The 127,777-nt window shown below is 41.3% G+C and overlaps 1 protein-coding gene and 1 long non-coding RNA gene across 10 annotated transcripts; both read left to right on the plus strand.

Moving 5' to 3' along the window:
* The first annotated feature begins 8,579 nt into the window (after positions 1-8,579).
* LOC113032796 (uncharacterized) lies at positions 8,580-12,983 on the plus strand. The gene is made up of 3 exons (XR_003273930.1): positions 8,580-8,995; positions 9,278-9,441; positions 12,230-12,983. It is a non-coding gene; the product is annotated as an uncharacterized LOC113032796 (long non-coding RNA).
* Positions 12,984-13,012: 29 nt separating this feature from the next.
* grik5 (glutamate receptor, ionotropic, kainate 5) lies at positions 13,013-113,955 on the plus strand. 9 transcript variants are annotated; one of them, XM_026185911.1, is made up of 21 exons: positions 13,013-14,286; positions 59,516-59,677; positions 61,070-61,234; positions 64,826-64,923; positions 65,237-65,402; positions 72,132-72,310; positions 73,054-73,107; positions 73,894-74,052; positions 74,440-74,592; positions 77,835-77,939; positions 80,534-80,641; positions 84,567-84,770; positions 85,728-85,841; positions 86,403-86,512; positions 86,764-86,937; positions 91,191-91,356; positions 92,437-92,662; positions 94,534-94,662; positions 97,453-97,619; positions 98,235-98,271; positions 98,979-99,092. In XM_026185911.1, exons 2-21 carry the CDS (start codon positions 59,566-59,568, stop codon positions 99,029-99,031), a joined length of 2,679 nt encoding a protein of 892 aa, XP_026041696.1. In that variant the 5' UTR covers positions 13,013-14,286; positions 59,516-59,565; the 3' UTR covers positions 99,032-99,092. The 9 variants fall into 9 exon arrangements, 8 of the variants coding, with proteins under 8 accessions (XP_026041696.1, XP_026041697.1, XP_026041694.1 ...); XM_026185912.1 differs by having other exon boundaries at positions 97,453-97,574; XM_026185909.1 differs by lacking the exons at positions 98,235-98,271; positions 98,979-99,092 and adding an exon at positions 113,780-113,955.
* Positions 113,956-127,777: the final 13,822 nt, after the last annotated feature.

The following is a 127,777-nucleotide window of genomic DNA, read 5'->3' on the forward strand; positions in this document are numbered from 1 at the left end:
TGTAACTATTACTTTTAGCCATCTTATTGTGTTGCTCGTTCAGCCACTTTTTTTTCTGTTTAAATAGAATTTTACTGGAGTTTATAAATAATTATAATATTAAGGAGAGCTCTCCAGCAATCAGATGATCACCTATGAGCAGGATGACCAGCTGTCATCCTTAACTCAGCATTTTTTTCTTTGTCCCCTTCTCACATTTTGAGATAGTCTCCCACATTTTGATTGCTTTCTCAAAAAGTCTGGCTTTTACCCAAAGTATATGAAGGGAAGGCTTTTTACTATATTCAGAACTTCAGCCTGTCTAATGCCACACTCATCAGGGAAAGACACCAAAAAGTCACAGGCTTTGCAGATTTGGGTGACTATGATGGAAGCTGCCATGAAGAAAATAAAGCAGCAGTATATTCTGAGAGACAGGAGGGGGTATGGCGTAAAGTGACAGAATACATGTATGTCATAATTTTATAATAATAGTGACACTTGTCAGATATGGCTAAAAAAATAGAATAAAAAAAACAACTATGGATAGATCCAAAACCTGAAGAGCAACTGAAATAACAGCATGGAAACATTCAGACTACCTTTCAGCATTATTGATGTGTCCCACTTTGTCTCACAAAAACACAGCGGTTGCCTCACATTTAGTTTGATCTGGCCACCCTACCTGTGAGCACCACATGGCGATGGTGGGGAGGAAAAAAAGCTCCCTCTTACTAGGAAGAAGCCTCAAATCAGGCTCAGGGAGGTGCAGCTGTCTGGCACTGCTGTCTCGGTTTGTGGGGACAGTAAAGGCATAAAAGAAAAACAGGGAGGGTAGAAACAATAAGCAGGATGTGATGACAGCCCTAAAAATCCAAAGGCATTTGGCCATGATTTGCCAACTTGTGGCAACATTGCTCTGTGTGTACACAGCCCTTCAAAAGAAGAAAAAAGATTTTTCTCAAACGCTACACTAACGTGATAAAACAACATGAATAAAATGTATTTTACAAACGTTACTATGACATTACATCTGATCAGAGACCAGGAAGATGCACAAATTCCTTTGGGGGTTTCCCATCCAGTGAAAAAATCTACACAAATCAAATATCCAGAGCCATCTGCTGCAACGACCCTCTGTGGGTAAGAGAGCAGCAGAAAGAAGCGTTGTTACTATGGTTGTAGATCCAAGTCAGGGAAGTGTTTTTACATCAAGTTATCAAATGAAACATCGTGCTATCATTTGTATCATTGTTGTGAGAAGCTTTTGTTATAATAAGAGTGAGGGGCAGACGCCCTGGACAGGTCTTTTGCAGGGCTAATGCCAGATTTAGACTTTGTAGAGCCTATGACGTAACCTACATAAGTGGCCGACATCGTCGGAGTTTATGTTAATACACACTCACATTACACAGTACATAATAATTACCGTGAGGTCGTGTCCCGGTGTTTTATATGTGGTGCCAGCCAACAAATAAAATGCTGGTACTTTTACCTCCTCGTCCTTTGTTGTGATCATTTTTTTAGGGGCAAATATATTTGTCTCTCAAATTTCTCTTTTTCTGACATTTGTGAGTCCTTATGTTGATGCTGAGACGATGATTGATACATTCTCACTGATAAATTTAGAAACTGTGGCAAAAAATAGCTGGAAATGACAAGGAAGAATCGAGGGTGCAGAAAAGGCCAGTCACAGTCGTTGTGGGCTATGTCGACTCGACATGTAGTTACACCGCGGCGCACGTCAGGTTACTCTGTAGATTTTCCAATTAAGTATGAATCCCAAACATTTAGACCTATGGCTAATTTAAAAACACCAGATGATCTGACATGTTTGTCTTTGTACTGTGAGAGGAAGGGAACCCACACAGGCACTGGTAAACTCCGTGTGTGTGTGTGAGTGGGTTCAAACCAGGACTTTCTGACTGTGGGATGACAGTGCTAACCACCGCACCACTGTGCTGCCCAGCATTGTGTAATATGAACTTTAAGTAAGCACAAGAGACCAATTGAGGAAGTTAACACTTAGCTGCCCTAACCACGGGTAGTTGAACCGACTATCCTGAAATATAATCATGGCATTTTTCTTTTTTAAACTACTTGAAATAGAATTACTCTGTATTTTTAGTTTGGATTTAGTGGTGAAACACCAGTAAATGCAGTGTAAATAAAACCCACAAATTACTCAGGCAGTGTGCTCTTACAGCACATGGCCTGGAGTTATGCTCTAAAAGCAGAGTGAAACTGAGGTTCTTGTAGGTATATCTTACAATGATCTGGGTAAAATTAGCATGTGCTTTCCTGAAGCGAATTATAGTAAATATAGCATATGTTACACACCAACAGTATTAAAAAATAACAACACAGACCTACAGTGAGTTCCACTAAACCCACTTAATACTGAGTCTCTAGAGAAGCGTTAATGTCGTGTTTTTTTTTTGTTTTTTTGTTTTTTTTTTAAATGGCATTTTTATTGACATCTTGGCAAGTTGTGGATGCCGGGAAAAGCTTTGTTTCCAAGGTAACATGACAGAAAAATCTCGTAGCTGACATAGATTAGCCCTTGTGTTTTAATAAAAAAGGAACATTTAATTTAGCATGGGAGCCGTCTAATTTATATATGGTAATTGGTGTTTTCATCTGTCATCTTTCCAGTGACACGCATGACACGTGTCTTCAAGTACGTTATGAGCATTCAAAGGGGATTAATTTCTATATTTGTGTACTACACTCATAATTTTGCCTTTAAGCATTTCATGCAAATAATATCTTGGCTAAATGTGAAGACGGCTAATTTCACCCAGCCCTAAACGGATACCTAAAAGTACTACTGCAGTGTATTTGTGATGGATGCAATATCAACATCAGAGCAACACTGGTATGTGGCTATTAAAGGTCAAACAATTTACCAGGCAAAATCATATATACTAGTAATTCTACAGGCGAAGGAAAATATCATAAATCACATTAAGGTCAGCGTACAGTATGTGCTGCACTACACAATGCAAGAAAAATGATACCGTTACGTAGGGAGACAGACATGTTTTATTAAGTTGCATGCATGCAGTACGCACCTTTACATCTCTGCTGTGTTTTAAGATTATTCATCCCAGCTGAAAAACGTTTCACTTCTTCCACGGCGATCTGTCTTAACAAATAAAGTCTGAGTTACGGGGCATGCAGAAACATGATGTACTTCTTTGTGTTTGACTAAATGAGCGCACTTATGCAAACTTATTCAGCCGGCTACAGCTGACTTCCCAACTTTATTATCACATCGATGTTATTAATGTATGACTGACCTATTTAAGTAATGGTATACATTTATCATTCTCTATGTCTTGTGATTATATATTTATTGCTGGCACATGCTTCCTCTCCGCCCTCTGTCCTTTTCTTTTTCTCCTTTTTCGCTCCTTTTTTTCTTTTTTGCATCCTCACCCTCCTCTCTGTCTCTCTCGTCCCTCACCAACCCCCCACCTCTCTCTTTGCTGAGGTGGCTGTAACTGCTGTGACTTTGACAAAGTATTCTCCACGTGTATTTCAGCGTACGTGTGGATGCAGGGTGTGTGTGTGTTTCTTTTTTTTTAGTTTGCAAATGTGTCCGACTGTTGCGCACGCAGCGTCCATCTGTGTGTGTCAGCTTACTGCAGCGTGCTCGCACTTACGTCTGCCGCTGCTGCTGCTTATGTCACGCTACAGTCCTGTGTTCTGTCCTCCGTTACCCTCTCACTTTTTTCATCACTTGCTCTCTTGTTCACCTTGTTTCTGCCTATGTGATACCCCCCCCACCTCCCTCTGCTAGTCCCCTCCCTCATGTTTGCTCCTTCCTCTCTCTCTCTCATTGATAGTGAAGCATATGTGACTGGAATACTGAGGAGCTAATCATTATGCCATGAGCACAGCGCAGTGCTCGGGCAGAATGTCAATTCTCCCTCCTCTCTCTGTCTTCCTCTGCCTTTCCCTTCCCTCTCGTCCACGCTTTCCAAGCAGTAGTTAACATGGAAGCCACATTTGCGCTCTACACAGTGAAAATTAAGGAAACACTCTCACACGTAACGCCCGGCGCTTGCAAACACTGGGCTTTTAACACCTGCACTTAAGTGCAATGTGTAATGGTTCGGCGAGGTTTACATTTGTGCTGCGGATGGTATTTGGAGTGTGCGCGCGTGTTACATAGTTGTTATGTAAAAGCGCTCCACATCAATTTGTCAAGAGCAAAGTGGTGTGGGATGGAGATGAGAGACAGCTGTTGAATGCATATTTAGAGAGAGGAGGGAGACTGAAACAGAGAGTGACAGCAGACTTTCTGTGGAGGCCTAAATCACCACTAATATTAAGGTAAATAACCACGTAGGATTATTCGCATTATATTGTAAACACTTAAAAAGATGGAGGTATGATACGGAGATAGTCGTGCGCATGCAGCAGTCTCGGTGTCACTCAGCAGCGAAGGAAAACACAAATGAGAGTGGGGTAAATTAAACTAGAGGTAAATTAGACTGCGTGCACGCGCTTGGACTGCGGGGTGCACGTCAGCGTGTCTGATGAAATGGGAGAGACAGCACACGGAGACTCCTCCTGACTTCTTGAAAACTGCAGCTGTGGGTCACAGCTAGGGGTAACGCTGTGTGTACGCAGCCCTCCAAATCTTCCACTGAAAAACACACACACACAAACACACCACATGCACACAGACTACAAAGGAACTTTAAATTTGCAAGTTGGACAGACGCACAAACAGTCATATCCAAATGTCCACATAAACACACACACACATGCATAGAAAAAACCCCAGCCGTGGCCTAAGGGAACCTCTAGCGTGACATGGTTGCAGTCTAATAGGCTCAAGCATGAGTGAGTAATAGGTGTTCCAGCACTGTCCGCCCACTGGACAAAGACATCTTGAGATGCACATTATTTTATGAGATGCAAAGTGAATAGGTGAAAACATGATGATGCATTGGGTGGGCGGTGAGTGGAGGGGGCTGTTTGAAACCAAAGCGGAGGAGACAGCTCAGCATTGTCACATGCTATATTTGCTTCCTAGTTTGATTAGGGGACAGGTTAGCGGACAAGCCAGAGTTGATATACCCAGAGGCTATCATTTAATACATGAGACGCAAATAGGTTTTAACATAACGTACAGCACTTAGCATTCAGGTTATGAATGAAATAAGTCATAGGTTGGACTGGAGCAGTGCGGATTAATTAGTGATCGACACACAAGCATATTTATTTATTTTTGCTGCCACTTTATTAAATTAAATTCAATAGATTACATCTGGACAAATCTTTTAAAGCATAGTGTACAAACATCACTGTTAGGCAACACAGTGTTGTCACTAGCAATTAAAGCGCCACCTCATGCACAGAGTGACAAAATCAATGATTCAACACACCGTGGTGAGTTTAAAAGCCTTGGAGGACACAAAATGCTAAGAGAGCGCTGGGGCTGTAAGGTTAAGAAAAAGATCTATATTGCAAAGGCTACTTGGACCCACCAGAGAGGAGCAGTGGTATCATAAGGCCAGTGTCCCAGTCTCGTTAGGGGGGGATGAGACAGCATAGCCTGATCGAAAGTGGGGATATGGGAGTTAGACAGTGACATCATAGGCTGTGAGCTGCTCCTCTGGAGACTGCTGTCTGCTTGCAATGGGCTCGTGCTGTTGCTGAGTTGTGCCTTGTATGACTGAACATTATAAATAGTGAGAAGGGTGTCAGCTCCATTCAAGGGAGTTGTGCATGAAGAGTCGGGGTGCTCCAGTGAGAGGAGGAATGTTTTTCAGCAATGGCTTGGGTGTGTGGGAGAGGAAGTAGTCCCCACCTTTCTGTGAGTTACATATACCTGATTACAAGTAAAAGTGTTCTACTGAAAGTTTGATTCATTAGTAAAAAGTATAGGCAGCCCATTCTTCTTAATAAGACAAAGGACTCACTATGCTGAAATGCCATTTACCACTTGAAATCAATTCAACTCAATTTTATTTTATTAAGTATTGCATTAGTTCATTTCTGTCAGGACCACTTTAGTCAAAACTGGATTTTTCTTTTCCATCTGTGGTAATTTCTGTCTGCTGCTGGACCACCTGGGGAGCTGGGGGTGGGGCTTGGGATCAATGACAACCGACATCACATTGATTCGGTTAAAAATGGTATGAAATGAAGGAGCTGGGGTGGAGGTGGGTTTCCAAAGTGGCTTACAGAAGCATGATTATAATTAAAATGCTTATCTAATTAACTTGCTATTGAAGACTATTATATATTTATTAAACATTTACTCAAACACTCACACTGGATGGATGCATCCTTGGTGGGGGGAGACTCGGGGGTTCAGTATCAAGATCCTTGATCCTTCGACATGCAGACTGAAGTAGGCAGGGAATCGATCCGCAACCTTGTATCGCTCATGTTTAAAGGGCTCATATCATGCTTTTCCATATTTTCTGTCACTGTGTTGTTATAGTTCAGAGCTTCAGACGCTCTAAACACCCAGCTGATTTCTCAGACTCGGCTCTGTCTTCAAGCACAGAAGCCCCTCCCACAAGTGGGATATCTAGCTGGCTAGACAAAACCTAAAACCCCAGATAGCAGGTATCACAATGGTGGTTTCTCTGGCGACTCAGAGTTTCTGCTTAAAGATCTTTGCACGCTCACATAATGGCACCGCCTACTCCAGACAGAGAGCAAAAAAATGGGTAATAAAGATTAAACATAAAATGTAACAGTAAAATGAGATGCTGTTACTGCAAATAAACTACAAATGTAACAGATGAATTTTCTGATCTGTGCATTATTAGCTGCAATTGGAGCAGTGCAAAAGAGACTTAACAGCATTTGAAGCAAGCATAAAAACATTTACACACTTTATGAATCACCAGATTAATGCATGCAAATTTCAGTACCAGTGCAGCTCACATAATATGAACTGCTGCAAGTTTACAGCTGGGCTTCACTCGGTTGTTTTAGTAAGGCGCTGCTTCAGAAGTTCCACAAAAAAAGTACGAAAAGCATAAATGGTATTTCTTCAAGAGAGAATCTTTATCACGCTCATGAGACGCTGTAAACAGAAAGAATCAGTGAAATGATGATGCTTCTGGAGTTTAAACCAAACCATGAGTTACTGCAGAACACTTTACACTCAACATAACTCGATAACCCATTAATCTCACTTTGTAGTTCACCCTTCCTGCGTTCAGACCTTCTGTTTGCCGGTGGTAGCCTGTCAGAAGAAATGTGGATCCATCAAAATGACTTATTTTAGACCATGACTTCACCAAGGCTCGGTAAAAGATAAATAAGGGTCATATGTAAATCTGAATTCTGCAAAACTGCTCTAGTAGAGTCCAAGAATAAAAATATAGAGATGGAAATGAGCTAACAGCATGCTGTGATAGTGTTATGCACTGGTTTATCGACTGAAGATTGCATCTGCCAATATTTGTCTTGTTGACCGCGCACTCATGCATCCGCACCTCCAGCCAATTTAGAATCACCAGTTAACCTCGCAAGCACCTCTTTGGGCCGCTTGCGAGGGTAATTGGTGCTAATGCCTCAAAAAAGATCCAAGCCGACCAGGAGCGTTATTGCTAACCGCTACACCACTGTGTTGGCCTTATCAGCAATACATTTTCATACATTTGCACGACTTAATTTGTCCTTATATAAAGAACATGTGATAGAGGCGGTGGCGTCCAGTAAAGTGGATTTCATTTAAATATGAAAAGAATTCATGAAAAATTGACACTGTCAATAAGAAATAAAAAAGCGTGTTCAATAATTTATTAATTCACGACGTGAGGAGAACGATTCATGGTGGCGTGAATGATGCAGCGCTGCTCAGGTTTCTGACCAAACTAGCTCTCAGGGCTCTCTCCTTTTATTACAACCTTCATCGCAAAGTTAAAAAACTTTATTGCAGATTTGTCTGACGACACCGAGGGAATCCATAACGACAACAACAAAACAAAGAAAAAAATACACCGGCATCGGTTGTTGTTTCATATATTCTTAGTTAAACGCGGCACCAGCATCACAATTTCACAATTAGTGGTTCCCCTCTCTGATTGGATCTACGCCTTCATGTGTCTGTGTGTGCACATTAGCGACATTATGTCAATATGCGCCTTTGCGTGTGAGCCGACGGGCGTGTTTACATTGTGGCGCGCTGGTGTCTGCACGTTTGTGTGTGTGTGAGTGTGTGTCACGGGGTACGAGACGAGGCGAGTGGTGCGGTCGTGTGATAGTGTTTGTCACCCCGAGCGAGCAGCCACGTCAAACTCTGTCAGGGTAGTTTTCCCCGGCCGTGGATGTAACACATCCCTCTGATTACTCTCTCTGTCTTTCTGTTGCCGTGTGTGTGAGTGTGCGTCTCATTCAGATAGTGTGCGTTTTCTTCATGACCAGCTTTTTCTTTTGCCCCCCCACATTTCAAATGCTTATCGGACAAACTGACAGTGAGAGCAAAGAGAGAGAATGGAGGGGTGATGGGTTTTTTATTTTTGATATTCATCTTTGAGAAAAATACCTAGGAGGGAGAGAGAGCGTGTAGAGGAGTGGGTGTTGGGAAGGAGGAGGGAGGGTGAGGAGAGAGTAGGAGGGTGCAGAGAGGGACGGAGAGAGAGCTAGCTGATTAGATTGGAGAAAGCCAAGGAGGTACGGGTATACTATTGAGCAAGGGGAGAGGCAGAGGGGAGGGTGACTAAGTGAATGCAGTTTGCCGTCGCGTGTCGCCGTATCACAGCGAAGTCCACTGGCAGGCAGACGGATCGGACCCGAATCAACAAATGGAGACAGAAAAACTGGATGTATACTGCATGTGAGGAGAAACCAAGGGAGGATATAGAGTCTGCCTTCATATCCTTTTATCTTTGCATCTAATACTACTGTGAGGAACCCACAGGGAGGGAAAGAAAAACAGCGGACAACTCATTTTTCCTCTAACACGTCTGTGAAGCAGAGGAGCTGTGAATAGAGTGAGCTGTGGGACTCGCTGGGATTTCTGAATATAAGCTCAGTAAGTATTTGTATAGGCTGTGTAAAGGCACTGTATGAGTGTGTGTATATGTGTGTGTGTGGACTGATGCCTCAGCTTTGTGCGCTGCCTCTGATGTTTTTTCCTCATAAGAAAAAGGCGAATATAAGGAGCGCTGGGAGGGAATTTAAATCCAGTTGTGCCGCTGCAGTGTTTCCCTTTATTGTCACATGTTGTTGGCGTCACTGAGCTGCTTTTCTTTTCTAATTTAAACAACTACCCCAGACTTGACTCTGTGTGCTGTTTGTGCCTTTTCCTCCTCAGTTGCCGGTGTGTGAGTGTGTGTGTGTGTGTGTGTGAGAGAGAGCTGATAATAGCAGCTCCATTGGTATTCAGCGGAGGGAGCTCCAGGATCTCGCTGCGCCTTTCCCCAGGATGGGATCACAGAGCAGGGATTGTGCTTGCCTGTGGAGAGCCCGCTGAAATGGGTGAGTGTCCATCCCGCTCCTTTTTTCCCCCTCCTCTTTTCATTCTCTTTCACCTCTTAGTTGATTGTTTCCTAAATATATATAAATATGTATATATGTGTATGGCTTTAGTCTGCAGTTATATACAGAGCATTTTCATTCCTGATGGGCCCCCCTCGTTTCCTTGTGTCTCACCCACTCACCCTGTCCAGCCCCACCTGTTTCCCTCCATCACTCCTTCCATCCTCCTTTTCTTTTACCTCCCCCCAAACGCCTCAGGGCATAAGCCGTCCTATCCAGTTTTAATGGATATAGACAAAATCTGAATGGCTCAATCCATTTTGCTGCCTGTCTCCCCCCTCTCTTTGCCTCCTTTTCCATCTTCCCCTCTTTGGCTGTGTCACCCATCCCCCCCCCCTCTCTTACTTCCATCCCTCTCTCGGTCTCTTCGGGCTCCTCACTACATTCTGTTTGATTTTAGACACACTGAGGACACTCTGAGACTCTTTCCTGACAAAGGAAATGAATAAAGATGCTGTGGATGTGTTTATGTGTGTGTGGAAGGGCTGCTATTTCTGTGTCCGTGTCAATCTTTTTTTTTTTTCCCACTCAGAGGGAGCAGAGGTTTGTGCTCAGCCTCAGTGTGAAGGACTGGAGGAACAGAAGGTTATGAAGTAGATCGGTGTATATAATAGCTTCTGGCATGACAGCTGTGACACATATGTACATGCACAGACACACAATGTCACTCTTTTTACACGCACCTCCGTCTTTGCACTCCTCGCTGACATACCTTCTGCACACCAATTCGCACCCACCTACGTCTTTTCACACCTGCGACACCTTAGCATGCTTAAGGTGCCAACAAAGGCTGGACCTACACACACATACACACACAATAGAAGACACTGAGCACTAACCTCACCGTGCTTAGTCTCATCTTAAATGGTCCTTGGAGAATATCGGTGTCACGGGAGGGTCGTATATATCCAACAGAAGTATTGATTGGAGCTGATAAGCTGAATGGCCTCGAATGTTTCACTGTAAATCGGCCATCACCCACCTCACTGGAGTCACTAAACTTATTTAACGATTTTACTCTGTTAAAAGAGATGATATTACTGCAGGGCTCTGAAATGACCTTTTTTCCTTTTTCCTCTGTACTTTTCTGACTTAAGAAGAGATCCATCACTCGACTCAGAGCGGCAAGCTTTTTTTGATTAGGATTCAGAAAGGACTTTATCATATTCAACAGGTGCAAACTGTTGCATAGTAACAGAGTCGAGACTACCTGTTGGGTAAGATTTGACATTGCGCCTCTATTTTTAGAATTGGGTCATCTGTTTGACAAAAGGTAGTGTGATTTATTAGGAAATGAAAAATAGAAACTCAGCAGGCATCCAAGTCTGTCTAAGCTCGGGCCATCTGTCATCTGCATGCATACCTGTCTACCTGGAGCGGGGTTAATTTAGAGGGATTTATGAATGCGTTTTGCCACAACATGAACTGATACATAGATAATATGTGTCGCTATTTGGAAACTGTACCAAAGTATGACTCACAAAAGGTTCATTGTTATGTTTGCATTACATTAAATGCAAGAGAGCACAATGAAATGCAAATAGCGTGACCTGTCAGGAGGTCTAAAGAGACAGTACCGAATACGACGCAGCTCTCTGCATGACATTTCAATCCAAATCTCAGTATGTTATAGACGAGAACAAAATATTTTTACATTTATCTTTAACTGAAGAGGTTCTCCTCATTTCTTTTGCACCAAAACACAACTGAAAAGTATTAATGTTGTTTCAGCTGCAGAGGAATAAACAGTTTTATGCGTCTTTAACACTGTAACGTCAAGAGTATCACACTCGATACGTGAGTTTTTGTGATGTGTCAAGACTTCTTTTCCCCCCTGGGAAAATTGCATGATACATTTTTAAGCTCAAACTGCAAAAAATGACAGATTTAGCAAATATGATACATATTAAAACTCATATGCAAATTAATATATATTTATTTCGTCAGAAGGTTCAATAACTACTCTATTTTCAAAAAAATTGAATTTTCTGGCAATTTATTTAATGGTTCAGGTTTTAAAAAGTTAAATAAAAATGAGCATAAAGTTATTTTTAAAATATCCAAGATATTTGTCTCTACTCTGTCTTGTTCATTTGAATGCGTCTTATTTTAATATTTGAATCGGTTTTGTGTAAATATCACCTCAAGGTATTGTTTTCATCCATTGTGTCAAACAGATAATCCATCTTATCATTACATCTCACATGACTTTGTGTTATAATTTAGTGCAATAATAGAAGAAAAGTTAAAAAACAACACTTTTTATTAAAATGTGACATCTAGTCTGGACCAACTAGTTATGTCTTGTGGCTTTGTTGCACCTGATGCAGCCTGTGGAGCCTGTGGTGAACAGACACCTTGGATTCTGAAGAGAAAGAGTAAAAATGATTGCATGAAAGAAGTTAGAGGTGAAGATCTGAAATTGGATAGAGGGAATAAAAGTGAGATGGGGATGACGAGAGCGTTTGAAGATGAGCTTGTTGGAGAGAGTGAAAGCCTCAAATCATAGAGTGAGTGGAGAGGAGGTCGGCACAAACAAGCAGCAAAGTCGTGGAAGAGTGACAAGGACGGAATAGACAGCAGGACGACAGGCAGGGTGGAGAGTGGCGAGGAGGAGAATGACATACGCGATAAGGAAGAGTGACACAAATGTCACCATGCTAACCTTTCATGCACTCTCCCTCTCTCCTCTCTTCTGCTTTTTCCTCCTTTCTTTCTCTCCTTCTAGATCTGAAGCCTTGCAGAGATGGCCACCAAATGGACAGCATGGAAGCCAACATCCACCCTCCAGCGACCAGCTTTCCACAGCTAACTGCCTCCACCATCTCCTGCCATCAGCTCGAACCATCCGAGCGAGGGCTGAGTCTGCAGAGTTGAGCCTGGACCAGCCGTCTACCGAAAGCAGAGATAAGCAGAGGGCGACAGGCCTCGGAGGAGTCAACGCGCAACAAGCCAGTCGGCGTGTTGAGCGCACAATTGAGCTTCTTGGACTTCATCTAAAATGAAATAGGCTGCAGTGATGCTTGAGCAATGGTACAGAGCTTTTGGATATGTCCGGATTTATCAACCGGATATATTTTTGAGATTACGACACTTTGGTGCACACCTCAGAGCTCAGCCACTTTTTCCAGATTGGCTTGTGGGCAAAAGCGAGTAATTGAAAATCCCCCCTCGAGAGGCGCTCTGTTTTGATTTGTTGCGGGGGAGGAGGGCCTATCATTATTGTTTTTTTTCTTCTTCTTCTTTTTTTTTTTTTTTGAGGAACAATTTCCAAAACACCCGGCTTTTATCCCACAAATTTCCCCCAGTTTCTCTCACATTGTGGAGAAGCACATTATGAAGCAGTACCATTCTTCTTCATCCTCCCTCAGTGACGGAGAGAGAGGAGGGACAGACTGTCCAGAATAGATAACGAGCAAGGAGACTGGCACCGAGGAGAGGAGAAGGAGAAGGAGAACAAAAAAAAGGAAGAAGGAGAAGAAGCAGAAAACGGGGAAACAGGTGGAAAAAGAAAGAGAAGGAAGCCGACAGAGGGGGGAGAAAAAAGGCAGGGACAGCGAGAAAATAAAGGACAGAATTAACTAGGATTGCACAGAATCTTTTTTGGACTCTTTGTAATTCGTGTTGAGGCTAGTTAGCGCAATGGATAGGGGAGGGGTTCAGGATTTACACTGGGGAGGGGGGGGGGACTTGAGCAGGAGACTAGAATGATGTCCCGCCTGCACCTGCCTGGTCTGTATCTCAGTGTTTGGGAGGAAGACAGGCTGAAAGATGGCCTGGTAAACAGACAGCTGTATTGAATGACAGACAAGCTCTGAGTCTGGTGAGATAGACAGACAGACAGGAAGACGGGTACACAGCCCAAGTGTCAGGCAGAGAGCCAGGCAGACATCCAGTGCCGGCACAGTAGACGGCGCGCAAATCATTGTCATTCTGTGCAGAGCGTGAGAGGAAGGCAGAGAGCAGGAAAGAAAGCAGAAGAGCATCCTGGTGGTTGTAGCTTCTGGAGAATCTCAGTCAGTGCTGTGGCAAGCTCATGCACTAAAAAAACCCAAACAAGCAGTGAGGGAGGGAGGGGGGGCTGTTACTAGAAGGGAAATACAGGTTGGGGAGAGGGAGAGCGAGAAGGACGGAGGTAAAGAAACAGAGGGAGAGAGCAGGTGTCGGAAATCCTCCCCTTCATCTGCTTGTCATTTACTCCTTTATGCTCTCTCGTCGTCTGCCGAGGTGATTGGTTTTCTGTTACCGCCGTTCCTCTGCTTACGGGCCCACTGCAATCCCGAGGAAAACGAGAGGTGGGCAGACAGAGGAAACCAGAATAAGACAGCAAAAAAAAAGGAAAAGGTGGAGCCTTTTCTGATTGACTCATTTTCACCCGTTCCTTTTGTTATTTGTCGAGGTGGGCTCTTGTTATTTTTGTGTTTGCTTTTTTTAAAAGTCAGAGATAGAAAGAAGAAAAACACACCTGCCCAATCGATCCCCCGTACATCCTCTTTGTACACAAGAAACAAACTTCTTTTTCCACCAATTGTTGATTTCTTGCCTTGCCTATCGGGATTATTTTCTCTTCTCAGTATAAACACGGGATTGCTCCAGATTCCTCCTGAATGTCCTCACACCCACTGACACAGTGTGAACTCCTCTGACTCCCCCCACGCCCCCCCCACCCTTCACCCCCTTGGCTGAAGCGCTAAAACTCTGTGGTCTCAGATCTCAGTGCCTGTGTTGACTCACTACTACAGTGATAATATGGCACGGCGCTTCTGATACCGTCTGATTCATTCTGTAAGTAGGACCCTCTCTTTCTACGCGTGTACGTCTCCACATGTGTGGCGCATGTCATTAGCATGTTTTTTAGCTTATGCATGCAGAAGCGCAGAAGTGGCGTGTCTCTCTGCAGTGTTGGTTTTATGGTGTCTTCACAGCGGATTTGCTTTCCTGTGCTTCCTCTGCCCCAGGCGGTTTGTGTGTGTGTGTGTGTGTGTATGTGTGTGTTTGTGTGTGTCTGCCAAAGAAAGAGATTTTGATCTTACAGCCAAGCTTACAACAGCATCAGAGTGGTGTCAGAATGAGGCGAACAGGGTGTCTTTCCCTGTGCGTGTGTGTATATGTGTGTGTATACTCCTACATTTTAGTCCTGAGGTTAATTTGAACTAATTAATGGTGAGTTTTTTGGGGTTTTTTTGCTTCTTGGAGCACGTTTTGGTTCTATGTCAGTGTACTTATATTCATTAGGGTGAGATGGAAAAGGGATGGGGGGCTAAAACTGAAGAGGGTGAACCAGCTAATGAGAATGACTCTGATTCCCTGACTAGTTCTTTGTTGCCTTCATTTCACGTCTAATGCCCTGAGCGTTGCACTCCGGCTGCATATCATTTCAGCCTCCTTTTATCTCCCTATGTGTTGCTTGGATGAAACCCCATACCGAAACCCAGACTCTGCAATGTCCTGCATATTACTAAGCCCATCTATCTCCATGGACACATCCACATCTTTATACACTCCCACAGTCACCAGGCCTCGCACCGGGAGACGCTCAATCAAGATAGTCCCTTCAAACAGACCAATGAACTGTGAATAACGCCATTACACAAACTCCCAGCTCAGAGCGTTACAGAGACAGAAAGATTGGGAGGGTGAAAAAAACAGAGAGAGACAGAGAGGGAGACAGAGAATAAAAAAGCTTTCTGGAAATAGAAGAGCAAGAGCAGAAGGAAAACTAGAAAGCGAAAATTTCTGAAGAAATTTTAAGTGTGCCTATGCCGCCGCTAATCAGTATAGTTTGCCATTCAAACAGCTACAGAGAGCAAAACTCAGCAGAGCAGCCATTCTCCACCATGAACTATGGTAAAACCAAACACCGCTCGCGCCTCACAGATGACAGCTTACAGTTTTGTGTAAAGATGAGGTGACTTCGTACAGCCCCAATTTGTAGACGCTGTGCGCAGAGGTTCATAAGCAGACCCAACAATGTTTGCATGAACACACTTTGAAGCATTACGTTATGGACCACTTTTCACACATAGTTGCTGTACCCACACAGCCGGCTGTAGCTTTTCATCTCACAGCCCGACACATACACAAAAAAAAAAAAAAAAAAAAAAAGCAGAGAGAGCACAGACTTTACACCTGAGAGGCGTGATTGCAGATGCCGCTGAGGTGGGTCCACCTCCCCTGCAGCGGCACTGCAGACCACGCCCTGCCACACACATCAAACACCTAAAATAAATATTTATGCACTTTTCATTCACTTTTTGTTTTTTGTTATTTTTACACAGTGTTCTGAATGATTAACAATGGTCTACAGCCAATCTTGTGTATTATTATACAAACTTTGGTTGTAAGATTCAGATAACTATTTAATAAAAGCTAAATATTTTATATGAGAGTAAGAAAGAAAAGTATATCTTTGTCTCATACTCTCATCAGACAATACATGAACCTCTCAATAAACAAAATATATGCTCAGCTTAAATGACAAACCGCTATTTTACACAGTGGAACACTTATTTTTAAACAAAACCAATGCAGTTCGCCACTGACAGTGCTTACCTTTGCACATCACAGTAAACACTGAACCAAGATGGCGCCCACGCGAACGAGAAATCTGAACTACGGTGTCCTGCAGAGGACAAATGGTCAAAATTGCTAAAATTTACAACATATATACAGCTCAACAGCGACACCTTGTGACTTATTCCAGTCACTACCTTACATATACATAACGTCTTACCTGACATTCAGTTCACCGGACACTCATACTGAATCACCAGCCCATATAAATGAAAAATAAGTCCAGCAGCCAACCAAGAGTCATCACGAAAGACTAGGGGTGACACGACAGCGTGAGCGGGCCTGGGTGTCAGCCAGCCCAGCCTGGGTGTCAGCCAGCCCGACCTGGGTGGCAGCCAAGCCGCGCTAGCCAGCTAGCCGGCTAGCTGCCATGCGGCGGTGAAACGAGAGCGTGAGCCGGCCTGGGTATCAGTCAGCCCGGCCTGGGTGTCAGCCAAGCCGCCCTAGCCAGCTAGCCGACTAGCTGCCATGCGGCGCTAGCAGTAACATCGTGAGAGATATGGGACTTCTTGATAAAATATGGGACTTCTTGATAAAACGAGCAGATATTTTAAGTTTACACCCCTACATTATCGCCTGAAAATAGGGGAGGCTGTCATAAAGTTCAACATCAGTAACTTAGCGCGCACAGCTGTATAGAAACTCCGTGGTGCTAGCTAGCACGCAGTACAGTTATTGTAACTGTCAGCACAACGAAAATAAACTACACCTAAACTCGGTTTATATCTGACCCAAATAGAGTGCAGTTAATAACGTCTTACCTGAAATTCAGTTCACCAGCCGCCTGCTTCTCCTGCATTGGGTTCCCCTTATCCACGATTGAGCTCCGCGTTAGCCACCACCGGTCGATCGGTGTTTCTTTCCCCGCATACGAGGGGAAGAGACATATACCGGTGGCTAACGCGGAGCTAGCTAGCCACCGGTATATGAACAACTCAGTTATTTTTTCCACATCGACCAGCATCATCGGCCCATATAAACGAAAAATAAGTCCAGCTAAGACAAAGACTGTTTGCGGAGCGATCGGGGGTGAAAGGAGTTAGAGACGCCTCACTGAAAGCCAAGCCTGGGTGCTTTTGAGCGAAGCGGCGCTAGCTAGCCGAGCTAGCTAGCCGGCTAGCCGGCCGGCCAAACTGGCTAGCCGGCTAGCAGCAACATCGTGAGAAATCTGTTGCTAATATGGGATGTTTTGACAAAACGAGCAGATATTTGACGTTTACACACCTACATTCTCACCTGAAAACCGGTTGATCGGCGGCCGCCTCACATGTTTCTTTCCCCACATATGAGGGGAAAGAGACACATACCGGTGGCTAGCTAGCTCCGCGTTAGCCACCACCAAACAACTCAGTTAGTTTTTCCTCATCGACCAGCATCATCGGCCCATATAAACGAAAAATAAGTCCAGTGTGAAACAGTCGCTTGGCGAGCGATCGGGTGGTTTAGCGAGTGTCAGCCTCTTAAGTTTAAGACAAGCCCGGCTGCTTTTTAAGCGACGCGGCGCTAGCTACCCAGCTAGCGTCAGTACATAGGAACTACTTCCGGTAGTTATACAAAATAAAAGCGTCCACAGGGACACAGCGGCCGCCTCGCATTACTCCCGACATACCACTAGAGTGAGCCAGCACACCACAAATGAAGATTTCTTGTTCTCCATTCATTTCAATGGGAAAAAACTTGCATTAAAATATTCATATTTAAAAAACTATAGAAGTAATAAACACCAAAAGTCATAGCAACTCATTCCAGCTCCAGCCGCACACAATGATATATCATATGTGAACCTTGTCTCAAAACTGTGGGGGGAGTTAAGGTCCAAAATTTCAGGCGGAAAAAGAATAATAATAATAATAATAATAATAAATCCGAGCAATAGTAATAAGTGTGCCTTCGCATAGGCACACTTAATGAGGAGGGAGACAGAGAGTGTGAGACAGAAAGCAACAGAGAGGAGGACACGGGGAAGGGAGGGTGAGAAACGGGGAGGGATGAGGGAGTGTGTGGGTCTGGAGGGGCCGCAGAGCAGGAAAAGACCTCTGCTCCATGGGAGCGCTCTGATGGGCTTAGCAAGGCCCTCGCTTTGTTCACAGTGTTGGTCAGCCTCTCAGAATTAAGATTACTAAATAATACGATTACTGCAGCTGCACAGTGATAACACGCCGCTGCCGATCCCCTTTGTCACTGTCAGAAAACCCAGAGAAGAGGGGAGGAGTGGCATGTGATGGCATCAAAGGCATGAAAGTACTGACTACATTAGAGAGTCACAAGAGCTCTGGCTTCTCAATATGGCTCGCCGCTGAGGCAAATTGGGAAGAGTTGGTGTGACTTTTATGCGGCATGTGGTCATACAGAGGGGAAAAAACTAACCTCAGTCCAGGTGTTTTCTCTTTAAATATATGGATGCTGCCATTACATCTTTTCCTTATCTCTCCTCTGTTTGTTAATGATGCTCTTTTAGATTCAAATGTATTAAAAAAACAAAACATGAACGGGGAAACCTCTGTGTTTACAACCTCCTGGCAAATGTGTACGTAGAAGCCAAGAATCTCACGGTGAGACATGTGCCCCTTATCTTGGTGTTTTACGCCGCATCCTCTGCGTGGGCTATTTGTTTTATGTTTCTGTGCTTGACAGCTTTGACACAGATCCCTGCCAAGTTGACCTTGCACTTTGAAGTGTAATAAACGCTGAATTCCGGGGCATCGATACATGTTCTTCTAGTAGCTGATAAATGGCCTGCTACCCCATGGGAAAGGGGGGAGGGAGGGAAACAAGCAGGCAGCAGAAACCTCTGTCCACTCCTGCTCAGCGGAAGTAAAGTACAACTGTCTGAAACCCACAGCTCCCAGAGTGGTGAGCTAATATCAGGGCTGGGCTGGACGCGACCCCCCTCCTATGAGATATGAAGTATTTCCACTGTCCTCTCAGCGGGGGCAACCATTTGCCTGCAGAGCTGAAGATTAGCTCGGAGCAGGAAAAAGAAAAGACACATTTAGCATGTGATAGTGTATCACAGGAGTAACAAATAACAAACCAGAGCTGAAGGCACAAAACGAGATCAATGAAATATGACACACAGCACAAACACGCGGCTCAAAAACGTCCCTAAACCAACTTGGCAAGCGTTCAGTTCAGTTTCTGTTCCCGCGTGGCACGTTTGTCATCTAGCTGAGGTTTCATGTGCGTGTCTTGTGTTTTTGCTTCACTGACATTAGATGAACTCTGACCCCCAGGCCCTCCGCAGCTCTGCTCCATGGTCACAAAGTAACTGGGTGACTCACTCTGTAGAACCAGTCAAAGAGCATCCGTGCTGGATTATGTGCACTCTGCTCGTCGAGTCCAGACTTGCAGAAACAGAAAAGCAATATGGAGATGATGTGCCAAATTATTAGCTACGTGTTTGTGACATTTAATCTTTTTAAGTGCTTCTCACAGCAGCAGCGTTCGGTGTTGCTGCGACGCTCCCCAATCATTTCACTCGGCTTGGTCTAAATTGTGGCAGAAGTGTGCATGGTTCACGAGACAGCCTTTTACAGCGAATTTCCCGTTGCCCTGCTTTGTACCAGTCGGGCCCTTTCAGATCACTGATCCAATCATCTCTCTGGGTTACATTTTTCTAATTGCTGGCGCACATTTTTATTTTGTGATTCCACTTTCGATAGCGTTTGAGAATATCTTTCACTTGTGTTGTGCTGTTCAGGCCAAAACATATTTTCACATTGTTCGCATCATCATTCATTTTTCAGTTCTTCAGTGGGAACAGCTGTTCTCTCTTTAGCTTAGCTGGATTGTAGCAGGGAATGAGATTCATTTCTGGTGGTGGAGCAAGAGCAGATCATTATCAGACTGTTATCATTGCTGAATCAATATTTTGGGACTGTGGCTGTCTCTTGGATGGCCGTTCACTCCTAAAGGGCCTCACGCAGCTGCCGCTCTAAGGTGAACTGGGTTAATTTGGGATATGAGATCTCTTCAAATACTGAGGAGCCCTCCAGTTTCTTCTGCAGTGCAGTGTTTACCTAGCAGTTTGTCCAGGCCTGCTTGCTTCAGGCTAGCTGGCCTCGAGGGATGAATTGAGGAAGTGAATGAATGTGTATGTGCGAAGAGGGTGACAAGAAATGGACATCGGGACACGCATGCCTTTTCCATAATGTGCTCCCGGCTGGGCTGTTTGGCTGGCCATAAAGTGAATGCTGCTAATGGCCTTTCAGTTAATGGAGTCATTAAGACGGGATTGCGAGAAGATAAAAGCAATGTGTGTAATGTGCTTGAACTGGGATAGAAGTGTGATCATTTGTATATGTGTGCTGCTACTGTAAGCGTTTTGTGCATTTCTGGTTATTTGGTGCTTTAGTACCTGCGTGCACAATGACAGTAAGATGGCACTTACTCTCTGCTGCATTAGCATTAGTAGAAAAGGTCAGTATTCTATCAGCGTAATTGTAATACGGTCTGAGGGGCTCAGGTGATCAGTCTTGACCCGACCTGTCCTAATCAGCAGGCTGGTGGAGGCTCAGTGAGTCACAACTGTGATGTTTTACTGACGATTGCTGCTGCCTTGCGTGAGCGTCTGAGTGACAAAAGGGGGATAAATCTAATTTAAAGTCGTTCAAGGAGAATGTGCAATGATGGAGAAAGGCATTTTGGGTAGAGTTGCGTGCAGTTTTCATGGTGGCGCGGCTGCTCATTATGTCAGTTTCTTGATTTTAACCAGAGGGAAAGCTTGTGTCACCGTGCCGTCAAGGCTAAAAAGGCTTCAGCTGTAGATGTTCCAGCTTGCCTCGTGCGCTGTTTGCATTCAATTAAATGAAGGCTGGGAATGTTTCACCATAAGGTCACCATAAGTGTCGGTATAAATGAATTAAAGTGAAGCAGAAAACTTTATCTAATAAGGTAGGCATGAGTAGCTTCACTCGATAAATTTCAGAATGACATCCTGTTTTTTTTGGGTATTTTTTTTTTTTTTTTACCTAAAATTCAGGTGTATGTTTCACCGCACAGCTTATAAATATCCAACACTAACAAGTTGTTGCCAGCCTCAGGGGAATTACCCATATTTATCTGTCTGATGGTGTCAGTCTATCTATCAGGAGATCAGAAAATAAATTTCAGGGTGAAGGAGCTCACCTTTTAATCTAATCAGCTGGTAAGCAGGCAAAGCCCGCAGCTGGAAAATGGAGTCTCGGCAGAGAATATCATCCTGCAATCACCGATCAAACCTGTCTGAATACCCCTAAGGAGGCCTGAGGGGGTCATGCTTCAGAATGCATAAAGCTGATTTAATTTTATTTAGGGATCGGCTTATAAGAGCATACTTTAGCAATTATCATTCGGATGACAGACAAAAGTACAAACAGGTGGACTGATACGTGTATCTGTTTTTGTTTGTCAGTGTGACTACAGAAGAGCAGTGTCTTTTAATCCAGTATGAGCTGAACCCTCTAAAAGCATTCTTGAATTCTTCCGTTCATCTGCTCTGACACATTTCCACATAACTGCTTTTGAGTGTAAGATTGTTGAAAAGTCATTCAGGTAATAGCGGTGTCATCCTCGGTCTGGTAAGTCTGTTTTACAGTTTAATGTTTCACTGCTGCTGCTGTTGAGAAGACGCTCGCCTGACGCTGCATTAATGGCACTGATCATCAACGTCATATCTACACGTGTAGTATAGCTCGCTTAGATCTTACTTGCTTGAACAGAAAAGATAACACTGGTGTTTTTGAAGAGAGAATATGTAGTATTTTCAAGTTTGATAGATTTACTACACTCCATGGGTACACCTCAGCTATGTTGGGTAGGACCGCCCTTTAGTGGCATCAATTTAACGAGATGCTGCAAACTTTCCTCGGAGATTTTGGCCTGTATGAACTTGATAGCATCACATAGTTGCTGCTGATTTGCTGGCTGCACATCCATGATGTGAGTCTCTCGTTCCAGCGTTTCCTAAAAGTGCTCTGTAGGATTGAGATGTGGTGACTGTGGAGGCCATTTGAGCACAGTGAACTCATTGTCATGTTCAAGAAACCAGTTTGAGATGATTTGAGCTTTGTGACATGGTGTGTTATCCTGCTGGAAGCAGCAGGAGGTGGGTACACTGCGGTCATAAATGATCAGCAGCAGTATTCAGATAGGCTGTGGCGTGTAAACGATGCTCAGCTGGTACTCGGAGCTCAAAATTTGCCAAGAAAAATAATCCCCCATGTCATTACACCACCATCCCCAGCCTGAGCTGTTGATATAAGACAGGATGAATCCACGCTTTCATGTTGTTTACACCCAATTCTGACCCCACCAGCTAAATGTTGCAGCAGAAATTGAGACTCATTAGAGCATGCAGTGTTTTTCTTATCTTCTGTTGCCCAAAGTTGGTGAACTCGTGTGAATTCTAGCCTCAGCTTCCTGCTCATAGCTGACAGAAAAAGCAGCACCTGGAGTGCTCTTCTGCTGCTGCAGCCCTTCTTCTGCAAGACTCAATGTGTTGTCCATTCAGAGATGCTCTTCTGCATACCTTGGTTTTAACGAGTGGTTATTTGACTCCTCAGCCAGAGAACTGGATATTTTCTCTATTTTCTCTCTTGTTCTCTCTCTGTCATCAACTACCACGTCACATTCTTAGTTATTAAAATCACCCCCCCCATTCTAATGCTCTGTTTGAACTTCAGCAGGTCATCTTGATCATGTCTACATGCCTAAATGCATTGAGCTGCTTTCCTGTGATTGGCTGATTTGTATTATTTTTGTATTAAGAAGCAGCCAAACAGATGTACCTGTGGCCCATGAGTGTATATCTGTCCTTTTATAAACATTATCACAACTGTCAGTCATATCTTGGGCGTTTCCGCATTCAGATAAACTCATACTATAATCATATGGGACATTTGCAGATACTCTACTTTTATCTCCTCTGCTAGACCACCTTTACTTTCCCAAGCCCCCTGATTTCCCCACCATTTACATGTTGTGAAACACACATTAGAAAGACAAGAAGTCGACTCTTCTTCTCATTCCTGAAATGTAGGGAAAGGCCAAATTTCATCACTACTTCTATATTTGCTTTGTGTCGTTTTTTCCCTCAACACTGGTATTTTGGGATTGTGAGTCAAGAGCCTGTAATCAGCTCCACCAATCAGGAGTATTAACATGCCAGTCAGTTCCAGCTGCCTCTGTCCAAATGGTGATGCAGCAGTTGATTGTGGGCTATTGCCTGAATTTAAACTGCTGCAGATTTAATTGTCCCGGCGAAACTTAAATACTCCAAATGGGCTCATATCATGTAATCATAATGGAATTTAAAAACATACAGCATATGTGGTCATTTAAGTCCTGTTTTTTTTATGGACTTTAGTTTTCTGCAAACGTGCGGTGGGTCTGGAAAATTTTGGCACTCACTTTTCTGCTGAGTCAAATAATTGGCTGTGATGACGACCCGGAGCTGTTGGCCCCTGCTGCAACCAAATACAGCAAAGTGTCATTAAACAGTACAATATTATCTGCATCATCGCCTTTTTGAGGCATAACTTTCAGATGAGCTTGGATGTAAAGTGGTAGCCTGTGAATAGTGTAATTTCATACACCCAGGGAAGGAAGTGTTGACTATAATTAAGCTCATATGGAGGTGTGCGTGACGAGCAGTGAAGATGCTTTGCTATAGAAAAGAAACTCTTTAAACAATTTGACACCTTCCTCGAAGCAGCAGTTTTCTACTTCGCTTAAGCTAAACAATCGCGGCACATTATCCGAGAGGCTCGGTAAAAAAGCGAAAAACAAATTGTGTCTCTCTGGTTCAGTGGTACTTGATGTAATCTGCTGTGGTGTTTGACCAGTTCTCTTCCAAATCATCACTCGTGCAGGAATCAGAGATTGAAGCTCCAGTAATTTGTCATTTTCTCACTGCTGGAGTGACTTTTAACCCAAGCCAGGAAAAGTTATAGTAAGCGTATAGTATTTCTCATTATACATGAACATTTGCCTGCTCGAGTGCGAGTGCAGCTTGTGTATACATACCGTGTTTGTACTGTACGTGCGGCGTGAATGTTGTGTAGGTGTTTTCTCCGTCTGTGTCGAGATGAGAGCCGCGTTGTGCTACCCGTGCGTGTTTACGATGTTCTTGATGTTGGATTGAAAACACGATGAAAGGCGGGGGACGGGAGGGGCGCGTGTGTTTTATGCATTCTGCCAGTGTCATGGTTCGCGTTGGTGTGTGGTGGATGCCAGAATCAATGTATTTCACGCAAGCAGAGATGTGGTCATGCTGAGAAGCACAAAGAGCTTCAGACTGCTCATGAGACAGTCTTTGATCCAAAGTAAAACAGGCTGAGAGAGCACATACTGTACCCTGCTGATCCGCACAGGCGATACCAGCATATTAGCACCTGCAGTCAGCCTCAGTTCTGCTGCTGGCGGGTCCGTCGTGGAAAGTCAGTAAGAAAGCTTAGAATACAAAATGTTGTGTGTTTTACTTTAAACATTTCCAGGTTCAAACTGCTGAACAGTAGGTATTAATGAGAAAATTAGGGATTAGGAATAGACTGTAGGAATTAAATGCCAGATGCTCACTGACTTTTTTTATTTAGTGATATCTTATTTTCCAGTTACTGATTGTTGAGACTTAGGAGCAACAGAAACAAGCTTGAAACCCTGGCGTACATCATGAAAGTCACAATCGCAGATGATCACTCAGATTACATTGAAGGAGTTTAAAGTTCTGGTTCAATCATTACACTTTACCTTAGTCTATGCACAAGTGTTTTATGCGAGTAAGTTTTAATATTGTTTATTTAATCTGTTGTTTGTTTCTGTGTGTCTGTGTTGCTGCCCTCTTGGCTACGTATCCCTTGTAAAAGAGAGATTTGATCTCAGTGGTACTAACCTGATTAGATAAAGGTTAAATAGAAAATAAAAAAATGAAAACAATCATATTAAGCAGTGATATATTTTTCAGTTGGACTGTAAATCCGGTATTCACTCTTTTTTCACTCATGTTTTTGGCCTTCACAAACTCCTGAGGGAGCTGTGTGGCTCTTTAGCTGCCAAATGATCCGTTATGCTCACTAGCTAGTCACTAACAATGTGCCATCAGTTTCTTGGTGCTGAGCAGGTAGCATCCAGGTTTGTGCTGTAAACAGCTGCCCGCTGTGTCTGGAAGTAATGCTGATGAAAACGGTGATGGTAAACGAAAGTGATGAAGCTGAAGCAATGAACTGAAAGATGCTTAAATGCTCCTTAGGGCTGAAGTGACCAGCAGAGTCACGGGATAATTGTCTGAATCTGCATGTGGAGCTGTCTTTCTAAAACTCACTGCTTATTAAGTACACTTTGCTCGTACCGAGTGGACCTAAATCCTAATAATTGGACCTAATTCTTTACGCTACTCAATTGAGAGCTGGTGACTGTGGAGGCCGTTTTAGTACAGTGAACTAATTATCAGGTTCATAAAAAACATGAATTCTGTTTGCTATTTGACTAATCGACAATGATAGATTCGTAAAATATTTCTGTTTTCCTGTTTTCCCACATTTCGCCGTGGCGACAGTGGGTTAATGCTCACATTGTTAGCAGGAATGTGCAGAGTAATGTTCTGTAAAGAAGAAGAGCTTCGAGGTAAATTTAAATGAGTCTTTCTGTTCTGAAATGGCTAATAACCCCCCCCCCCCCCCCCTTAAAAGCTCCAACATAATGATCAATGGTGTCATTTAATTATCAGTAATTGCAGCATGTTTAAGTTATAGTTACAGTACTCATGCTTGCCTAAAGTCATAAAATGTTTAAAACATTATTACACTGCCATAACAACCTGGTAATTCATGAAAACATTTAATAAGCACTGTAATCAATTAACTTTAGTCAAGTAGTGCATATGAACTGACAACTAAAGCTAAGTAGTTTATATATTCAATTCAGTTCAGTTTTATTTACATAGTTGGTGACAGTGGGAAGGAAAAACTCTTTTTAACAGGAAGAAACATCTTTTAAAAGCAGCTCAGGGAGGGGCATCCATCTGCTGTGACCGGTTGAGGATGAGGGGAGGAGGTCAAAAGACACACATACAGAATAAAATAACTCATGTGTATATACTGTATATATTTGTTTATAGCGCTACATCTGTGTACTAGGTAGCTAACGCAATTATTTTATGCCTGCTGAGGGATCCTGATACTGTTGGATCTTTGCCCTCTGAAAAATATGGAGAAGACACGCATCCTTCATTTGTACTGCCTGTAGAACTGTGTAAGCTCACCTCCTGATATCACCATTTTCCAATTTTGCCACCTAGACTCGATGGGACATAATCAGTTTGCTAGCAGTTGGCCAGTGGCACTTGCCAGTGATATTCTGTCTCTGATAATAATAGCGGTGTCTCATAAGGGGGATAACCTGCCTTATTGCTCATTGGATTTACATACAGCAGGTAATCGTTGTGACTGCAGGCTATGTGTGACTGATGGTGTGTGTCAGGACTGTACATGCAGCCTTTGTTTTCATTTGGCAATCAGGCCTGTCGGGCAATGCTGCTGCAGAGATCAATGTAGCATTTGGATGATTGTAGTGTGTGTGTGTGTGTGTGTGTGTGTGTGTGTGTGTGTGTGTGTAAAATTCATCTAAATGCATACCTGTGGGCCATCATCTTTGCTGCCTCTGTGTATCCGTCTCACTTAGTGTATTGCCTTGAAAACAGAGGAAACAGGGGCTCTTTTTAAGGAGGACCACGCCATTACAATAGCAACCTGATTTACTCTTCCTCAGTGGCTTTGATATCAAAACACTGGTGTACAATAATCTATGCTAAAAGGAAACCCCAAATTCAAAAATATGTTAATATAGGGAAGTGTGTGTGTATAACCATGCGCTCCGAGGCTCATTCAGTGATGGGATTGTTGGAGAGGAGGGAAGGAGTTGTGGGGGAGAGGCGATAGGAAGTGATAGCTCAGCAAAAAGGTGTAAAGCCCTCTGGTGGCTAACTAATCTGCCAGGCTTAGGTCTGCTGCTTTTCTCCATGCCCTCATGGAGTTAAAGCTGAAGCTCTATTGGGGTTCACCTTTCAAGCCATTTGGGACAAAGCCAAGAAGGAAACCCAAACACATCGATTAGCCGTCACAAAGGGGGTTCGAGTGGGGCGTGGGTGGGAGGGTTGGGGGTCTCTTCACTCTCTGCCTGTCCTCTCCTCTGCCTCCTTTGACCTCCTCCTCCAGCTCGGGCCACTGCTTTCTCACGGGTACGGCGGAGAGAAGATTGAGGATGGACAGGGGAGGCGGTTACAGTAAGAATGAAGTGGAACGAAAAGGAGGGAGGTGTGTCGAGCGAGAACAATCGACAAAAAGAAAGATGGGAATCAAACAAACAGGCGAGCCAAGAACAGCCATGTTTTGTTTTGCTCTGATCGCGAGCCAAAATCTGGGAGTATGCTCGTGGTGCAAGTGCTTGCGCGCGTGGGCGCTTTCGGTGTGAGCGTGCGCGCACGGCTCGGAGACAGGTGCGGCGGGCCGGGCCAACGGAGAGCTACTGTAAGTCAGGAAGAGAGAGCGAAGAGGAAGAGAGCAGCTCTTTTGAAAGTGCCAACCGGACAGTCTTTTGAAGTGGCCCATATTGGCATAGCATGAATAATCATTATGGTGGATGGGGCATTAGGTGGTTTGTGGCGCTTTATGTGTGTGGGTGGGGTGATGATGGCATGTTGAGAGACAGGTGAAAGGTGAGGAAAGGGGCCTGGCTGCAGACGGAGGCGTCAGTGTGTCAGCGCCTATCAGCAGTATTTAGTAGCGGATGCGTTAACTCACTGTGATCTGTGGCTCAATATGAAAGTGTACAATATTTACAGCCTGGGATAATTACAGGGCTGCAGTCAGCTATCACGGTGTCACCGAGGACATGGGAAATATTAATTACATGTCACGTATTTGGATGCTGACGGACTTTAAGAAGGATTTATGTGCATAAAGCTGTGTCGAATTTCCATATAACGCGTCGTTTCAAAGACTTGGAGAATGAAGAATACTCAAAGTAATCCAAATGCAGACTGTACACTCGGTGTTTGTGCTCTTGATGAATCACTATTCCCACAATGCAGTTCACAAAGAAAAGGCGGAGTTGCTCACATATTGCATCATATCATATATCAGTACAAATAGATTTTTTTTATATTTCAGCTGCACAAACTATTTTAATGAGAATACATTTGTATGTGTGGAGCTGCCATGTAATTTGCTTGAACCCATGCATTGTGTGACTGGTTCACTTGAGTGACGTGCTAATGCTACTGTAACGGCTTTTTTTTTTTTTTAGGAACGATTTCTGCTGAAGTACAAAGTGAACCCCCGTCGCACTCATTCACTAAATTTCCAAATTGAAACAATTGAAATCACTGCGGTTTTTATTCTTCCCACATTTGAATGCTTATTAGAATTTCTAATATAAAAGTTTTTGTTATTTAATGTGGAATTATAATGCTCCGAAAGAGGTGTTAGATTTGTATACAAATTACTTTCTGTTCAGTGGCTTCCTCTTTGGGGTGGGGGTGTTTAGTATAAGCCCGGTGGTTTAAAGCCACCGACTGGCTGGTTGACTTTCTGTGGTGAGTTTGCATGTTCTTCCTGCTTGTGCATGTGACAGTGACACAGATGCGAGGTTAATTGACTGTAGGTGTGGATGGTTGTCTTTCTCGCTCTGTCTGATGTACCGGGAACTTGTCTGATTTCCTTCTGGCCCAGTGAGGATGGGCTTCAGTCCCTCCTTGACCCTTTTTAGATAAGCAGCTTGGAAAATTACTGGATGGATGATTATTGCGACACATCAAATCTGCACATCTCTGCATAGCTAAATTATCTGCCTAAGCCTCAACTACTGTTATCAACTATATATGACTCAGCTGACACTTGTCTATGAGTTTGCAAATAAGAACCATGCTGCTGCTTTTGTAAGCTGCTTTGCAACCTACTTTCAGTCAGACTCCTACTTTTTCATGCTTTGTGTGCATGTGAACCCAGTCACACTAGAGACCAGTCGGCGACATCCTGGCAACCACCTGTTGCTAGGGAAAAATATTCCCTGACCAGTTGACAAGAGGCTCCTAGGAGTTGCTGGCAGTCTCTAAATGGCCTGGTAAATGGCCTGTATTTATATAGCGCTTTACTAGTCCCTAAGGACCCCAAAGCGCTTTACATATCCAGTCATCCACCCATTCACACACACATTCACACACTGGTGATGGCAAGCTACATTGTAGCCACAGCCACCCTGGGGCGCACTGACAGAGGCGAGGTCTCTAGGTGATATTTGTCATAAATATCTATACACTGTTACTCTAAAAACCTCCCTGTGTTTGCTTTTGTCACTCACAGGTTTCAATAGTTGCCATTTAGTTTCCATGGAAGGCACCGACTTATCTGCAACCACTCGCCAGCTGCTCGCTGAGCAGTACTGGCTCTGTAGAAAATGTGATGTAAACCAGAAAAAAGAAGACCTTTCGCTTTCAAAGTAAGAACTGAACTTTTTGAATCAAATTGGTTGCAGATAAAGCTCAACGTTTCCTTTCAAGGCCAACAAGCTGTCGTTTTTTTTAGGTTTCACTGCTACTCGGCAAGAAGTGTATGCAGACATCTTCTGTGCAAAAGGCCTACGATGATAAAATGATCTGTCTCTAGGCCTGTGTGACGGAGGTCTTAGTAAGTGTTATTTGTAGTTGTTGTGTGTTTGCACACAGAAGGGGATGGGGGTCCTGAGACAGAGCCATAGCCCCTTAAAATAATCTTCTTTAAACAAAGTGTGTGTTTGTTTGTCTGCAGCTGGTGTAGCACTATGTTAGACTGTATTACCCCATATATTATTGCATTGACCCCTTTGTTTGTCATAATATAAGTTTAAGTCAGTCATATACCGACACTTCACCTCGCCTCTCTTTTGCTATAAAAATGTATTAACAGAGAGCACTCTGACCACTTTGACCTTCTCCTTTCTGCTGTTATCGGTTATGACTTTAAAGTCATCCTGAATCAGTATTTATATTTATCAGTATTTATACTCTGTAAGCACATAAACGGTGCATTCCCTATTTCCCTGTTAGGTCTTATTCTCTCCTCACACACACACACACACACACACACACACACACACACACACACACACACACACACACACACACACACACACACACACACACACACACAAACAGACAAAATTGCACCTGCATGACACAAACCATTTATTCCAATATTTAAACAATCAGCCAAATGCAGTGCAATTTCTCAGCTGCATTCATGATCCTTCTGCGCGATATGGAACACCAGTAGGACATGAAATAAGCATATTGTAGGAAAACAAGTCCGATTTTCAGCATTACTCCAATTTTTTATCAGTGAGAGGCCCAGGTGCACAACATGATTGGTTTTCTAATAGGTAAGTTGGCTTGAGACACATCCAGGTTATGGGACCACCTGGGTGTCTGTGCGCACACGTGTTTCATGGCTTGTTTGACAGCAGTGTGTGTACGTGAGAGAGTGTGTTGTTGCACTCACCCTTGGCTGTGCTCATTAGGCCATTATGAGGATGGTATGTGCTCATTACGTACTGACGCTTCACAAAAGATACCATACTTTCCAACATAGAGTCACAGTAGAAAGCAAGAAAAAAGAAAGAATCAAAATACATGTCGAGATCAAACGGCCTTACATCAAGCTGCAACTGACTGTGAGGCCAGTGCAGAAATGGCCACTGCATACTGGTTCCTGGGCAACATAATGTGGGTACAGAGCCAAACATCACACTGTTCCTTTAAAGGTTAGCAGCTTGACAGATTGCGGCTGGTTGAGCAGTGTGCTAATGGGCTTGTCAATGTACGATTGTAACAATGGCATCGTAGAGGCATAAAAAGAGGCAAAGATGAAGATATGGAAACATGATGAAGGAACATGCTAGGATGATGGATTTATAAAGCAGAAAAAGTGTTGTGTGGCTTTCTGTTTGTGTCAAGTAAATCATAAGACTTTATCATGGAAAGTTCAAATCCTAATAGCGCTGTAACAGATTCTCATTTATCGGAGCGTATGCACAGAAAACACAAAGACCGTGGTTCACTTATTCAGAAAGATGGATTAATGAAAATGTCACTGGGAAGTTGTACTTATTTACTGAAGCTAAAACCCAAACATCAGGACCTCTCATGGCTCTTATTAACATGCTTCTTGTGTGATCTGATTATAAGTGGACACCTCTAAATTTAGCTGTTTTCGCACATTAACTCTGGGAAATCTTTGGAGAATTAGACTCAGGCTTTACAAGAAGCCAGCAGGCTTTTTTTTTTTTTTTAAAGAGTAATGGCTGCAGGTAGCTGACCTGGTGCTGAACACCAAATGCGCTATTGTTTTTCACCACCTGGATCCACATCAGTTGAGTAGGCACCCCAGATCACCTTCAGATGTGATTAGTAATTGGATCACAGTGCATCTTAGCTGTGTTCACACCCGTGCCACCGCCGCGCATGCTGATGCCAGACTCGGCGCACTTTTTTCTTCTATTTAGGAGCCGCCTCTTCCCAAGTTCGGTCACTTAAATTTGTAAGTATAATTACGCATTAATTGTGCTTACAAATTATTAAATTAATGAAATATTACAGCAGGACTCTCAAGCTACTAAACTCTATTCAAATGTGCGATTTTTGCCTTTGGTGTCTGTTGACAGGCAGCATTAATCCGACTACAGGGTTTAAACTGCCATCTTACACCTTTTTATGATGTTAAAGATGCTAATCCCCCCCTAGTTTTCTACAGTGAATTAATGCGTTCAGCCAATCAATACCTTTTTTCTCTCGCTTTAGCAGTAGCTGCTTGGCTTGCAGTGAATGTGTCGTCCTTGCAGACATGACTACTGTATGGCGCACACAATGCATCTGTCAGTCAAAGCGAGCTAGACGTGCGTGGGTGAGCGTGTTCTCTCATTTACCCTTTTGTGCACGCTTAATTATGGCATCTGCTAAATATATGCTAGCTTGGATTATGACATATGATAAAGGATTGAATGCATAAACCTTAGAATGCACACATAAACATGACATGCACATCCGATTTCTCTCTTTGCTCTACACCTGATGAGCGTGTTTATGTAGCAGTGCTGAGATTCCTGTGGTTTGCTGATGTTCCATCATACCGTTCCCTCGCAGTGAGCTGGCACTGCGCCACAGGGACGGTCACGCTAGTATAGACCCTTTGAACTGAACCGAATTTACTTGAAACATGCAAGAAAAGGGGGTGGAGAAGAAGAAAAACAGAAAAAAGAAAAGGAATTAGGAACAAAGACTCAAAGAAAGAAAAAGCTAATGAAAGGTTTTGCCCTCCAGATGAAGACCAGCCAAGTTAGAAGTTTCTGAAATTTGCCATTTTTTTTTCTGTCATCTGTGCTAGCATTAATGATTAAAGGCTCGGATTGGGTCCCGAGATAAGGGCGCGTGACGTCCGCAGATAATGCTCGTTTCAACCTTCTTTTTGATTTTGAAGGTTGTACTTGAGGGGCGCTTGACATCTTGACACGCTGACATTTAAAAAGAGTGGGTGTTAGACTTCTCTTTGGCATTTTATATTATTTTTTAGGAGAGGGTAGTATTACATTAAAGCTAGAATGTGACGAGGGAAAAATATGACTCTGGGCCTGATTTGAACCCAGTCCTGCCTCTCGTGTCAGCGCTGGAGTAGTGCCAGACTTCATAATGCAATGCCGTCCTCTCCAGTCACACTGCACCTCTATCTTTTCCTCCAGTGACAACAGAAGTCAGTCCTGGTGTTGTGTTCCTCTCGCTGTTATCTGTTTGAAACCCAACCCGAGACTTCCCGCAAGATCCAGCTCATCAGCAAGTGCTGATAAACTGATTCTCAGCGATTAGATGTTGATTAGTTATTTGCAGCAAGTTCCAGACTAGCAAAAGGGACATCAAAAGAACTAGATGAATGCCAATGAAACAGTCAATTATGGCGCAACAAGACGTCCAAGAGCATGATGGAACCTGCAGGCTGTGTGCATTAGTTACTGTACCACTGATGAAGCAATGTGACATCTTGTGTGTGGGCCCGTGGCAGCTTCAGGCCTGCAGAGGCTGTCTAGTTCAACTAATGAGGATGGAGAGAGAGGTCAGAGATGATAGCCAATCTAAATAAGGACCTTGATATGACTTTAACACTGTGTCATAGTTTGTTACTGTGTATGTGTGTGTGTGCTTGGAGGTGATGTCCTCCCACCTTCCTGCTGTTATGTTATGACTAGCATCCTCGCCCCAAGCCCACTGTCAACAGGAGGTGTCATCCACGCAGCTCAGCCATCAACACACTGCTGGCTGGATTTGGAACACTGACAAAGATGGACACACCTTCACAAATACACATATATACAATATGTATGCAACTGCATATCAAATGTTCTCTTTATTAGGCATATTCTGCAAGCACAAACAAATAGAGGACATGTGCATGCTCCCACGTGCATACATGCTTCCTGCTCTGTCGCTTCTCCCACTGGCTGTTAGTGAGTGTCCATGTTATGCAAACTCATAACAAAACACTGTCAAAAACTGTGAGTGTATGTCAGCTCACCTGACAGGAACAGCGGGCCATCTTCCATCCCATTTTCACTCTGTCCAGCTGCATCCATCCTGAGACACGCTCTTTACCATGGCTCTTGAAATTCAACTCAAGGTGACATACACCCACTTAAGAGGGCTGCCGACTAAAATTTTATTTGGGTTGTGCTAGAGCACCTAAAAAATGTTTCTTTATCTGCACCCAGAAATTTCAACCCTGCTTTCTGGCACTGCATTGTTATTCCGCGTTGTGTTGTCATGAAGAGGATGCTGTGGTAACACTGTGATCTCTGAGCTGATCTCTGTTTGACGATAACAAATGATAAAGGAAAAACACTCTCTAATAAGCTGCCCACTCCGGCTTCTCTACCACAGGAGGATAGTACAAAAGAGCTGCGAATGTGCATGGACAATGGGTGCGGAGCTAGCAGCAGGCACTAGTTGTTGGTTTATTACCTGTCAATGGTGTGTTCATATTTACTTGGGGGTTGTTGTCATATCGCTTACAAATGAAACAACCTTATGACCCTGCTCAGAACTGATTTCACACCCCTCAGACTTTAGAGTCTATATATATATATATATATATATTTATTTATTTATTTATTTATTTTTGTCATCGTTAGCAAAACCAGACCAAACAAGACTTCTCTTTTGATCTACGACCTCAGTAGATGCTTCCAAGATTAGTTTATGGTCTCAGTTTTACCATCATTTTGTAAACTTGTAAAATAAGATAAATGCTAAACCAGGATATACTTAAGGTAATGCCGACCTTGTGATTGACAAGTCACTAACATGTGAGCATGCACTGCTCTTGGTTTCTTGGTCAATTCAATCAGTCTTCTAAACCCACTCCATATTGTAAACACCCTTAAATATTAGTAGGTAGGGAGGAAGAAACCCCTTTTAATAGGAAGAGACCTCTGGCACGTGTCAGAACCAGGTCCATAAATTTAAAAAGAAAAGACAGCAAAAAGGAGCCTATAAAGAAACAATGAAGAACAAAAATGTGTCTAGTTTCAAAACATCAAGATGACAACTGCTAAAACGCTTCAAAATGCTTCAGGCTTCAAAACCTGACTTGACAAACCAATGTCACTATGGCTCCGTCCAGTCTTTGCGAACATGGTATCGGAACAACACATGACATGTTAAAGGTGCTGGGGTTGTACTGTATGTACAGTAGGGAAAAGTACAGAAAGTACAGCTAAACCGACATGAACAAATGTCACTGATGCATGCAGTACTGCACTTGTACATGAAGTATGAAGCTAAAATAGAAACCAAAGGAAAGTGAGTCAATCTTAGAGGCCAATCACAAACTATAGAAACACCTGTGAGTCAAAGCCCAGAGGTTGGTGAAGCAGAGCAGAGAGGAACGAAGGACTCAACCACACCAACTCTCAGAGCAGGCAATCTGTGAGAAAACATAACTATCCATACATTTAGGCCGACCTGTTTAATATTCTGTTTAATAAGCGAGCCTGTCCGACCGATGAAAACATTTAGTTGCTGTTGACACATCTTATTTCATAGCAGTCTCGAGCCTTGATTAATATGGACACTTTTTCTTGTTTCTGCTTTGTTTCCTTGTTTTCTCCTGACCTGTCGTGATTTTTATTTGGCCTCATGTTTTTTAATTTTAATTCTTAAACAATTACAAGGACACACCGCCTATCCCGGCAGATATGGAGCGAGAGGGGGAGTACACTCTGGACAGGCTGTCAGAGGGTTAACGCAGAGAAACAAACAACCACACGCTCTCACGTCCACACACGGCCAGTTTCAAATCGCAGAATAACCAAACACGCGTGTCTTTAAACTGTGGGAGGAAGTTGGAGTACAATGGGAGAAATGTTGGCTTCCTGTCTATACTTTAATAAGTTTTCTCTGGGGTTTCTTTACTGCGCAGCTCTCATTGATTGGGAGAGCCAGCCTCAATTCCTATCTATACTTTAACGCTGGGCTTAGCAGCCACAGTGGAGTTGTTAAGCACTATTTTGCCTGATTGTTAACCAATACTGCCGAGCCAACAGTCCTCACTGTGAGTGCGCTGTCAGGAACAGGACCTCAGCCCCTGTTTCAAATGCACACCAGACGATGGGCTGATAGAAAAGAACGCAAGTGGCATTCAAACAATTCCCAAAGCTGTTTTTCTAGTTGAAAATATTTTCTGGGCAGAAGGAAAGGATTTGAAAATGTTCTGTTGCTACATCTTTAGTTTGATGATAATGGGTACATTTATGTGTAGGCAGTCACAAATGTACTGTATTCAGCATCTCTTTGGTGAGCCAGTGTTTACAGTACGTTTGCAAACACACTGTGGGGGTACGTGTCAGTTTCCACATGAAATGTATGTTCGCTCCTCTGAATCGTAATAACAAAGTCCCGATTCGGTACATCCATATGCTGCCTTCCTGGCTTCCCCTGTGCCTATAGTCTGTCAGCTGTTGTTATTTAAGCCTGCAGGCTCCTGTGATAGGATCATTTAAGACTTACTCGCATCAGTGATAGCGAGAGTGACACCTCCCATTATGTGTCCATGTATGAAGCTGTGTAAAGCTTTGTCACATTTATAGCCATCTCACCTTGCAGCCCCCGTCTTGAAGGCATGCACCGCCACATAAAAAGGCTTTACAGTACAGTGTAGGAGTTAAGATTGTTTCCAAAAGTACAAGAATGTGATTTTTTTCTTCTTCTTCTGATACTGAAAGAGAGCACTGACTTTTTCTTTTAGACGCTGCTCCTGGTATAATAGCCTAATTGAGGCAGGAATGGAATTTTCTGTGCGTACGGTTGTGAGACCTGCTGGTCAATCATAGCAACTCACATAGCAACAAGACCTGCGTAGGGCAACTGAAATAGATGAGATGAATCAGTAGCAGTGCTTTACTGTTGGCATGCTGTATCCTGGCCATAGCAGCGCCTTTGTGATCAGTGCTTGTCAGTTTTTCCCCTCATTCTGGGATGGACCACATTGCCAAGAAAAATAACAGTATGAACAAAAGAACCCAATTACATGTTGGTATAATCCAAAAGCGAAAACCGTGTTTACAACATAGATATGGTGCTGCATTTAACTGAGAGCACTGCCTTCACGTCTAAAGCTGGATACGAGCTAGAACGGACACAAACAACAACAGAAGGAGGGCCACTAGCAGCTTTGCCCCTGGTCAGTCTGTATTTGTACATTCCTGATTGCCCGCCATGTGTACAGATGTTCCAGCTGAAGGTTGTTGACCTGGCCACATGGCGTGCTCATGGTCCGCACCTCGGGTCTTTTACACCGCAGCCTGAAATTAAAACCTGAGGGCATTCTTCACAGATTGATGAGAGTTCACAGAGTGTGGTTGAGCCTGGGGGTGAGGGTGGCACAGATGCGTACAGCTAACGGGCACGCTTATGCGGTCGGGGAAGGGGACGCATTCATACACAAACACAGATGGACAGGTACAATGTGATCGCAACCTGTTCAGTCACCCTCACGCAGCCCAGAAGCATCCCTCATCGCTCTTTTCTAGATGGGGTCAGCGTGTCAACTAGCTCACCCTGGAAAAAAAGGGGGAATTAGGGACATTGTGAGTGTGTGTAGTTACATTTTTTGTTAGCATGCTCTAGGCCTTGTTTGTATATTAGGCCCGAGTCCTGCATCACTCATTTCAGCACAACACATCAAAGAGACGGGAGCCAATGCCGCTGTACACTGACCATATATGGTTCTTCCTTCATCATCCAGGCACTGGTTTAGCCCATTAGAGAAAGTAGGACAGAGCAGGGTCCTGATGACCATATTTGGCCGGGTGCTCTGTCCCCTGCAGCCATCTTGCCTGCCTCCACCGCATTGTGCCAGGGCACTGCTGCTCAGTTCCTTCCTTATCGTTGCAGATCCCATTTTCTTCTCTTTTCCTCTCCGTCTTATTTTCCACCGCCAGAACACAACCCTCTTCGTCCCCCTTTCTCTTTCTTCTCCCTCTTATCACTCCTTTCCCCCTCCTCTCTCCGACTCATCCTGTTACTGCTCTGGTTTGTCTTTTCTCCCCAAACCAGCTTCTTCCGCTCATCCACCTTCTCCCCGCTTCACCCCTCTTTACTGCTTCCTTTGTTCTTTCCCTTTTCATTGCTTCCTGTGTTCCCCCTTTTCTCTCTTATCCTTTCCCAGCAGGAAGCAGTGGCATCCAGGTTTACTCCGCCGGCTGTGCACAGAGAGCTGGGTCTGCTGGCCCCTGGCCTGTTCTGGCTCTATCCCTGTGTTCCTAATCAGCCCCGCTGCGTGAGGCACACGTGTTTGCAGATTCATTAACGTGCACACATTCTCACACGTAAGCACGGACACTTTGGTGATGGATGAGTTTTTGAGGGTGTTAAGCCTACATCTGCACACACCCACATCCATGTGTTTGTTAATGCATGCGCACTTTCACACACTCCCGATTTGTGTGGGCACGTTAGCACACACACACACACACACACACACACACACACACACACACACACTCCACCTCCTGGCAGTGGGTTTGATCGCCTGGAAAATGAATACTAAATGCAGGGCAAAATGGCTGGCAGGGATCACCTTGGCTGTGTGCAGCTCACCTCCTGCTCTATACAGGCATGAAACTGGAGCACCTCCATACCTGTCTCTCCACTCAGGATATTCTTGGACCTCACAGCTTGGTTACGAGACACAAAGAGATTTTTGCTTTTGTTAGTAATTTTCCAGTAAGTAGAGAGGATAAAGGCTCATCATATGCCCTGGCTGTGGTATTCCCTTTGAGCTGTCAGCTTTTCCTTTTAGTGCCTCAGACGGGAAGGAAACACATCAGGCTTTGCTGTGCAGAATCTTTAAAAACACACTGTACACACGCACAAACACCCGCATATAATTTAGTGTCCCGTGCGTGTAAGCAAGCACACGACCACACACACATACATATGCAGAACTGTTTAATTTCCCCAGTCACAGGAGTCAAAGGCAGTAGCTAGCAGAGGAGTGGGCCAACTGGGAGCAGGTTTTCCTGAAGCTGATGGAGATCCAGACACATATTCACTCATGTGCATATTGCTTGGCTCTGGAGTGTAGTATTTCCCTCAATTTGTTTTCAGGAGTATGCCAGTCACATTTTAGAATGATTGAGTTTTACCTTTCTTCTGTTCTTATAATTGTAAAACCCAATTTCAACTTTGCAATATCACTTTATTCATGATTTTCAGTACAGCGTATTTACCAGTTTGAATACGTGTGCTCGTCTCTTCTCTTTTGTACCATTTTCACTTCCTCTTCACTAAATGCTCCACCTGATCAATGGGTGAAATCTGGATGTACGGAGGTCCAACACACAGCCTTTGATCAGCTTCGCAGACCTCGCCTACGTGTTGTAGCAGTTTAATGTCATCAGGGGCCAGTGACACAAACAAGCGGTCTGTGGGCTAATCTTGATGTTCGGTATCTTTTCGTGGTTCTGCTGCTCGTGTGGAACTCCACTGTTGCTCCTTTTCCCGCTCCAACCCACTTTTCGACCAGTCAGTATTCGACCTACGCATAGCGTCATCTACATCGAGTTACGTGCTGCTGGATCCTTGGAGGACTGCACTCTGGCATGTTTGCATTCCTTGTATACCCCTTAGAGGAGGCAAACACCTACTCAAACATACACAAACACAGCACCTTAACACAATCATAACTCTGCTTTGAACTGATTTGATCATAGAGTCCTGCATGTTTGAGAAACACATTTTGTTCTGTTTCCTCCACACTTACACTAAAAATACCTTTCCACACAACTTGAAAATCACAAAAAAATGAGGCAGTTGTAGCTTATCAACTTTTTCTTAGGTCTGGACTACATTAGCAGACTAACTTTAAGTCTTAATGTCCACCAAGCAACCAGCATCCCGTGTAGGGTAAGGATTGTTTTTTATTTTAGCCATGTGCCGAATATACAGATTACTAAATTCGCAGATGTTACATTTCAGTACAAAGCCGTTAAATTTCAGTTTTTTATGCAAATAAATTTAAAAAACAGATGAATGTTAGTCAAACCTGTTAAAGCCTGGCTCATGAGGCAGAGTAAACAGAAAACTTTTACATTTCTTAACATAAGGGAGGAAACAGCATCACTGACTTCATGATGTGTGTTATTTACAGTGTTATTGGTGTGTCAGTAGATGGTGTTTGAATGTTAGGTGTGTGGTGTTAATCAGGCTAAAGCTACCCAGAAAAATAACAAGGCGCTGGGCGAATGGATAGAGCGAGGTGAAACATCCACCTCTTAAGTGCTCCAAGGAGACTGGGTTAGGGGTAGACTACCTCTACCTTGAGCCCTGGATGGTCTGCCAGTGTGTTGGTGGATTTTAGGAGGTTAATTATCTTTGGAGAGAGCATCTGTCCTTTGGGTCCTTTGGTTCAGGCTTGTTCTGGTGTATCCAGCAGATGCTCAGTTGAATTCTGATCTTGAAAGTTTGGAAGCGAAGCCGACGTACTGGGCTCTTTGAGACTGCTGCCATTGGGGATATGTAGGTGGTCTTCAACAAGTTGTAGTGGTACGAGTCAAAATAGTCCCTGCGAAATGAAAGACCCAAGGTATCCCCAGAGGAAAATGTTTTCATTTTTGTGTTTTATCCAAATTAATTCTTTAAAAACAGGTGAATGTTAATGAAACATGTTATGACTCATGGGGCATGGTAAATAATGGAAGAGACACAGCTTTAACTAAATCTTTCTAATTTACCAAATGAAGGAAAAAAACATAATTGACTTCATGAGGTGTGTAAGTCACAGAGTGTCAGTCAGAGTGTTTGGATGTTTGGTGTGTGGCGGTCTGTAAAATCAAAAATAACCAGGCCGAAGCGAACGAATCAAATAACAAGTGGCTGGGCGAGTGGAGAGAGCAAGTGGCTGGAACACTCTTACATGTGAGTACTCCAAGGACATTGGTTTGAGGGTAGGCTACCTCTGCCCTTAACCCTAGGTGGGATGCCACTGTTGGTGGATTTTGATGCTCAGTTGAATTATGATCTTGAAATTTTGGAAATGGGACTGATATCTTTGACTTTTTGAGGCTGCTGCCATTGGGGAGCGCCATAGTCACTGACATGCGCAATAAGGTGTAGTCCTATGAGTCTGAGTAACGTCTGCATACATTCAAAGACCCGAAGCTTCCTAAGGGAACAGTAGATTGTCTCAAGAAGAGCGACACTGTTATCTCCACCTGTCAGTGGGTTTAATATTGCAGCTGATTGCTGTCAACTAAACAAAACTAGCACACTTTGTGAAAATATCCCACAAGTATTCCTCCAAGCCTTTTTTCTTCTTTCTTATTTCTGCATGTGTGGCAGGAGAGTAGCATGGCCACTTGGATGGGGTGTTTACAATGCAGCCATGTCTGTGTGTTTATATGCGATTATGAATCTTTTTATGTATATGAGATGTGCTCGTAGTACGGTGGGAATGTGTTTGTGCCCGAGTGTTTGTGTTTGTGAGCGCGTAGTGTTATCAATCCAGACCAGACGACAGAAGCCCTTTAGTGGAGAGTTAGTTCAGTTTAGCATGAAGATGAGGTTTGGAGGCTTGTGTGTGCCAGTGTTACTTTTCCCGTGTGTATGTGTGTCACTGACTGTGTGTGTGCATATTTAGGTTATTTGTGTGTGTGTGTGTGTGTGTGTGGTCTTTGATGTCAGCTGGTGGCTGCTGCTGTTTGCAGTGTTAGGTAATCACAAAACACAATCATTCTGATCTATTCCTGAACCTCTGCCATTATATATAGCATTCTCCTTATCCACCCACAAACCCTCTACATTTTTCTCTCTCTCTCTCTCATACACACACTAATTTTGTCTTTTTTTCCCTCTATTTTCCATCTCTCCTCTGCTCTGCCACTCCTCATCTCTGTCCTCCATCTCCTACTCCCACACTCTCTCTATCTCTGTGTTTTGTTATGTTTTGCTGCTCTGTGTTGTGTGTCTCCGGGCTCAGGACATTTTTCTTGTCATCTCTCTTTTCCTCCCGTTCCCTCAACCGCTGCCCCTGAGCCCCACGCACACCCCACTGCTAACGCCCCTCCCACTACCCACCCTTTCTGCCCCGTTTCTCCCTAGTCACCTTCCAACATCTCCTCTCTACCCTTCCCGTCCTCCTCTTCCCCTCCTTTTTTGCCTTCCATCACATATGTGCACGCTGTCAGAGGGGGAGTATATTGATTGCACGCTTGGCTGACAGTCACACTAATGGACAACTTAGTGTGTGTGTGTGTGTGTGTGTGTGTGTGTGTGTGTGTGTGTGTGTGTGTGTGTGTAGTTTAGAGGGGGTGTTTAAACAGCAGTCTTGGCAATAACTCACCTGACCAAGCGAATGGCCATCGGGCAGGCAGGTGGACTGAGCAGTGCCGCAGCACACGGTGTGGCTTGACAGGCTGCATTTGAAAGCAAGTGAGCCAAATGTAGGGCAACTTTCAAATCACACCCTAGTTCTTTTTCTTCGGGGGGAATTTGTTTTTGACCAGACGCGCCAACGTGAACACACTGGCAATAAAACAGACGAGTAAATTCAGGAACTGCAGCAACCCGTCTTCCCTGGTGTCATTTTATATTGTTTTACATTTATCTCAGACATGCAGGATATCAAAAGTGCCGCTTTCAAAAGCACAGTGCAGTTTGTTTTTGCCAGATTCTGAGCCATGCTCCGCTATAATCACCACTGCAGCATGGACAGCAACAAAGTGTAAGACGTACAATGCAGTTAAAATGCTAATATGGGCAATTCAATTAAAAGTATCTCTTTTCCATCGCCTATAACAGTGTTCGGTGGTGTTTTGTGTCCACTCTTTTATGGATTATTATGGAAACAGAGAGTGGGTTTATTTTCTCTCTGGCAGTTTTTGGACATGGCCATGATGATTGCAGAGCCTAATGCAGCAGCAGCTGCTTTGACAGTAGAAAAGCTTTTGATATATGGTGCTGATCTAATAGAGAGAGAGACTGTGACATTTGTGTTCTGCACAGACACGAATACTGCACATGCATAACTCTAACTGTGCTATGAGTCCTGCATGCAAGCAGCGTAATTATATGATTTCTTTACATACTAGCAAAATGCATGCATCATTACTAACAAACCGCATGTACGTGTTATCATAATTGCTGCTGGCATAGCGTGGAGCACGTACGATGCATAAATACTGTCAATTAAATTATATTGTGGGACTGTGCGTTAGAGCACATATTACATCACTTTCATCCTCATACCTCATGCTTTTAATTCATGTCATTTAATTTGTATTCAAACGTGGGAAGATACAGCTGTTAGGCGTGACAGCGGTGATAGTACACCACGAGTAGTAATTCAGATAAATAAGCAATTGAGTAAACACATTTCTCATGCATAATTAAGTTTAACCTGACCTAGATCAAGTAACATGAATGAGTGATTCTAATTTGAGTTGCCAGTTGTAAACCTTATAAACAATGAATGTGGACGTTCATAATTCTGTAGTAAGCTGTGGAACTTCTAAGGCTAATGTACCATGGGCTAACTTAATGTATTATGCATCCACTCACCAGTGCCTGGTACTGATTTACTGAACAATGGAGCAAACAAATGCTAATCCCGCATTAAATATGGTGCTCTTGCATAAATATCCTAACCGACATTGCTTTTAGCATATGCTATGATCTATTAGCATAGAGGGATAACCAACAATTTAGCATGAGAAAGCTGAGCAGAATGTAGTGCAGCGCTGTTTGACCACTGAATGACAAAATGAATCACTTAATTAACCTTGTGAAGGTTACACTCTGGTCATGGAGACACTTGCACAAACACACAGTCTGAATGTGACCTGCATTTCTGCTGCAGATAAGCACAGAGGCGCTTTCTTTTCTTTGTGTATTCTCTGGCTGGATTCAGAGGCAGCCACTCTGCTGTGGAGATGGTTTGAAGAGCAAATTCGTCCCGCTGGTGAGGCACATTAAATATTAACTTAAAGACAGAACCCATGTCCAAATATTGAGAAATTATTCATCATTTGTAAGATATAATGTTTTTGATCATGTGAGCTGTTGTTCTGCGTCAGACCTCTGGCCTCTTGTGCTTTCCATCTGACCTTGATTAGAATCCCATTATACCCATGTTTAGATGAAATATGCATTGAAGTTAGCAGTTTGCTTCTCCAAAACACATTCTCAGCAGCCAAAAACATCGATAACAGATTCATCTGGCATTCTATCTGACCACGAGGCACATAAATAAAAAAAGCCTTTTTACAGCAGTGTTATGTTTTTGATTTCTAAATAGAAATTTTTTTTTTCTGCTGTTGATCATAGACTTCACTTTTTCCGGTGAAGAGGTTATGTGATTGGTGCTGTTTGTCTGTTTGTTGACAGGATTACTTAAAGGTACAGTCGTTTGTTTTGTGATGTTATTTGAGAGAATAAAAGAATAATGTATTCATAAACAGACATGGACTAGCGTGCAATGACATCTACCAACAAATTGATGCATTCTATCAACTTAGAATGAATCCATTAATCCATAAAAAAATCTCCATAATTGGGGATTGTGAAATTGTGAAAGCTGCCACGTTGCCATATTGCGGCGCCACCTTGAATACAGTGGCTGAGATGGATATCGACATCTCGCCTAATCGTGTTTTACGTGTGTGGCTAGAGACCAGCCATATACATAGTACACCAAAGCTGCAGCAGACGTCCAGAGATAAGAGAACTCAAAGGTGTTAGTGTGCTGTGGAGGGACATTAAAATTCATGCCTGCATCTTCAGACCTAAGATATGAATGATCATACCTACAGGGAGTGCAGAATTATTAGGCAAGTTGTATTTTTGAGGAATAATTTTATTATTGAACAACAACCATGTTCTCAATGAACCCAAAAAACTCATTAATATCAAAGCTGAATGTTTTTGGAAGTAGTTTTTAGTTTGTTTTTAGTTTTAGCTATTTTAGGGGGATATCTGTGTGTGCAGGTGACTATTACTGTGCATAATTAACAAAAACTTAACAACTTAACAAAAAACAAATATATACCCATTTCAATTATTTATTTTTACCAGTGAAACCAATATAACATCTCCACATTCACAAATATACATTTCTGACATTCAAAAACAAAACAAAAACAAATCAGCGAGCAATATAGCCACCTTTCTTTGCAAGGACACTCAAAAGCCTGCCATCCATGGATTCTGTCAGTGTTTTGATCTGTTCACCATCAACATTGCGTGCAGCAGCAACCACAGCCTCCCAGACACTGTTCAGAGAGGTGTACTGTTTTCCCTCCTTGTAAATCTCACATTTGATGATGGACCACAGGTTCTCAATGGGGTTCAGATCAGGTGAACAAGGAGGCCATGTCATGAGTTTTTCTTCTTTTATACCCTTTCTTGCCAGCCACGCTGTGGAGTACTTGGACGCGTGTGATGGAGCATTGTCCTGCATGAAAATCATGTTTTTCTTGAAGGATGCAGACTTCTTCCTGTACCACTGCTTGAAGAAGGTGTCTTCCAGAAACTGGCAGTAGGACTGGGAGTTGAGCTTGACTCCATCCTCAACCCGAAAAGGCCCCACAAGCTCATCTTTGATGATACCAGCCCAAACCAGTACTTCACCTCCAGCTTGCTGGCATCTGAGTCGGACTGGAGCTCTCTGCCCTTTACCAATCCAGCCACGGGCCCATCCATCTGGCCCATCAAGACTCACTCTCATTTCATCAGTCCATAAAACCTTAGAAAAACCAGTCTTGAGATATTTCTTGGCCCAGTCTTGACGTTTCAGCTTGTGTGTCTTGTTCAGTGGTGGTCGTCTTTCAGCCTTTCTTACCTTGGCCATGTCTCTGAGTATTGCACACCTTGTGCTTTTGGGCACTCCAGTGATGTTGCAGCTCTGAAATATGGCCAAACTGGTGGCAAGTGGCATGTTGGCAGCTGCACGCTTGACTTTTCTCAGTTCATGGGCAGTTATTTTGCACCTTGGTTTTTCCACACGCTTCTTGCGACCCTGTTGACTATTTTGAATGAAACGCTTGATTGTTCGATGATCACGCTTCAGAAGCTTTGCAATTTTGAGACTGCTGCATCCCTCTGCAAGATATCTCACTATTTTTGACTTTTCTGAGCATGTCAAGTCCTTCTTTTGACCCATTTTGCCAAAGGAAATGACGTTGCCTAATAATTATGCACACCTGATATAGGGTGTTGATGTCATTAGACCACACCCCTTCTCATTACAGAGATGCACATCACCTAATATGCTTAATTGGTAGTAGGCTTTCGAGCCTATACAGCTTGGAGTAAGACAACATGCATGAAGAGGGTGATGTGGACAAAATACTCATTTGCCTAATAATTCTGCACTCCCTGTATATTTTATTTTCAGAAAAGGGGCCGCCATTACCAATGAGGTGAAAACACGAAGGAAAGAGACAACGCTACTGACATCGTATTAAAATGTCATCCTCTTCCACCTCACCTCAAGCCTCTCCTGACTTGGCATCAGGGCTCTAACACATGAAAATGAGCATACCCATATGGAAAAGATATATATATAAATATATAAGTTTGTATCTGTCTTGTATGAAAAGCATACGAGAGTGAAAACACATATAAGATCCCTTGAAAAATTATATAATGAAACTTGTATGTTTTGGATACTTACTAAAAAAATATATGAAAGTAATGAGAAAGTGGCCACTTTCATGAGTAAATCATATATGGTTTTACTATTTCTTTTCCATATGGGTAAACACTATTTATGCACACTAATTTCCAATGTTGTTACTTATTGACAACAGATTAGACATGACCCTCCCCTCAGTTGTTGCTGAACAACAGCAACGCCTGGTTATAAGCTAACATTATGCCAGCTGATGTTAGTCTTAAGTGTCCTAAAATGACACTTAAGACAATAAAACAAATGGCAGCCAGAGTTGTTTGTCCTATAGCAGTCACCAGTATATAGGATTGAACTCTTGAATTAAGGATAAGAAAACAGAACAGTTGAATGCAATCTGCAATCTAGTGAAAATTTAGACGTGAAGTCCTGGTTGTCTATTAGCAACCAGGACTTTTAGAACGATTATTCACTTACTTCTTTATTACTGTTGGTTGCAATGTTGCCTCATAGCAAGAAGGTCTATGGTCCGTATCCACCAGCTGGCTGGGGCCTTTCTATGAGTCTTTCTGGAGTTTGCATGTCTATGTGGGTTCTTTTTGAGTGCTCTGGCTTACCCCGATAGTCCAAAGAAATCCCTGTTAGTTTAAATGGTGACTGTAAATTAGTTGTAGTTGTGAATACAAGTGTGATTGGTCTGTCTTAGCTCTGGTGTACCTCCCTGTGGACAGGGTCAGGTGGGAGTTGCTGGTTCAGAGAATATTACAAGATAAAATAGGAAACAGAATGAGACATTTTGCATCCTATCTTTGCAAATTACATTAAGAAGAAGAAAAACTGGGAACCATGGCCCTGATGCTCTCAAGAAAACATCACAAGCTAATTCAGCTCTACGTACTGTTTCCTTGCAGATCTAGAGACTCAATTTGTGCATGCTGTGGAGGCATTTTTAGCCTTGGTGGAAATTACTTTTTCCTACTGCTAATATTTATTTCATCATATAATTAATATATAGAACATATTATATTTGTTTAACTAAAAACCTTGCATTGCCTCAAATACTTTGCACATTTATTATGTAACACTGCTGAAACCTGATGCCTAAAAAGCTGTTTCCAACGCACCGTAGCACACAACACAAGTGGATGAATCCTCAAAATATCTTCACTTTTGCTCTGAGTGTGGCGTCCTTTTTTGTTTCCCAGCTGGGTCTGAGAGGTACTGAAAATGCCTCCTGCTTGGGGCATCTGAAAACAAAGTGCAGAATGCTGCAGTCGGTAATGCATTTAGCACAGATGGATACACAAATAAAGAGCTGTTTATGCAAAACGGATGCACACCAATGTTTTGAAAGTGTCCAGTCACTCCATATTTCAGTATTTTGCTGAATCTCGCCGCCTCCCCCCTCTCCCCCCCTCTCCCCCTCCCCAGTCAGTTCCTGTCAGACCTAATAGTGTGATGTCTCGTCTTGAATGGAGATGACCAATTTTAGACTCAGTCATGGGTGTTAGAATCGTACAACATGTTCAGGACACTCACAATACATTCAGGCAAAAAGATTATTATTAGGAGAATCAAATTTTTATAAATATCGACCATTAGCCCCCGGTTAGACCACAAATTTGAAAACGTAATTACATGCCTAATTCAATGCGATTATTATGTATTGCAGATGATTAACCAGCTCAGCAATATCAATCCGAGCAATTCACATAATACCAAGTTTCAATTCATATTGAACAATTAGAATCTGGAGCAAGTAGTCATAGTACATACACAGCCTCAGGATTAGCATAATAAAATATGGTCAGATGAAAGCAGTTTTTATGGTCAGTAAGTACACATATTAATGTATTTATGGGCTGTTAGGCTTGTAGAATAAAATAACAAAAAAAAGGGTAAAATCACTTGATTAAAAGGATAATTTATGGCGCAAACTGAATACTGAAAAGTCATTATTTTTTGTGTTGCCTCCTCCAGCTACGTAGCATTTTCTATGCCACAATCTGACAAAGGACATTATTATTAAAAATTATTTTCCTGGCATTTCCACTGTTCTGGCTGCAGAAAGAAAGACAACATGGGAGAGAAGGAATAACATCACCCAAGGTCAGGAGCTCTATCCATACCCATGTGTTTTCCAGCAGGAGACACGATGAAAAAAAGTCCCTCAGGGCTTCATTGTGTTATCCAATCGCTTCTGTGACCTTTTTAAAATGGATGGTGCAGTTTTTTTTCTTTTAAATGAAATGGCTCATAAAGAACTTGATCAATTATGTAATCCAATACAGCCACCAGCTTTTTTTCAGTTATCTAAGCACATTTGGGGATAAAAAGTTGAGTCATTTCATTTTTGCCTTTATTTCAGAGGTGGTATTTTTAGACTCAGGTTTTGGCGACAGCGAGATTTTTCCCACTTTGGTAACACTAAGGCCACAGTCAGTATTATCTTTTAAGGCGCAGACTTCAGATTGTCGCTGAGTCAACACAGATTGGCGATGTCTCGAGTCGCATGGCATTATTCACGGCTTATATTCACCATCTGGCGCTAATGCAAAGTTCTCAGCTATTTTAGCAGCAGCTTCAAAAGTAAAAAATGTATTTTTCATTCACTTATCCTCAGGCACAAACTCTCAACGCAACTCGAAAACAATGTCGGACAGAAAAGAAAATCATGAAGATAAGACGACAGATAATTACTGCATTTGTCTTTGTTAAATCTGATTATTTTTTATTCATAGCGCAGTGCCTGCTTCTAAATATATTAAAATAATGAGCTAAACAAGTAAATATGTGGCGAAACAAAAAAAGCTTTGATTCTACAAGGATGTGGAGCTGGTTGGGAAGTACTAGGACAAATGGAAGTTTCTGATTAATTGCCGTTCTTGCGCTCTTGCTAAATTTAAAGTCTCCCCCTTCTGTGATCGTTTAAACGATCAAGTCAAAGGCTGTAAAATGTTAAATGTCACAGGAAGACATTTCATGGAAACCGAAGATGTTTTTACATTGCCTTACAGGCTGTTTGAAAGTCTTTCATAATACCAGCAGTGATTAAAAAAATGCCCTTCATCTAACTTTGAGATGATTCAAATCTTGTTCATTTATTACAAGTCCAGGCACATGCTTCTTTTTTCCTGGGCAAAGAAATAAAATTCTCACAGATTTCTTTGTAAAATGCTTTAAATGAAAGAGGTGGCTGAAAAAGCATGATGTAAGAGTTTGCTTTCTTACAGGATTTTAACCCTGGCATTCCACATCGATACTTGGACCTTGTAAGAGAGCACGATCATTCCTGTCCTGAATGGGAACACTGGCTTGCCCTACATATGTGGGTATTTGCATAGTTACTTTGCATAGATGCAAGTGAATCCTTTTCAGATCCTGAACCGAGTCTGCGAAGTGCAGTCAGAGAGAATTTGTCTCTTGCCCGGGGCAGCTGAAAAACAAACCAAATTTGAGCATGCTGCTTTCTGCAGAGCAAATTAGTACAGACGAAAACACAAACCAGAAGCCCCACATGTAAACTTGAATCACAAGAGCACTTTTGCAGCACTTGGTTTCCCCTTTGACTTTTCCCTCTTCTTTTTCTGTTTTAGCTTTCTCCTCCCCTCCTGGTTGCTTTCTGTCGGCGATGAGAGTACGACGGCTTGTCCTGATCTCACACGACCAATTTTAGATTTAGCTGTGTGAGACAAAATTACACAAGCATCTGAGTGGACATGCAGCAAGTCCCGGTCATATATATACTACACACACCTGAGTCGAACAGAATGTGCACTCTTGTTCCTGGTCACGTACTAGAAACACATTCTTTCTGTTTCTGCCTCTCACTACTAGAGCGTAATTACTCTCTTTCTCTCTCTCACACTCTCTCTCTCTCTCTCTCTCTCTCTCTCACACACATGCGCACACACACAACCACACACACACACTGCAGCAGCAAAGCAAAGCCCCGCTTCACACGACCAGTGGTCTCTGACTCCCCGATCTCTCATTTACTTGTTCCATCACTTTTCCTCGCTTCTCTCTTTTCCTCTCCTTCGCACTCCCCCCCTCCTCCTCCTCTCATCCTCGACTCTGTTGCCACGGTAGCAAAACCTGACAATGAGAGAGCGAGAAACGGAGAGAGAGAGAGACAGAGACTGAATGCCATCTGAGTCATTTTATCCTCAACCTGTGTTGGATGTGTGTGTGTGTGTGTGCGTGAAGGTGAATGTGTTGGATGTGTTTTTGTAAATCTTGTGTGTTGTGTGTGTTTGTGCATGAGTTAGCGAGAGAGTGAGCGCGGTGCGTGGGTGTCTAAGTGGGAGAGCTGCGTGGAGTCGGTTCAGCGGTTCATCGCAGAGCTGTGGCAGTGCGATGGGCAAACGCACCACCTTTGTCTGTCTCACCGCACGTAGCCGGGCCATTTCCGATTTCTATTTCATGTTCGCCGCACGTTGTAATTTTAAAGTAATATCCTCTCAGTCAGACACACAACATTTATAACTCTGATATGCTTTTGTGATGCAACACACTTTCGCTGGCTGTACATAATGTTACATGCATCAACATCTCCGTGTTAATACGACATCTTCGCGACACTGCATCAGCTCAACTTATGCTAAATCAGCTTTATTTGTATTAAACTGTCATGACATACAAATATCTCAATGGGTTTACATGCTGACTGTGGTGCTCGCACAGCTCTCTAAGAAAAAAATACTACTGACACACACACACACGCATATAGAGGGAAAAAAAAATCCTTTAGCACATGAGCAAAAAGAACAATGAAAAGAATCCTCAGGAGAAGCAATCCAAAAAAGACATCCCTCCTCCGTGGATGGCCGGCTGTGCAGTAAGGAGCAGCAGTTGTGGAAAAGGCAACTACTATAAAAATAGCACAAAATTATAACAGTTAATAAAAATTCAACGCTCAAGACATTTCTACCTCAATGATGGGGACACACTTACATAAATTCCTATAACTAAACACGTAAAATCAGTTTATGATGAAAGCGAAAAGATTTTATATCCACTCTGACGTCCACCCAATAGCCTCCACTGATTTAAACTGACAGCGCTCTATTCTTACTCAGACATTGTTCTCTTCGCAGTGCCCTGCGCAATAATATCACTCTTATACATTCCAAGGCTTTGCTCTGAACGCAAATTTTAGCTCTCCAAACAAGCCAGGGGGCGAGTGAGTTCAAGGAGAGCTCCCTAATTGTGATTAAAGTGCTGTGCTTACATAAGCCACAGTTGCAACAAGTGGGAACTGCACCGACAGCTGGATACAGTGAGCCGCGCATCTTTTTGCATCGTTTGTGGTGAAAGCAGTGAACTGAATGTCACACACACACAAACTCACGCGTGCACACATGCCTTGGCTCTGATCTGAACAGCAGGTGGTACATATGCATGCAGGAGGGCTGAAATGTAAACTTGCTGCTGGCGCATGCAAACAAATAAAACGAAGACGCGCATCGGAACTCGGACAAAGAAAAAACAAATCAAATGACGCACTTACGCGTGAGCAAGCAAACACACACACACACACACACACACACACACACACACACACACACACACACACAGACAGAGTTTTGTTTGAGAGTTTGGGCATGTGCGTGCAGCTTTCGGGTGCCTGTGTGTACGTTTGTGCGTGACATACTCAGATGTGACAGTGTCACAGGAGCACGGTGGTTCCCCAAGCAGGCGGTGTCACCGACTGAGGGCCTCTTTGTCAAGGAGAACACTGGGAAGAATTTATCCATGTTCAATGAACAGAGAGGGAGAGAGAGGGGGGAGATGGGTGAGGGGGAAAGGAGAGGCTGTAACAGAGAAAGTGCACTGTCGAGATTGAAGAGACCGCTGAGAGCTAAGATGGGGAACGAGAAGAGAGGGGTCAGTAAAGAGACAGGGGTATAGAGTGTTCCTGAAGATGAGACAAAACAGATCGAGGCTGAGGGAGAGGAGATACAGGGATGTGGGAGAAAGCAGAGAGAGAGGAGAAGGTGAAAATGAGAGCTCAAAGTGTCTGCAGCACTGCTGAAAGAGGACAAGGTGGAGACATACGAAATATATGGAAGTATCTGAGTGACTTGCGTTGGCCACAATAGTGGAAATACCTGATGCAGTCAAGAAAGCCATGCAGTAAATCCTGCTAGTGGAATAGTGATGATGATGATGATGATGATGAGGGCTTGTTTTGCTTTCTTTTTGCCAATCTGCTTGATTATTTGTTGCCTTCACATTTAACAGAAGCTGGGGTAACATCTTCAACTTTTTCGTTTTTTCTGATCGACAGCCCAAAATCCATTTACAGTCAAAGGAAATTGCGAAAAATCAACACTCGATTTGCTGGATCCTGCAGTGGTTTGGCATTTATTCTCAGAAGGGATTATCAAGATTGATTAAAGATCTGCAGAAAATGAAGTTGCCTTTCTCAGAGACTGTCAGCACAGAATTGCCTGTCACAAATTTGGACAGTCATGTGTTAACGGTGCAGGATGAACCGTGCCCTTTCAATTGCAGCATCATGAATGGCTTTCTTACAGGAAGCTGCAGGAGTTCAGAGATTTCATCAATGCAATGACGAAATAAGTGTTTGCTTTTTAAAACCTGTAAGCCCGGTCGATCCTTCGCCTCAGACTGTGGGGTTTCAGTTGCCTTGTAAAAAAAGGGTTTTAAAGATGTTAGCAGAAGTTGATGTTTTTGCAGAAGCTCTAATGATAGGGTTGATTTAACACATTTTTTTCAGATTGCAGTTTGCAATGTTGATCTCAAATGAGAGAAACTCTTAGCATAAAACAAATATTTAGCACCGTCACTTTTATTTCTGCACTATTTCAAATTTGAATGATTTACTATAGCTGTTCATGTTATTGTGCCCACTGCCTTTGTAAGGTTTACTTTGCATTTGGAGTAGTTTTAAAATATGAGTGGAAGGCTCACTCTTTGTTATTCTGTGTGGCCAAACTAATATAACCTTTTACCCACCATTCTCCAGTCAAGTAAACATTTTCAAAAATCAAACTTCAGATAGACGGCTCACTGGTAGGCAGCGTCACATGAATAAATCATGGTTTCTCAAAATGTTCAACTTCACCTTGAAATCTTCAGCCTAAGTTTGAAAGGAATGGCAACGATGATGTTAAAATCCTTGGAAAGAAAAGTGCATTTCTGAAAAGAGGAAGAGAGAGAAGGACAAAGCTAAGCTAGAAGAGAAAGTCAGAAATGGGGAGATTAGAGAGGTGCATCCAAGGTAAAGTGAAGGGGTCCAAAGCCAAAATGCTGAGTCAATGCGACCAAGAACATGTGCTTCTGCTTTGATATTAGATGCGACACAAAGAGCTCAAGACATAATTCTGCCAAGAGGGCCAAAGTGAAGGGTCCCTAGTACTTTTCCACCCGCACTGTACACAAACTACTCACACACACACATGCACACAAACACACACACATTAACTAGACCGACCACTCGGCTCATTTTTGCTGTCCTGGGGTTAACGAATGCTCTGAAATGGCCTGACCGCGCTCATTCAGGCACGCTAGCCCAGCTGTCTGCAAACCGGCCGGCTCTAGTCAGCAGTGACTGTTAATTGTGAGAAAAATGAGCAAAATAGCACTTGTGTCCCATAATGGCTGGCGGTACAGTCTCCTTAAATCCACAGTCACTGAAGCCGTTCCACTTGCAAATTCAATTATAGGAATGATTCATCCTTCCATTATGATAACTGTCAGATTTTCTTGTGTCATACAAAGAGGCAGAAGGGGAAAAACAAATCATTCGCCAGCCCACCCCCTGCTGAAACCCTTCTCCTTCTCCTCTCCCCCCCCTCAAGCTGTATTTCTCCGTCTGATTTCTTTTTCTCTTTCTTTGCATTCCTCTATTTTTCCCCCCAACTCCTCCCCTGCTATCGCTCATCCCGCTTTCTTTGCCTTAGTCTCTGTTCATCTTCTCTTCATCTGCCTGGGGGTGCGAGGCGAGATAGCATTCCCTCGTTTTCTGATTCTCTCCATACACCCCCCCACCCGTCCCTCCCCTCTCTCCTACTCTGCCATACAACCCACCCACCCCTTCTCCCTCGTGCTCTCTCTAGATAATTAAGATCTCTGATTTTACGGTTTTCTCTTTCATAATAGGCTCTGCAGACACTATAAGCGAGCTGCCAAGTCTGCAGCATTTACACACAAACAAAAAGAAGCACACACAAATATGCATATGTTTTCAGACAGACACACACACACAGTAAGATGAATGCATGCACCAAACAACTAAATCTCCAACTGGAATGAACGTGCTCCACTCAAACTCTCCATTTTCCCCCTCTCTCTCTCTTTTATACACTGTCCTGCACACATGCACAAACACACACATGCACACAGAAAGTCAGGATATTTATATATTTTAGCTTTTGTGTATTTGTCAGTGGTGCCAGCATGTGGGGTGACTTACAGCAGGGTGCAGAATGAAAGCGAGCTAGGGGAGCTTGAAGCAGTGTTTTCTCTACAGCTCAGACTAGTCTGGCTCTGCTCGGCCCTCTTGCTGCTTCAGCTCCCTGCAGACTGACACCCGACTACTACAGGGACTCATCCATGTACTACTGTAGCAGTGGAGCTGGTACGGCCGCCAGAAACACAGCCCTCGCAAATTAAACACGGCAATAGTCTCTCAACATTTGCTCTCTATTTCTTTCTGACTGTGTGTCTCACCAAATTCCCCTCATCCTATTCTGCTGCGTTGCAGCCGCTTATTTTCTTTCGTTCACCTGCAGTGATGGAAGAGGTGCTCAGACCCAGAATTTCATGCCACAGTTATTGCGGCAAAAACCATCATAGGTAAAATGTATTGTTGCAATGATAATCAGAATTTCCTAGAAAACCATGAGTGCTAAAATACAGGTTTATACTGTTTTCTCTGGATTTCTATCGCCCGGCAGTGAATTGTATGTTGCACCTAACATTACTAACATAAAATGCACTTGAAACAATAGAAACAAAAAGAGGGATTTAAAACATGAATTTATGTGTTTGAATTAGGTGTTTATAAGTTTAAATGTATTGAATTGTTTGTATAAATGTTACTGCTGCACACCTATAAAATAGCGCTGTATAAGCTACATCCACAGTAACTAGAACTGGTGACCTTAGTTTTGATCACTGTTTTTCTCCTCTGGATTATTAAACATAAAGCTGTTTATAATGTCAGACAGTAATCAGACTTGTTGGTAATGTGACAGTGTTTCACTGCTGATTATTGACTATTGTAATATCACTCATATATTGTCAGTAAAAAACCAAAATTCTAATATGGAAAAGAAATGTAAGAAAACCTTTGGCATTTTTAACATTTAATATACAATCATGTAAGTTTTCACTGGACTCTGTGCAGGTCTTTGAAAATCTAAGTACATCCTTCTGTAGCTCTTAGAATCACTTATCGCAGCAATAGCTTGAATTCATTGTAACTATTTTTACATTAATTCAGGTCTGTGTGATTTGACGGTATCTGTTTGTGTGAGCCAAGATTTAAATTCGGCTGAGTTTTAGCTGTTACGGTCGCTCATATGACTTTAGAACATTTTGGCATTCAGAGGAGTTCGTGGTTGAATCAATGACGGTAAGGTACAGAGGTCCCGTGGCTGCAAAACAAGCCAAAATCATCAGCCCTACACAACTGTGCCTGCTAATTGGTATGAAGTGTTTTTGTTAAGGTGCTGTGTTTTGTTTCTGCCGACGGTGGTGGTGCTGTGGATTACGGTTAAACATCTTCCACTTTGGTCTTGGCTGTCCAATTGTTCCAGAAATTTTGTGGTTTGTTCAGATCCAACTTTGCAAATCTGTGCCGTGCTGCCATGTCCTTTTCAGAAAGAAGAAGCTTTCTCAGGTAACCCTTCCAAACAACCACACTTGTTCAGTCTTGGTCTTATTGTACTGTCAGCTCTAACTGTTAACATGCTCACTGAGGCCTGTAGAGTCTGAGCTGTAGCTTTTGGGCTTTTTTGCTGTTTCTCTGAAGATTGCACATTATGACCTTGGAGTGAATTTTCTGTGATGTCCACTCTCTTTAAGATTGTGGCTCTGTGTTAACACTCACCTGAATGCTTTGATCGGTGACAAAGGGCTGCTGCTTACTATCCTAATTCCTGTAGACTCAATAAGAGTGTACTTAGTTTGCTACAGAACTGCAGCTATGAAAATTTTTATTTTTCACGACTGGCCTCTTCGTCTTTTTTATCTTTCAGTCACTCCCTTTAGAGGTCCCCACAGTAGGGTGCCTTCATCTCACCCTATCACTAGCATGCTCTTCTGTCACATCAACCCTCTGAATGTCCTTCTTCATTACATCCATGAATCTTCTTGGTGGTTTAGCATTACCATCCAGTAAATCTTTTCTTGTTATCTTTCTGTCTTTTTTACACAACTATAATTCTAAAAATAAACATTTTGCTGTATAAAAAACTAGCAAAAAAGAGGCTGCATTAGTGGTACATGAGACATATGACTCTTTGTCGTTTTTTTCTACTTCTTTTGTCTTTGGGAAATAGTAACCATATGCAAAAATGACCTTTTATGTATGATAGAATATATTTTATTATATGCACCACATTAGAGACTAGTTTTTGACATACAGTGTGAGTAGAATTTTAATGGTGCGGTTAGGTGAGATAATTAAAAATACCCACTTTAATGTTGGGAGCTTATTCTACAGCAATGAGTCATATTTGTTTTACAGTGTGTTACACATTTTGTTTGATAATTATATTCCTTAAAAACAAACTATTTGATGTCAAACACATGTAGTGAAAGGAAAAACACACATTTCCCTTTAAATATAGTGCAAGTATGAAGTAACTTAGATTAAAAAATACTTGAGAAAATTGGAAGTACTTCAGATTGATACCTGAGTACAGTCCTTGAGGAAATATACTTTTTCACCGCTGCCTTTCTGTCTCTATACTCCTCTGCGTCTCCTCCTGCAGAGACACTTTCCAATCTCTTCTCTCTGTATTCAATTTTGCTCTTTTATTCCCTCATCGTCACAAGCCTATTCCCTCGGTTTGATTTTTTTCTCTTATTCTCCTCTTATTCTACTTCTATCGCAGATTTCCATCTTCTTCCTCACTCCCACTATTCCTCTCCTTGGAGTACAGAAACTATAATCTTCTCTGTCCAATGCTGTCAATAGCTCTCAATAACAATGAAATAGCACCAGTTCCTCCCCATCACTGATGAAGGCATAGCCTCAGTTCGGATCTTATTCGTCATCAGGGCAATCTGCTTCTTGGTAATAGCCAATCAAATGGCTCCTGTGAAATGCAGCGCTCCCATGATAGGTTCCCCATTGTTTTGATTGACTGCACCTGAGGGCCCGCCACTTCGGCTGGCCTCGATCAATACCCCATCACGCACACGAGGAAAGCGCACGCTCATACTTGCACTGGAATAAACACAGGGACACGCACACGTGCACACACACAATTTGGTGAAGAGTAAATTGAGAAGGAAACCACTGGTACGGCAAGCAAACAGAATACAATAGTAAAAGCCAGCAAAATGGAATACTTGCAGCACCACACACAGTTGCGTTACAGCAGTGTGCCACGCTGAGCTCGTTGTGCGCTCAACTTTGAATTCGTGCACACAAACATGATGACAAGGAGGAACTTTAAACTGTTGGTGAACTACTTACTAGTTTCCATCTTTGCCGTGACACACTGTGTTGAACAGGAATGATTTATGGAAAACAATGAGATGGAAAATTGCTCCCATATTGTGCCTCTTATTCTATGTTGTGTCACACATACAGATGGCCTCGCATAAGCTCTGCCTCTGTTCACTTTGAACTACAGCGACCATAATGAGAGCGGCACAGCCATCTGCACGGTATGGTGTATGTTATTAGTATTACAAACATGTTGACGCGCACATTTGCCCACCCTTCGATTGCGAGACATGTAAAGTCAGGCAGGATGAATGGGAGGTCGGTTATTGCATAAAGAGCAAAGAAAAAGCAGAGGAAAGGGGAAGTGTGGCTGGTTCAGAAGACTGTGAAGATAGATTCAAAGCAGAGGGTTGCAGATTTTTTTGATGTTCTTTAAACATCAAAGTCAAACGAGTGTTGGAAAGGTGAGTGAGGTAAAAAAACAAAGATAACATGGACATCTCAAAGTGAATATGGCTATTAAAAAAAAGGACAGAGGGTGGAGGCGTTTTTATTCAACAAAGACAATCCTCGTGATCTGTGTCTTTGATGCAGACACAGTGTATGCTCCAATAATACCAGCTCACCCCTGCATGCATTCGTCAGGGTCTCAGGTCAGCCCCTATGAATCCATCAGCCCCTGTTCTCAGCTGCAAGGGTCAATTCAAGGTCCTGAACCTGAGTGTCCCTGCTGTCTGTCAAGACCTCAGACCAGTGAACGAGATGCTTGAAACAATCCCAAGTCAACACCCTCTACCACCATAACCTCCTCACCAACACCCCCCTCCCCCCCCCCCTAGCCTGGCTGTCACACAGCACTCCTTCCCCTCTCCTCTGTCTTCATCCCTCCCTTCATCTCTCCATTCTTTCACACCGCCTTGTCATGTTGTCAGTCAGAGCAAGGATGTGTCACTCCTGGAGAGAGCTGCTTAGCACCACTGGAGCTCAGCTGAGCTCCGTTTCTTTCTTTGTGTTTGTGTGTCTGTTTGAAGGTTGTGATGGAGGTTAGGTTACAAAAAAAACACGTAAATGCGTATCTTGTGTAGTGGGGGTGTAAGGAATATACATACACTGTTCAAGGCAGTTGTCTTTGTCATGAACTCTGTGTTTCTAGCGTATTGACATATCTGTGTGTTTGCATTTGTTTGCGCTTGTGTATATATGTGTGTATGTACAATAAGGATGTGCATGACTGACTGCGTGACATCTTGCGTGTCAGCTGTGATGTTTTCTTTGAACTGCCTCTGGAGATCCCTTCAAGGATGCATCCTGTCACTTCTAAACGGCAGCCTTTCCACAGGAGACGTGAATAGAGCTGTGTGTACTGTATTTTATGATTAGACAGGCTGTATGCATAGGACTGGGCTGCCTTGTGAAGTGACAGTGAACATCTTCATAGCTGATTTTTTATTGTATGTGCTGTCGAATTACAGGTGCTTCCACTCCGTGGGAATCTGACAGTGCAAATTGAAGATGAGCTAAATCATGACAATTTGAAGAGAGACCTCTTTAAAGCCAGGACAGTGATTTTTTTTTTTTGTGAAGTAACATGTCGTGTATTCCTCCGCTCCTGCAGGTGGCGGTACAGGCAGCCAGCAGACCATTCTCCATGAGGAGCAGTAGAAGATGCCGGCTCTGCCAGCACTGCTGCTGTCAATACACTTCCTCTCCTTCCTGCTAGTCACCATGCCGCCACGCTCCCTCAGTCAGGCCCCTCTGCTCTCCTCTGTCCGCATGGGTGAGTGGCCACCTGTCCTGCCATATCCACATAAAGGGGTCAAACAACTCTCATCAAAGACACACTACTTCTTCTTCTTCTTCTTCTTTTTTGTTGTTCTATATTGTTGTTCTCTATATGTGGAAATTACACAAATTCTATTGTTTTCTCAGTATTTCTGAGCTATTCGAAGGATGCTGTCAATCGGCACCACACCACAACTCATCCGTGCCCAAAATTAATATCATGGCAAAAGGAAACTTCTTGAAGAGTGTTCCATCTATCTATGCATCCATGTATCCATCCATCCGGTTCAGTTCAGTTGACTTCCATTCAGTTCAATTCATGAAGTGCCAAATCGCAACAGTAGTCACTTCAAGCCATTTTTTAAATATTGTAATGTAAAGACCCCACAATAATACAGGGGAAAAAAAAGACAATCAAAAAACACCCCTTTAAGCAAACACTTGGCAACAGTGGAAAGGAAAACCTAACAGGAAGAGACATCCGCTAGAACCAGGCACAGGCAGGGCAGCCATCTGTGTAGAGTTGAGGGACGAGAGAAGGGACAAAAAAAACACACCATGGAAGGGAGCCAATGATTAATAATACTAATGATTAAATGCAGAATGGTGTGTAAACACATAACGAGAGATCCATCCAATCATCCATCCATCCATCTTCTTTAGTACCTACTTCCATAATGCAAGAGGAGGTATACAGCCTAGAGAAGTTCCCAGTCTATTACTGGGGCTAAAGGTGTGCCAGCATATGGTAAATGTGTAAAGTAATGTTATCATCCATGTACAAATGTGTGCTGAGGCCTTGATCCAGGTTCATAGTTAGTAAAGGTACACTTGGTTGCTTCCTTATTTCCCACAGCAGATGGATCCACATGGGCTTGGGACCAGCATTAGGAGTCCACTAACCTGTGACCCTCTGAGGCTGGCTTTGTGTCTCCCTCCAGTCTCAAACCAGGCACCACCTTGAGCCACTTAGATTTATCGTTAATAAAACAGCATCATATTCAGTGAAAAAACCCAAATGATGATAATATGTGTCCTCTCATGTAGCGCTCAGAAGCAAATCAAATAAGCACATTTCCCAAAATGTTTGATTTATGATGTTGTTTGCATCTGGCACACATACTAATCTGAACGAGGACGAGTACCTCATTCCTTTGGCAGTCGGTGGCTGTGATCCCTTTATCAGCCCCACTTGTCCACCCACTACACATTCCCACATTTACATGAGGATGGATAATATTGTTAACTCGTCTTCCAGCTTTACGCCTTGTTATGTTTTTAGCTTTCTCCTCACCTCCTCACTACTCACTCTCCCACTCTCCACTGCCCTCCATCTTCATCCATCCATCCATCCTCTCCTCTACTTCACCTATCTCTCCCTCTCTAGCTGCAATCCTGGATGACCAGTCTGTGTGTGGGCGTGGGGAGCGGCTGGCGCTGGCCCTGGCCAGGGAGAACATCAACAGCGTGATGGAGGGTCCAGCTCGAGCCCGCGTGGAGGTGGACATATATGAGCTGCAAAAAGACTCCCAGTACGACACTACAGACACCAGTGAGTGGTGTGAGAATGACCACTGTGGCAGAATCACATTCCAGCAAACACTATTGTCCACTGGGACATAATGCCCCACAGAGAGTGAAAACTGGGGATACAAGAAGGTTTTATTGGTAGTCTTTAATATTAACAGTAATAGTGACAAATAGAGAGAAGAACCAGGAGCAGCAATATTGCAGTACTTTAATTCTAAAACACTTCAGAAATGTGCTGTTATAGAGTTATAAATACATAAGATTGCATTTTCTCAAAAGCTGCCTCTTTAAAAACAAAAACCTCAAATGATACATAGGGTGATAAAACACCAGCACTTTCATGCGATTAGGAGCCAGTAAGGGATTTTGCTGATTAGTTTACATGTCATTGGAGACCAGTAATGGGCCACTAAGACTGTCTCATTAAAAACAGTGGACCTGTGCCCTCCAGTAACAGCTGGCGCTGTGTGCTGTGCAGACCATGATGAAAACAAATCATCAAATACTAATACAGATCAGCAGTACAGGCAAACAGAACGCAGCAGAGAGGCTGCTTCATGAAAATTGTATTGATATAGAGAGTGTGCAAAGACAGAAGGAAGCACTGCTGAATCCAACCACTGAAGAGATAGAAACCCTGCTCCTATTCTAATCGGTCAGCGACCCTGCCACAAGCTACTGGCAAAATGTCTGTGTGTGCTTGAGAAGGGTTGTGTACATATGTGCATGCTTGAGTTGCAGGGGTGTGTGTATGTGTGTGTCCTTGACCAATGGGCAGGAGACTCTGACAGGCTTGTTTGCTCAAAGCATTTTTTGGTCTCTGGATCAGAGAGCTCGTCATCTTACGGCTACAACTGAGGCGCGCATGCACACACTCAACCCACACAGGCCTTTACACATGCATGCACACACAAACCCTCTCTGCAGACGCTTATGCACATTCACACACAGGCACAATATGAGCATATACTGTAAGCTCGCACATTGGAATCAATTAATACAACAAGCTAATACACAGTAAAGGAAAATAATCACAGTTTAGTCAGGCATTTTTGATGTGTCTGTGAATAATTTTTAGATGGATTCACAAAAACATTGTCAATAAAAAAAGAGCTTAGCAGGGATTAAGAGAGAGAGTACAAAAATCTGTCAGTAGGTATTTTTTAGCCTCTCAGTGGATAGCATTCCCAGTGTTGCTTACACAATATGGACACAAGCATTGGGCTAAACCTGTTAATCTTTGAATTTAGGTGGGGTTTTTTTGCCACAGGTGTATAAAATCAAGCCCTAACCATGTATTCTGCCTTTACAAACATTTGTGAAAGAATGCATTGTTCTAAATGTGGTATTGTAAAGATGCTACCTTTGCAAATAGTCAATTTAGGAAATTTCTTCCCACTAAATATTCCAGGATCAGCTGTTGCAAAGTGGAAATGTTTAGGAACCACAGCAACTGAGCCACAAAGCAGCACACCACGTAAAGTTACAGGGCGGGATCGTTGAGTGCATAAAAGTCAAAAAGCTTTGCTGACTTAATAACTGCAGAGCTCCAAATGTCCTGTGGCGTTAACCATTGTCTGTCACGGTCACTGCTCAGCACAAAGTTTTGATTATAAAGGGAATGTTTAGGAAATAAGTCTAAATCTCGGCTTTGTTTCCCATATATTGAGCTATATGTTCAAAATGACATTTAAACCTCGAACAGATTAGCGAACCCTGCATTTATGTGCTCCCAGGAAATTATATATATTACACAACCATTCTCAAGCTGTTCTTTGACTTCATGTGCTTTTAACTCAGCATGTGAAAACCAAATAGAAGCTAAAATAAGATGCAGTCATTTTTATAAAAACAATATTTTAAATACATGATTCCAAGAAAATAACTACCTTGGCTGAGGTGTTGTCAAGGTTACGGCTAATAAATAACTCTTCCAACTAACCATGGTAACTTTGTATGGATGCAAAGTAAATGTTACAAGTGTATACCACACTAGAAATTAAATGTTAGCGAGAAAGTTGATATTTATTAAATTCGTTTCTTTTTTTTAGTGTCCGCAACACATTTACTCTCTTCTGCCATGTTTTTATTTATGGCTGTGCCAACTGTTCTTGTGGGTCACTCGCCACTTTAATGTTTTATGGGGTTTATGTGCAGGCATAAAATAGCAACTTTTTTTTACACTTTTGCTTTGATATCTGGGCTCATTCTGGGAACTCATCAGCTAGTCTGCCTATGTAGTCTCAGGGAATGATTGCCATTCCCGCTGTGAGGATAGCGGATAGTTTGAGACTTCCTTTTTATATGTGGTGGTCATTTTTTTCCTAATGCTGTATCCCATAGTGTAGTGGTTTACGGTGAAAGGTCCATGGTTTCATCTTGGGAGGAGAGAAAAATCCCTTGGGAGTTGTATCAGGAGAGTCATCTGGTGTAAAAATCTGCCAAATCAAGGATGCGCAGCTACCTGCTGTGATGACCCCATGTGTGAATAAGGAAGCAGCAGAAAGTGGCTTTTAATGGAACGTTAAAGAACGTTAAAGAATCCCCAAATGATAGTTGATGGCTTTAAGATTGCTTTGTGGCAATCTTTTGTCCTCTACGCTTACTCAGACATGATTGGTAAACAATAAAAGCCAGAACGCTTCAGATTGTGTATGTTCATATTCTTTATCGAAACGATTGTGTGAGCTGTAGAGAAGCTAGAGTGGAAATTTTCCTTACATTTCAACAGATTTTAAACCAGTTCAGTTATTTTTGTCTTTGTTAGGTGGGAATTCAGATGATAATTATGATCAGTAATACTTCCAGGTCTGTCCATAAGTGAAACTGTTTTTTTCCCTTTACGTTTTATGTATATGAACCTAGTTAGTGTATTGTAGATAGAAAACTGTAACAGGAAACACACACACGATAGACAATATAAATGTAAACATGGATACTGAAATTCAATATGTCAAAGGAATGTGAATTATACACTAAATACACAGTTATAGTGAAGACATCTGTTGGGGTTTGAAGTAGTGAAACCAGCAGTATGCTTGATTGTACTGCAGAAATAGTGTTTGCTTGAGCCATTCCTGAGCATAGAACTCTTTGAGTTAATCGTCAGATAATTTCATGAATACTTAATGTAATAGACAAATGTGTAAAGCTGTTTCTCCCACACTAATGTCCTCCTCCAAACAGGATTAAAATGCAGACTGGCGTTTGTTCATCGAAGCCGACCACCAGTCTGTTAGTATTGTTCTGATTCCAGGGGTACACTAGAGTTGTCTTGAAAATCATTAAAGCCGTTAAAAATGACTATCTAAACAAGTGAATAATAGCAGCAGGCATCCTGTGGGCTGCCCTGTTGTAGTCCTTGAAGGATTTCCCTCAAAAATAAATCAGATTATAATGAGGCAGATTGTGCTGCAACAATACAACGAGTGGTTAAACTGAAACGGTAATGCGTCCTCTGAGTTCTTGGTTGCATTTAAATTTCCACGCTTTTCCCCCTGACTGCAGCCCCTTCAGTACGCTAACGCAGCACTGCCTTCAAAACAAACCAGAAGAAAAGGTGTATGTCTGCTTATTCACTGTTTATCTCCTTTTTTGTTTTGTTCCCTTTCAGTGTGTCAGATTCTACCCAAAGGCGTTGTCTCTGTGATAGGTCCCGCCTCCAGCCCCGCCTCTGGCTCTACTGTCAGTCACATATGTGGGGAGAAGGAGGTGAGCGTGGAAGATAAACATGTCTCATAGCTTTTCCCGTCCTGTTTGCTACCATTGCTGCTCATGTAGGTCTGATGAATGTTGACTTGCTTGTTCTGTTCCTTCTGATATAATTAAGCTTCACCCACTACTTCGTGCTGCTTTCTTACTTCTTTTTATTAAATGCATTTTTTGGCGTAGGTCCCTCCGTTTTCTGCCCTTCCCACCTTTCTCATCTCCGTTCTCAGCCTCTAGCTACTCAAATGAATCATCCTTAATCACCACAGATCTGTGTTTTCTTGCCTTTCTTATTAGTTTCCTCTCCTCTCATCAGATTCCTCATGTAAAAATTGGACCCGAGGAAACTCCTCGCCTGCCGTACCTGCGCTTTGCGTCTGTTACTCTGTACCCTAGCAACGAGGACCTGAGCCTGGCCATTGGAGCCATTTTGCGCTCATTCAGCTACCCCTCAGCCAGCCTGGTCTGCGCCAAGGCTGAGTGTAAGTACATGCTGCGTGTTGTATAGTTAAACAGTTTATTATGTGTGACTGCGTGGCTGTGTTTGTATTTAGGTGGGTGTAAATGCATCGGCTGTGTCGCTGCGTGCCCGATTACCTCACGTACTGTATGTGTATGTTTGTGTGTATGTGCAAATTGCTCTGTGGGAGTGTTGGCAGATTCACTGTTACACTGTTTGGGCGGATATGACTGTTTGGCGCTGCTGGACATTCATTTTTGACAGTCTGGTCATGAAGTTCTGTCTGTTGTCAGAGTTCAGAACATGGCTCATGCTGCAGCCCTCCCAATTATTACTCATGCTCTTGCACACTGTCTCTTATCCACCTCAGAGGGTTGTTAGGCCAAACCAGTATAATAAATATTCTTGTTTAAAATGCTTTCCAGTATTGGAGGAACTTAGGGGACATTTGATTTAACTTTGCCCGGCACTCAGAGAGCTTTAACATCACAGGGGATTCAGGGCTTAGCCACTCGCCCTATTTATTTTCATTTTGAAAGAGTGTGTTATTGATTTATAATGCACTCCCCAAACCAGAGCCTAAGGAATTAAAGCGCTTGGCAGGATGATGACTAGTATTAATAATAGTATTGTGGTATTCAAACACTTTGTGATACAAACACTTTTTTTTTAAATAGTAGAGGTGTAATGGTTAAAAAAAATAACAAAAGAAACCCCCGCGGTCTCTTGCTTTTCTGTTTTCCCTTTTTCTGATAACCTTCCTGTTGCTGTAGACATAAAAAGTTAAGTGCAGCAGCTCAGTGCAAGAATGTAAACGCAGACAAAACAGAAGGATTATGTGACAGAGACACCTCGGGAGGAATAAGTGACAGTTGTGGCAGAGAAGAGGAGGAATCGCTTCATCATTATAGTAAACTGAAGGTTTAGGAAGCTGTTGTTTTCTTGTTGGTATAAACAGCATTATTTGTAAATATATGATGGGTAATAGTGGTTGAGAAAAGGCTCACGTGTCCTGTTCTTATGTTGTTTGTGCTAGTTAGCCGTGTGGAGGTTCTGTGGCAGTCTGGTAGAAGCCTAAATGTTTAAAGATCATAAGAACATAAACTCAGTCTGTTAGTTTTGTTAATATATAACTCATACAAACATGATAAAATGTCCTCCTCCTGGATATGAGCTGTATACTATAAACTTAGCAGGCACTTTATTAACTACACCTGTTAAACGATTGTTAGTGTAATTATCTATTCAGCCAATCACATGGGAGCACCTCAGTGCATTTAGACATGTAAAGATGGTCAAGATGTCCTGCTGGAGATCAAACTGAGCATCAGAATCTACTTGAGTCTTCTTACACAGTCATCTCCAGCGTTTACAGAGAATGATCTGAAAAAAGAGAAAATATCCAGTGAACAGCAGTACTGGGCGAAGATGCCTGTTGATGTCAGAGGTCACGGAGAGGAAGGTATGCAGAAGAGCATCTCTGAAAGACATGAAACATTGAAGCTCCAGCAGCAGAAGACCACATTGGATGTCACTCCTATCAGGTAAGAACAGGAAACTTTGCATGGGCTCACCAAAACTGGAAACAACTGGTTTCTTCAGCATGACTGCAGTCAAATGGCCTCCACAGTCATGAGACCTCAGTCCGATAGAGCACCTACTGGCATGTAGTGGAACGGGAGATTCACATCATGGATGTGCAGCTGACAAATCAGCAGCAACTGTGTGATGTCATGATGTTAATATGGATAAAAATCTCTGAGAAATGTTTCCAGCACCTTGTTGAATCTGTGCCATGAAGAATGAAGGCAGCTCTGAAGGCAAACGGGAGCCCAACTTGATACAATTCAATGAGCTCTTTCTCCAGTTTCTAATCTCATTTATTACAGCACAATGATCAGGTTATAAATTATGGTCTTCATTAGAGTCACAAAGGAGGGTGATTCAGAAAATGCTTTGGGGCGGGCTTACATTGTGAGTGACAAGTCACTACTGCACGAGAGATCCACGCCCTGCTTGTCGTGTCTGCTTCCAAAACACCAAGATGGTGACAGCAGAAATACTCGAGACTTCACTAACGGGATGGTTGTCATCACTGTGTCTTTGTCCTTCTTTTATATGCAGTCTATGGATATGATGCAAAAATGTGGCTCAGAGATCAGTGTATAAATTGAATCATTCCACCCCTATTAAATACATGACAGAATATGCCTACACTCTCTGCAAATCCTAATTTTTCACCAAACTTTTTGTCCACTTCTCTGCAAAAACGAGTTGGTATAATTTGTTTTGCAGCTTTTGACTCCTCACACCAGCCACGCGAAACCGTCCAAGAACAGAAGGGCACTTACATAAAGAATTAGTGGGACCACTGAAGTCTGAACACATCCCTTGGCAGTGTTAAAAGGGTAGTTTTGACAAACAAAAAGCTCTGACATTATGAAAAATTGATTCAATCACTGAGATGCTTTCATTATCTTTCCAGCAGTTAGCCAGCGGTCCCCTGGTTTCCTGAAAGTAAGCTGAATTCCTTGTGGACTTGTCATTTCATTGAACCAAGAGAGCTTTGAAATGGCATCAGACACCTTTTTCAGTTTTGATCATCTGTTGAATGGGTAGATAAGAGCCTTGTCTTTTACCGGGCTTTTTCTCTCATAATAATTAGAGGCGGCAGATCGCCTGATAGTTACCGTGTGGGTCAAAATGCACAGCTTTTATTGGTGGAGGAACTGAGGAGTGCATTTTTGTATAACATATTTGGCTTGAAGGTGATCTTTACAAGGTTATCGCACTCACAGACTCTGACCCACTTGGCTGCGCTATCTATCGCCGTGGAGCTGGTTGCCATGGCTGCCGAATAGGTGCTAACTGCCACTCAACAGGCTTGTTCCACACTCTGAACAACTGTGTGGGTGTGTATGTGACACTGTTTGTGTGTGTTTGATGTCATTTTTCTGAGTGTTTGGTTCACTTTGTCTGTACATGTGCGGCAGTGCAGGACTGTGTGTGTGTGTGTGTGTGTGTGTGTCTGCACACAGGCAGTGGGTTTTGGGTTACTTGTATGAATGTCAGCGTGTGCTTTTGTGTGCGGCGGCTCTGCTGTGGCGCTGCAGAGGTTAAACATCAGACAATGTTTACCGCTCAGCCCACTTGTTTTATTCATCATGTTTACACCAGTGTAAAGTGAATTCTGTCTTTTATTTTTTATTTATTTTTTTGGCAGCAAAGTAAGTAATGCGCAAAGTCACACATTTTGCTTACACCCACCATAGATGCAGATCCTAATTAAGGCGTGTATTTAGAATCGGGTCAGTTTTGCAACAGCGTCCTAATGGCTTTAATCTAATTTATCCGTCTTTTAGCCAGATATTCTGTTAAATGAGTCAGAGATTTTTGGGTCATTTCCGATGAATCCTTCTCTCGCTGTGCCTGGGTCAGTACTTGCTATCTGAGCCTAATTCCATTATGCAGTTTTCATGAGATGGATGAGGTTAAGGACAGCGAGAGGGAGAGACTGAGCACAAGGAGCAGAAGACAGTGGCAGTGTTGGAGCAAGATGGATAAAGACAGAGAGAAGTAACTAGAGCACAGGGCTAAGACAGGAGAGATAGAGAGGTTAGAGCTTCTCTGCGCGAGAGAATATGTGAACGAGGGAAAGTGAGAGAGGGGAGTAGAGGAAGCTGTAAAGTGCATTGATTTTTTTTCTTCTTCCCCCTCCTTCCTCAAACTAATTAAAGTTTTGGCCTGGTTCAGTGATTACCCCACTGCTTACAGAGGCTTTCTCCTGCTGAAGGGCTCTGTGTGCTACCTCTTCCCTCCTCTGCTCCTTTCTCTTCCCTTCCCTTTGTCCCACAGATGCCTGCCCCACCATTTATTTACATAGCTAGGGGTTCTTTACTATGGAATTACAATTAGGAGGCATCAGAGCTGAGTTTCTAGTAAAGGCTTATTCCACCCATGTTGTCAAGTGAGTCTTGACATTGGTTGGACTCATATTCAAGAGGAATTTGCTTGAAGTGTTTTAAGTACTTTATTCCAGTCTTTCAGCTTCTCTTTCTGCCCATCTTCTTTTATTTTTTTTGCCATAGGTTTTCATGATTATTGCATGTCCAGTTTTGCTATTGGAGTGTAAGATTTTCCATTTTTCGAGCACATGCTGTTGTACTCAAAGTGCATAGTGTACATTACGCAGAGATCCGAAAAGCATTAACTGAAGGATGAGACAACGCAGGCAAAGTGCATTACAAAGCACTCAAAGAGCACATAACTCTGCTGAGGCTGCACGACCTTCTGAATTTATTATTCTATTAATAAAATGTTCGGAAATTTGTCATGTTGATTGGTTGATGGCGTCCATCAATTTTGGAGGATACCTAAAACCTGTCTGGGAATATTAGGGCTTTGAACAGAAATAAATTTCTATTGAGGCAGACTCACAAGAACCAAGTTGTGTGTGTGTGTGTGTGTGTGTGTGTGTGTGTGTGTGTGTGTGTGTGTGTGTGTGTGTGTGTGTGTATGAGTTATGTTATGTCCTCCTGCTGCAGAAACATAGACTGCACAAATGGCTTTCGGTTTTGCATCCTTTCGATATAGATTTATATACAGATAACTGCATTTCTTTTCTGGTTGCAGTAGTATGATGCATTTAAATGCATCAATCCATTTATGGTCTTTATCAATATTTATCAGTTTTGTTAAAATATTATCGAGGAAAACATACAGTACTGTGCAGAAGTCTTGAGTCACCCCTCATTACTTAATGTTGCTAGGAAAATGGGAAATAGGTGCAGAGATTTGCTCAAACATATGTATTCATATGTTGCTCATATACATCCCGAGAACCAGCCTATTCATTTATGTCCTCTTTGGGTTGTATCTTTTGACCTTATTGAGCTACCCTACCCCTAAGTCACCTAAAGGTTCAATGGGAAGGTTTGTTTTCCCTCTGTTCTCAGGAGTATATGCATATGTATGTTGCACATATATCTTTGCAAGTACATGATAACGTAAAGTCTATGAGGCAAAATTGAGTTTGTGCAATTCTAGAGAGCTTAAAGTTAATATTTAGTGTGACCACTTTCAAGCTTATGATTTCTTTCAGTAGTCTTCAGGAATAATTCTCCAGGCTTCTTGGAGGACATGCAAAGTTCTTCTTTGGATGTTGGCTACCTTTTATTCTTCTCTCTTCCAAGCTGACCTCACACTGCTTCAGTAATGTTGAGGTGTGGGCTCTGGGGAGGCCAGTCGATGACTGATAGCGTGCCATTGTGTGTTTTTCTGTCTGGGTAAAAATTCAAATTTGGATTAATCACTCCACAAGACCTGTTATCACTGATATTCAGTCCATTCCTGAGTAATTTGTTGTACCTCAGCCTTGTTTAACCTTCTTAAGTATGGCTTCTTGACAGCCACCCGTCCACTGACGGTATTTCTGACGAGGCTTCAGTGAACAGTGGATGGATCAGCTTCATCTCTCAGGTCTTGGTTCAGATCTTTGATGGATTTTTTTTTTAAAATTTCTTAACAATATGACTCTCTGGTACTGTTCATCAGCTTGAGATGTTTTTTTAGTCCTCCACTTCCTTTATCTTTCTTGAGGACACACTGCACACCATGCTGACATTAAGAATCAACCTGTTGGTACAAAAATACAATTTTATGCCTGTCAAACTATGTTATCTTTGCCATGTTTCATAGGTTTATCTGACAAATGGGAACGATTTTCTATGCTGTTGTGTCAGGCTGCCAACAAAGTGCCTAAAGATACAATTTAAGATTAGTTTTTGCTAATCCCAAAAAGTTGAGTCTGTTAATCTGGACATGAGTTAGAAGTCTTTTGAATGGTTTGAATGGTTCATAGGTGTGTGTTAAGTAACAAAAAACATTCATGTGAAAGCTCCCAGATACAAGGACTAGACTGAAAACGAGTGACAAAGCAGCCAATGTCCAAAGAAAAACTTCAAAGGACTTTCTGGAGAATTATTGAAGAAAACCATGTTAGCAGATTACAAGATAGTCTATCTCCTTGGAAGCAAAGCATAAAGAAACGAGGGCTGATTCAAGATTTTTTTTTACAAGACCGTAAATATAAAATCTAACTACATGTAGTGAAGATAGAGGTGAAAAATAACACAAATCCCCATAACTTGTTAAAATGCATATCTGCATCTTTTATGCACGTCCGGATTGATGGAATAACCTCTGCATAACAATTGTCCCGAACATCCCTGGGTGTAAACAGACGTACCCTGAGCTGACAGATTCATCTGGAGTCATAGATTTATTGGAAAATAAATGCAACCTTTGAGTCACAGTTGAGGTGTCGCGAGAGCACGGTGGCACTTATCAGCATCGAAAACAAATCACTTGTTTTCCGCATAATTCTTCTCCATATTTCTGTAAAATGCCGTATGTCAAGTAGGTTGTTAACTAAGAGGGAAACAAACAAACAAGGCAGAGCTGATAAGAAAAATCTTTTTTGTCGGAATTACAATAGATAAAAAAAATAAGTCCTAGTGAGAGATATGGTTAATGGGAACACGCGGCAGACTTCATATTAAATGATATTTCATTTCCTGGGGATTTAGACAACCCATCAATCATGCTTTGCAACGAGACACTAATATATGACCATTCCAGGATAAATCAGATTTTCAAATGTCCTGCATTGGTTACGTTTTGAAAAACACGAGTCGTATCTACTGATACAGACACTGATGCGCGCCTCGTCCCTGTTTTCGTTCTCCCTCAGGCCTGCTGAGATTGGAGGAACTGGTTCGCCGCTTTCTCATCTCCCGGGAGACCCTGTCAGTCAGGATGCTAGATGACAACCTGGACCCTACGCCTCTGCTGAAGGAGATCCGTGACGACAAAGTGGCCACGATCATCATTGACGCCAACGCTTCCGTCTCCTATCTCATCCTCAAGAAGGTGAGTTCGCAAACGTCAATACGTTCCCCAGAGCCACCTACACATTTTCAGGAGTCGAAGCTACTCTTGCATACAGTGCAAGCAGTATGTCTCAAGGGGGTTCGCGTATATCTCTCTTTTATGTACCCACATGAAGGGCATGCGGAGCTCACCATCTGTAAAATAATAAAACAACTCGCTCGGAGCTCCACAGGCTACACATTTGTTGTTGTTACTGAATTAACATCTATTTTTACCTTCTCTGCCCTCCAGAGCTGCATAGGGAACAATATTTATGCGTGTCTGCCAGCAACGATCACTTACATTCTTATGAAAGTATTTGACAAAAGAACATCTTTTGCTGGGATGTGGTGCAGATGTTACCCAAGCTTGTTCTGATTCATGGTACGGCTTGTAACGCCGATAGCCAGCAGAGTGAGTCATGGCTTGAATGTGTATGGGATGTTTTTACTGGGTATATTTGAGCCGCTGCCCGCCCTCAGCGAAATGTCCTAGTGTTAGCCTGATGATGTAAAACTGTGATTAACGTATGCTCTCTCCACCCCCTCCCCACTTTTCTCCCTCACACCCTCTCCCCTTTTGTACCCCGACTGCTTCCTTTCCTCTCTGCCTGTCCAGTAGCTCTCCTCCTTTGCCCCCTCTTTGCCTTTATCAATCCGTCCATATCCTCCATTATTCTACCGTTTCCGCATTCTCCACTTGTTTGATCTTATTTCCTCTCCCTCTCTCTTTTTGTCTCGCAGGCGTCAGAGCTTGGGATGACATCAGCATTTTATAAGTACATCCTCACCACAATGGTAAGAGTACGCAAATTGTTCCCCTTCCCTTCTTCTGTCCTCTCTTCCTTCATTTTTCCTCCTTCCTCTCTCCTGCTTTTCCTCCTCTTTCTGTCCCTTTATGAGCCAGCAAAGGTGTTAACAGGAAGAAAGTACTCAATAGGTGGAAGTACAGAGAGGTGAGGGAAAAAAAGAGAGAGGCGAAGAAGAAAGAAGAGGGAGACATTTGAAAAACGAATTACTGTATGAAGATGTGGATGTGCAGAGGAGGATGGTGGGAGGAAAAGAGAAAATAAAGTGGGGGTCTGGGGTGGAGGTGATGACAGATGTGATGTGCCCTTTTTCTTCTGCCACCCGCCACCTTCCCGAAGCTTGCGGTGTTTTCATCCTTCTCCTTGATATGCTCCCCTCCTTTTCAAGCGTTTGAATAAATGTACCATTTTATGTTGCGCGTCTGATTTTTATTTTTTCACTTTCCTCTCTCTGCCCTCTGTGCGGGATGTGGTCCTGTGCTTTTAGATGTACTTGTATGCATATTACTTTGAAAAAAAAAAAAGAAAACTCTGTTCCATTAACCTCTATTTTCCTTGTATCTCAGTCTCCGCTTTTCTTCTAGCTCTCCATCAGAGATTAGATGCTGTCACTCCCCGTAGCCTCTTTTTTTCTTTACCACCCTCTTCTATTGCACAGTATTTTTCTTCTGTGCTAAGATTTGATAGCCTGTCAACATCACCCTGTCACACACCTCAATTTTCTCTTTTTCCTGCAAACACCCTCCCCACTCCTCCTCCTCCTCTTCCTCTGTAGGACTTCCCCCTGCTGAGACTGGATGACATAGTCGATGAGCAGTCCAACATTGTCGGCTTCTCCATGTTTAACACCACCCATCCCTTCTATTTGGAGTTCATCAGGAGCCTCAATCTGTCTTGGAGGGAGGGCTGTGACCTAACGTACCCCGGCCCTGCGGTCAGTATCTCGAGCCCATGAGTACTCATGCGTGCACGCTATTAGAGCTAATTTTTAATGCTTTGTTTATATGCCACACAACATTAAGCTACTTTATTCCTCACACTGATTCATGGAGCACTTAAACGACTCCAGCTAGTCTTTTGCTTGTATTTAATGGGTATTGATGTATCCATCTTTGTTTCCTCCCCATTGGTTTACTCGAACCTCTACATCTTTTCCCTCCTCTTCTTATTTTCCTGCCTTCTCCCCCCCCCCCCCCCATTCCTTGTTAATCTTTCAATCCTCTCTGCACCTCTAATTCCCGTTAACTCTTTTTTTCTCTTTCTCTCTTCTTGTTTCTATCCATCTCACTTTTCCCCCGCCTCCCCTCTCCACCTTCCACAGCTTTCTTCAGCGTTGATGTTTGACGCTGTGCACGTGGTAGTGGGGGCAGTGAGGGAACTGAACCGCAGTCAGGAAATTGGAGTGAAGCCACTCAGCTGCACCTCACCTCAGATCTGGCAACACGGGACCAGTCTTATGAACTATCTGCGCATGGTAAAGCTCCATATTTACTATATGTCCAAAGCAGGAAACAAGATGTAACATCAGTTTAATCTTCTTTTTACATTCACGCTTTTCTTAACATCCTTGAGTAAACTGCGACTCCTATTTATTAACGCTAGTAAGATTAGTGTTGCTGCAATTAGCATTTATTTTTAGAGTAGGTTAAACTTGAGAAAACACAGAAAATACTGTTTTAAAATTGCTATTCTACAAAGCCTCAGGTGACATCTTCAATTAGAGCTTGAAACAGTTACCGCACTTGGAGTACTGAGTCGATGGAAATAAACCTACCATAATTTTTATAGCCAGTTAATTATTGGAAAGACTAAATATGAGCTGTTTCCAGCCATAAAAAATTGAGGATTTTCCTTATGTGAAATTAAACTGACTCTTAATGTTTGGGAATGTTGGTTAGCAAAAACGAAATATCATTTTGTGACCATCTGCCGCTCCCATCAGCGCGTTAATGATCCACCCCACTCGCTGCTCACGATGTGGATTTTGATCTCAGACACACACCTGTCACATTTTGTGCCTGTAACTAGGTTACAGTGTTGAACAAATTATTCAAAACCTCCTTTATGATGTTTTCTGCTAGAGCTGAGTTCTCCAAGACTACATTTGGAGAACACACACAGAGAAAAACAGACTCCCAGGGGAAAAACAACAACAAACAGTTAGTTTGATAAGTATTTGGACAATAACACAATTCTTGTGATTGTGTCTTTGTACACCGCCACAGTGGATTTTAATTCAAACAATTAAAATGCGATTGAAGTATAGACTTTAAGCTTTAATTCACAGGGCTTAACACAAATGTCACATTAATTGTTTAGGAATTACAGACACTGTCAAACACAGTTCCCCTTGTTCAGAGGCTTAAAAATAATTGGATCAAATAACACAATTTCAAATTTGAGAATTGCTTTTAATACATGGCTGAAAATCCTTTGACTCCCAGATATCTGGAACCCATGGACATCACCAAATGCTGTGTTTCCCCTCCCGGGATGCTCTGCCATGGTTTATCTGGAGCCACCTACACTTGCTGCTTGTTTGTGGGGCTCCCTGCACTTGGTTTTACCTTCAGTGACTGAAACACTGCTCTGATGACCTGTGATCACGAGATTTGGAGACTTGGCTACTCACAAATATCCTATTTCTTTGCCTTGGAAACTCTTGGGATGCTTTTGCAGTTTGCTTCGGGTCATTATCCATTTGCTCAGTGAAGGACCGTTCAATCAGTTTTGCAGCATTAGGCTGAATCTGAGCAGAGAGCGTAGCCCTGTACACTTCAGAATTCATCCTGCTACTTCTATCTGCAGTAACATTATCGATAAACACCAATAATGTGGTTCCCATGGCAGCCATGCATGCTCATGTCGTATGCTTCAGATGATGAGCTGTTTCTCTCTTCAATACTGATGAAACAAGTTCTTCATGTTTCATCAGTCTGTAGAATGGTTTTCAAACCAAACTCTTTCAGATGTTTTCTCTCCAATCTTGCCTTGTTGTTCTTGAGTGTAACCAGTAGTTTGCAGCTTGTTGTAAACCCTCACAAAGGTCTCTCTTGATTCTGTCTTTGATAATGACACGGCTATTTCCTCAAGAGTTGTCTTGATTGGTTTGATGTTGTGAAGTTGCTTTTCTTAACCAAGGAAAAAATATGCTCATCTACTTTATCTGTCTTTCAGGCCTATTATTAATAATGATGATAGTAATAAAAACAATAATGACAATAATAGCTATTTTATAGCACTTTTTACCATTGCAAAGTGTTTCACAGTTCGAATAAAAACCATGAATTAAAGATAAATATGAGTGTTGTAGCATACAGACACGTAGTCAAACACTCGGTCTTGCATTCATTAATACAAACACACTTCCATACACACATTAGATGTAAATTATGGCCAAAGAAAGATGCTTTTTCAGATCACCTCTCTGACTTGCATTGGCATCTCGTTGGACCTCATACTGAGAGTTCAAGAAAACGGATAAAAACTACAATCAACCTCCACTTTTATCTGCTTAACTTGTCAAAGGAACACGGCTCATCTGGCAATGAAAACTGCTTGTCAAGCATCCAGTTACCTTTGGACCTCTGAAAATGTTAATGTAATACTTATTTAAACTCCTTGAATTAAAGCTGAAAGTCTGCACTTTAGTCACGTATTGAATGTTTGATTTAAAAGCCTCTGTGTTTGTGTAAAGACCCACAATTACAAAATTCTCCAAAAACTCGCTACAAAAACTTGGTACTTTGTAGCATATAAAAAAACTGAATGAAAAATCCAATAAATAGACTTATTCAATCTCCAAACATAGGTGTAGTATAAAGACACGCCACAGCAGTTTCTACACCATCAAGATCACATTTTACCATAAAGACACACAAAAGAAACAGACAGATAAAAATGATGGCTTCTCCTCTTCATAGTGATTAAAAGCAGAGAAAAGCAAAGATGCTACCACTTGAGAAGGGATTGCATTAGCAGCATGTGTTCAGAAAAGACTCATAATTATTCATGACTCGTCATTTTGTTTAGTTTTCTTTTAACTGAAATATTGATAAATGAGAAGAGTACAGCTGAAATGTGTATCATCCTCATCTCATGTTGCATGTAACCTCTGTGTTTTGTTGTTCTTTGTCATCTCCCATCTCTGGTCGTCTGTTTCTCTCATCGACGACCTGTTGTCAAGGCAGCTCGAGTCTCATCTCTCACTGCCCCCGCCCCACCGGCCCGACATCTGTCTTTGTTAGTCAACATCATGGTGTGCTCCATCTTCAGCGCTGCGCCATTCATCATAGTTCTCGCTTACTGTGCCAGCACCTGGCTTTTGAAGAGAGGGAGCTGAGCTGTGAGCTGCAGGTCTGAGTCTTATTAGAGAGCTCTTGACCCTCTCTGCTGCTCTGCCTGAGCCTCTCGTCAGTCAGTTTCTCCTAGTTGATCCAAAACTGATCATCCTTGTCTAGTCCAGCCTCAGATGCTTTCTCTGCCTGTCTTAGTCTTTTTCCCTCTCTTTCCTCCTGATCACTGGTGATACTTTCTGTCTAACCATGACCGCTAGTGAGAAGAAGTATGTTTGCTTTATGCAGAATGCTGGCTTAGTTTATTTCTCCACATCTTTTCATGTTTTCTGTGTTCTCCACTCTCTGTTTTTCTTACCTTTCCTTCTCTCCTTCATGCTTCTGTCATACTTCCTCACCTCACTCTCTGTCTACCTGCCAGGTGGAGTACGATGGTTTGACAGGGCGAGTGGAGTTTAACAGCAAAGGTCAGAGGACCAACTACACCCTGCGGATCCTGGAGAAACACAGAGGAGGCCACAAAGAGGTCAGAAGTCACCTGCTATCATGCAGCAGCCAGGTCACATTGCCCTCAGGTTCTGGGTTAGTTACAGGTCACTTGTCTCATTTCAGAAAGCCTGCAGCGGCGTTTAACACGAGGTCAGCTTCATCACAAACTCCACTGATAGCAACCATATCTTTACTCTGTGATATACGTTTTATCTGAGATGCGGCTCATGTTTGAACAGTGGTTTCAGTTTGAATTAAATCTACATTTCACTGATTACAAATGTGGAGTGTTAAAGCACGGGAGCTATTTTCCTAAAGATTTGCTCGATTATTTGTTTTCTGATCTAAAAATATAAAACCTCTGTGTCATAAACGACACATTTATTTTCTTTTTATGTTTACAAACAATAGCTTGACATTGGTTTGCAAAAATCTGTGTTTGATATTTGCCTTAAGCTCAGTGCACAGCAGACAGGTGTGCAGCTCTGCTCTGGTGTTTGTTTTTGTCTCGTATAGAACTGGATTTGCTTTAGGCTTAGTTTTAATCCGTATTTGATTTGGACTCTGTCCTTAATTGAACTCTGAGCTGGATTGTAGCTTGCAATAAGCTACACTAATGTGATCAATGATGGTTCCTTGAAAATCTTGTGCTCATCTTTTTTCACAGAAATGGATCAGAGGTGTAGGTGTAGTCTAACAATCAGATAGGTTTGAGTACATTAAAGGCTGGGCCATGAATCAATATCATCTCCCATTCCCTTTCAACAGAAATGTACCTTCACAGTACGGCCATGTTGGACAGGAGTAGAACCGAAGTTAGCAATTTTAATGAGCTAAGTTTTCACAGTGAAATGCAAATAAAGCACAGCTCATGTGGAGAACTCGGGGGACACTCAATTAAAACAATTAAAACAAAAAGCACACTCTTAACAGAAGTGTCAAAACCTACCTAACTTGTCTTGTTAAAATGAAGAAAAAATGAATTCTGTGCTCCTTTTCCTACTCTAAACAAACCAAGAGTACAGAATAGTTTTTCTAAACAAAGTGCAGCCTTAACTGTGGTAGAAGGAATATCAATGAGCAGAGAAAACAGGTTCACCATTGGCACGGTCTCCAGGGTGCAGCAACAGATTACAAAACTTCAAAGAGACTAGAATTCACTGACAAGCAGCGTGCACCAAACTACAACCGTCCTCTCGAACAGAGACACGCTCAAAGGGGCGGCACGGTGGCTCTAAATCACAGGAACAAGTGAAGGCACCATTTAGCAGCACACTCTAATCAGCATTTAAAGCCAGAATATGGGAACAAACTAATTAATGCTAAAAGTGAAAACATATATTTAATGTGCCCCTGCTTTAACTTTATTTGACTGGCAGTATGTAGATATAGTTATTGGAAAGCAAACACTGAGTATTGTGGATGATACACAGCAATGTGTAGCAGGAAAAACACTGTGTTTACTTGACAATGAATATAATTGAGCAATAGTGTTTTTTTTAATTGCTGAATTTGTAATAATAATAAAAATAACTTTTTAAAGTCTCATGCTTCGAGTTTGATCTCTTGAACTAGTCAAGCACAGGCCACAGCAGATTAGTTTAGGCTAGTTGGACAATGCTACCAAACTGTTGGCAGGCCCAGCAGCAAATGAGGTGTTCAGGAGCATTTTGGTACATTATTGTGACAATGCAGTCCACATGAGTAAGCTAGAAGGAAAGGTGAGGGCAGGTGGAAATCTAAGTGCATTCCACCTGCATTCACTAAATGAAGTATACACACCACTGCAGCCTCCGACTGAGGGGGAATTACGCTGCAGTTCATTGGCTGGAGGAAACACTTCTTTTTCACCTCCTCTTAATGTCTTCCTGGGCTCTGCACTTGGCCAGCTGTTTTCCATGTTAACACAAAATGCCACCTGCTACATATACTTAGAGGTAGACTTTTACTTAGTTGAGTGTTAACTCGAGGTAATGAACATTTTAACTCTGCTCCTCCCCTCTCTCTGCACAGCGGCACCCACACTCCAGGCAGGCAGCGGTGGATCACAGATAAAAAAACTCCTCTTAAATGTCAGGGCAGGATAAAGAGTGTCACAGGAAAGCTGTGATTCTGTCTGTGGAGTCATTACCTCTTCTTTGACCTATTGAAAGATGTACAGTAATATCTCCTGAAGAAATGCCTCTGCGAGCTGCTTTTCCACCCAGCGGATTGGTTAGGTCATAATCACACACTTATGTACCTAAGTGACTTTACAGTCTCCATAAAATGGAAATATGGGAACAGTATTTATGCAATTTTAAAAAGGTGTGCGTAAGGGAAAAAAAAAATTACAGTGGAACTTCTGATCATGAATGCCTTTCATTACCGCCTTTGCCATCTTGTCCCAGCTCATTGCTCTGCTTATAAACAGGAGCTTTTTTTCCCAAAGTGGTGCATAGTACTGCGAGTACATATACGGCTCCGTGGGGAACAATTAACTCGTTATGCATATGCAGAATCTAACAGTGCGGAGCCCAAGTCCCAAAACATGAAACGTGCAAAAGGTGTTTTTAACAATAAAACAGCTGCTGTATATTATTTATCTAACAATAACAGCTTATTTTTTGTCACGCTTCTTCTTCATGTTAGATCGGTATCTGGTACTCAAACAACACCCTGGCAATGAACTCCACCAGTCTGGATATTAATGTCTCAGAGACGCTGGCAAACAAGACCCTCATTGTCACCACCATACTGGTAAGGTCACGGCTGCTCTCTGACGCTCCACATTAGTGAGATCAGAGTTGTTTTTTTGTTGCTTCCCAGGCTGTGCCGGAGCTCGTGCTGTGTTGTGGTCTGTTTCTGATAATTTTGCTGTCGCCGCTGTAACTGTCATAGAAACTGACAGATCACCGAGGGAGATGTGTAACTAAAAACCAGACTGCTACAGTCCTGGTCTACTGATTATGTCCAAACCCAATAAGCTGTCTCCTTGTAGGGTTTGGACATATGATTGATATCTACAGGTTGGTGTAGAGATGTGAAAGAAACACCCAGAAAGATAGATTCAAATTCACTGAATCCTAAAATACTGTTAACATCCTGTGATAGCACACTGTGTTAGCTAATTAGCCTTTTCTAAATCAGTCTGTTGATTGTTGATGATGCGTAACTGTTGAAGCCAAATTTCATAACAGCGAACATTACGCCGTTTATGGGGGAAATTAAAAATAAACATGGAAAACATCTGAAGCAGCTCGAGCTTTAGGACAAAACAAGAAAGAACAAAAAAAGGAAAGGAAAGGGAAAGAAAACATCTTGTTTCTGTTTCTTGGGTTGTGTCAGATATGAAGATGTTTAGCAGTAAAGAAAAAGCCATTTTGCTGTATTCTCCCAAGATGTAGACAAATTCACTGTTGTTTGTGTGTTAGAGGGTTTGGGCTGGTTTAGACACATGATGCAAGCTTTATGAAACAATTGTTGTTGTTTTTTTTTTATGTCAATACATTTGGCGCACTGCTCAGATCTGCAAGAACACCGCCTGCCTTCCCTTGATACCCTGGTTTTTCTGCGTCGATCCATTTCGTGGCTAGACAGTGGTTACTGAATGGTTTTTTCTACCCTTACCTATGTCTGTAGCTATCTTCCACAATCCAATTTATGTCTTTTAAACCAATTTAGTATTGGACTTCCATAACTGTAGGGGACTCACAAGAGGGAGATAAAAATGGTCTAAATTGATTCTGCTCAAGCTGAGATATCTTGACTTTTAGCACTGGGCAAGCTCCAAGAACAACAACTCTAAAATTCCCAAGATGCATCTGTGTATTGTTCTTTAAAAAAAGCTTTCTAGCCTTTTCAGTTAGGAAAAACTAATTAATGCACCTTTTGATAAGTAAAATGATTACAATGTTAAATGTCTTCTCTTTTAAGTGCCTTTAATTTGAAATGACTGCCAGAGTTATCTTTGAAGACACAAATTCAGGCTTTTACAAAATTGTCTGTGATTCCCTAATAGAAAAGTGCTGGCATTCCCATGTCGCTGGAAAAATGGTTATTTGGCTTGTTGCGAAGAACACAATACCATACGTGACTGTGGAGTAAATATAAAGCCAGTTAGTGCAGAATAGCATAGCATAAGTATTGAGGTTTCTCACATGACATCATGGACACATTACGCCACCATACTGGATGTGAGAAAACTACTGGTTGCTAGGGAAACCTGTATTACCAGACTGGTTGCCTGTACTGTAGTTCCTGTAGGTTTCTGGCTTTTGCTGGATGAAATTGGTTGCAAAGAAGATGGTGCACCAAAAACTTTCTAGTGATTACTTTGTTTCTTAACAGGTTGCCATGGATGCCTGTAGCTTTTCACATACTTGCTAGTACTGTACTCACCAAGCGGTAGTACAGCTTGATAAAGCCTGACACAAACCAGAAATAGAGATGGCTTGCCTTCAAAGTAATAAGTTTTGCCTCAGCACTGCAGTTAGCGTGTTTCAAAGGGCACAACTTTTACTCCATTTCCAGCTTGCATCCACTTTTCAGTTTCACTACAGCTTGGAGAGTAGCTGTACTGTGTTTGTAGGACGTCCGTCACTTCCATGCGAACTACAACTGCAGCAGAATGCAAGTTGTTTTTCCCCCCAGAGCTGGGTTTGGTGATTTGGCAACTTCTAGCAACCACTTGAAAATGACATGAGATGAGATGATGAGATAGCCTTTATTTGTCAGTTGCAGTTGCCCACAACCGAGATGACAGACCTTGCCGACCGTACATACAATACACAAACATCACATTGGGGAGACAGGTCAGGCTAGGTAGCAAGGGAAAAAAACCTCGAAATGTGTAACACAAAAGGATAATACAGGAATCCACAGGTATCAACACACCATAACACAATAAAACACAGACAAGCAACATGGAAGAGTATTCCAGTGTGTACAGCTGATCTGGGACCGCTGCAATCTTCTATTGCGCCTCCAGCTGATCCGGTGTCCACATCGAATGGGGGGTAAGCATGGGAGGAGGCGTTGGATTCGGGGGAGGGAGGGTGATAGTGAGGGTGTATCAGTATCAGTGTACATGTTTTGTCCGTGTTCAGCTGAGAGGAAGTGTCACCACGTCCGGCTAAGCAAGGTCAACAGTGTCCAGTGGACCCAGGTGGCCTTGAAGGAGGTACAAAGAGTTCTGACAACAATCCTGTTATCATGGGAAGAATTTGTTGTTCCAGTCAGCTTCAACCTTGGCAGGCCTTCAGCTGGCGCCAGGGGGGCTGCATGAGTGGAGATGGTGAATGTTTGAGTTTAGTGCGAACAACTGCATCCAATTTTTACAGTTGGTCTAATGTCCGTTACTGGTCACCAATTATCTCAATTCCCGTTGTTCTTCTCCAAGATCTTATCCATATTGCGTTCAAAACTCAGTCTGAGTACTCACACCCCTGCCAATCGTCTATCATGTCGGCCAGCCTTATGGGATTTTGAACAGCTGTAGCCGCTTCCTGTTCTTTGATAAGCAAGACCAAGCAGGTCCAAGCCAGCTTCAATCAGCCCGAACTCTGTTATTGTGGTTCCAAATTGGTAGATGTCGTTCATTGTCCTCCATCGAGAGTGTCGCCAGACACACGACGCAACCGACCATCGAGTATCCGGCAGCAAATGTCTCCGCAGGACAATCGGGCTCTTCCAAGCCCAGCAGGGTGTCAATTCCGTTACGGGACCAGTTGATCAAATCCATAATTCTTTAGGTTTTAGAGAACAAGACTGGGAAACTCTTTGAGGGTTAGAGTTAGACGAGATTAGACAAACACATAGAAGCAGCAGCTGGGAAGATAAGAGAGGGAGAGGGGGAAAGATGCGTCCGCCTCCTCCGAGAGCCAAAGAGAATCAGGGAATACTCATTTTCCCTCATCTGGTGGTTGCCATATGGTCTAGGCCCAAGTGACTGTGGGCTTACTCACTTGATCCTTCATTGTCACCATTATTGTCACACCAAAATAGCAGATAAGTTAACATTATGTTGTCAGTGGTCATCTTTCTGCATAAACCTCAATATAAGTGAACTTTGAATGAGTTGTAGGTGAAACTCATTGCGAGTTTCATCGTGTTTCCGGCCTTTTGCTTAGCTGTCTTTTATTTTAGTGAACTCAGCTCTGATCCAGGCAGATCAGCTGATCTCAGTGCTGGCCCTCTTTGGCTCTACTGTTCACCTGACACCCTCCTACACATCCAATTGGCTATTTCATTCAGGGCACGCCATTGAAGCTACTATAGCCTGCAGACCAATCCTCAGCAAATCCTCTCTTTCTTTCATGCTATATCTGACATAATCAGCGCTGTATCTTTCTTCTTTGATGCCTGCTTTGTTTTGTGCTGAGGTTCTTGCTGCTGTTCTGCGGGCCTCTGACGTTCCACATATGTGTATGAAGGATGGCCCACAACAGAGCTATGTCATCAAACATAAAATCCTGCAGATAGAAATATAAATCTCCCTTTGGCTGTAGTGATCCTGACTTAACACTCTAACTTTTTTCCTTTCTTGTGTGTCTTCATGCCAGAGAGCAAATAAGCATATTCCCCCAAACTTTCAAGCCATTGCTTTAATCTAGCAAATAATCTCTGATCAAGCAGATATTTATAGTTTTGGACTGAGACCTCGTCATGTGTCCCTCATGTTCAGGAGAACCCATATGTGATGCGTAAAGACAACTACCAAGACTTCCAGGGAAATGACCAGTATGAGGGCTTCTGTGTTGACATGCTGAGGGAACTGGCAGACATCTTGAAATTCTCCTTCAAGATCAAGCTGGTGGATGATGGCCTGTATGGGGCCCCAGAGCCCAACGGCTCTTGGACTGGCATGGTTGGAGAGCTAATCAACAGGGTGAGTACTCTCACTCCCTCTCCAAGTGTTACACACACACAAACACAGACACATGCACATGCACACTCCAGAAACACAGAAACATGCACTAATATTCTAAGCAGTTTCCCTACAAAAGGAGGCGTATAATGAACAGACAACTATGTATGCACACACTGCCACACCAGACACACACACTCACACTTGCTCTGTAGCCCCAAACCACAACTCTGCTGTAACTTCCCATGTTTCAAATTGCCCTCAGAGGGGAGTAAGACTCTTATCTAGGACAAAAGCTGACTTGATAATTCCCCAAAAGAGAGTGGTAACATAGCCTAAAAATCGTCTGCACCATCTTTCCTCTCTGTAACACCCCCCCCCCCCCTCCCCATTTCTTTCTGTCCAGGCCTAGTGTGCCTCTGATAGACACTCTGGTTGAGGCAGGCTAATGAGAGCCCCTCTCTGCTTAATTACCATACGGTATACTTCAATTACCAGGCTGTGGTCCCCATGTGGGGCATGCCACACTGGTGCTCCCCCAGCTCTCCACGCTTCCTCTCTCCCTGCCCTCCCCACTGCCTGATCACTCAGCTCTAATTAGCGGTCCATGTTCATCAATTAGCTTTTAATGGAAGAGATGGAGAGGAGGCAGTGCAACCAGAGACCTGCAAGGTTTTATACAGGTGGAAAGACCAGTCACCCAGTGCTTACTCGCAATTAGCCTCATTTTTATGGTGGGTAATGGGTGTGAGGCAGAGTGCACTTCTGTATGTTTCTGCAAATGTATTTTCAAGTGCATAGTCAAACTTTTAATTTTTCATCATTCAAATAAACATTTTGAACAAGAAGAGTGCTACATTAGTCCGTCTATTTTGCACTCCTACCTGACCATTTGTTGTTGTTTTTTTCTTGCCTCTCATTCACTTTCTCTCTCTCTCTCGCTCTCTTTCCACAAATCTATCTTCACAAATCTTCCAGAAAGCAGACCTGGCCGTGGCAGGTTTCACCATCACATCAGAAAGAGAGAAAGTTATCGACTTTTCTAAGCCGTTCATGACCCTGGGGATCAGCATCTTGTACAGAGTTCAACTGGTGAGGGTGTTATCTAGGCCTGTGCACACACTGGCTGATACTCGCTACAGATCTTGTGCTGGATTTTATTTCTTTTACCTTCACTGCTTTATTGCCAACTGGGTCATACAGAGAACGACAACTTGCACTTGTTAAAATGAAGCTTAAGGAATCTTATCTTCGAAGCTGATGATTGTATGTCTGCAGTATCCTGCAGGCTGCATCCACTAAGTCCACACTGAAATTTATAGGTATAATTCATATTGCTCAATAAGTCAGTGTGCTGTAACTGGGCAACAGCTTTACATTGCTAATGAGGCTTTGGATCTAAGCCAAGTATGCTTCAGCACCAGGCATTGTGAAACAGAGTGTTTATGGATTGTAGCATTAGCACTGCAGACTTTAGTATCAAAGTGCAGTGAAGGACACTGCCCTCCTGTGGTGCAAAGGGGACTCTCCCTGACAACTGAGACATTGAGACCTTGTTTTCTAACAGATTGTAGCTTCCTGTATGTCCATTAGTCACCATCTGTCTCTGCTTCTACAGCTTTCTACTTTTCTTTCTTCTCTTCTATGCACCAGGGTCGGAAGCCCGGTTATTTCTCCTTTCTCGATCCCTTCTCTCCAGCCGTCTGGCTCTTCATGTTGCTCGCCTACCTGGCTGTCAGCTGTGTGCTGTTCCTGGCTGCAAGGTCAGTGCATTACATCACACACTGTACTGATTGTCTGCAGTTCACATCAGAGCTCCATCATTTTTTATCTTGTTGAACACAAGTCACCTGTCACATATTGAAATTTCTTACCTTATGCAACCTACCGCAGACAGTTTTGACAAAGGTCGAGTGACTGATTGGAGATGACTTGAGTGATGTGACAGAGGTACATTACTGTGTTGCAGCTTGTCCTCGAGGTCACCTTACTTTACCTTTATTTTTCGCATCAGGTTAAGCCCCTACGAGTGGTACAATCCTCACCCATGTCTTCGTGAGCGCAGAGACATGCTGGAAAACCAGTACACTCTGGGAAACAGCTTGTGGTTCCCTGTTGGAGGCTTCATGCAGCAGGGATCAGAAATAATGCCCAGAGCTTTATCCACCAGATGTGTTAGTGGAGTGTGGTAAGTTATAATATGATTACAATGCATTTGTTTGTGTTTGTCAACCAGTATAAAGTCCATGCCTACTCAGAAATATGTCTTGCATTCATTGTCTCTTCACTCGTAAGTTTGTCCTTCACTGTTTAGAAAGCTGTTTATACTGAGTTGACATTAGTAGGCTGATTACAGATTCCTCCGCTGAAGGGAAAAGTTTCTACAATATAAATTTAAGACGCGGCTGGATGTGGAAGTGAGTGAGGAAGAAGGAGTCAGCTACTTTATTGATTTTCTCTTTTTATAACACAGGCACAGATTATTATTCAAAGCAGCATTCAAAGAGTATTTTTCTTGAGGGGATTTTGGCCTTTTTTATCAGACTTTTGAGAAATTGTGTAAAAGGTACTGTATGATGTTCTAATACATTTTACATGTTGCCAAATGCAAGCTATCAATTATATTTGAATAGGATTTGGTTGCGCATAGGTCAGTAGTTTGTGTGGAGAACAAAACAGGATTTACCTTTCCCATCATTCGATCTAGAAACCATTAGCAATCATAGCTATGATGATGATTTAGCTTTTTAAAACGTATCTGATTTATAAAACACTGACAAGCACCAAAACCTAGAACACTGGCTGCACCAGAAGGCTGCATAAAAATGGGTTGTTACCCACAGAGACTAAGCGAGCAGAATAGCTGATGCTTGCATGGGTTTTTGCTAAACACAAACCCCCACCACAAAACAGTAACTACTGAACAGTAGAAGCAGTGAAGATAATAGGAAAATAATACAATATTAGTAAAGTTCAATATTTAAATCATTTAAAGTTAATTTGTATATCACCAAATCGCTACATCAGACATCTCAAGGGGTTTTATACTGTAAGTTAAAATCCATACAGTACTTTGGAGAAGATCATAGTAATCAAATGACTCCCTGTGAGCATGAACTTTGTGATATTGGGAAGGGAACCTTTAGCAGAGTTGGGCTCAGGAAGGCTGCCGCGATGGCTCGGGGTTGAGGGGAAAGAGAACACAGGGAGACAGGAAAAAACACAGACTAGGAGAGATTGCAAACCAAATTTGAATTGCTGAATACACACGGGAAGTGAAAAGAAATGGAAAATGGAGAAGAAATACTCAGTGCATCACAGAAAGTCCTGCAGCAGTCTGACCCTATTGCACCATAACCAAGGGATGGATCAGGGCGCCCTGATCCAGCCTTAACTATAACCTTTAGCCAAAAGGCAAATTTTAAGTCTCATCTTCAAATTAGAGAGGGTGTCTGTCTCCTGAATCCAAACTGGGAACTGGTCCCAAAGAGGAGAGGCCTGAAAGCTGAAGGGTTTGCCTCCCATTCTACTTTTAAAAACCAGGAACCACAAGAAAGCCAGCTGTCTGAGAGTGAAGTGCTCTGTTACAATATGAAATTATGTGGTCTTTAAGATATAATGGGGCCTTTTATGATGGGAGATTTTAAATTAAATTCTGAATTAAATAGGGAGCCAGTGAACAGAAGGTGATATTGGAGAATTATAAACTTTTTTCGGATCTCTCTTAGTGCTCATACTGAAGGGGTTTGCATTAACTGGGGATTTTTAGAGAACTTCTTGAGAAACATGACAATGATGAATAATTCTTCAGCATCACTTAGCCAGGATATTTTAATTTTAGAGATGAACAGATAAGACCTACATGTTTGTTTAATATGTGCCCTGAAGGAAAGAAATGGTCAAAAATTAGTGTTACTGGAAGCCAAGATAATGCCATCCTGAGTATCTGGTTAGACATGTTTCTAATATTTTTTGGGCTAAGATGCAGGAATTAGGAGATCATTCACGCCTTTGTGTCTTTAAGACATGCCTATAGTTTAACTACTTGATTTGTATTATCTGACTTAATCTAAATAGCAATGCAAATATATGCTATATCTTCTAATAGCAATGTCTAAGAGTATATAATAGCAAAGGTGGGCTCAGATCTCTGTAATAAAAGTTTGTGGTCAACAGTATAAAATGCTGCACTGACGAGCACAGAGATGAGTCCACTGTTATAAGAATATCATTTGTAACTTTCACTAATGCTGTTTCTGTGCTGTGATGAATTCTGAATCTTGACTGAAACTCTTCAAATAAACCATTCCTCTGCAGATGATCAGTTAACTGTTTTACAACTATTCTTTCAAGGATTTTGAAAAGAGGAACGTTGAAGATTGGTCTATAATTATCTAAGACAGGTGGATCAAGTGGTGGCTTTTAAGTAGAGGTTTAATTACTATTACTGTAGTACGTAGCCTATTGATAGAGCTAAATTAATCATATTTAGAATTGTAGCTTTAATTAATGGTAAGACCTCTTTGAAAGTCTTGTAAGAATGAAGACTGACAGAGATGTTGATGGTTTAAAGGACGAAATGACTGAAGTTCGTTTAGAAGGATTGTTACAAGAGAAAAAGTCTAAATAAATATCCATAGTATTGGCTACAGTGCTTAAAAGAAGGGTTGGAATTTTCCTGTTTTACTCAATCTGTGACAAATAGCTTTACAGAGGGCTTTTTATAGAGCAACAAACTGTGTTTCCATGCAAAGTGAAGATTTTCTAGATTAGTGAGCTCTTTAGCTGAGTTATCTGTTTTAAAGCGCATGTTTGTGGGTTATAGCAGGGAGTCAAGCATCTCTGATTTGTTGGTTTCTTTACAGAGGAGCCACAGTAATCAGGGCCATACACAGTGAGGATATTAACAAGATAATTAAGCTCTGGGAGTAAATTTTGGGTAGCTGTTCTGCATTGTGTTGTTACAAAGCATTAAAGAAGATAACAAAGAAGAAAGCACTTCTTTATATTTTGTTACAGCACTTTCCAAAAGACATGCAGTGCACTGAATTTGTTTTCCAGTGCTCTGTAGTCCATTATTATTTAACGCACTAAGTGTTATTAAGTGTTATTAAAACAAAAGGAGGGTTTTCAGGGGATACTGCTCAATGTTCAGTTTCTCTGCTATAAGTCAGGACAAAAGCCAGAGTGTGATTAAAACAGTGAGTGAGCTCATTTACATTTTGAGAGAAGAAAATTGAATCTAATAATAAATTAAATTCAATGTTGAGGCTGTCATTTTCAGCATCTACATGAATGATCACCCATTATAATTATTTTAACAGAAATGAGAACTGAATGCTATAAAGAGGGCCAAGTGGACGATGGATGACTACAAATAAAACAGTTTTCTTGTATTTTCCAATTAAGGTGTGCAAGGTTAGGAGTAAAGCTTTTGAATTAATTTTTAGTTGATTGATAACCTAGAGTGACAGATTGCTGCCACTCCTCCTCCTCAGCCTGTGCTTCAAGGAGTCTGATGCTTGATGTGACTTTGGGGTGTTGAGTTGTTTAAACTAATAAATTATGCCTTAGTAAGGTTCCTGTGAGGCAAAATAAATCAGTATTTTATCCATTACTAACCATTTTTATAAAGTAAAAACACATGTTAATACTTTATAATCACCAGATAATCAGGTTCCAAACAATACATGATTTTCCTTGTTAACTATTTTGAGTATACGGTATATATTTAAAAAAAAAATATGGTAAATACAATTTTAAGGCCCATGTCTGCAAGAGAATAGTTCATTTTTTAATGTCATTTAAAACATTTTACTGGATGTGTCATTAAAAAACTGTTTGAGTCCCGTAGTTTTATGGAAACGGTTGACAAAAGCTCACTAAGCTCACAGAAATACTAGCCTGACGGCACTCCAATAGTGAGAGTGAATGTGAGAAGAGGCACAAGAGAACGAAATAATAACCACTAAGAGCTGAGGAGATAAAGGAAGACAGGAACAGCTAGATTACAGGGAGGTGAGCAAGATGTTAAGCATAGTCAGTACATGATGTTCTCTTTGAATAAAGTTTGTAGACATGCAAGAAGTCCCATTTTCAATGTTATTAGTGCGGAGTATCTAAAGTGATGGGAAAATAGATGTGAAGCTACAATCATTGCACTGAAGTGTATTATCATTTGAAAATGATTAAGTGGGGCTATTTTACTGTGACACTTTTTAAGATGTTCAATTTGATAAACGTCCTGATGTGTCAGGTGTTTCCTTTGCTGGGTTAACTCAAACCCAGCAAAGTGTCTCTACTGATATTCGCCAAAATAACTGGTGTATTATGTATGAATTTTGCAGCTTATCAATACCATGATGGATCACTGTTGCCACTCCAGTGGTGCTTTATCTCTCCCTTCATCTCTCTTTTTCCTCGCCTTTTTCCACCTTGCAGGTGGGCTTTCACCCTGATCATCATTTCCTCCTACACGGCCAACTTGGCGGCCTTCCTGACTGTCCAGCGGATGGAGGTTCCCATTGAGTCTCCAGACGATTTGGCCGACCAGACGAACATCGAGTATGGCACGATCCACGGCGGGAGCACCATGACCTTCTTTATGGTGCGGCTCCGGTTGTGCTTGGGTTCGGAATTTGGGAATAATTATATGTGTGCTTTTATCCGTGTTAAATATTTGTTTGTGTAGCTGTTTGGATTGACTAACTCCCTAAATCGCTCTGATAGCAATTCAGGAAATAGTTGTTCATAAAGTTTTGTGTTATGGATTGTGTTACATGTAATGGACCGCAGTGCTTCTCTCTTCATTGCTGAGAACAGAGTGAACGATTATCCTCATATTTGCCACTCTGTCTCTGAGTTTCTCTCTTGTTTTCTTTATGGCTGTTTGTGTTTGTGTTAAGTGGCTGACTGCCTGTGTTTGCTTATGAGAATGCTACCGGCATCTGTGTTGACATCTGTGTTTGTCATAGTGTGGGTGTGCGCATGTGTGTGTGTGTGTAGGTCTTGTATTTGTGTGTGGGTGTGTTAGTATAGAGGAGTGTGTGTAGGTGAGTGTTTAAAAAATGTATGTTTATATGTTGGTAAATGGCAAAATGCCAGTTAGAGTTTATTTTTCAGTCACTAGTGTTCGTCCAAATGGCGGATATAAGAAAGAATGGTGTGTGTTTGCCTACATAAGCCAGTTTCATTGCCACAGTACATTACCCCACTCAATACCTAATCCACACACGCATACACAATCTCATTGTTGTACACAGATGCTACCATCTATACCCTTTTCCTTTCTTCTCCCATACAAAGAGATACTACATGTAATTGTACATTTAATCCTGTTTTGGATCTTGCCATTTTTTGTTAAGTGCTGAACCACCTCCTGTGTGCTGATTTACTTCCATCTGTATGAAAGATGATGCATCAGCTACGCTGTGAGCAAATAATCTGTTGCTTTGCTTCACTTTCCTTTTTTCTCCCTCCACTCTCCGCGCTGCTTTTTCCCTCTGTTTGCTATTGATATTTTTACTCTGCTTGCCATTGTTCACACCTGATTTTCTCTCCTGTGTGTACTTCCCTTCCCGTTTATCTTTAATGCATCTCTTTCATATTCCTTCTTGTCGGGGAAACTTGTATATTCACCTGTAATTACTGCTGAATTGCCGTTGTTGTGTTCCTGTTTCCTCTGCAGAACTCAAGGTACCAGACCTACCAGCGGATGTGGAACTACATGAACTCCAAGCAGCCTAGCGTATTTGTGAAAAGCACGGAGGAAGGCATCGCCCGTGTGGTCAACTCCAAGTATGCTTTCCTGATGGAGAGCACTATGAACGAATATCACCGTGGCCTGAACTGTAATCTCACACAGATCGGAGGCCTGCTGGACACCAAGGGTTACGGCATTGGCATGCCACTAGGTAAAAATACTGCATCACAAAAAGGTCATGCAGCACCTGATAATGTATTACCTACTTTAAATATTTCTGTACGCAGAGAAATGTCTTAAAAATGTATCTCATAACTTTTTTTATTGCTCCAAGACTCCAAATATATCTATAAAGTTATGAAAAAGCAACTGGGAAGCTAGTAGAGATGTAACACTGTTCCCTTTTTGATAATTACAGACATTGCTGACGCATTTTAAAAGTGCTGTTTCACAGCTTGTGAACTAAAAGAATAACATGATGTAGTATTTAAAAAAATTATGCATGCAGATTTTTAGTTTTAATTATTCTGAGTGGTTCAAGTTAAAATATAACTGATAAAAAGCAACAGGTTAACATTTCAAATCCCCTTTAATGTACCTGACATGTGACTTGAGTTGCATCCATGTCATCAGCTAATTTGATGTTTGCATTAATGAGCAGTTGAACAGGTGTACCACATAAAGCGAAATACTGTGACTGAGCATCTACAACAGAGACCAGGCTGCTTAATCATAAGTGACAAGGAGCTATCTCGTTTCTAAAATTATACAATTATTTGACAAAAAGAAAAAAAAAACCTCATTAAATGACAGCGTGAGAAGCATGAGATCAATTATGCTAAATAGACACATGTAGTTGTCTGTGATTTGTGAGATTAGACCTGAAAATTGTCTTGTACGTGGTCGGTTTATTTTTTATCTGTGGGATTAGCAGCTATTTCAAATGGAAGTAACGTGCACACAGTTAATTGCTTTTCCACTCACGCCCAGCGCTCGTGATGCCACTTTTTAGCACTTAGATGAGATTGTCACTGAATCACAGTAATCTGTTCCTATGAAGAGGTCAGCCATATCTCACTGTCTATTATTGACCAAGGCTGTGGAGGAATGGAGAGAAAAAGCAGACACAGAATAAAGAAGGAAAGACCACAGACGTGAAATAAGGGACATAAGAGGAAAAAAACCAAACATATTATCCCACTCACCTCCAGGTAAGAGGCTGTTTAAATTTAAAGAAATAGGCAGATATTTTTACACTTGAATAATTTCTTGCTGGGAATTAGATGACAGATCTCCTTAAAGATATGCTATTAAAATCTCATTAGGGTGTCTACAGTTGCTGTTCATCAGCAAGCTGCTTGGCAACCCACCATAACCTCTGTTCTACCTTTTCGTGTCCTGTGCGTTATAACTTGTACCTGCTTTACTGGGTTGTCTTGCTGCATCTCTCCCAGCCTCCAGCTTTCTGTGTATCCACATAGAAGCATGGGAAAGTGGTGGGAGGTGATGCCAAATTTATATTGCTGCAGTCATTAGTTGTCCTGATTGAAATCGTTTTTTTTCTGGCGGGAGGTTGGTGTTCTCCAGCAGTGACTTAGCGAAGGAGGCATGATAATCACTGAACAACTGTCAACACTTTCTATAGAGACTGTTTATGTGCAGAAGGCCTGTCTAATAAAAGCTGCCTGTTGATTATCTTCACAGCTAAATACCATTATGCTAAAGAAAACATATTTGTCATTTGCACAGACGGAACCTTTAAACCCTCTAAATCTGGTCCAGCATATCTGGTTTGCTACATACTTTGTATGCTATTCAACCAGCTGCTGAACCACTGTGTCCGTCTAGTTGTTATCTTGCTGTCTATCTCTCACTAATCCTCTCTTTATTCTCACCATAAGATCACTTCTAGCCATCTCCAAGCTGCAGCGGCAATTCTCTTTTTCTGCTTAGTCTCTTTAACACTTAATCATTTCATGTTTTTCCCCTTTTTCTGAAAAACAAAATCTCTCCCCTGTCTGGTCTCTTATGCTGCACCTTGCCCACCACTTGCTCTTATCCTGCCTTCTTGTTTTTTTCCAGGATCTCCATTCAGAGATGAGATCACACTGGCCATCCTCCAGCTGCAGGAGAATAACAGGCTGGAGATACTAAAGAGGAGGTGGTGGGAGGGAGGCCAATGTCCCAAAGAGGAGGACCACCGTGCCAAGGGTGAGTCGACCGCAGCTGTCTGCCTCCGTTGCCTCCTTCTCTCTAATGTCCCCAGTAATAGTCTCCTCACTCTCTGCTACCGTCCAGCTAATGGCTAATGCCTAACCTAATGTCCTTGCGAAGGGTACTTAGCACAATCTACTTTCCCAGATGTCTTCTGTTTGTCTCAGGTGGTGCATAATGTGAATTTTATTGGAGACAGTGTATCTGTTTACATGTGTGTATTAAGAGTGTGTATATGTGTGGGCAAAGCTTCTGCATGAATGACAGAGATGATGAAAACATCTCTGCGTTTATGCCACTGATGTCAGATGAAAATCTCTTTTAAAAATTATTTTGCTAACAAAATGCTTCAGTTCAGGCATTTCAGTATTGTTACACTTTATCAGTGCAGTTTATCTCAAACCCTTCAGGGCCCTATAATTCTGTTTGTCACTCAAGCACTTCATTCCAGGCAATTAAAATTTGAAACTCAGATGAAAGAGTACTGAGTAGTGATTTAGGATTACACTCACATTAAGTTTTTGGTTATTACTGTGGGTCAAGCTGTAGAAGATGGAAAGTCTAGTACTTTCCACAACGCAGCATGGTAGCATCTTTGTTAGACCACTTACTTCCAGCAGATTATCAATTAGAAAATATGAATTATGCAAAACTTACATTATGAATATTATGACAATTAAGGTGTTTTCTGATACTTAATCAACAGCTGAAATAGAAATCTGTACAAGAACAGTAGCATCAAGCTAGAGTCTGGTTAGCTTAGCTTAGCTTAGCATAGCGCAAAAAAATAGAAGATAAAAATAAGCAGCCTGCGACTATCAGCAGGTTTAAAGTGCACACCATTAGTTCTCCCATCACATAGTTAGGTCGATTTGTGTTATTTAACCTCTGTACACCACCACAGTGGATTTTAAATAAAACTGTCAAGATGTGATTGAAGTGCGTACTTTAAACTTCAATTCATGTGGTTTGACAAGACATTTAATGAGTTTAGAGATTACAGCAACATTTTATATAAAGTCACTCATTTTCAGAGCCTCAAAATTAATTGGACTAACATAATTTGAAATACAGGGACTGTTTTTAATACTTGGATGAAAATCCTTCAAGCCATTGACTGTCAGAAATCCATGGATGTCATCAAATTCTGCATTTCCTCCTTTAAAGGACTCTCCCAGGCCTCTGCGGCAGTCACTTTCACTTGCTGCTTATCTTTGGGTGTTTTATATTTAATAAAAGAATGCTCTGTTTGGTTTAGATTAGGTGACCAACTTGACCAGTGAAGAATAAACCCATTTCTTTGCCTTGAGAATTTCTTGGGTTGTATTTTCAGCATTAACTTGTGAAGCACTGCCCGATCAATTTTGCAGCATTTGTCAGAATCTTTCTTTCTTTCTTTTTGCTCTACATTTTTCTTCCTTTCACTCTGGCACAAGTGAATCTAAGTTTTCCCGTTTAAACATTTTTTTTCCAGATATCTACAGACTCTTTATTTGTTCTGTGGAAAATACTAATCTGGCCTTCTTGTTCTTGAGTGTAACTACTGGTTTGTAGCTTATTGTAAATGCTCTGTATTTGCATTCATGAAGGCGCCTCGTAATTGCAGACTTTGACAAAGATACACTTATGTCCTCGCGAGTGTTCTTGGCTTTGTTAGATGTTGTGAAGATGTTTTTCTTAACCATGGAAAAAAATCTGTCATTATCCATCTTATTTGTCTTCTGTGGGTTTTCAGGCCCTCTGGTGTTGCAGAGCTGACCACTCCAACACCAAAAGACAGACTTAATTCTTCTTAAGAATGTATCAGATTTTTGATTCGGCCACGCCTAAACTTTTTGCTCTTTATCTAGGTTTATTTTTCTTTGTTCAGCCCAGTGATGGCCTCCATTACTTGCACTGACAGCTCTTCAGGCTCTATTTAAAATGACATTGAAAAGCTATCTAATGCGAATTCAACACTTTGAGCCAAAGTCAGATATTATGTTGGCTTCTTTTAACATGAAATAATGAGGGAAATAATAATGCGGTGGTGTACAAATGCAAAGGTAGAAAAATTGTGTCTTTGCCCATTATTGCCCTCAGTGTTTGTACTTGAACCTTGCCGTACACTGTTCTCTTCTCTACATTCAACTTAAATTGCACGTCTTTTTGTTATTTTGTTCCTGTTTTCTTTAGTTATTTTTCATCATTATCTAAAGTGAGCCTAATGATAGTTGTAATAGTTGGTGCTGTATGTGGTACAGATGGCAAAGCCTCTTGAGGCAAATGAACAATTAGTGCACTGATAGCAAAACAAGGCAATTTTGGCCTCATTTTTTTAGGTTAATGATTTTAAAAGTCAAGCTTTTTCACCGTGTTTTATTATAAATTAACTTAATTGTTTTCAGTTAATGAGTTATGTTTTACTAACCTCATGTTATTAAGTTAACCTAAAAAACAATTATAGAATAGAATAGCCCTTTATTGGCGATGTACATGTACAATACCATTATGGATAAGTAACCTAACCTTGATATGTTTTAGTCCCTTTTGCGCAAAGGCCCATGGCATCATGATCTGCATTTTTGCTCAAAATTGTAATTTTTTTAATTCAAAGTTTAATTTAATTTATAAATAAAATTATATAAGTTAAGTAAGAGACAATGAATCATAATTGCCAGAAGTGCTCCTTCAACTATGTCTTTTTTCACTGTGCTTGTAAACCTCCTTTGACAATAAACAGTTGCCCATTATGATGCATTTGCGCACGTATGTGCTAATCTTTGTCTCCTGTGGCCTGTTGTCAAGGTCTGGGCATGGAGAACATTGGGGGCATCTTCGTTGTGCTGATCTGTGGCCTCATTATCGCTGTGTTTGTGGCCATTATGGAGTTTGTGTGGTCGACACGCCGCTCGGCAGAGACTGATGAGGTATGCCCCCATACCTGCCCTCGCCGACCCCACAGACACACCCCAGTAGGTTCCCATGGCATCCCGCCATCCCTTTTGATTATGTTATTTGGTGTGTGTCCCTGTGTTGTGTTCGTGTGTGTGTGAGAAAGAGAATGGATGGGTTACTTTTTCAGCTTTTGCCTCCATTTGTATGTGTTTGTTTGTGCCGTAACATTCAAGGTTCACTGTGTTTTGTGCATGTGAGATGAGAGGAATGTTTAAGTACGTGGCTCTGACCTGCTGTAGCGTTCGAATTTTACGACAGCTAGAGAATCTAATTGCATGTTCTGCCTGTTTTGATTTCACTGTGCCCTTTTAGTGTTCGGTGTTTAACAGTATGGCAGCAAGTGTTTGTGAGCTAAACATGATAGTTGGATAAGCAATATTGAGAAATGCCAATATTTGCTTGCATAAAGAAGTAGTGTGAACTTTTTTCCCTGGCATTAAATGTCATGATGTATCTTCTTTTACATGCCTCACATGTACGCTGGTATTCTTCGTTTCCATTGTTGTGTGTATTGCTTCTCACTCATGTCATTGTGCGTCTCCCTCTGTCTCTCTCTCTCTCAAACGCACACACCCACACACACACACACCCATGCACACACACACACTCTCCTCCTGTCATTCGACCATCAGTGTGTGTTCTCCAATAACGAGTACTGTTTCTGTTTATGTGAGCACATGACTTTTTATAAATCATGCTTTCATTGAGAATGTGGTTGGCCTGTAGTGGACACGTTGATGCATTTTGTTAGTCATGTGTGCGTATCGCAGTAGTCATGCAGCTGGAATGATGATGAGTATTGGTGGATGTGAAAGTTTGGTTTAGAATGTGTTTATGTGTGTGTTTGTGTGTGTGTGTGTGTTTGAGGCTGTGCACAGTTGCTGTAAGAGTGAATGCTTCTGTATTTGTGCGCCTGAGTGTGCCGGCCTGCCTGTCCGTTCATGGTGCCATAATGAAGTGCCCATAAACTAAACATTTTGCTGTTCCGTGTGTTTGGATTGTAATAACTCTCTCTGCTTCTTGGATATTCTCCCATCTCTATCCATCCACACATCCTTCCTATGACCTCTCCATTTATTTTCAAACCATCTTTCCATTTGTTGGTCTCTGCGCCCTCGCTTCTCCTGCTCCTTTTTGTTTACCATGCCCACTGTGTCTGTTCTGCCTTGTTGCCGGCTTGTTCTTTTTGTTTTGCTTTTCCTTTCAATTTTCTTGTTCTCCCTCCGCTCTCCTATTTATGTACTGCCTTACCACTTGTCTTGTTCTGCTGCCTGCCTACTTTGTGTCTATGGCACCTCCTCCCCTGCCTTTGCCTCCTTTCCTCTTCCTTCCCTTCCGTCTTTCTTCTTTCCTCCCTCCTTCCGTACGTCCTTTAGGTGTCTGTCTGTCAGGAGATGATCACAGAGTTCCGAAACGCCGTCTCCTGTAAAAAGAGCTCTCGAATGCGCCGCAGACGGCCCCTGAGCAGCTCAGCAGCCTTGCGTCACCCTACCCGCATTGCTCTGGGGGCCCCTCGGCCCCTGCGCCTGGTCCGGGAGATGCGGCTCAGCAACGGCAAGCTGTACAGCGGAGCTGGCCCCCTGACAGGTGGAGCTGGAGGGGGAGCCGGAGGAACGGGGCAACCAGATCTGGGCCCTGGGCCCCAAAGGATCCTAGATGATCCGCTTGGAGCCAACACCACCCCACCTCCACCTGCCCCCACCCCTGTGATGCTGCCTGCGCGCAGCTGCACCCACGTGAGGATCTGCCAGGAGTGCCGAAGGATCCAGAGCCTGAGATCAGGTAGCAGTATAGGATCAGCGTCAACAAGAATACCCCCTTCATCCGCCCCCCTGCCCCGGATACCTCCACCCCCACCCCCATCCTCGTCCAATACAGACAGTGAGGGTGGAGGCGTGCCCAGCCCAAGGCGACTACATCACAGCCCCCCAGCTCATACCCCTCGACCCATTCCACCTCCGCAGAGCAGCAACACCTCAGACCTTCTTGGGGACCAGGACTGAGGAATGAAGCGAGTGAGGTAGAGGGGTGAGATATATGGGTGAGGGACATTTGCGCTGCTTAGAAAAAACACTGTTTCCACTGATCAGATTCATCCGAGAACTGAAATGTTTGAGATGAGGGAACAAAGGAGTAAAAAAAAAAGAAAAAAAAAGAAAAAGGAGTTGAACTCATGATAATGCCAGCCAACACGGAGCAAGAACGAGAAGAAACATGGGGGACCAAGACTTCATCCACTTCAGAACTGAAGACACAGAGAGGTGGTCATCGGTTAAGTGTTTGCATTTGGCTAAGAAGAACAGTTCAGTTTGGATAAAAGAGAGAGGAGATGCACATGACCACGCGTCAGTGCCCGCTGGCCTCCTTTTGTCTCCTTACTCCCCTCTCGTGTCACTTCTCATTTGAGGGTCCTGGTTTTCTTTCACGGACACTTCACTGGAAGCTAACCAGCCCTTTACTGAAATGAAGCCTTGCTGGTGGACATACTGTATCTGTATGTGGTTTTAAAACAGCAACTGACTTCCAGAGAATTTATTCCTGATGTTTTTTTTCTGTTGTCTTTTTGTTACCATTGTTCTAAGTGGGAATTTCAGAGTTAAATAACAGACTACGTGTGACAATATGGTGGATTATAACATACCAAGACACTTGACAACAGCTAATTGTGTTCGAGAGTTTTGTGCCCCTCCCTGTGCCCCATAGCTGCTTTTTGGATGGGATCGGGGAAGCTGGATGAAACGACTTCAAGGCAACGTAATGCAAACGGTAGCAGAGAAAACTGTTGGTCTGCCTTTCTTTACACTGTGTGTGCGTGTGTGTGTAAAATTTGTGCTTCCTGTAAGTCTGTCCGTAACTGCTCAAAACGAGGAGAACCGTGTACCCAGCAACAGCTTCTTTCTACCAATGTTAGATATTCAGACAGACACAAAAAGGGAGAGAGAGGGAGAGAATGAGCGAGCGAGCAAGAGGCTTTGAAATGTGAAATTAATGTCCCTCGTTATCCTGGGTAACGCTTGCCAAGCCCTTACTTCTTTTTCACCTCTGTTCACACCATGTAGACAAGATAGAGAGACTGGGCGAGTCAGAGACAGAGAGGCAAGATAGAGACGAGCAGGAAAAGAGGAGGTGGAAAGAGCCAGAGAGTTAAAAAAGGACACTACTGAATTTGAATAAGAATTCCCTCACTGAACTACTTCCATTAATAGATCTGTCCTGATCTGTTAATTCTGGGCATCTTTTAAGGGGCTTGTTAATGCGCCAGCAGACTATAAATGCGGCTTCCTCCCATCTCTCTGTTCGACAGGCTATCTTGGCCGTCCACAGCAGCGGCTCCTGCCAGTATGATAGACTCAACCCAGCCTTGTCAGTACCGTCTCAAGCTTTTGATCACCTAATTACTCCCCTCAGTGGCTGGGGACCCATTCAGGAGGGGGTCGAATGCAGGGAAACGCGCTGATAAATAGATGTAGAAGAAATGTTTTTTCTCTCTGGCTGGGAAGCGAATCTGTTTTAATTATGTTGTTAATGTTATAGCCTTACAGTTTTGTGAAACTCCAATGAAAACAGACTCTAGTGTACAAGCAAAGTGTGCCTAAAGGGAGAAATACTGGTGGGTTTGCATGTTTTTGCCCTTTTGCTTTAAAACTTGTTCAGTTTTTGCTCAACATACAAGACCTTTTTAGACCAGCTTCAACAACTGTGGCACAAAATACATTACATACAACAGTTATCAGTCTGGATTTTTTAATTGTCAACAAATTGCAGTTCAACTAGGGGACATGTTCCTTTGTATCGACCCTGTTAAATACTGACTGCAACAACCAGTGCCTGAAAATAGTCCCCCAGTAAATATAGCCTTTACTATTCTTTCTCCAACATCTGCTAAAAACTGCAGTTCCCAGCTGTGTTGCCTTTTTAAAATGGGACTGCACTCCGTGTTTCAGCGGGAATATAGACATTGTTTACTAATCCTCCATCTTCCTCTGTTTGTGGGCACTGCCGCCGTCGTATTCACTCAGATGCAGTGTAGTGCTCGGCCTGTTGTGGTCTAATGGAAAAAAAAAAAATCAGACCAGCTTTATGTCAGCAGTAAATCCAATTATTTACATGAATGCGAGAGAGGCAGCAGGCGTGTTGTTCTCCTTAGATCAAATATAAGCGTAATTAATTTTACACGCTGCCACGGTATAGCGTATGTATACCTCTGCCGAACAGTTCATGTTATGTTTGCATGATTAATGCAGACATATTACTCAGAATGTTAATGTTCCATTATTATCATGTGCAGCATTTGCATTTTCTACAGGTCACTGACTCGATGTGCATTGAACCTGTTGCCCAGTCAGTTTCCAAATTAATCCCTGCTGAATGATTCTCTACTTAGTGGACTAGGGGCGTTCGATACACCCACTTAGTTGTGGTTAGTGTACTTACAGTGACAGTTGTAATAAAGTCTTTCTGGAACACCAACATTCAAGATGTAAGAGTTAGCAAATGCAACGGTTACAGTATAAGACAGCGTCTGTGTTTTGTTATTGGGTTTCTTCACAGATTGATTTCCTGACAGAGTTTATGAATGTAATGCTTTAGAAGCTGATTCCTAATTATTGGAAAACACAGTGTCCCCGCTCCCTGCCCGCATCAGTATCTTTCTTTTTTGTCTCCCTCTTGCCCGTAGTTTGGAATTGCCGTTCTCCAACGTAAAGATGTGTCCCCTATTATCTTCCAAATCCCAACTGCAGCATCCCATAACCAGCAGTAATGCTAAGTGTGTAAGATAATGTGCAAAGCCACCAGTTCACCCTTTACAAATCCCTCAGAAAAATGAAGGCATTGTTGTCTAGACTAACACTGCATTGCTATATAATGTTATGCATTATGCGGGGAAGCAGGTTTGTTGACACTGTTGTGCTCCAGATAACGAATGATAACATTGTTTGCACACATTATGCCGTTTCTTGTTGAATGATTGCTGTCAGCAGAAGCAGGCTTGATTTGATGCCTCTCTCTCTCTCTCTGTTTACTTCTGCCTTTGTGTCCAGAATGCTGACAGGAGCGAACCTTTTTCACAAATCTTTACAGCACACACAAACAAAAACACACTCATCCGCTACGCCTTCGTCTCCGATTCCTTTGTTGTCTAAAGGCTGTAAACCCACCGGTTGTTTGTTGTTTTCAAAGTTGTCTTCTGAGTTTCTTTAATGACTTCCATGGTTCATACAAGCTCCGGAAACCTGATGTGTGACAGTACCACACAGCCATCAAGTGGCCACAAACAGCTTTAAACCATCAGCTGAAAGCATTTACAAGCTGCGGTGCATTATTGTGGAGAAGCGAGAGGAAGGTACAAGCTCTAAAAAAATACATTCAAAAAAAAAAAAAGCCAAAATATTGCTAGTATTAATCTAAATGGGAAGGGAGGGTCACAAAACAGATCCAATGGGATGTCTGAACATTCACTCCACGAAACAAACATTTGTTTACTTTTATGTTGTTTTCTTTGGTATTTTTTCATATTTCTATACTAGTGCTAAATGGATTATTAAAACTAATGACTATTATGATGAAATTGTTATTATTACTATTGAAGACGAGAGGCTCTGTGGTGTGTGTGTGTGTGGGTGAAGGGTGGAGGATGGGAGGTGTTGGGATGAAGGTGAAATGATGTTCTTCAGAGCCCGCCCTGTTGTTCAAACCTATAGACACACAGACTTCTTTTGGAATAAAAATATTCAAACAGTCCCACAGTGGTACGTGTCTTTGCTTTTTTTAATAGAAAGCTCACTGATGTCATGTTTTTATTCTAATAGAGGGATGAAGTGATTTAGTTAAGGGCCAGATTTTAGAAACAAACAACTCTTTCAGTCATTTAGGCCCTCAACGTCAATAAATACACAGTAACGTGAAAAAAGAGAGTTTTGATAGGATGATATCCTGTTAAAAGTACAAAAAGTACAACCAGTGATTCAGTAGTTTGCAGAACTACTTTCAGCAGCAAGAACCTCAAGTAATTGTTTTCTCTTTGAAGTTATTCTTTACAGCATTACTTCTGTTCATTGAGGTTTGCAGACATTGGTCCCTGCACAGCTTAAGATCAGTCATGTTGAGGTCTGGACTCTGACCGGGCCATTGCAACACCTCTATTATTTTCTTTATTTAGCACTTCTGTTGTAGATTTGCTGCTGTGCTTGGGATTATGTCCTGTTCTTTCTCCTGGCAACCCTTCAAAACAAGCCATATTTCTTCAGCTTTTTTCTAATTGTACTGTCATCAACTTTAACATTTAAAATGCCCACTAAGGCCTGTAGAGTCTGAGAGGTAGCTCTTGGGTTTTTGGTTTTATGTAATATCTCTGAGCATTGCAGAGTGTGATCTTGGGGTGAATTTGCTGTGACGTCCACTCCCAGAGAGATTGTAGCACTGTGTTAACACACACCTGAATGCTCCAGACCAGCAAACTGCTAAAACTTCTGCTTTTGTAGAGGTGCTCACACTTGCTGATGATCACTTAATCAAGCTGATTTGATTAGCACCTCCTGGCTGCTACCTACCCTGTTAATTCTCATGTAAACACTAAGGGTGTAGTTAGTTTTTCATAGCGCTGCATAGAGGCCAGTGAAAACTTTCTTTTTCACATGCCTGTGTGACACAACACCTTCTGATGCTGGTTTTACTAAATATTTTGACCAAACTGAAGACCTTATATGTACTTTATATTTTCATTTTTTTTTTTTACAAAATGTAATTTAATTACTACATAATAGATTTTTATTTCAGGTTTTCCACACTTAAACTTTACATACTTTTTTTTAGGTGGTAACCTTAACCTCGCCCAGTGATAAGCTGATATCAAAGTGCTTTGATACTTTACAAATACAAATAATAGTACTGGTACAACAATGTTATTGAGAAAAACTACCCAAAGGATCATAGTAAAGGTAGCTGTTCTGCAGAGATACACATATCAGACATGTATCACTTAATACATACACACATAGGATATATTCATACTGGCTCACTTGGACACATATGGACTTTATATACTTTTATTTGATAGTTAAGTAGTTTAAAATGTATGGAATGTGTGTATTTCACAAGGCTTCTGGTTTAAATCGTATTGATGCATCCTTAGGCTTTTTAGCATAAGATTTGAATCTTCTGTAGACCGACCTTATTTAAAATTTTTACCGCCAACAGTAACTGTCAGACAGATATAGTGCAGTAGAGATACGAACTTACATTTCAAGTACTAGCACAAGTGCAAAATGTAAATAGCGCATACACTTAAATGAATGTACTCTTTGCAGTTTCTGTCCAGCACTGAATAATGCACTCCCTCCACTCTTTCTCACGGACAAGACAAAACTCTAGAGTTCAAGAAGAGAATAAATCACCACCTGTCAGATCTGTCAAAACTTTTTTTTCTTTTTTAGCAACAAAGTTCAGTTATACAGCCAATCTAGAGACCGTTACACAGAGAAAAAAACAACAAGAAAAGAAACAACAGCTTTGTGTTCACAGCACAGATTAAGATAATCAGATTTCTCAAGAACTGACTTTCAGTATTAAAAACACACACAACAGATTCAAATGAGCTGTCAAACTAGTTTACAACAAGAAAAAATGATTTTGTTCATACAAGCTCTGACAACACCGAGTGAGCAGACACTTTCACATCACACCCACAGACTCACACTGTGGGGAAATGCTGTTTGAAAACCAGAAGGTGACAGTTCGTAAGGTATAGACCAGTATGGTATGTTTGCAAACCACATTTTCACCCTTTTTTTTCTCCCCTGTTAAAATAAAATAAAATAAAACCAAAATACTGCAACACCTGCAGACAGGACTGTGACATGATCATTACACAAATGTTCAACAGAAATGACTGGGAGAGATATAGGAGGACTGTTGTTATTACTACAGCCTGCCTACACACTTACAGAAAACAGTCCTGGGTTTTTGAACATGTTGTATGATATGGAGATAAGCAGGCACCTAATTCATAAGAACAAAACCTCGAGTAACAGTCCAGTCAAGTTTACGGTTTCACAATCAGGCTGCTGTCATGCAGGAACACTCCAGCCTTCCTCTCTACTCACAAAACCCCTAACACTGTACAAGTCTCAAAACCCGGCAGCAGAACAGGAAACAGGAGTACATGCTTTAGTTGTGGCACATCGTGACTTCCAGTTCAGTTGAAAAACAAACAAACTAAAAACAGCTTAACAAGGTTTTTCAATTCAAGCTTGTTCTCTGTGAACGAGCAGTTCTGTTCTCAGTCTCTGCTGCTGTCAAATAAAGTTACCAAAATAAATAATACATCCTGGTTGTGTTATTTTTTTAAATTACTTTTTATTTTTGGTCTGATTGGTTTGGAGGAAGAGAAGCGAGCAAACACTTTTTCTTTTTGTGTGTCCCGTCTCATGCTGCCAAACTTCATGTTTTCATCTTTTATTTAAACAGAATTGTACTAAAAACACCTTCTTTGCAAATTTTGAACAAAACCAAGAACAAGGTGTGAGTTGTAAGGAATCTTCTTTTCTTTTTTTGTGTCCATTTCCCGTTGTGCACGGCGAAAATTTACAACAGATCATCCTACCTACCACTGATTTACATTGCATTACTTCCACGTAAGACTTGTGGTTATAAAGTTTTAAAAACTGGATTAGAGCAGATTTATGCAGTTTAAATTGGCTTGAAATAATGGAAATCAAACAACCACAGCTCAGCTCAGGATACAACATTCAATGCAGAAAAAAAACAAACATTCAATGTGTGTGATTTGTCTAGAGTAAATGTTAAATAAATAATAAAATTAACAAAAATGCAGTGTATGCCATCTTGTCATTTATTTTTTTTGGCAGTTCTGGACACACAGCAACTCTAAGTCCTGCCTGAAGTTAATGCATCCACCGAGAACAATGTCACCCTGCTCTGCCAATTTATCCAAGAACCAAACAATACAAAAATTACTCAGGTTCAGTGGTCTCTCCTGCAACCAGAGCGGACAGAAGGAAATATGGTCCTCGTCATTATTTTTAACAGCCAGTTTGTGGTAAATATTCCCAATTCTCCACTGAGCGAGAGGGTGAAGTTGGCAGGACAATCGATAATTTGCAGACTGTGGAAATTGCAGATGCTGGGTCGTCCACCTGCAGCATTGTCATCTTTCCCAGTGGTGAATTTGAAGGAACCACTAAACTGGTTGTTAAAGCTAAGTGAAGTATCATATGCAACCTGCCTGAGTAGTGCCTTGTCAAAATTAATTGTACTCAATGGCAGACAATCTATACAAGCGTGGCCAGACCGAAACAATTACTGACACCAGAGTGGAACACACTTTTATTTATGCTCTGTTACATTTTTCCTTCCTGGCTAAATTCTTTTTGCCGAATAGTTACTTTATAGTTACGTTAAAAATATTTAATATGTAGGTTTTTTTCTCCTAGTAGGAGTAGGACTACACCATGATGGCCCATATATAATATGTCTGTTATTATGTAATACTGAGTTGATACTTACACTTAAAGCAATTCATCTGCCTCACATCCACGGCCAATTTAGAATCACCAAGTTACCTAACATGAATGTTTTTGGACAATAGAAGGAAGTTCAGTTTGGGGTTCTGAATCTTGCCCAAGAGCACTTCCGCATGTACACTGGGAAAGCTGGGGATTGGACGACTGTCTGCTTGGTGCCTGGTGGACAACTTGCTCTATCTCCTGTCCCAGAAAAGAATGTCTTTATAAGGACAAAGGCTCCATAGAAATGGTTTTGCAAAAAGATTTGCTTGAATAACAGTAGTTACTGGGCTTCAACCACTGGTTGGAGCAGCCAGAGTTGGATTTGTGACCAGTGGATCCACCACTGGTTTTAATTCCAGAGGCAAGACTCACATAAGTTTAATTTGTCATTAAATAGCAATAAAACACTGTGAGTTAGTATTTAAATTGATCATGAAATGACTGAAGTTTAAGTCTTACTGTCACGTGTCCTCCCCCAGAACAGCCAAAAGAGATGGTGATATTACCAAAGATGATCGATGCTGGACTGTTTGAGCTGATAATAGTGATCACAGTAACCACAATACATGTCACTGTTATCAGAATAAGATGAATACAAGTGTGTGTGCAAGTCTGAAAGCATATAATTTGTCTGGCACCAGGATTTTATGATGATATATTAGTAACATGACAGGATTTTTATACATTAAACACATTTAGCTGAACTCAGATAGTCAAGCTGTAACTAACTCCATTTTTTTTATCACTCAGACATCAGACATCTTTAGTCAGACCATACTGGTGAGTTCCTCTTTTCCCAGTATAGCAAGTTCAGTTCCTTTTATTAAATCCATTCTGTCTCTCAGATACAGTGGATGCAGTGATGTGTGACTGAAAGAGGTGAGCTCAGTTGATTTGGCAGGTTTAAGTTTTCTTGTTCAAATTTTGATTGTTCAGATGATTCATCTGCTTGAACAATAAAATAAATTTCAAGCCAACTTTGATGAGAACAAAGAAAACAAAACTAAGCTCTGAATTATTACACATACAGGTGCAAGATCTTTTCTACGGTGATGCAGATTGAGACTGAGGGTGTCGCACTTCAAAGAGAGATATAATCCAGCAATTATATATATGTTATTTTTCTTGGTGATGGGAAAAGGCCCTACAGCTTCATTATCTTTTTATTTACTATCATATCATCATAGCCATTAATAATTAAGTAAACCTTAGGCTTAAGTCAGCCTCAAAAAAACATCAAACTCTTTCTGAACGCAAGTCTGTCAGAACAGTAACAGATGTGTGCTTTGTTCTGTGGTTTAAAGCAAGCATTAATAAAACATTAGGTTTAACATTACAGTAAAACTCCTCGTTTTGCAATTTTACAATGAGCCAAAAAAGAAGAGTTATAGGAACTGTTGTGATATCACTCAGAGCTGAAGGGACAGCACTTAAGGGGTTTTTGTGGGCAGTGGTGGTGCACTGTATGTGGAAGTGGGGGTGTGAGTTGTCATCTCAATAAATGAGGCTTCTTTTTTTGGGTGAACACATTTGGTGCATTGTGAAATGAAAAATACAACAAAGAAGGCCGAGGAGCTAGAAAATAAATATATGTGACAAAAATGGGACAACATTCCTCTCCCATGAGCCCAGCAGCTGGTTTCCTCAGTTCCCAAATGTTTATGGACTGTTGTTAAGAGGGGATGCTACACAGTGTAAAATCCAGCATTTTCAGGCGCTTGCATTCTGTTTGTGATATTTACATTTTACACACTGTCTTAACTTTTGTCAGAATTCAAATCATGAGCGAATGCGACTTTTTAAAAAAAGTGCTGTTGGTAAACGAAGCGATTAAACAATAAGAGTCCAGTTCTGAAAGTGGGTGCTTTCAAGACCAGCTGTCAACATAAATGATGGCTGTGAGTTTCCTCTTCTTTAGGCCAGTAATGCAGCAACACCCCAATACAACAGGGACCCCGTGTGGTGAAATGATGAACAACACTTCATCTTGGTCTTGGTCACTGAATGCTTTTAAATTGCTGTTAATATGCTGCATTAATCCCTACAAATAGGAAGATTCAGTATTGTGATCATTAAAAAGAGTTGTGCATTACTAAATCAATAACAATAGAGTAATATATCAAATCATATTGGGAGCAAAATATCAATTAACATCTGTCTTTTTTGTATATCATTGCAGATCTGCAATGCTTAGTGTTCAAATACTCAGTTTGATGTATTCTAATTTATTATGCTTTCCAAATACAGACCACACAGCTACTAGTCATGATGGAACTTTCTGAGAGCAAAATTAATTAATGAAATAAAATTTTAAAAAGTCTGCCAAAATGTTGTGAGAATTTTTGTAACTTTTAAGCAGAAATGCCCAAAGTCCCTTCCTGTGTGACTTTCTTAGAGCTATTGTAAATCTATTTCAAAATCATTCCCTTCAAACCACCAGTCTTATCTTTGCCATCTATTTCCTGCCAAAACTGAACTCATCATACCAGAAAAGAGAAACCGCAGAATTGGTAAGGTCTGTGAAAATGGAAAAATTTACGCATCAGTAGCATCAGCAACAACAACAAATAAGTATGTACAAAAGTATAGCGGTAGCAGATCTATGCACTCTCTATGGGACTAAATGACAGATAAAGCGCTGCATTGAAGTTTCTTGAATTTGTCAAAAAACAAAACAAAACAACAACCATAAAAACCAAAACATTAAATAGTAAATAAAGAAACTTTGATTTAAGAGCTTAATATTGTAAACAGCAAATAAATATATAAAGAAATAAAAGTTTACTGCAGACAATATTTCATACCCTCAGTGAAATAACACAGCAAATGCTAGAAAACTGCCGGTGATAATGATGGTGTTCTGTACACGGCTGCACCATTACAGAAACTTTGCAAACTATATTTTAACAAAAATTACACTCACAACGCAACACCTGAGGACAGGATTGTGACTTTTATACTGAGCAATGTTCTTCACAACAGACTGCAGCTTTACAAAACTTACAAACCATACACTCCATCTTTTCATTTCATTTCTTGTATTTGATTTAAAGCTGCAGAAGTAAAGTTTCATATCATAAATAATCAAGTTAACTTTCCATTGTATTTGCCACGTAAACATTGGCATGACATACTGGTTTCTTCATTGCCCAGTGCCTTCTCTATTGATTGTGTAATTTTCTACTTTAATCTTCAACTTCTTCTTTGATGGTTTTCAAAGGAAAAATAACTTTCTGTATTCTGTGGCATTAGTGGCAGCACTCCTCTGCAGGATAAAAGGAGTTGGCTGTGTTACTTAAATCTCCTGCAGAAATACATACAATATAAACACTGCAGAATTAAAATCAGGTGCAGTTTGTTTTTGCAGTAGTGGAGATTACCATAGAAGCTTTTCACTGCATCATGGTAAAAGAAGAAGTTATTTGCATTGATAAAATGTTGGAGGCTTGCAGAAAGTAGCTCACTGTGGCTGTTTGTTCTTTTTTGTCCCTGCAATACAAAAAACAAAACAAAACACTAATTCCAAATAAATTGGGACAATATGTAAATGTAAATTTATCCAAAAATATATAATATAGAAAATGTATGAAATGCTTATATTGAGAAAATGTGTACTTTTATTTCATTTTAACAACGTGCCTAAAAAAGGTTGGGACAGGGCCATTTTTACCGCTCAGTAGCGCCCCCTCTTCTTTGAACAGCAGTCAGTAAACAACTGGCAACTGAGGAGACCAGCTGCTGGACTTCTGTGAGAGGGATGTTGTCCCATTCATGTCTGAAAAAGAATTCTTGGGTCTTTTTTTGTGGTAGTTTTCTTTCCATGATGTACAAAACGTTTTCAGCTGCCTAAAGGATGCAGGCAGACGAGATAAACTCTCAGACTCTTCTACTACAGTTTTTGTTTTAATAGTTGCAGTATGCAGTTTAGCATTGTCTTGCTGAAATCTGCAAGGCCTTCTCGGCGTTACTTTCAGATAACTTCACATTTCTATTTGTCTGATCACAGAACAGTTCCACTTTCCCTCAGTCCATTATAAATGAGCACTGGCCCAGAGAAGATGATGATGTTTTTGGGTCATGCTCACATATGACTTTCTTCTTTGCAATGATAACCTACATTTCTACAGACAACAACTTCTAGAAATGTTGTGTGAGAATCATCCTTGTTTTTAATGCAGTGCTGCCTGAGAGTCTGAAGATCATAGACATGGGTCAATCCTGATCATCAGCTTTGTTGTTTTGTACAGAGTTTTCTTCAGATTGTCTGAATCTTTTGATATTATATAGACCACATAATGCAAAGTCTTCATAATTCAACATTGAGGAAGAATTTTCTGTAATTGCTCCAAAATTCATTAAACAATTTGTTGCAGACTGGAGAAACAGCACATGTCTGCTTTTGGGTCGTAAATAATGCCAAACATATTCTTTTGTAATTTCGAGATTTGAGTCTGTGTGGAGGGTGTTTTATGCACTGTTTCTAAAAACATTTATTTTATATAATAATCTAATAGTTATGAATCCATGGGTTGTTTGCTAAAATATCCGGAGGTTATTCAGTTCAGTTCAATTCAATTTTATTTATATAGCGCCAAATCACAACAGCAGTCACCTCAAGGCACTTTATATTGTAAGGTAGATCGTACGATAATACATACAGAGAAAAAACAACAATCGTATGACCCCCTATGACCAAGCACTATGGTGACAGTGGGAAGGAAAAATTCCCTTTTAACTCCTTTTAATTTCTTTTATTTAAAAGAATAAAATAAATATTTAGTCAAAAGTCTTTGTTGGTTTAACTTTTAGTTTTTTAGTCATTGCTGGACTAAAACTAGTTAAGAAAAATATAGTAAAGTAATGATAGGATGTATACAACTTAACTGCAAATTCCATTAATGTACATTTTTCACTGTCTTTCCAACACTGAGTAATGCACAGCCCCCATGCTATCTCATTCACAGGGAAAAACTCAAAAAATCACAACCTGTCAGATCTGTCCAAACTTTAGCAACAGAGTTTTTTTTCTGCCAATCTAGAGACAGCTACATAGAAAACACAACTCTGTTCTCACAACACAGGTTATAAAGATAATCAAATTTCTTAAGAACTGACTTTCAGTATGAAAACGCACACAACAAATTCAGCTCAAATGAGCCTTCGAAATTACTTTGCAACAAGAAAAACTGATTTTGTTCACACATGCTCTGACAGCACTGAGCGAGCAGACACTTTCACACCCACAGACTGACACTGTGAGGAAATGCTGTCTGAAAACCAGCAGGTGACAGTTTGTCAGGTACAGACCAGCGTGGTATGTTTGCAAACCACATTTTCACCCTTTTTTTCATACAGTAAAAAACACTACAACACCTGCAGGCGGGATTTTCACATAATCTTTAAGTAATGTTTTGAATTAAAATACTGTGGGAGATAAAAGAGTACAGCTTTTGTTACGACTACAGCCTGCGCCATGTCATGGAAAACTACCTGCAACCAAAAACACTCCTTGATCCAACATATCTAACAGTATAGAAGCAAGCAACAATCAAGTCAAAGAGAAAACCTTTAAACAGAATAAACGTCCAGCAAATTTCACTTTCACAACCACAATCTAGTCCTGTATTACATGTTTTGTGTGTGTTTAAGGCTGTTGTTACGTTTGAGGATTTAGAAAAGAAGAAAGAAAAAAATGAGCACCAACCAAACAGTCTACTTGCAATTACTATTCAAGTCTCAAAACTTTGCAACCAAATTGAAACTGGCTGTCATGACTGGAGAAGAAAATAAAGGACCCACCGACATAGACAGGAATAAGACTCAAGTGTAACAGAGCTAACAGATTAAATAACAGAGTCTGTCTTAAAACATGATCACTTTCCCAGGTGATGGAGTCGGGGGGCGGGGTGCTGTCTCAAAATCTCAAAAGATTAGAAGAGCTCATTTTGAATTTAAGTGAATTTCTGCGCAAACAGTATAAATACAACATGTGTCTTGGTTTAGTTCAGAACACACCGCAACAGTAATGGGAAAATTGTCCAGAAGACGGTCATCAAGACCCTCCACAAAGGTGGTAAGGTCATAGCTAAAGAGGCTGTTTGCAGAGCGCTGTACCAAAATATACTGACTGTCTTTTAGGTACATTGGAAGTATTTTAATTAGTTCTTGGAAAGGTGACAGTGATGTCTGTTGTTTGAAACAATTGTCAAGAAAAGTTGAGTGAAGAACTTGCGAGAGGTTCATAAAGATTGAATTGAGGCTGGTGTTAGTGCATCGAGAGTCACCACACACAGACATCTTCAGGAAAGTCATGTTAACCAGTAATGCTGAGCAAGGGACAATGTGACAAGCCTCACCTGGCTGAGGAGAAGAACTGAACTGGTCCTCAGTGATCCAGTCTTCTTTTCAGATGAAAAGAAATTTTGCATTTAATTTGGAAATCAAATTTTAGAGTCTGAATGAAGAGCAGAGAGTCACAGAATCCAAGTGTTTGAAGTCCAGTGTGAAGTTTCCACAGTCTGTGATGATTTTGGGTGCCATGTGATCTGCTGATGTGTCTAAAGTGAATACACAGTCAACACAGCCAACTACCAGGACACTTACTTCATGGCTTTACCTGCTTTATGAAGATGCTGATTTCCTTTCTCCAGCAGGACGCAGCATCCAACATACATGAACTGAACCCCACAGAGAAGCTGCGACATGTTATCAAGAGGAAGATGAGAAACACCCGACTCCGAATTACAGTTGAGCGTAAGGCCTCTGTCAGAACACCCAGTGCCTCATGCTGATCATCTTCATGCTATGGCACACTGATGAAGTAGTGGTGAGCATATAAATAAATAAACTTTTCACAAGTTGGACACTTCTGTATTGTAAACAAGTTTTTGTGGAACTTGTTCTAAAGATTTGAGACACTGTTTCCTGATTTTAATGAAGCCATAATCATCAAAAAGGGGTTTAATTATTCCACTTTGGATCTAATGCCTATAGATTATATGCATCTAAAGTTTGGCTTTTTAAATTAAATTGTGGAAAAATTAAGTTTTATATATAAAACTTGATAATTACAAACAGAACTATTACACATCACAATCTGTTGAACACTTATTTTCTTATTTCCTTCCATCCCATCAAATAAAAAACACAAATAAAAAACAAAATCTCCAATTAAAGATTTATTTATTCTTTTACTTCTAAATTCTCTTTTGGTTGTGTTGTTTTAATTTAATTTTAATTTTGCTTTGTTCTTTGTTTGGTTTGGACAAAGAGGAACTCTGTGTGCTTACTCACACTTTGTCATTGTGGTTCTCTTTGCCAACACTTTTTCTCGGTGTTTGCCACATGTTGTATCAATTTGAGTCTCCTGCTGCCAGACTTTGTGTTAACATCAAAGTGGACCAAATCAGGAACACTGTGATTCCTAAGACGTCGTCTTTTTTGTCCGCTGCCTGTTGTGCACAATGAAAATTTGCAACAGAATATCCCACCTGCTGTTCACGCTTATTTACATTTCATTACACACAGGTAAGACTCTTATGTTTGTACTTATTTTCTGCACAGTATATTCTAGAATAAATGTTATTAGAATTAACGTTATTACTAAAATAATAGTGGAAAAAAGCAGCTTTTTTAGCCCTAACTTTTTGCCACCATGTCACAATTTAATTTTGGCAGTTCTGGGTGCAAAACAACTCAAAGCCTCGGCTGAAGTGTCTGCATTTATTGGAAATGATGTCACCATGCCCTGCCAATTAAACCATCAGCCAGAGAATACAAATATTACTCAGGTTCAGTGGACTCTCCTGCAACCAGAGCAAGAGGGAGTCCCCCTTATTGTTTATAACAGTCAGCTTGGGTTGAATATTCCCAATTCTCCACTGAGCCAGAGGGTGAAGTTGGCAGGACAATCGCTGATTATTAAGGCTGTGGAAATGGAAGACGCGGGGTTGTACACCTGCAGCATTTCCGCCTTTCCCAGTGGTAAATTTGAAAGAATCACCAAACTTGTTGTTGAAGGTAAGTAAAGTTATCTGATCTGCTTGATTCAGAAACACTAAATTAATATTTTTAAAGAACCCTCAACATTTGCTAAAGTTATACTTTTGACTTTTGCTAATTCCCATGCATTTGGAAAGGATGCATTTGGACTATGGGATTGTAATCTTACTGTGAGGCGACTGTGCTAACCTCGTCACATCCGTGCAAATATTTAGGAACAAAGGCTGCATGGAAATAGTTCAACAACATGATTTGTTTGAAAAACAGTTACTCTCATAGGTTTGAATTATTAAATAGCAACATCAGAACTATTACCTTACATCATGTGTCTGAGGTTATAATCTTATTGTTGTGTTTCTCCCATAACGATACCAAGGTGAGATGGCGAGATTACCAAAACTGATCGCTTTTGGAGTATTCTTGCTGATAAATGGGGCCATGATAGCCACGACTTATTTCATAATAAGAAGAATAAGGTTTGTACAAGTGTGTGTGTGTGTCTGTCTGTGTCTGTGAGCTGTTAGAAAGCATATTTCTACCAGGACCAAAAATGTGTCATTATTAAATATTACTGAGCAACGTTTGTCAGCAAGTCAATATTTATAGCTGAGAAAATTCACTGCTGAAATCAGGTATTTATACTGTAACCAATCATAAAACTCCAGGATGAGGATTTTTATCATGACATATTAGTATCACAACAGCATTTTTTAAATGTATTTACTAAACATTTACAGTTGAAATCAGATACTGAAACCATAGCCAATCACAAATCTCTATTTTTATCACTCAGACGTAACGTTGTCTTTGAGCATCGGGTCTACACAGGTGAGTTCTACTTCTCTGAATTTCTAATACAGAGCAGCAATTTATTTTATGGCTTTAGTCTCGTTTCATTTCCTTTTAATAAAACGATTCTGTCTTTCAGATACAGTTGAAACAGTGATGTTAGACTGAAAGAGGTGAGCTCACAGCTGGTTTAATTTAAGATTTCTAGCTCATTTTTTTTTTTTCAAATTTAGTTACTTTGACAAAAACAAATTTGAAATCAACCTGATGAAAACAAAGAGAATAAAAGCAAGTACTGAACTGTTACACGTGCAGGTACAAGATCTTTTCTGCAGTGATGTCGAGTTCAAACCATCCTGAAATGTACCTCATCCTCCGCTGACAAGCATAAAGAGACTCAGGATGTTACGCTTCAAATGAAGATACTCTTTTACATTACTCATTACAACAGTTACATCTTCATAGCAATGGATACATAAAGTAAAGCCTACAAGATGCTACTGGTCTATATTTCCCTTAAAGCTTTTTTTTTTTCTTGTCTCAATGCATGCCTGCCGAAAGGGTAGTAAATGCATGCTTGGTTCTGTGGTTTAGAGCAAACATTGGCCAATCTTTGCATTACAGCAAAGTTTTTCAATTTACAATTTCACAATTTGCCTAAAGAGAGGAAGTCACAGGAAGTACTCCTGCATTGCACATTCCCAGAAGGGACACCACTTAAAGGTGTTTTGGGGCAGCAGTGGCCCAAAATGTGGAAGGTTTAATGGGTGTTAGAGTTGTCACTGCAATATATGATTGGCCACCACGGCGCTCCATATATTTGCCTGGTTTGTTTCTCCTGATGGTGTACCTCTGTGAAAGGTATTGAGGGCTATTTGCAATCAAAAGTTTTAGTTGAGTCTTTTGGCTGTTGGTTCCAAAATCAATTGTTGGCTGTGAATATTTCTTCCATGAGCCAGTAGAAGCTTGTTCTGCTACTGGCTCATGCAGATTGCAGAACAAGCTTCAGCGCAATGGGGACCTCATGTGCTCAATTGATGTAATGCAATTAGCCTTTAAATTTGGAAGTGTTCAAATCAAACTTGAAGACCTCCCTATCTTCATATATGTATGTGTATACACACACACACACACACACACACACACACACACACACATGGTTGTTAGACATTTGCATATAATGAATATGCTTGTGTATAAATGAATGTCTTGTAATCTTTTTTACCTCATTTATTATAATTTCTCTTTTTATTTTGACTACTTTGGCCGACATTTGATGTCTTTTAAACGTGCTATACAAATAAAAACTTAACTTGACTTGACTGTTAAATTGCTGCACAACATCATTTGTATCATTTGTGTCATTTTCAAAACAGTTGAGGCTTTTTCATAACAGAATCATCTCTGCAAAAGACACACAAAAAAAATTGAAACCTTTTTCATACATGTCAAAGCAAAGTCAGTCAATCCCTTCAACTCTGCAACCAATCAGTACAAACCGTGTCACCACTAGTTTAAAGACAGACACAAAATCAAACTTTATGGCGTCTGGAAAATTGCCTGCAAAATATGTGTGCCTAGTGTAAAGTAAATAGCATTCAGACATGACAATAAAGTGTGTTTACACAATATCACTGATGAAACTGTACATGGGAAACTATCTTCTTTTTCTTTCAGCTGCTTCATTTCAGGGATATACACAGCTGATCCTCTTACTCCATCTGACTCTATTCCCAGCATCCTCCTCTGTCTCACCAACCCTCTGCATGTCCTTCTTCACATCTTCTATGTGGTCTTCTTCTTTTCTTCCTGCCTGGCAGCTCCATCTTTGGCATACTCTGTCCAGTACATCCACTATCCCTCCTCTGCACACACCCAAACCATCTCAGTCTTGCCTCTCTAACTTTACCTCTAAAACTGTCAACCTGAACTGTCCCTCTGATATATTCATTTGTAATCTTGTTCATCCTGCTCACTCCCAATGAAAATGTCAGCATCTCCAGCTCTGCCTCCTGTCTTTTTGTCAATGCAGTCTTCAAACCATAAATCATAAATCACACTTCACTCTTGTTGCTGTCCTCCTGTCACAAATCCCCCGGACTCTCATCTCCAACCACTCAACCCTTCCTCCAATCTCTTCTTCACGTATCTTGTGCACTATTCTTACATTTTTATCATTTCAGTTCCCTCACTTTCATTCACATACATGTATTCTCTTCATGTCTCCTGCTCTCTTTCATCTGCTCCTGCTCTAGCTCTAGCTGGCAACACTTCCATACCACTCAGAGCCTGTTTATACTCCTCCCCAAACTCTGTGCAACGTTTAACCAACAATTTTATCCTATAATTACTCTCGTCCTCTTCTTGGTTTCCAAAGTGATCCTACACACACTACCATTCGATGCTGTCTAGCTTCATTCTCCCCTGACACCACTTTGCTATCGCTTTTAGATTGCACCTTGTTCCACTTTTATGTTCCTCCCTTTTCTTCACCACATCCATTTCCTTTCTTTATGCAAAATACACCACCATCTGTCCATCCCAATTCCTCCTCCTTAAAATAATGCCTGTCCAACACTTTCTCATCACCTCTGTTCAGTTCACTGACATGTCCACTGAAGTCTGTCCCAGTCACCACTCTCTCCCCTCTGGGAATACTCTGCACCACTTCATTCATCTTACTCCAGACTTCCCCTCTCTCATCTAACTTGCATCCAGCTTTTGGGGCATATATACAGACAAGATTCCACATCTCATGTTTGATTTCCAGCTTCAAAATTTTAATGACTCAGCAAGGTGACACCCAGCGAGCATGTTGGTCATGAAGGATGTCACAGATGATGCTTTGTTCTCTCTTGTTCCCCAAGAGTTTTCAGATATCTTGTGTTTATCAGGGTGGTGCTTCCTGAACTCATAATTATGGGAGTGCATTTCCTTGAACAATTACAGAAACAATCCGGTTGAAGTGGAAATGTTTCAAGGCAAAACGTACATCAGGAGCATTTAGACAGATGTCATATAAGCTTGCAGTTAATGCAAACAGAAGAACAGAAAAATCATTGGTGAAGTTTTCTGTATAAATCAAATCCTGAAGTTACTGATGCTACTGCAATTTAATCCTATAACAGCACCAGCCAGAACCAATTATAAGAGGTGCAATAGATCCATGCTTTCTTCTTATGACAACTTCTGACCCACCATCTCAATGCCACAGCAGAACTCAAGACTCATAATTTCCTCACTTGTTCAACTTTGGTGAATATATAAACTGTAGCTTTAGTTTCTGTTCTCAGCTGACGGGAGTGGCACCCGGTGTGGTCTTGTGTTGTGTGTTTCAGTGTACCTTGGTTGTAATGAGTGTTTATTAGTGTTACTTTTGCCTTCAGCTGAAGCAGTGTTGCTAATCTCATCTGAGTTTACTTGTAGTTTCCTGCATTGCAATGCACTGACTAAATCATGCAAAACACATCTATAATTTTCTTTAAAGCTACACTAGAAGTTGACTGATCTGTCCATCCTTTTGGTGAAATCTCATTAATCTCATCTAATTTGCAATTATATTTAGCATAGACAATTGTGGCATTTAAATGTATGAAACTTTGTCAGAAATAGTGAAATATCTCGGCAACTACTGGAAGATTTAAGGTCACTGTTAACACATTTTTGTTAATTCTCAGTTTCCCCCTGTTTCTAATCTAGCTTTGCTCATTTCATCTTTATTAGTTTCAGTGCTCATTTTTATTTTTATTGTAGTCTGTGGGGGGGATGGTATGTTACATAAACTTTACAAACTTACACTTGCTGGATATATTAGTCAAACTAACCCATGTGCTGCTTTCTGAAATATCTTATAAAAATTAAACTAGTGTGGTGGAAAAACACACTGCTTTTTTAAAATAAATTGTGTGAAATCTGTTTGATATATAATCATATATACTTTTAATGATCTAACAGTATACAATCAAATAACTAACAAGAATAATTGTCAGAGAAATATAATGGAAAATCTTATGTATCAGCATACTTCAATAAAAGTACTACTTTGAGTTTCTGTCCAGCACTGAAGAGCTTACTGCACCAATACTTTCACAAAGACATGACAAAACTCTACAGTTCAAGGAAATTCAGTTATTATTAATAGAAATAGTAATAAAAACCAAACAGAAACATCTCGCACACTTTCACAGCACAGATTGCAAATGTAATAAAGTACTGACTTTCATTATGACATATGAAGAAAAGAAAATGCTCTGACAGCAGCGAGTTAGCAGACACTTTCACAACCACAGACTGACACTGTGAAAAAATGTTTGAAAACTGACAGGTGAGTGAGACAGTTCATCAGGCTTAGAGCAGTATGGTAAGTTTGTAACCACGTTTGGTTTTTGTACAGTAAAAAATGCTGCAACACGCACAAACAGGACTGTGATAGTGTCGCTACCCAATGTTCTACACAAGAGAGTCAAAGGTGACAAAATACTGAGAGAGATAAAAGACTACAATTGTTTTTTTTTACTACAGCCTGTGAAAAGTCACAGAAAACTACCTACAACTCTAAGAAAACAATCAGGTAATCAGATGATCCCAGGTAAGTGAATAAATGCCAGGAGAGTTGTTGGCTGGGAGAGATTTTCCTTACAGATGGAGTGATGGAGAGCAGGCAGGATGAATCTGTTCAGAGGAAACCTGAGCACTGAATGGCCCCCGGGTCACATCTGGCCCATTGCTGTGTCTGAACAGCTTTTTGAAGGTCAATGGCATGTTAGAATTCAAAACAAACAACATATATCATGCAATTTGTCCCATTTTAACCACCAAATACTTTTTGATGGCTTATGTTTCTATGGAAAGACCAGCTTCCTTATTTCCCGTAAAATGGCAACAAACAGTAAAATATTTCTGCTTTCTCAGGTTTATAATTGCTCATTACATAAATTTGGATTACATACTCCATTACTGGATATGAGCTGTGTGTTAAGAAATTCAGTAAAATATTTAGATGGAATGATTTTTTTTAAATAATATAACATTAGGAATATTGCTATTTTGTCACATGAAAACAGCTGGTAATAATCCCTGATTAGTGTGTGAAGCTTCTTTCCAGACATCTAAACTAAGACTTTAAGAAGGACACACAGTCGAGACTATAGCCGACACAGGAACATAAGCTGTCAAAGTAAAGCAGGAAATAGAAATTGCTGACTTGACACTGACAGAAAAGTAAACAAATACAGTGACGGAGACCAGACAGAGAAACAAACATGGAGACAAAAGATCAAGACAGACTTGATACAAAAGGGAACTAACCAGACGAAGGAACAAAGAACTAGAAACATAAATAACTAAAGTAGGAAGCAGAGGGGAAAAATACCAAAAACCAAAGGACTAAGCAATAAAGAACTAAAATATAATCATATAATAGAACGAATAAAAGGAATGAATAAAAAACCTACATAAAGTCAAGACACTGGGTCCAAACCCAAGGAGCCTAACACAGCAAAGTAAAAATTACTACATCAGTAATGGAAAGAGAATTTTAAAGATACGTGTGGATTTTCCACACCGTCGTTCCTTACACACAATCCAGGGCTTCTACATTAGGGACTGTAAGACTGTAAACCATCTTTACCCTGAGATATGAACACAAAGAAACTTGCAAAATAAGTATTTGAGAAACAGTCACAATGTAGCCTGACCCAAAACCTGATTATGAACTTTTCATCATAGTCACAAAGATGTGCTTTTGGCTTTTAATTTTTAGGGTATTTAAAACTTCGGACAGCAAATGTTTACTGTAAACTGGTTTGTCATTGCTCACTTCAGATAGTCTGGCAATTTTTGCATAATGTAAATGTTTCCAATTTACTTTCACTGTGACTGACTTCCTGTATGAGAAACATGTGACAACTGTGACAGTAACTTTAAGCTAGCAGCACAAAGATGGGTTCATACCTTTGCGAATGAATTTGTTACGCAGTGTTAACGTTATATTTGAAGTGCTTATTCCAGATCTGGAGTATTACTGTGTGTGATCATCCATTTGAATGAATGATAACAAATCTCATGACAATCTAATAGGCATTGAGGGCCCATTCTAACCCCCATCTTTGAGGCTAATTACTGAATGATTCTACCATCTATGATCTGATAAAGCTCAAACTGGGTGATGAGGAAGTAGAACTTCTCTTTGACTCTTTCTCTTTGCAAATACTTCTTCCTTTTCTTGGTTTGCCACATATTCCCATAATGTGAGATCTGTTTCTTTCTGACAGACTCTATGTTTACTTGAAAGTGGACAAAATCAGCAACACTATGCAATTTGCAAGTCATCTTCTTTTTGTCATAGTTTGTTTGATCTTTATTATTTATTTATGTATTTATTTCTTTTTTACTTTTAAGTTATTACAATCAGAACAGACTGGACTGGATAGGAAAGGGAAAGACAAAGACGAGAAGTTGAGAAGAGGCTCATTTAGAAAAGAAAATAGTGCACAGTGTGTGTCTAGACTGAATATGTAAATATTTCATGTGTGTCTTTTCCATCTGGCGCATATATATATATATATATATATATATATATATATATATATATATATATATATATATATATATATATATATATATATATATATATATATATATGTGTGTGTGTGTGTGTGTGTGTGTATATATATATATACAGTATATATATATAAAATATAATGTGTGTATATATATATATATATACACATTATATTTTATATATATATACAGTATATATATATAAAATATAATGTATGGTGTGTGTGTGTGTATACATATCTATCGATCTATCGATCTATAGATATATATTATGTATAGTGTGTGTGTGTGCATTGAATGTCTTGTTGTTTATTTCTTGTAACTTTTATTTTATAAACCTGCTTTTGCAGTGCTGATGGTTATATAGAAATACACCATAATGAACCATGTAAACCATAATAAACTTGTGATACTAAGTAAAAATCTGATTGTTGCTTTTTTTTTAACTACTGTGGTGTTGCAGACATAACCACACGATGTTAACTTGTCACTTCAACATTTTGGACAGGTGACGATCATGGTGACATTGTAGGATCAAGGGATCAGAAATGAGCTTGAATCATAGTAATTACTACGTGCAACTCCACTTGTGTTAGTATATAAAGGCTTCAAAGAAATATTTCCACAAACAGATTTGCTAGAAAAATAGTGGTTACAGATCATAAATCCAGTTCTCTGAGGATGTATGTAACCCCCAGTGGGCTTCAACAACTGGTTTGAGTGCGCAGAGTGAGGGACATCCCATCCACCCTTTAGCTCCGCACCTGATTGTACATCCAGTAAGAGAGTGTTTTAAATTTTTTATTAAGTGATCAACACTGTGAGCTTATATTACAATTTATATTCAAATTTGTCTTATTGTTGTTCTTCTTCCCCCCTAACAAGGTGAACATTCAATATAAGACTTACCAAGGCAAGCTAGTGAGCTCAGCATGGGTGATTACCAGACATGGGCAGTAACGCATTACTTGTAACGCGTTACTGTAATCTAATTACTTTTTTCAAGTAACGAGTAAAGTAAGGGATTACTATTGCAAAAACGGTAATTAGATTACCGTTACTTTCCCGTAGGAACGCTGCGTTACTGCGTTACTAAAACCGTGATTTTTTTTGCGAGAATGTCTCATGACAGTGACGTAAGTGAGTGCGAAGTTCGTCACAACAGATCAACAATGGATAATATACTGTATCAAGTGTGGGAGAGAGTATGAGCGTGCAGCATTTAAAGCGTGGAAGTACTGACCTTACTTTGAGTTTGATTCCTTAAAAAGTGACAAAAACATTAGCGTCCGTTGTGCGTGGGAAGAAAACTTCTTTTTACAGCGAAAAAAACCCCCTAAACTTCCAAGCAAGCACCGAGTGCACTACGACGTAATGGGAAACTCACAGAGAAACTCGCGGATTCTTCAACTGACCGCTGCGGCACACCTGCACCAGGGTAAACCTCCGCCTACGCCACTCCTGCTTTACAGGTGAAAATAGAGCAACAGGACCGCTAGTCTTTCATGTTATTTATTTTCTGCCAGAGGTGGGACCAAGTCATTGTTTTGCAAGTCTCAAGTAAGTCTCAAGTCTTTATCCTCAAGTCTCAAGTCAAGTCTCAAGTAATGTCAGGCAAGTCAGAGTCGAGTCTCAAGTCACTGGTGTAAAAGTCCGAGTCAAGTCACAAGTCTGAAATTTTGAATTTCAAGTCCTTTCGAGTCTTTAAAAAAAAAAACAACGAAAAAATAATGTTGCAGTTATGCTAAATGTAAATATTAGACCATGTAATTTTAAAATCTGTGTTTTTCTCAACACATGACAAAATAGTGAACTTAGAAAATATACACAAATTGTGAAATTGCACCTCTTTAAAATGCAGCTCAATTAAACCTAGCTCCAAGAATAATATTCACCGACAGTTCTGAGATACGCTGCATGTTATTCTTGGATGCGGTTGTAGGACCGGCTTTAAAATCGCATGACAAAAATATCATACACATTAAAAAGAACTGTATCACCAACGTAGCCTGGACAACATTTGCTAGTTAGATGAAGTCAGCTATCTCATCGTAGCATATTTATATGCATATTTATAATCATACGGTTCTTGGAGTGAGTGCATACACTCATGAAGTTTAGTAACTTCAGGTCACTGCAACAAGCCCAGGTACAGTTTACCGACGGATGGGTGCAGGACCTTGAAATGCACCGTGTAGAACGAAAGACCATCGTACCTATCATAAGTTTACCAGTCTCACAAATCGTCGTCATAAATACACATTCGTTAACCGTTTATTAATATAACCTTTGAGCTCAACGGTAATTAATTAGTAGTGGAAATAATTTCTGGTACCCATCACAGAAATGTAGCAGTGACAATAATACTGTATGCTGTAATCGTACTGGGCAATTAGTGATACAAAAAACCTGTTTTATCCTGTGAATAAAAGTATATGTTTTTGTCAATGTACCATAATAACAGAGGCGAAACGCAATATTGTGTCAGGACAATTCACTATTTATGCACAATAAATAAAGGAGCATAGCGCGACAATTTCTGTTCAGCGTCAGACTTGCTTGTAACCTATATCACCAATTATGTTATGAAAATGACGTATTAACTACTAAAAAACACTGACCTTTGTGTAAATGCTTGGAGCAGACTAACCTGTGAGCTGGAGTGTTCTGGGACGTTATATTTGATCTTTGAATGGCTGCAATCCAGTCGCGTCTTTGTTACTTCGGAAACATGGCTCGAACAATTTCTCTTCAACGAGGTAATCCGATAACAACCGATCTCTTTACCCGTCGGCTTCCCGTGGCTGTCATGCGACCGGCTATTGCAGTTAATAATACAACAGCTTCTTGTGTTTCTTTTTATCGCTGTATAACTGATTTTAATTGAAAGCCTAGTACCGCTTGCCACGAGTTCCCAGAATCCTTTGCGGTTCTACCCGTGAATGACGTCACATTTTCAATCTCTATATAATATGCATGTTAAATTTTGTATTTGGGGTAAAATATCAAGTCTTTTCAAGTAAACCGGTTCAAGTCCAATTCAAGTCCCAAGTCATTGGTATAAAAGTCCAAGTCAAGTCACAAGTCTTAGAACATTTTTTCAAGTCAAGTCTAAAGTCATAAAATTAATGACTCGAGTCTGACTCGAGTCCAAGTCATGTGACTCGAGTCCACACCTCTGTTTTCTGCTGTGTTTTACTTGCATCTATTTGAAAGAGTGAGTGTAAATACAAAAAATATTTTATTTTATGTGCTGGAATGTGTAGAAAATAGGTTTAAATGTTAAACTAATTTATTCAACTCAGAGAAGGTTGCATATGATTAAATTTTTGCTTGATGCATAAAGTTAAAAGATTAAAACTAATAAAACAAGTTAAAAAAAGAGACTTTTCCATTTGATTACATTTTGTATGATGGATTATGTAGAAAAAGTAGAATTGGGCTGAAAGCTCTATCGCTTTATCATCTCTTCAGGTTGTAAATTGTGTTTTTAAAAAGTAACTAAGTAACTAAGTAATTAATTACTTTTGAAAATAAGTAATCAGTAAAGTAACTGGATTACTTTTTTGGGGAAGTAATCAGTAATTAGTTACTGATTACTTTTTTCAAATTACTTGACCAACACCGGTGATTACTGCTGAACTACTTGGGCTGATAGTTGGTACCAGCCACAATGCTTGTCATTATCATCAGAAAAAGGCACGACAAGGATCTTATCATGATACCTTATTAATAACTATGCCACATTTAAGTTACTTAAAGTCAGCTCATCTTCACCTTGTCTACATGCCTAAATACACTGATTTGGTGTCACATGATGGGCTGATTAGATAGTTGTATTAACAGATATAAACAGTTCCACCTAACAAAATGCACTTTCCCCACCACACAACCAGACTCAAACGTTTTTTGTGATAAGTTGGATTACAGTAAAGGGCCAGACTGTAAGCTGTATATAAAAAATTTAATTAACATTTCTTTTAAATTTAAGAAACATGAAACATTTAAAATGAGAGAGGAAGACAAGTACAGAAGAGACGAAAATGACTAAGAAAACCCTAATTCCTTCTGTAACACCCATGTTTGCTTGTTGTTCGTCCTCCTTGTTTCTTATTACACATCACAACATAGCTCATGAATGGGTGTCCCTGTGACGCATTCTCAGTAGTACATTCATCATGTGTCTTCACTTCTAGTGGGAAAATATTGCTGGGTTTACTTATTCACGTCTTGGTAATCTGATATGGAATGACTTTCATAACGCACTCCTTAAACTGCCTTGTCTTATCTTTGACATCAGTTTCCTGTCAAGACAGAGCTCATCATAGCAGAAAAGGAAAACCACAGAATTAGTTTGGTGAAAATGGAAAGGTTTAAACTGCAACTGTATCAAGATCAACAACCACAAATAACCATGTGCAGAATTAACAGAAGTCTACTGGAGAACATTATCTCTAAAGCATTACATCGATGCAATCGAATTTCACAACTTTCAAATATCACACAATGAAAATAAATATAAACATTTGATATAAGATTTTATGGAAAAAAAAGTTTACACTTGTTTTGACAGCACAGAGTGAATCTGGAGATGTCACATGTGTACACATCTTGTGTTCAACATTTTCACACCCACAACCAAATAACGCTGACAGGAAATGCTAGAAAGTAGCATTCGATAGTCAAGGTGTTGAGCTCAGTTTTCCACCACGACAGACACTTTTGCAAACCAGTTTTTGTCACAAACTATGCTCACGACGCAACACCTGCGTACGGGGTTGTGACAGTAATATTGAGTAATATTTTTCACAGACCCAAGCAGACAGGACACTGGGCAGAGTACAGCACCTCAACTTTAACTATAAGTTATGAAGCTGGATAACATACAGTGCTGATCTTTACAATTATTGATTTTGGTTTATGCCTGCTGTAATAAACTCTGATAATATGAATAAATTCAATAAAGGCAACAGGCAGTGCAGTTGATTTTACTGGAGAACTTTGTTGAACCTTTCTGTTTCTGGTTTCTGCATTGCCCAGTTACTTCTGCATTGATTGTGTAACTTTTTTTTTTATGTTTATCTTCCATTTCTTTTAATCTTCCTCCTTTCATGTTTTGCTGAAGTGTAATAGGAACTCTCACTGAATGTTGTCAGTGCCGCTGTCAGGAACAGAACTTCTCTGCAGGGTAATTTTACTTTTATGGCCACGTAACACTGGAAATGTCAGGTTAGCAAGCAAGAATGGACTGCTTCATGTAACTGAACCGTCCTGCAGAAATGCAGCGATAGACTGCA

This window comes from Astatotilapia calliptera, chromosome 11, assembly GCF_900246225.1.
Source record: "Astatotilapia calliptera chromosome 11, fAstCal1.2, whole genome shotgun sequence".
Classification (NCBI taxonomy): domain Eukaryota; kingdom Metazoa; phylum Chordata; class Actinopteri; order Cichliformes; family Cichlidae; genus Astatotilapia; species Astatotilapia calliptera.

Excerpts from the sequence above, each read along its gene's own strand:
- grik5 (XM_026185907.1), top strand. The coding sequence starts at position 59,566 with ATGCCGGCTCTGCCAGCACTGCTGCTGTCAATACACTTCCTCTCCTTC. Across the intron at positions 59,678-61,069 it reads GCTCTCCTCTGTCCGCATGG|CTGCAATCCTGGATGACCAG; the intron begins GTGAGTGGCCAC and ends CTCCCTCTCTAG. Across the intron at positions 74,593-77,834 it reads TTATGAACTATCTGCGCATG|GTGGAGTACGATGGTTTGAC; the intron begins GTAAAGCTCCAT and ends TCTACCTGCCAG.